General features: G+C 30.9%; 4 protein-coding genes across 36 annotated transcripts; 3 read left to right on the forward strand and 1 right to left on the reverse strand.

Moving 5' to 3' along the window:
- The first annotated feature begins 9,620 nt into the window (after nt 1–9,620).
- On the forward strand, nt 9,621–20,299 carry LOC134723096 (E3 ubiquitin-protein ligase RNF213-like). The gene is made up of 7 exons (XM_063586735.1): nt 9,621–9,667; nt 9,873–10,092; nt 10,800–10,874; nt 11,188–11,385; nt 12,189–12,278; nt 13,371–13,570; nt 19,911–20,299. The coding sequence occupies exons 1-7, from the start codon at nt 9,621–9,623 to the stop codon at nt 20,098–20,100; spliced, it is 1,020 nt and encodes a 339-aa protein (XP_063442805.1). The 3' UTR covers nt 20,101–20,299.
- An 8,203-nt stretch (nt 20,300–28,502) lies between these two features.
- Nucleotides 28,503–45,420, reverse strand: LOC134722109 (N-terminal EF-hand calcium-binding protein 1-like). Its single transcript, XM_063585629.1, has 12 exons — nt 45,293–45,420; nt 41,231–41,255; nt 38,873–38,981; nt 37,580–37,703; nt 37,131–37,267; nt 36,442–36,563; nt 36,027–36,097; nt 33,688–33,741; nt 31,747–31,856; nt 31,093–31,170; nt 30,217–30,302; nt 28,503–29,560 (listed from the first exon to the last, which is right to left on the reverse strand). Exons 1-12 carry the CDS (start codon nt 45,329–45,331, stop codon nt 29,535–29,537), a joined length of 981 nt encoding a protein of 326 aa, XP_063441699.1. The 5' UTR covers nt 45,332–45,420; the 3' UTR covers nt 28,503–29,534.
- A 73-nt stretch (nt 45,421–45,493) lies between these two features.
- LOC134722107 (MORN repeat-containing protein 1-like) lies at nt 45,494–86,481 on the forward strand. 32 transcript variants are annotated; one of them, XM_063585621.1, is made up of 20 exons: nt 45,494–45,634; nt 60,542–60,613; nt 61,248–61,457; nt 62,395–62,482; nt 63,289–63,312; nt 67,491–67,578; nt 68,360–68,570; nt 69,143–69,257; nt 69,770–69,885; nt 70,557–70,724; nt 72,140–72,319; nt 73,230–73,250; nt 74,747–74,782; nt 75,478–75,510; nt 76,680–76,706; nt 77,551–77,589; nt 78,708–78,749; nt 81,194–81,250; nt 81,736–81,865; nt 85,155–86,481. In XM_063585621.1, the coding sequence occupies exons 1-20, from the start codon at nt 45,553–45,555 to the stop codon at nt 85,213–85,215; spliced, it is 1,800 nt and encodes a 599-aa protein (XP_063441691.1). In that variant the 5' UTR covers nt 45,494–45,552; the 3' UTR covers nt 85,216–86,481. The 32 variants fall into 32 exon arrangements, with proteins under 32 accessions (XP_063441691.1, XP_063441670.1, XP_063441674.1 ...); XM_063585595.1 differs by lacking the exon at nt 45,494–45,634 and adding an exon at nt 58,418–58,743; XM_063585596.1 differs by lacking the exons at nt 45,494–45,634; nt 78,708–78,749 and adding exons at nt 58,419–58,743; nt 78,341–78,376.
- Nucleotides 86,482–97,930: 11,449 nt separating this feature from the next.
- LOC134722110 (Wilms tumor protein 1-interacting protein homolog) lies at nt 97,931–112,218 on the forward strand. Of its 2 annotated transcripts, XM_063585631.1 has the most exons (9): nt 97,931–99,760; nt 103,763–103,864; nt 105,008–105,075; nt 105,540–105,602; nt 107,276–107,406; nt 108,453–108,504; nt 108,915–108,983; nt 109,931–109,954; nt 111,719–111,845. In XM_063585631.1, the coding sequence occupies exons 1-8, from the start codon at nt 98,365–98,367 to the stop codon at nt 109,934–109,936; spliced, it is 1,887 nt and encodes a 628-aa protein (XP_063441701.1). In that variant the 5' UTR covers nt 97,931–98,364; the 3' UTR covers nt 109,937–109,954; nt 111,719–111,845. The 2 variants fall into 2 exon arrangements, with proteins under 2 accessions (XP_063441701.1, XP_063441700.1); XM_063585630.1 differs by lacking the exon at nt 109,931–109,954 and having other exon boundaries at nt 97,933–99,760; nt 111,719–112,218.
- Nucleotides 112,219–121,661: the final 9,443 nt, after the last annotated feature.

Below are 121,661 nucleotides of genomic sequence, written 5' to 3' on the forward strand. Positions count from 1 at the left end.
CCCCCGGTGTTTATGTTTGACGCCGGAAGCATACCTATGACGTCACCTAGTGTAGGGACCAAAGTACATAACATCTTTTCGCGGAATTTTCTTTAATGAACATTTTACACTGAAATAATGATTGAAATTTAATTATAAACTTGTTTTGCATTAGAATAGAGATAACTGTATTGTATTTGAATCTTTGCGGACGTCCATCGGTAGTTTTACTGTCGCAAATACCCGTTTACCTGTCTCCGCTCCGCGTCGCCAGGTAAACTAAATTTGCGACAGTAAAACTACCGATGGACGTCCTTAAAGCTTCAAATACAATACAGTTATCTCTTAATTCAAAAGCCGGACAATCGTTTTGTATGCTATATATATAACTTTGGCAATCTACCAATTTTCGTGGATATCGTTGTTACCGGTGAACCACGAAATGAAATTTTCAACGAATGACAATTTTTTTTATAAACGTGTATGCAAACTATGACAAAACCATGAAATTATATATCTACGAATATGTACCCTCGCAAATAAATGAATCCACAGTACACTGAATGATATCTACTAAGAAGAAATAACCAATCAAATAGATTTGAGAAAAATAGTAAAAGAAAAAAAAGCCTGATAAATGACCAAAAAAACCAAGACTAACAAACCCAAAGAAAAGGTGTTTTTAATAAAACATTTAAAACAGAAAAAGAAACAATTATAACTTAAAGATAGTTCTACAAATTATTATCTTTTTTCTCGACAAAAGTTTTTGTACAAGTTATTACCTGTACCATATAATAAAATGAACACACCATGTATATAGCAGTCAAATTGATTTACAACCTTGTTATTTCAAAAATTTCTGTTTATAAAACAATTTTTTAGTGTAAATTGCTTTTATCTATAAACTCTCCATCCAAATAAACTCATCATAGATATCAGGACTAAATTTTATATATACACCAGACGCGCGTTTCGTCTACAAAAGACTCATCAGTGACGCTTGAATTCAAAAAAGTTAAAAAGGCCCAATAAAGTACGAAGTTGAAGAGCATTGAGGACCACAATTCCTAAAAGTTATAAATATAACAATATCAATAATTATTCATGTCAGCACTAATTTATAAAAGTATACCATTAAAGGTCAAGGTACGGTCTTCAACACAGAGCTTAAGCTCACACCGAACAGCAAGCTACGAAGCGCCCCAAAAAAACACTAGTGTAAAACCATTTAAACGGGAAAACAAACATTCCTTATAAAACAACTAGAACGAGAAAAACTTAGGAACCACGTAAACAGACGACAACTACTGAACATCAGATTCCTGACTTAGTCAGGTGCACACAATTGCAGAGGGATTAAACGTTTTAAAGGTGCAAAACCTTCTCCCTTTTTCTAAAACAATAGTATAACATCACAACACAGAAAGACACACTATTAAATATCAATTGGAATGATTTAACACAATATTTTTTTTACCAAAATTTAGGACAAACGCGATGATTTTAATTTTCGTGTTGTTTCTTAATTATTATTTATAACTGTTGGTAATGTATTTGTTTTTTGTGAGTCTTTGTTTATTCTTGGTTTTGGTTGTTATTGTCTCAACACAATGAACCAATAAATTTGATCTGTTATACAATGTAAATACATAGTTAATAAAAATAAGGGATGCATAATTAAAATAACAGTATAAAATTAATTATTTGGTCTATACACGATAACCCATTACACATGATCCAACCGAAAACACAACAGAAAAATAAAAAGATATTTTTACATGAATAAAATACCGAGACCCGTCGTACAGCAATGTAAATCCACCCTCGGTAAACATTCATACTCAGGAATAGGTCACGTTCGGTACTAGGCAGACAGACGACATAGATGAATTAACATATTCGAAAATTTGGTAATAATGTCATGAGTTAGTTTTGACACATACGTATAGATCAATTATCTCGTGATGGTGTTAACGGATTTACGGATTGGCATGTTTAATATTTCCTCTGCATAACTCTATTGTATCAGTTCCTGTGTTAGGAGCACACTCCTGTATATGAAGTCCGTATAGGGTAGACATGTAAGGACATAGCGTATCAATTGAGATATGCAAACACCATACTAGGTAGCAGAGGATATGTTACTTTATTTTGGCAAAGTATAATACATTCTATCTGAAGAAATATATACCTATGATCTACCTTAAAATGCTAGTTTGTTTTTTTTATCTTAGCTGTATTTTCTGATCGAATAAATGTGGTTCTTTACAAATATGTACTATTATAACCCAAAACAACAAGAGAATAAAGCATCCACAACCTGCTGGTTCATTAATTGGTTATAAACCCTTGTGCTCATAGTATATCATAGTTTCTGATTACGCATATGAATGCACGATTGAATAGCTTCGGTCCGGTTCATGTTAATATATTAAAATCGTTAAATCCACTTCATTGAAACTTTGATGAGTAGTTGCCTAATTTGAAATAAAACTGCATCTCTTTTTTATAAGGTCCGAGTCGTCGAAAATCATAATTTAAAGTTTTTCGTTATTTTCAAAACATGGTTTAAAAGGCACATATTATTTAATACTTTAATATTGTTAAATTTAGGTAGCTTTTGCCATGTGATTATGGACTTTCCGAATTGATTTTCCTCTAAGTTCAGTTTTTTTTGTGATTTTACTTTTTATAGACGCTGGATGAATTAGAGTTTGAAATTTGGTCTTTCGTTAAACCAAACTATGTTATAAGGTCTCGTTTGACATTATCATGAAACTTCAAGTCTTACTAACAACTCTTATGGTATGTTTTCATGCATCGGTATATATTCAACTGTTGGCTTTTGATTAAATCTATTTAAAGATGAAACGCTGACATTAGATATAAGTGGACTATTGAGCAAAGAATCTCGAACTAAATGGGAGGAGCAGTTTGCAACGAGATACATTGAACCTTTCCTACAGGTAATACATGTGTTAATTTTGTTCCAAAAAAAGCTTTCTGATATTAAATGCATAGTTTTGAGACGATTTGCAAAACAACATTTAATATGCCTTTTTGTGTTTTTTTGTTGTTACATATGACCAGGCAAACGTTGTTTCATTTGATTATCATATTACCTCTTGATGCGTTTTGGTATTTAATATATTTCTTCCAGAACCAATCATCAGAATCTCTTCTGTGGAATCAAATTTGTTAAATTTATTTTCTAATCTTATCTCACCATAATTTATGATGAATCGCTGGTATCTTGTAAACTGTACACATCTGATGAGATGTTTTCTTTTTTTTAAAAAACGCAAAAATTATTGCACAAAGTATCAAAAGACTATATAGTATATCAATTTCCCCTCTCTAACAGACACATAAGCAATGTGACGAGTTTAAACATGTTTACAATCCTGCTCCCAATATGGCCCAGTGTTGAAGTCGCATATACTTACAAACAAACAAAGAAACAACCGGCAAATTTGTCCTTTGTTTTGAAATCATTTCATTACAAAATTTTCCATACATTGTTTTCAGTACTTGTGATTCACAAATCTAATGCATCTTTAACAAAACCGTTTTTTATTTAATTTCAAAAAAAATATATATATATATTTAGGTGTGTTATATAATTTTTTGTTCATTTATGTCATTTATAGGATGTAAAAACCAAACTAAGTGCCTGCAACCAAATGTTATTAGATGATCAAAGGCTTGGTAAGTTGGTTAATGACATTCTTTTGGCGTCTTAATGAGGTAAAATTTATCTGCCGCCAGAGGTGTATTTTAACCACCAGGTTTTTTTTTACTGGGCTGCAACAAGTTAGAATATACAGGCAACAGTCGTATTCTGGTGTTCAAATGTCATACTAGTAAATCGATATGACAGTTGTTATCTTCATATCTTCAGTATTTACTACCATATCTGCAAGTTTAAAAAATTTTATTCTGCAATAAAAAATAATAATTAGCAATAATATATGTGAAGTACAAATCATTCTGGTCTCATTTTTATTTTAAATTGTTGACACATATTTGAAAACTTCCACTAGTATTAGTTTTCCATTTGTTCAACCGATTGATTTGTTATCTAGTTTTAGACAGCAAATTCTATTTTTCCGTTTTCACATCCTCTTTTGTTTATCTTGATTTTTATTTTAAGGTACTGATATCCTTATGCAGATGCTTTATGAAACAGACAAGTATCCACATAGAAAGGACACTAAATATTTACAGGAAATACCTGCAATGTGGCGCTATAGAGAATTGATAACGATCAAACATCTCATGCAGAATCTAGAAGGAACAGAAACAACGATGCCAGTACCTGTACTCAGACTATTTCTCCAGGAGGTATATATTATTCAGAAATTGTAAACGATGAGGATAGAAGGAAATATGTTCATCCAAAAATTGAAAAATCTACCCGAATGGAGTTTCAATTCCTGTTCGACAATACAATTCAAAAGAGTTGTTATATCATTTTGTTTGAATAAAAAATACCAGCTTGAATAGACGTTATGTCAGTGCATGGATTAAAATAGGGAAAATATGTTCATTAAGTTACCTTTATAAATAAAAAAATATATTAACATCAATATAATAACATTATTATCACTGTTATCCTTTATTATTACGTAACTGGCAACGAGACATTTCAACGATCGAAACATTTCCCATGTCGATCTTTGAAAATAAACTCATCATAGATACCAGGACTAAAATTTGTATATACGCCAGACGCGTGTTTCGTCTACAAAAGACTCATCAGTGACGCTCGAATCCAAAAAATTTTAAAAAGGCAAAAAAACTACGAAGTTGAAGAGCTTTGAGGACCAAAATTCCTAAAAGTGTTGCCAAATACAGCTAAGGTAATCTATGCCTGAGGTAGAAAAGCCTTAGTATTTCAAAAAATTCTGAATTTTGTAAACAGTAAATTTATAACTATATTCATATCAATGACAATTCATGTCAGCACAAAAGTGCTGACTACTGGGCTTGTGATACCATCGGAGAAATAAATCTCCACCAGCAGTGGCATCGACCCAGTGGTAGTAAATAAACTCATCATAGATACCAGGACTAAAATTTGTATATACCCCAGACGCGCGTTTCGTCTACAAAAGACTCATCAGTGACGCTCGAATCCAAAAATGTTAAAAAGGTAAAAAAAAACACGAAGTTGAAGAGCTTTGAGGACCAAAATTCCTAAAAGTGTTGCCAAATACAGCTAAGGTAATCTATGCCAAGGTAGAAAAGCCTTAGTATTTCAAAAAATTCTGAATTTTGTAAACAGTAAATTTATAACTATATTCATATCAATGACAATTCATGTCAGCACAAAAGTGCTGACTACTGGGCTTGTAATACCATCGGAGAAATAAATCTCCACCAGCAGTGGCATCGACCCAGTGGTAGTAAATAAACTCATCATAGATACCAGGACTAAAATTTGTATATACCCCAGACGCGCGTTTCGTCTACAAAAGACTCATCAGTGACGCTCGAATCCAAAAATGTTAAAAAGGTAAAAAAAACTACGAAGTTGAAGAGCTTTGAGGACCAAAATTCCTAAAAGTGTTGCCAAAAACAGCTAAGTACATCTTATATAAACCTTTGTAGGATTATCATTTACGAGCTATAAGATTTATACCAAGTATAATGAGATTACAGAGAATGTTGACACAGAAATACAACAGAAAACTTGACAGAACTGAGATAGCCACTTTAACTATCCGCGATGTGAAAAGAGAAATGAAAGAAGGTAGTGTAAATCTTATTACCAAAGCATTGGTTTATTATAATATATTTCTTGATAACAGATTGTCTGTGACTGGTTGTGCCATTCTCTAGAATATAATGTTGAAGTTTATTTTCATATAAGTAAAGTTTAAGCATTGACTTAGATTAATGAGAATCGTAAACATCGTAATGGTTTTGGATAACTCCACTTTCTTTCAACATGTACACAATAAAGCTTTTTATATGAACAGATGGAAGATGTGAAGATTTTGAGCAACTTTTGAAAGAATTTGAAATGGCGTGGACTTGTGTTAAAGATTTACTGAAGAATTGGGGTAGGTAATATTTACAAAGTGTATAAATATTTGGAGTAGTTATTATGAAATCCATTTCAAATGATCAATAACTTGATAACGTAAAACAAATTCTACAAATACAAATTATAATATATATACTGCACAGAGTGTCAAATAGCCCCAAATTAGAATATATATACTACACAGAGGGTCAAATAGCCCCAAATTAGAAAGTCATTCGAATCCTTACAAGTTTTTATTTCTTTAATAAATATATGATCTCCTGACATGCAAATATCGTATTGAAGAGTCTGATTTGTTTTGGTCGATTAAAGGATAAACTGGCTATTTCAGAGATAATGATAACATTTTACAAAGACTTGTACTCAATCTGAGAAACGAAAAAATAATTTATGTCACGGTTTAACAAAATCCAGTAATACATATTAATTACGTCATATAAGTTTCATTTTTTCTTTAGCTTATCTTAATAATCATTTAAAGCCAATGGTTGTGCTAAATCGAAATCCCTTTTACAAATAATAATTCCATAACGACATCGACAAGAAAATTAGTGTTACCTTCTGTCCATGTTATCTTTGTTGGATTCATTTATTATATAGATATAGGAAGATGTGGTGTGAGTGCCAATGAGACAACTCTCCATCCAAATAACAATTTAAAATTTAAACCATTATAGGTTAAAGTACGGCCTTCAACACGGAGCCTTGGCTCACACCGAACAACAAGCTATAAAGGGTCCCAAAATTACTAGTGTAAAACCATTCAAACGGGAAAACCAACGGTCTAATCTATATAAACAAAACGAGAAACGAGAAACACGTATATATTACATAAACAAACGACAACTACTGTACATCAGATTCCTGACTTAGGACAGGTGCAAACATTTGCAGCGGGATTAAACGTTTTAATGGGCCTAAACCTTCTCCCTTTTTCTGAAACAATAGCATAACATCAAAACATATAAAAACATACGATAAAATATCAATTAGCAGACTTAACTCAATCAAAAAATAACATGTATAAGATAGTTTTTCTTATTTCTAGTAGCAGAGACATATAATACATTGTATTATATGTCTCTGCTAGTAGACATATCGTTTATTTTAAATTATATAATATGTATGCTCTGGATTCATTATTATTCGTTGGATACCAATTTTCGTGGATTTCGTGGTTATAGATGAACCACAAAATCAGATGTTCAACGAATACTAAATTTTCAATAGGCTTTTATGTAGACTTCAGCAAAATCACAAAATTCAATATCCTCGAACATGTTAGTTTCCTTAGTCCACGAAAATTTTTACCCACAAAAATAACTGAATCCACAGTTGATATGAAAACAGCAAGTTGGATTGTGTGTCAAAGTGTACTTATCTGTGTACTATGGAAGCCGATAAGGGCCATTAAAAAAAAACAATTATGTCGTTTTAACGATATCGCTATGTCGTAATTTTGACATAACATGTCGTAATGACGACATCACTATGTCGTTACAACGACATATCTATGTCGTAATAAGGACATCGCTATATATATAAAAGAATTTGTATTATGATTGCCAAGAAATGACACAGAACTTAACAACTATAGGTCATCATGATGCCCTCAACGATTAGAAAAGCCCCCGCATAATCAGCTATAAAAGAGGCACAAAATATATGGCCCTTATCGGCTTCTGTAGTAATACATATCTATGTTTAATAAAGTTTACCGTTTAATTAATTTTTTTATGGGATTCTCCCTTTTTGAACGAACCTTGAATTTCGTTTTTCTTTCTTTTAATTTTTCATACATCTAGTTTAAGAAAATAAGTTTATGAAAAATAAGCTCTTTTTATAAATAACAATACTAATTACTTTTATTTTTGTTTCTTTTATGCAGTATGTCCTGTAGACGGAAAACTCGTGGTTATCGATGAGTCTTTTCTTAGATCAGATATTGCTGATAACGCAGCTAAAGTTTCCTGTCTAATACCATCATATAGAGATGATGGACTGTGTTCTTATATTTTATTATTTTTCCTAATAAAGCATCATAACTTGTTCTTACAAAACATTTGCTTAAAAACCAACATTCCGTAAGTATGAATTAAACATGTATCCATTATCATCTTTGTATTACCTAAATGGTATAAAATGAGAAACAGTGCATGTGTGTGTACATTCACAAGGAACACAAACAACATGAGTAAAATACTTAAATGCTGTAGAAGCTATATGAACATTATGGCCATAAAAATTTGATTTTTTTCACTGCTAAAATTTGTCGAAAATTTGATGAAAATATAGGTAAAATTCCTAATAGTCAACATTAGCCACGTTATCTTTAAAAGTCATAAATCATCAGATTGATAAACACAGAAATACATCTAACAAAAACGCATATCATACAGCCGGAGTGAGACCTTTCAAACATGCTCACACCACATGTTTGAAATTTCTCACTCCGGCTATAAGATAGATAACATCAATTGAATAAAATGTCTTGACCCTCGAATATGGTCAAGTGTGCGCAGAAGTGTCGTGTCAAATACTTTTGTTACTTTGTATTCCTTAATTGCCATCACTTATATTTATCTTGCAAAGTTAAATATTTTTAATGTACCAATTTCATCATAAGAAAATGTCTGTCCAAAATGTTATCCAATCAATTTCCCTATTTGTTAAGGGACTTTCCAGTTTGAGTTTTCCTCGAATTTCTGTTTTTATTGAACTCATCTAGAGTAATAGCAACAGAAGTACTATTGTTCAAATTGGTAGCCAAAAAAACCCAAACAACATATGGCCAAAAACATATGAAAAGACTAACAACAGGAACATACCATTGCATTTTGTAGTTACTACTAATAAAATATGTTTGTGATCATCTTAGACACAGATCCGCCGTATAGACCGATCAAACATTGAGTGCTTCCTTGAATCTTCCATATGAATGTCTTAAGCTTTATAGTTTTGAACCCTTGATGCAATTTTTTCCTGGTAAGGAGTTTGTCAAAGAAATCATAATAGGAAACGTAAGCCGTAGAGTATCGTATCATATGGACAATTTTACTTCATACGAAGGCGCTGCTGTCAAGGGCGCTTCATAGAGAAAAAAGTTCACAATTGCTAAAATCATTTTGTTTGAAACATGAGCAAAATGTTAATACTTGTATCTATGATGAGTTTATGTTGTCATAATTTTTAGTTCTATAAATTTAGTTAACACAAGAATCAGATTCAAATATAAAATTGACTAAGGGTTGATTGTCTATTATGTCAGGACCCTTTTGATCACATTACTCTTGACATGTTCATGAATTAATATCATCATTCAATTTTGAATATATGGGCATGAGCATTCCTGATTAATGTTAATCCAAAAACCGTTTACTTGACGTCACAGATGGGTCTTTTGTAGACGAAACGCGTGTCTGGCGTAAATACAAATTTTAATCCTGGTATATATTTTGAGTTCATTTACAACCACAGGGTCGATATCATCATCTTTGGGACGGCACTTGATAAATATAATTGTAGCTTCTTTTCATTTTTGTAGAGAAACTTTATTGTGAAGTATTCATCCAAATAAAAAGTTACCATGCAAAGGGTGTATGTGGCTCTCAAAGGAACTCCGATCGTACATATGTATGATGAAAAACACGTACCTTAAACGTAACAATTTCCTAAATGACAACTGTTCAATATACGCATATATGACAAGAAATAATAACAAACATTAAAATTGAATAACAAATTTTTAAAATGAATTTTATATCATTGGATACTCTGCTAAGGTTTTGTTATTTGTGTGTTGGTTCTTTCTAAAATATGGCTTGGGTCAATTTTACAGAGTAGACAGTCTTCCCACTGTCCATGTGAAAGATATATCATCAGCACATTTGATCAGTTACCATCCAGACAAAGATCTTTTACCAATGGTGTTTGCTAACTGTAATTACACATTTGAAGTTGGGCAGGGAACCAGAATAGAATATAATTATACTAACTTGGAGAGGCAGTTGAAGGACAGATTCCTTTTCTCAAAGTCGATTGTAACAGGTTTAGAAGAGGTATATGTCATCTTCTTCATTTAGCACTATATTAATTATTTTGTAAGTTTTTATATAACTTTCATGACATTGATGAAAGTTTTTTTAAAGCTAGTGAAAAAAATAGTATAGGCAGGTGTTGCATATGAGAGAAGACGTGTGCGTTTAAATTATTTATTCAAAACTGATTTTTGACAAATATAAACTACAATCAAATTTACCAAGATCATCAATAAGTTTAATAGTCAATAACAAAATACCACAAATCACTATCATCTAAAAATAATCAGTAAATTTCTGATTTACTCATCAATGGTTTCAAAAAGGATGGTGCATTATTAATTTTGTGATTTTCTACAGATGAATCATTGTGTTTGCTACAAAATAGCACTACAATTATAGACTTATATTAAAGATTATACAAATCTTTGTTTTCATTGGTTTAAAGTAAAAATTCATTTGATAATCAGATACAACAAATTAACAAGAAATCATGTGAAGCATCGTTTTTATGTTTAACGCAAAATCCTGAGACAAACGATACCAATAGAGAGAAACGATACTCGAAAGAATTTATGCGAAATGCGGGAAACTGAGAGGAAAAAAAAGATGGAAAAAAGTTAGCGATTTTTAGTTCATTAGTATAGTGATAAACAGGCCATGACTTATTCTTTTAACTAGTATTGAAATTTCCAAATTCGAATAATATCACTATACTTGAATTTTAGATTGAAACCATCACTTACAGATCGGAATCCACAAATGCTGTAGTTTTCTTGGAACTCTGTGATAAAGTCAAACAGGTGAGACAACTAAATTAAATAAACCTATCAGTTTCCGAGTTTTAAAAGAAGAGACCTACATTTGCGGCCTTAATGCATCCTCAATTTTTGAATTATGCCTCTAATTGTTTACATATGTTGGTCCGAATCACAAATTCAAAATTCTGATTGAACATAAAATTGAACTGCATTTTCAACTGAAATAAATATCTACGTTTGTGGACTATTGCTGCAAGTAGCATTTTTAAATGTGAACCTTGATAAGCAAGTCATTATAATGTTTGGCCATTTTACATTAAACTACCTTTATTTCCACTTCAATTTTGTTTTAAAGGAACGATTAAATCCGGCCGTACGAAGTCAAATCTGTGGAGAGTTACACATGAGAAACTTGCCTGAACTATGTGATAGTCTAGATAATTTAGATATAGCTATCAGTTTTCTCAAGTCTGTTGGACCGAATCCGAGCATGTCACTCAGCGATTTCATGGAGAACACTTTAAAGATAGACAAGCCTTTAATAAGTACAAAGGTATAGTATTATATTGGAAGGCTACATACTAATATTTGTTCCTCCTGCTTTAGAGATTTTAGAGTGGGAAAACGCAAATCGTAGAATTTCTCAAGAATTTACAATAAAACTACAAAATTATGAGCAGAGGACTTGATGAATAACACAACTTAATAGTTTTTGAACTGAATTTAATATGATATCTGAACTTATTTTAAAAGAGTAAAAAACAGGCTATTATTTGAACTTGGAATTATTTTTAATTATGGAATTTGCTTGATTTCTTCTTATTGAAATTTTTAATAAATTCCATGTTTATTCTTTACTGAAATGTTCTGTGCTGCGCACAACACTTTCTATTGCAAAGAAAATAGTATATTTTCAATAGAATGTACTGTGCTGCGCACAACACTATCTAACCAAAATACATTGTAAGGAAAGTGTAATAAACCGCTCAAAAGATCATAATACCAAATAAACATGGAATTTATTAAAAATTTTAAACACAAGAAATTATGCAAATTCCATAATTAAAAATAATTCCAAGTTCAAATAATAGCCTGTTAAAACTACAATAACAAGCATGTTCGTATTATTTAGCAGTATTATGTTACTATGAAATCGTAATTTAAGGGAATGTGTCTGAGTTCTATGTTGTTTACTTAAATAATGCAAACCGTATAACTGTCTACAAAGCAAAACAATACCTTTATGTTTTCATTATAGAAGAACAGAATTGTTTAATACACGGAATTTCTTATCCTTAAAAAACATGCACAAATTACAATTTTCTCACAATCTGAATAATTAGGAAACTATTTCAGGCGAAAACTGCTAGCAAATGTAAACATGCCATGTCCCTGTGGATATCGTTTGCACAGGAAAGGGCGAAACAGCTAGCTAAGTATGACAGAGTAGGTATTTTGTTATTACTAAATGTACTCCTATCCCGTAATGATACTGTGTTATGGCATTTTTAACCATGCTTTATAAGCGGAATTTTATACCAGGTTTATATATATAGAAAAAAAGAAGATGCTGTATGATTGCCAATGATACAAATGTCCACAAGAAACCAAAATCATGCTCTTCAACTTCGTATATTATTTAACCCTTTTAACATTTTTGATTCGAGCGTCACTGATGAGTCTGTTGTAGACGAAACGCTCGTCTGGCGTAAACATAAAATTTTAATCCTGGTATCTATGATGAGTTTATGACACAGAAATTAGCAATTTTAGGTCACCTAAAGGCCTTCAACAATGAACAAAACCCATACCGAATATATAATCAGCTTGAAAAGGCCCCGAAATGACAGTCTTATTTATATATAAAAAAAAAATTAACCCAACATTTTGCCTCACACTGTCTAGTTCCAAGTCAAGAATATGGCAGTTGTTCTGAAATAGTCCGTTTCTATATATGTTGAAGTTGGTTTTTGAAGTAGTTCACCGTTTCTTCTGTTCCGTTGTTTTCTTTTATAATTGATGTGTTTCGTAGGTTTTGGTTTGTGATCCGAATTTGCATCAGCTGCTCAATAGTCAGAAATACATCAAATGATGCAAATTCGGATCACAAACCAAAACCTACGAAACACATCAATTATAAAAAAAAACTTTATCTTAGTTTGAGTTTACTTGAATATATCATCTTTTCTCGCCTGCATAAGAATTTGTTTGTTTGATCAGAGTCATGATTGAAATGATTGTATTCTTTGGTCACTTCAAGAATGTTAAGAATAAAATTTACATTTGTTCAATATACTGTATTTAAATTAGTAGGTCAATTTTTGATAACTTTAGATTACTTTACATAGTTTTGTACTTTGTTTTAAATTTTCGTCTTCGTTTGAGAACAGTACAATCTTCCTACGTATAGCTTTGGAATCATTTAACTCTCATTTATATATGCACGTTTGATGAACATGAAATGAGTATAAATGTAAACTGTGCATATTTCAAATTTCATGAACAAAAACCATATGATTTTTTTTATCATCCTTTTAGAAAGCCTTTGAAGGAGTTCCGGAGTCATTCAAAATAGATTTAACAATGGAACAAATTCACGAAATAGAAGAAATTTTAACCAGATCACCAGCAGAACAGATCAGTGCATTGCTAGAGCTGATATTTGAATGTATCGTATTCAAGATAGATGTACCTCAGAATATTAATGATGAAGATTACATTGATATTTCACAAATAAGGTAAATATTTTCAGAACTATTTTCCTTTCTTTTCATATGACTATTGAGCAGTACCATACCCAAAAGGGCTATAATTTATTTGATATGGATGTTTTTATCTATAAAGTCCAACAAGTTTTATATAGAAATAGATGTTTATCTTGTTGTTTTGAATAACTTCTTTTTTGACATATAACACTGTAATTATGAAGGTTTGGCCCATTAAATATGCATGGTGCATTTTAAATGACAGTCTTAGTACATTCATTTATGAATTATAACTGTTGTAAGCATTCATAATTTCGACCGCAACCCCTTATCATTTCGTTTTAATATCATTTGAAAATGTAATCAGAGCAGTTTGTAAACGGAGACATCCGTTTTTTTATATAAAAAAATATTCGGGCTTCACTGATAGGTATTTTGTATGCGGAACGCATGATTGATGTTATGATTGCTGAAAAGATCAAGATACAATAACAAGAGAGATCGTGTTAATAAATACGGTAAGGTCCACGTTTAATGGTCGCACATTTTCTTTAAATTTTGAAACTGATATTACTTGAAAAACAAACAGTATTATTTATTTACTCACATGAAACAAACCGGGGTGTGGTATTCAGTACGTAGGAGAAACTGGAAGCTATTTATCTAAACGCACTCAAGAACATCTGTATCGTTTTAAAAGACCAAATAAATTCAAAAGTATCATTTACCAACACCTTAAGAAGCACAACCATCCTTTTAAATATTTAGCAGTTCAACCTTTAGAAGTAGTAAATAAGCAGCCTGGTGAATCGCATTCAAAGTTTGTACGATCACGGAAAATAATTGAATTAAATTGGATTAAAAAATTACAGACAGTTTACCCTCTCGGTCTATATGATCATGGGAATTGGTAATATATCTAGAACCAATTCCGTTAACATTTTGGATATAGTTTCTAAAACTGTTCGTAAAACCGTTCTCACGGTCGTAGAACATATCGCAATCAAAGAAAATTTCGAGCCAATTATACCAATATTTCGGACCTAATTTATATTTCAAAAAACAACGGCAGACATTATCTGTTAACAAAACTCTATTCGTTACCAGTTAATAAGTTAAATAAAATTTTGGAGGATTGCAACACAATTTCATATAGCAGTCCTAAGTATGAAATTGTTCAAATTATTATGGCATATTGTTATTCTAAATTATTCCCCAAAATTGATCGCCCTGAAGATCATAAAAAACATTTTATCAAAATTAAGTATGTCAATAAAGGCTTTGATTTTGTAAATATTGCCGGTATATTTAACGACCATTCTGTTAAAGAACAAATTCCTGGATATTTTGACAATACTGAGCTACCTCTTATTTGTTATATTTACAAGAAATCTACCGGGAAATTTGTGTTAAATTATAGTCAATTGTGTAAAGATGTTAATATCAGTGAAAATACACCTACTTCATGTAATTGCAGTAATTCCGAATATAGTTATGGACCCATTTCCCATGCTGTAACAGGAGATCTTAACATCGTTCAAGACCGAGAGTTAAACTCATTCCTCAGTAAAGGACCATAAATCGTCCCCCGTCAATTATTAATTGGAATGAGTGTCGTAATATCATCCACGACTCACTCCATACTTTCTGTATGAAATGGATAAAACGGGAAAAAGCTGACAAAAAATCTTTGGACTCTTTTTTTAATTCAGTAATGAATATAGTTGATATACGTATTCAACATTTTAAAGAACATTTTACTATTAACAATAACCACAATAAACCTATTTCTCGTATCAAACATAAACTAAAAGAACTAGCCAAGGAATTTGTTGTTGTAACGGCCGATAAAGCTGCTAATAATATTATTATTGTTTGACGTAAATTTTACATTGAGGTTCTGAAAAAGGAAATCACCAATTCACCAACATTCCAACTGACTCCATTTTCAGAAAACGAAATCTGTAACAAACATAAACTTTTAGCCACCGCTTTACAAGCAGAGCCAAATACAATAAAAGTCCCAACTATGTATTGGCTTCCGAAGCTACACAAAACCCCTTACAAATATAGATTTATTTCGTCTTCAAGCCATTGTTCAACTACTAAATTGTCTATTCTTCTTACCAGCACACTTGGTACAATTAAAAACCTTATAATAAATTGTTCAAATAAGGCCTCCGAAAATAGTGGAATAAATTACTTTTGGAGTGTCAAGAGCTCGTTGGAAGTACTTGATAAATTGCATGCTTATATTGGTGATTTTGAATCTGTTCAAAGTTTTGATTTTTCTACCCTGTATACCACATTGTCTCACATTCTCATTAAGAAAAAATTCACACACCTAATTAAATGGGCATTCAAAAAATCAGAATGTGAATATATATGTTCAAACTCTTTCAGGTCATTTTTTAGTAGCAATAAACAAAAAAAACTATGTTAATTGGACATGCTTTGATACTATATATGCCCTTGAATTTTTACTAGATAACATTTTTGTTCGCTTTGGGGATTCCGTATATCGTCAGATTATCGGAATTCCAATGGGGACTAACTGTGCACCACTTATCGCGGACCTCTTTTTGTATTGTTATGAGTTACAATTTATGACAAAAATAAGCAAAGACCCATCAAAACAACATCTGATAAACAAATTTAATAATACTTTTAGATATTTGGATGATATTTTGGCTCTCAATAATGACGACTTCAGTATGTATATTAATGAAATTTATCCTGGTGAACTTACTTTAAATAAAGCTAATACCAACAATGACCACTGCCCTTTCCTCGATCTTGATATCTATATCACTAACGGAAAGCTGAATACTAAAATTTATGATAAAAGGGATGATTTTTCATTTCCTATCGTTAATTATCCGTTTTTAGATGGTGACGTTCCCTTGTCACCATCTTACGGTGTTTATACATCTCAACTTGTACGATTCGCTCGTGTATGTAACAATGTTTTAGATTTTAACGAGAGAAATTTATGTATTACTGAAAAATTATTACACCAGGGTTTTCGATATCACAAACTAGTCAAAACATTTACTAAATTTTATCATAGGTATAAAGACATCATTCGTAAATATAGCTCAACATGCAGACTTCTTATATGTTCAGGTATTTCACATCCAATTTTTTATGGAAATATTCTTTATAAAGCACAAAGGTTGTCAGTATTCACCACATAAACTTACAAAACCTTTGAATAGACTTATTAAGAAGGGATATAATTACGATACTGTTGTCAAGTCATTAAAGATATTTTGGCGTTAATATTGAGTCACTGATAAGGTCTTTGCGTCGGAACTAAACACATTTGTTCTAAAAACAGTTGTTGGCATGACACGGGTTATGTTCTTCTCATATATGTTATGATGGTATGATACTAAACCCCTAACGGGAAGGATTGTGCCTGATGTCCATATGATGAAATCATAATCTTTCAGTCAGTTTTATTGAAGTCTGGAGCTGGCATGTCAGTAAACTGCTAGTAGTCTGTTGTTATTTATGTATATTATTGTCATTTTGTTTATTTTCTTTGGTTACATCTTCTGACATCAGACTCGGACTTCTCTTGAACTGAATTTTAATGTGCGTATTGTTATACGTTTACTTTTCTACATTGGTTAGAGGTATAGGGGGAGGGTTGAGATCTCACAAACATGTTTAACCCCGCCGCATTTTTGCGCCTGTCCCAAGTCAGGAGCCTCTGGCCTTTGTTAGTCTTGTATTATTTTAATTTTAGTTTCTTGTGTACAATTTTGAATTAGTATGGCGTTCATTATCACTGAACTAGTATATGTTTGTTTAGGGGCCAGCTGAAGGACGTCTCCGGGTGCGGAAATTTCTCGCAACATTGAAGACCTGTTGGTGACCTTCTGCTGTTGTTTTTTTATTTGGTCGGGTTGTTGTCTCTTTGACACATTCCCCATTTCCATTCTCAATTTTAATTAAGTTAAGTCTTATCTGATTGGAAAGTTTTCTCTATTTTGCAATGTCTCACTACAGAGCTGGGAATCGATAAAACTACTGGTAATCCTACATATTCTTTAACATCATTTACCAAGGACGAAATTTTACAAAATCATTAATCTGTCGTTCTTTCTTTTTGTATCATCATCAAAGAAAACGAAGAAAACTTGCCCTCATTATACTGGATACCTAAATTAAATAAAACTCCATATAAAGAACGATACATAGCTGGGTCTTCAAAATGTTCGACTAAACATCTTTCTAAAGTACTGACTACTATTCTTTCTACAGTTAAAGATGGGCTTCAAAAATATTGTGAGGATACATATTCTACCAGTGGTGTTAACCAGATGTGGATACTCAAAAATTCGAAAGATCTACTGCTTAACCTTCGATCACAATCTTTGCAATTTTGCAGCAACATAAAAACTTTTGATTTTTCTACGCTATATACTACTATTCCCCATGCTTAGTTGAAAGATTGACTTAACCATCTTATAAAACAGAGCTTTTTCTATAAAAGTGGGAATCGTAGATACAAATTTCTTGTTTTGGGTTACAATAATTCATATTTTGTGAAGAATTACACTGAATCTTCCAGAAAATATACAGGAGTGTTCTCCTTACGCAGAAACTGCTCCAACAAAGTTATGAGGAGGACGGATTAAAATTGACACTCCGTAAATTTATGGACTCCATCACGATGTGTCTTTGACCAAACTAGCTAAGGACATTTTTACCACATGGTAGATTGTAGTTTGTCTTTATGTCGTCTAATCTTTTAATTACCAAACGTGACTTATTCCCGATTGTGACTGTTTTGCTGAGTGTGAATTCGCATTACTATAAGACGTGTTACGGTAATTGTCTATCCCAAATTCATGTATTTCGTTTAAATGTTTAATGTTATATTTGTAAATCTCATCGGATTTGTCAAATGTGCTCACGTCTTTTCTATTATATAAATGTGTTATGGAAATAAAAATTAATCACCGCCTATTTATCATTTATTAGATTTGATTTTGTTCAACGTAATCAGTACGATAATTTACGTTTGATTCATGACAAACTGGACATATATATATTATAGTTAATTGCTATTAATAAGTATTACAATATGCATTTTGTTTAAATGTAATATCAGTATATAGTTCTAATATAATCTCAAATCAATCCTAATGCTATCTTACTTTTGAGATATAGTTTTTCATATGTGACGTCATTTTGTAGCTGTTTCAGAAATTTCATAAATTCAAATGTGATGTATTTTTTTGTGCCTTTTCCCAACTTCGTATGTGACGTCATTTTTATATTTATTGCATTGAGGCCTGGACTGAGTCTGGTGTGTCTATTCTGTGTTGGTCTTTGCATTATGTATTTGGGTTTTGTTTTCTGTAATTAGTTAATACTTTAGTTTCTTTATGTATATCTTTTATATTCGTTTGATAAAATTTACTGTTTGCAATGGCATTAATTGTTCTAAATAATAAGGATGTTCTTATCCCATTAAAAACATAGGCGTATTTGACACAACCCTTTTCAACTTTTGATCTTCAGTGCTGTACAACTTTGTACTTTTTTCACTTTCGATCTTTTATATCTGGGCGTCACTGGTGAGTCTTGTGTGGACAAGGCGCGTTTTTGGCGTATTAAATTTTAAACCTGATGTTTTTTATTATCTATTTATCATGTGTTTCTTTGTCTAATACGCTCTCCTATTTATTTGTATTGTAGTCCTATAATATTATGTTGTCATTTCAATGTTGCATTTAACATTGCCATTAAAGTGCGAGGTTTGGCATGTCACAAAACCAGGTTCAACCCACCATTTTTCTTTTAAAATGTCCTGTTCCAAGTCAGGTATATGGTAATTGTTATATTATTGTTCGTTTATGTGTGTGTTACATTTTAACGTTGCGTCGTTTGTTTTCTCTTATTTTTGAGTGTGATAAGACGTGTCACGGTACTTGTCTGTCCCAAATTCATGTATTTGGTTTTGATGTTATATTTGTTATTCTTGTGGGATTTTGTCTGATGTTTGGTCCGTTTCTCTGTGTGTTACATTTTAGTGTTGTGTCGTTGTTTTCCTCTAATATTTAATGCGTTTCACTCGGTTTTAGTTTGTTACCCCGATTTTGTTTTTTGTCCATGAATTTATGAGTTTGAACAGCGGTATACTACTGTTTTTATATTTACATTACAGAATAAGTGGCACGTAAAATATGTTAATATGGTTAGTATATATAGTGTGAAACAAAATTTCGACATTTATGTTGACTATTTGTTAGGTCAATGATAAATTGCAAAGTTTGCAACTTATAATCTCTTCTTCGTGAGTTGTTTAGTTCTTTTTACTCTAAATGTATTGAACAATACATTTCTTATTTTTTAGTTTCCGTGATCAGTTAATTGGATATATTGATACATCACCGTTTGAAGAAGACTTACAGATTGATGATTCGTTAATGGTAGTTATTGGTCAAATGCCATCAGACATGGACGACCAACTTAGGATTCTTACAGCACAGTCAGTTGATTTTTGGCATGTGGTTAATAGATGTAGGCAGAGGAAAATGCGTTAATTTGTGTATCATTTAAGAGTGTTTTGGCACTCCAAAATAGTGCTTATAAAATAAACAGACGTGAAACTAGCTTCCCTACTATAATTGTCAAATTATATTATTTAAATGTATATATGGGACTTTTTGTGAAAATTTTAAAAAAAATGTTTTGTTTTATTAGTTTTATAGTTCATTTCATTTTAACATTTTTTGAGAAACATAGTATAAACGCTAAAGTATGCCGAGAAGCATGTCCGTTCGATCGTAAGAACAATATTTAACATGTCACTCTCTTTTTGTGTTGATCGAGGTTGATCTGATTCCTGATAACATGTTGAGGATTACAACTTGTCAATCAAAACAATTGAAAAATAAATTGTGGAGTTAAAGCAATTATTCGACTAGTTCTTGTATATTGTCATCTCTGATTATGATATCCTCCCTTCTTTTGAAATTTCCATATTCCATGCAAACATATTTTTATCGCTTTTTCCATATTATGTATACTTGAATCAACGTAAGGAATGTTGGTTTACCCTTTGCCATTTACTCATGTGAATAGAAAAATTGACTTGAATACTACAAAATGAGAAATAAAACTTGAAAAACGTGAAATGAAAACACCATGCCTATCATTCAACACATTGCAATTCAATGTTGGTGTTTATTTTGATTTTGTCCTGATGAAACTGTGTACTATTATATTTTCACTTTTTGTGTTGTTTTTATTTTATTTAAAACCTGTGAGTGTGTTTGTACTGTTTCATCAGCTGTGATAATCTTTTTGTATTTCTGTTAAATAAATACATAATTTTTCTTTTATATATTTTATTTTAGTCTTTGTTGTATCAAGAAATTCAGTATTAAAACAGTATTAAAGCTAATTACTCTATTAAAAGACATTTGTTGGTTTTTGATTTACATAAATATTTGTATAAGTTATGTATAAATGTGACAGTTGTTATCAAATAGTTGGTTTCTTTGTATGTTGGCGTTTGTTTTTTCTTAATTTCAGTGCTCCTAAAAAAAGTTAAATCACAGAAATACTGAACTCCGAGGAAATTTCAAAACGGAAAATCCCTTATCAAATGGCAAAATCGAAAGCTCAAACAATTCAAACTAATAGATAACAACTGTCATACTCCTGACTTGGTACAGGCATTTTCCTTAGTTTCCTTCTTTAAGGTGGTACCCAACACTTTCACTTAAATTAATTTGGCTCGTTTAATTTTCTCCGTTTTGTCAGAAAAAATACACTGGTTATATAGCAGTTTGACAAACACCAATTTTGATCATTGAGAAGCTTAATATTCCTATTACAACACAACGTAATTAAAACGTTTAACTGACTTTACAGAGTTATCTCCCTATAGTGTTAGGTACCACCTTAATATAGTTGATGTGCACCCTGGGTTCTAGTTCGTAATAGAGATTTGTTTCCTCTCAATCGATGTATGACTTCTTAAAGCAGGTATACTACTGGTACCTTTACTCATCTACTTGCTTCCTCTTTTCCTGTGTTTTGGTCTGATATTGGCCTTCCATTTTCTGGGAAAAAAACGAGTTTCCTTATAAAAGAACATATTATAACACTATGCAAAATATTATCCTTTATATTTGTTCAAAATTTGAATTCGAATGTGAGGATGGGGTATAGTAAACAACTATAATATGAACATACGGTGATTCTATTCTGAATTCTTCCAATCAAAACACATTCTTCTTTTTAAAAATTTCAGAAGGAACGAAGGTTAGTAATAAGATTTTAACTAAGTGCTGACGATATATGTTTGTCATGTACAGTATTGCCAAAAAATCTTCCCTATGACAGTGAGTGGCTGGGTGTACCAAATATCTATGCTTTCTCCATAAAATGTCCTATCAAGTGCGTTGATGACTGTTGCTAACTTTCTACATTTGAAAATGCCTGTACCAAGTCAGGAATATGACAGTTCTTGTCCATTCGTTTTTGATGCGTTTTGTTTTTTGATTTTGCCATGTGATTATGGACTTTCCAAATTGATTTTCCTCTGAGTTCAGTATTTTTGTGATTTTACTATTGGCTGATGTGCTGGTTTAAGTTGTTTTATGCAATGTATCCGTTTTTATTCGGTAGTTAGTCACCACTTCGGTTTTATCATGTATATTTGTTGTATAGTAATTTTATAAATTTTACTGTTTGCAAAAATATGAATTATTCTAAATAATAAGAATGCCAGGCAGAAAAACTAAGCCGTATTGGTCACAACATTTTGGAATTTTTGGTCTTCAGTGCTCTTCAGCTTTGTACTTGTTTAAGCTTTCGAACTTTTTAGCTCACCTGGCCTAAACGGCCAAGTGAGCTTTTCTCATCACTTGGCGTCCGTGGTCCGTCATCCGTCGTCCGTTCGTCTGTCGTCGTCCGTCGTCTGTCGTCCGTCGTCGTTAACTTTTACAAACTTTTACAAAAATCTTCTCCTCTGAAACTACCGGGCCAAATTAATCCAAACTTGGCCACAATCATCATTGATGTATCTAGTTTAAAGTTTGTGTTTTTTTACCCGGCCAACCATCCAAGATGGCCGCCATGTCTAAAAATAGAACATAGGGGTAAAATGCAGTTGTTGGCTTATAACTCAAAAACCAAAGCATTTAGAGCAAATCTGACACGGGGTAAAATTGTTTATCTGGTCAACATCTATCTGCCCTGAAATTTTCAGATGAATCAGACAACCCAATGTTGGGTTGCTGCCCCTAAATTGGTAATTTTAAGGAAATTTTACTGTTTTTGGTTATTATCTTGAATATTTTTAAAGATGGAGATAAACGGTACACAGCAAAAATGTTCAGCAAAGTAAGATTTACAAATAAGTCAACATGACCAAAATGGTCAGTTGACCCCTTTAGGAGTTATTGCCCTTTATAGTCAATTTTTTAACCATTTTTCGTAAATATCCATGATCTTTTACAAAAATCTTCTCCTCTGAAACTACCGGGCCAAATTAATCCAAACTTGGCCACAATCATCATTGATGTATCTAGTTTAAAAATTGTGTTTTTTTACCCGGCCAACCAACCAAGATGGCCGCCACTGGTCAAGATCTATCTGCCCTGAAATTTTAAGATGAATGGGACGACTCGTTGTTAGGGTGCTGCCCCTAAATTGGTAAGTTTAAGGAAATTTTGCTGTTTTGGGTTATTATCTTGAATATTATAATAGATAGAGATAAACTGTAAACAGCAATAATGTACAGCAATTTAAGACTCAAAAATAGGTCAAAATTACCAAAATGGTCAATTGACCCCCTAAGAAGTTAATGTCCTTTATAATCAAAATTTGTAAATTTTTACTAACATTAAAGATAGAGATAATTGTAAGCAGCAAAAATGTTCAGTAAAGTAAGATGTACAAACACATCACAATCACTTAACACAATTTTGTTATGAACTGTCTGCTTCCTTTGTTTAATTCACATATACCAAGGTGAGCGACACAGGCTCTTTAGAGCCTCTAGTTTCATTTAAGCGTCACTTGTTAGTCTTTTGTAGACGAAACGCGTGTCTGGCGTGAATATAAATTTTTAATCCTGGTTTCTATGATGAGTTTATTTGCAACCACTGGGTCGATGCCACTGCTGATGGAGATTTATTTCCCCGAGGATATCACAAGCCCAGTAGTCAGCACTTCTGTGTTGACTTGAGTTATCATTGATATGTTCATAATTCTAAATTAACTGTTAACAAAACTTTGTATTTTTGAAAAAGTAAGGCTTTTATTCTTCAGGAATAGATTATCTTAGCTGTATTTGCCAAAACATTTAGGAATTTTTAGTCCTCAATGCTCTTCAACTTCGTAATTTATTTGGCCTTTTAAACATTTTTTTAATCGAGCGTCACTGATGAGTCTTTTGTAGACAAAACGCGCGTCTGGCGTAAATTTTTATTTTAATCCTGGTATCTATGATGAGTTTATCTGTACTTATATTCGGACAACGAAAATCAAAGGACGATAACTGTGTACTCTATTTTTAAATGGTGTCACCTCAATGGTAACCAAAAGATCTTTCAAAACCAATATACAACAAATATTAAAAAATACCATCAATTATTCAAGTTAAGCAATTTTTTGAAAAAATAGCATTGTATTTTTTTTAAATGCCTGTATCAGTTCATGAATACGACAGTTTACGCAAAACTGGGATGAATGCAAGTGTTCTGCATCATTAAGCCTGTTCAATAGTGGCATATGTAGAAATGTTTACCAAAAATCAAACAATGGATGATGCGTCGTCATTGGAATATAAATTTCATAAAAAGAAAGAGCAAAGTCAATACAAGAATTTTGCCTTAAGAAGGCATCAATTTTGATTGGGGACCTTCCATTTAGAATCTTTCTCGGAGTTGGTATTTTTGGTATTTTTACTTTTTGCTTTGATTAAAATCACTCTGTAAAACTGATCCCTCATCGATATTCAGGATATTGCAGTTGCTACTCAGACAATATATTTATACTACTTATAATAAATGATGAACTTTAAGTATAGATTCTAGGTACTGACGTTGTTTGTTATTTTAATAACGTGCTATATTTTTTTTCATTCGTCTGTGTAAATTATCAATATTTACTGTTTAGTTAATTTTTGGTTCAATCAATTAAGGTCATCACTCAAGATATTTTACGGTCGTCATCATGGCCATTATGACAAAAGTGTGTCAGAAATCATATCTGATATTCTTTCTCAGTCATAATAACCTTACATCATTACCGAACTGAACAAAGAAAAACACGACGGGTGCGGTATACGCAGGAAGGAAATGCTTACCCTTCCGGAGCATCTGATTTCACTCCCGGTTTTTAGTGGAGTTCGTGTTGTCTCTTATTTATTATTTATGACCGTTGATGTAAATGTCATTTTTTTTTAATCTTTGTTTACTCCTTGATTTTGATTGTTATTGTCTTGGTAATATCTTTTTGGTATATCTCGGTACTTATATATCTAGCCACTTTGTTATTGTTCTATTGTCTTTTTCTTTGATTCTTGTCTTTCATGTTTGCTTATATACTTCGTCTGCAATCCATTATGTTTTCCTTGTTGACACATTTGTTTGCTTTTGATGATAATTGAGACTATAACACAATGTTGACTGTAGTGCCCCTTTTTCTGACATTTTTACATACATGTCTGTTTGTTTTGCTGTTGTCAATATTAGCAAATTTGTGCGACTGTCATACAAGTGAGAGATTTAGCTAACTATACAACCACGCATAATCCATCATTGCCTACATATGCAAATGTATATACCAAGTCAGGAATGTGAGTAGTTTTCTATTCCATTTGTTTGATTCATTACTATTCTGTATTTGAGTTTGTTTACAAATTTCATTGTTACTACAAATCTTAATTTGAAAAAAAGGGCAAAATTTCCAAAGTATTTAGTTAAAACCATAAGTCAATGAAAGGGATTAGAAAATTACAAACTGAGACAAATCCAAAATAAACAAAACACTTCAACTAGCAACTGGATATAAAGCAAACTTAAGCTACAAAATATCAAAGATGAACCATACTGTTCAAGAAGAACGAGCAGACGAAAGTCATAACTCCACGACTGTTATTGCTACGTTTTGAGTTCAGGCGATTACAACAGGTTTCACCTGTATTTTTATCTGGCTAATATTGATGTGTGATTGGTGTGAAATAATTGTGGTATGTTGACCTCATATCAAACTCTTACTGGTCTCTGTTAATGCTATCATACTTACAACGGGCGTATTACATTTGCGCCGATTTTTTTAAAATTTTCATTGCTTCATTTGGCTAACGGAAGATTTTGGAGATAAAATAAAAAAAAAATATTCACATGTAATTTACCTGTGAAAATTTGGGGCAGATCGAAAAAAAAATCGGCGCAAATGCGAAGCGCCGCCACATGTATGTATGTATGTATGTATGTACTGGTAAATGCCTCCGATATCCGAAGAACCCCTCGAAAGCTGCGAGGGTACAGTGGCATCCATGTACACTCCCTAACGGGATTAATGGAGATGTGTCACTAACATATATTTATACGACAATTATTTTTACAAGGACAATCAATCCCCACCCAATTCAACACAAAGGGAGTGCTAGGACACCGGGAAGTCTGTTATTGTGCTGGAGGAAGCCGAAGTACTTGGAGTGAACCACCGGGCCACTCGGTGGAAACAGACAAACCAGAGAGATATCAGAAGATTGATCTCCAGGTCAAAGTAGGGACACTTTGAACAACCGAGGCCCCCAACGTACCGTCTGGGTACCAGAGATGTGTGTGAGAGGGTGAAAATTACCCTTCTAATGTACTAATATTTTTAGCACCCCGAGTGAGAATCGAACTCGGGACCTTCAGCACTATAGCCATCGGTCTTAACCACTACATCACGAACTCACAATAAAATGTTGCTGGAAAATACCATTGGGGCAACTGCAATACTGATTTAATAGTGGTTTTGATACCAAAACCTTTTCATTCAGAAATGTATACATTGTCATATATATCGTTTAGTTTCCCCACCTATTCACATTTTTTTAAGCTGGAATATTTGACATATCACCTTGTACATAGGAAGTGCCCCTTGGATTGCTTGGAAGATACCAAGAGGAAAACATATTTGAAACTTAGTTTTGGCAACATCAAATCATTCATCCCAAGTGGGACATAAGGCCACAGGAGCATAAATCCACAATAATGACTAATGTAGATGAATTTTATTCACCATAAGCAGTGGTGCTGAAAATCAAATACAAACTAAAAGTCCATAAACATGGACCATTAAAGAGCAACATTAAAATGATCATCTGAAACAAAGCTGTAGGTGATGCCTGAACCCGAATACCAGAGGTTTTGTGCACTTTTGCCTGAAAAGAAATAGGTTCACTATATTGGTCCTTAATTTCCTCTGGATTGTCATAACAGTTTGACAGAGAAATTTGTGTCATAAATGACTAATCTTAAATGAACAGGTTCAGTTTAAACATATTATTTATAGTGGATTGGAAACAAATTATTACAACGTATATCAATCCCTTTCCATTTCTCGGGTACAAGTGCTGCCTTATAGCAGCATTAGCCTGCTCTTTTTAGCAACCAATACTGGTGTTTTTAAGTGCAAGAGATATTGCTCTTAATTAGATTAGAGCGTCACTGATGATTCTTTTGTAGACGAAACGTGCGTCGTCCTGGTATCTATGATGAGTTAATTTACAACCACATGGTTGATACCACTGCTGGTGAAGATTTATTTCCCCGAGGGTATCACAAGGCAAGCTAAGTAGTCAGCACTTTTTGTGTTGACATGAATTATCATTGATATTGTTATATTTGTAAAGGAGTAGGTTCAGTAAGACTCCTTTTTGGCCCCAAAATATAGCAGTTTTACAAAATTGTGATAATGTAATCCTGAAGCTATTTATTGGAAAGTAGAATGATTCTGCTACATAAGTATGGGCTGTTTTTGACAATACAATGCACATATATCGGGTACTAGCATCATAAAGTCATGCTAAATTACTGAAATCTTCACAAATTAGCATTTTAGTTAAATTTTAGACGGTTTCTGTCTAGAATGAAAGTGGCCCATTCGTGTTCATTCATAATATTGAAATGCAAGTTGTATTTGACGATAATACATAATATATATAAAGGTTGAGGATGAACACGGATGCGGCCACTTTCATTTTTGACAAAAAACATCTGAAAAGTGACGATTTTTGGCAAATTTGATAAATTTTTCATATTTAAGCTTGAATCGGAGCGTTTTTAATGACTTAATCAGTTAAAATCTTTCACAAAAGTAATTAAATGAATTGAAAAAGACACTTAAGTGTTTAAAAAGTGTCTAAAAGTGTTGAAAATTGGTCCTTTATTGTTTACAAAATTTTGAATTTTTTTAAATACTGAGGTTTTTCTACCTCAGGCATAGATTACCTTGGCTGTATTTGGCAACACTTTTATGAATTTTGGATCTCAATGCTCTTCAACTTTGTACTTTATTTAGCTTTTTGTAACTTTTTTGGATTCGAGTGTCACTGATGAGTCTTTTGTAGACGTAACGCTAGTCATCCTGATATCTATGATGAGTTTATTTATCACAAATTAGCCATTTATTGTCCCCTTCCGATGGACTATCATGGTTTTTCAATACCATACTTGTTAAGGGAGAGCCTTAAAATCAGTCCCTGAATTTTTCTACCCTGAATGGGGATCAAATTAGGAACCTTTGTGTTAGTATTCTGATAGACTGACCACTACACCTAAGGTTGGCGACATGATTGCACCATCAATTGTGCAGTCTATTGATGAAAGTTCTAATTTTTACTTATTTTTGCATCCATAAGGTCTTCTTATTGGATAATATTTATTGGGGGGGGATTAAGAGAATAATGGCACCATACACAAACCGTGTATAAGTTCTAACTTTATTGCACGAAAAAAACATACATGTATACAAATATATTATAAATGTGTCCTCTATGAGTATCAAATTAATTCAATATGAACATTAACCTATCATAAGGTGCATTAAGTCGTTTGTAAATATTATGAATATATTACATACACATTTTAAAATATGTCAAATACAAATTATTTTCTTTACTATTAAATATATATAATAAGGGTGTCACAATGTGTGACAATAAATGCTTGATAACAACAGACAGATTTAATAAGTTATTTGAAATTTTGAAATTTTTAGATAATAGTCAAGTCAAACTTTTTTAAAGTGTTTTCCAGGTGCAATAAAGACTGGGGACTAAACAGTTATGGGACAAGTCTACATCTCTAACAAAACCAATAATTGACTTTAAAAACTTTAAAAGAACAAAAAAAAACATGTTCTAAACATTATTATTTAAAATAAGTCCATGGATAACAGCATTCAACAAATTAATAAATCAAGTAAAACTTCAATATTTGTCATGACTAAACTCATGAGATATCTTAAGTCGGATGACATCTTTGCTTAACTTAATCTTGCAATAAACAATTATATTTAAAGTGTCACAATTGAGACTATACTTGCTTGATTCCGGTTGTTTTATTTTATATTCAATACTTTTTCCAGTCATTTCTTAATCCTTGGACAAAAAGTCAAAAATACTCAAAATATCCCTTTCCTTCAGATAAACATTCACCACTGAATGACCCCTTCACAAGTTTATTATGATATTTGAACTGGTTTAATACTTGGGTCAACTTATAAGATCTGATGTGTTATAAAAACTGGAGACAATTTGTTCAATAACATACATAACATTTATCAAAGGTGTAAAATATAGGTATAAAACAATAAATAAGATCTAATTAACAATGGTCATACTATGTCTATAAATAACAACAGGTAAGAAATAGGCTATATACTATTAGTATTATTATAAACATGCATATCTATTATATTATGAGCTTCTTTTTCTTCTACAGCTGAGTATATCTGTCCATTAAGCATTCTTCTTCCACCAAGAAGCTGTTAAATAAATAACAATAATATAATATATATCTAAAACAAAAGTACATTTTCTTAATAGATGTAAGAAGATGTGGTATGAGTGCCAATGAGACAACTCTCGCTTGATCCAGGTCACAATTTGTAAAGGTAAACCAATATAGGTCAATGTACAGTCTTCAACACAGAGCCTTGACTCACACAGAATAAAATTTATATTTCAGTGAGGAAATTAAGATTTTTGCACATGTTGTAATACAGATATATATTTGGCTAAAATTCACTATCACATCATATAATGTTTTCTTGAAAGGTGAGATTGTCTTCTTATGTATCATACATAATATATTTTTTACTAATATCCCCACAAAATATTTATACATTCCTATGTAAAAAAAATTGGCTAAAATGTTAAAACCTAAAATAATATGAATTTCTCACAACTGAAATGAACACTATAAGACACTATTAATGGTAATTTTTTAACACAATGTACCAACTTTAATTCATATTATTAAAATCTTTCATAAAATTGAAAATACAGGGCAGATTGATCAAGTGTTTCTGTAAAGTGTAAAAGAGTAGGTATTTGCCATGGGATAGAGTAAATTGTCTCCCTCCTACTAACCAATCTGAATCCTGCCTTTAACATGAAGCATAATAATATAAAATCTCACCTGGGAAATCCAGACCCTTGTTGTTGACAGGACCATCAATATACTCTTTCATCTGAACAGAAAACTTGGTCCCATCATTATTGTATCTATAAACAAAATTATTTATTACATTAAATGTAAACTATGCTGTCACAGGGTAAAAACAACCAAAAGTTAGGATGACCACTACATGCTGCCCACTCCAATCTCAGTCAATTAGTTTTTTTGCAAATGTATTAATAACGAATATGTTTGACCAAATAACTGGCTAAATATTTCATTTTCAGTCATACTCTGTTTGCTTTAATTCACAACAGTAGTCTCCTTACAGGAAGTTATTTTGTTAAACAATATATATATATATTTCTGAATTGTAGGTTTAGAACAATGCTAAGTATTATTGAGCAATATCAGATCAAAGCATTACTTTAGAAATTACATAATATCTAAAATATGAAATATGGTGTTTTATTAAAACATGATATTAATCCTGTTACATTGCATAGAGTGTTGAAAATGCAGTATATTAATAATTCATAATGTTTGACAGTGACTCTAAATATGATTATGTGTTGTTCCAGTAAGAATTTAGTAGTCTGTTGTTTCAGTTTTTTGTGAGTCAGTGTGTTGGTGGTTGATGTTGTCCTTTGTTGGTAGTTTTCACAATTCCTTTTATCCCTCTTTTTAAATAATTTACATTTCAGATACAATGATACATAGTTCCACACAAAATCTATCAAATGTAGTTTGGACCTATACTCATGTTTTAGTCCCAGATTTTTTTTCTTCTTAGCAAAGCTATGTGGTTAAAATATACCAGTATATAAAAGGTATTGGTACATATTGTCGCATCTAGTCTTTAAGCTTTCATAATATCAACATAATTTAAATTCTTACTTCTTGAAATTTTCCTCTGAGTCCCATATTTCATACAAAGCAAATGATCCAATGTCCTTATAATATCTAACACATGTGCTACAAAGGAAAATTTATCTTAAATGGCTATCAATTATTAGTAGAAGTTTATAAAATTTGACATTTAGCTTTTGAACAAAATTACAAGTTGTTAAAACAGTACAAAAATTTGATTTTTAAACAAATCTTAATTCAATATCAAACTATTGAAAATGAATTTTGTGGCTGATAAACAGACTTAAACAAGAATGTGTCCTCAGTACACGAATGCCCCACTCGCACTATCATTTTCCATGTTCAGTGGACCGTGAAATTGGGGTAGAAACTCTAATTTGGCATTAAAATTAGAAAGATCATATCATAGGGAACATGTGTACAAAGTTTGAAGTCGATTGGACTTCAACTTCCTCAAAAACTACCTAGAGCAAAAACTTTAACCTGGAGCGGGACAGATGGACGAACATAATCCCCCTCTACTATCGTAGGTAGGGCATAAAAATGATTGGTCAGACATTAAATTGAGGCAAGTGTAGGTAAAATTGTAAAAATAAAAGTTACAAAAAATACATAAGTCCAGGATTAAAGAGATATTCAGTTATTTACAGAAATTATAAATTTTATAAACCAGATTTTTACCTAAGACAGCCCTCTGCATTATTAGCGCCCTCTATATAAGTTCTCATAGCCTTTCTGAACACCTCTTTACTATCTCCTTTAATATTTGTCTCAAATTCCACCAAGTAATACTGTAATCAAAAATAAGAATTATCTCCTCTTGAATTATGGCAAATGTAATAGTGTAATCAAAAATATCAATTATTTCCTCTTGAATTATGGCAAATGTTATACTATAATCAAAAATATCAATTATCTCCCATTGAAATATGGCAAATGTAATACTGTAATAATAAAAAAAATCAATTATCTCCCCTTGAATTATGGCAAGCATAATACTGCAATCAGAAATATCAATTATCTTCCCTAAAATTGTGGCAAATGTAATACTATAATCAAAAATATCAATTATCTCCTCTTGAATTATAGCAAATGTAATAGTGTAATCAGAAATATCAATTATCTCACCTAAAATTGTGGCAAATGTAATACTGTAATCAAAAATATCAATTAACTCCTCTTGAATTATGGAAAATGTAATAGTGTAATCAGAAATATCAATTATCTCCCCTTGAAATATGGCAAATGTAATACAGGATTCAGAAATTTCAATTATCTGCCCAAAAATTGTGGCAAATGTAATAGTGTAATAAAAATATCATTTATCTCCCCTTGAAATATGGAAAATTAATGTAATACTGTAATCAAAAATATCAAGTATCTCCTCTTGAATTATGGCAAATGTAATAGTGTAATAAAAAAAAATTCAATTATCTCCCCTTGAAATATGGCAAATGTAAAAGTGTAATAAAAACAAGAGGCTGTCACAATGACAGCAAACCAGATTTATTAACATTTTTTTGTGTCCTGGCAATATCACAAGAACCATTACTGATGAATGGTGAAAGTGAAAATCCTCATTATTAAACTTGACTTCTATTTTGTCATCAGTAACAAAATATTAAAATTTCAAAAGCTTAAGTTGATGGTTCATGAGAAAATGCACGGACACAACTGGAAACACCATTTTTCAATCTTTCAAGAACCATAACTCCTGAACGGTAAAAGTCAAAATCGTCATTATTGAACTTGACCTCCATTTTGTACTCAGTAACAACATATTAAAATTTGGGTAGCTTTGGTAGAACAGTTCATGAGTAAATGCACGGACACGACTGAAAACTCCATTTTTCAATCTTTCAAGAACCATAACTCCTGAACGATAAAAGTCAAAATCGCCATTATTATAACTTGACCTTTATTAAGTTGTCAGTAACAAAATATTAAAATTTTAAAAGCTTTGGTTGAACTGTTCATGAGTATTTGCACAGACATTTTATTGCCTCCCACCGGACTGACCGACTGCCCGGTCCCCCGCCGTACATCCCCAAATCAATAACCGACATTTTTGTCCCAAAAATCCGGTTAAAAATCAATAATCCATAGTCGGATCACTATCCCATGTCGAGCTTTCTGCATCAAAAGTTGCAGGCTCGACAAAAATATCAAGTTTCTCCCTTTAAAATATGACAAATGTAATACTGTAATGGAAAATAAATATCATCTCCCCTTGAAATATGGCAAATGTTATAGTGTAATCAAAAATATATATTATCTCCCCTTGAATTATGGCAAATGGATTTTTTTTTTCTCTCCTCTTATATTTTTTCTCTACCTTATTATAGGTCTTGAAGAAATATCAAAAGCTTGTACACATTCCTTGATGATACAATATCAGAAATGTATTTCTTTTTTAAACCTATCTTGATTGAAATACTTGTTTCTCTTATATATTTTTATTCTTCCTTGGGTATATCTATTAACTCAGCCAAACTAAGAAAATAGGTAATAAGTAAAAGATAAAAACTTAAATTTTCATTCAGTGTAATTGAAAATAAACCCTAACAGTAAAGCCATAATAAAAGTAGAGATCATCAATTGTCCTTATTATTTAGTTCTTACCTTATCTGAAGCCAAAGCTTCTAGATCTTCATCCACAAAGCCATCAGTGTTTACCTGAATAAGTGTTAATAAATTGTTTATTTCTATTATATTTTTGAAATATTGCATGCAAAATTCCAAATCTATAAATTGAAAGTTCCATGATTTAAATAAACATTACATCATGTAAAAAACTAAAAGAAAACAGCATCAGTTTCAATGTATTTGATAGAAGACAGTAGTGTACTGATATATATCTACAAAACTATTCTTTACTTTTGCCTCCATTTGACAGGTATTCAAAATTACTGTTTAAACACTGTAACACTATCTTAACCAGATGCTCCGCAGGGCGTAGCTTTATACGACCGCAGAGGTTGAACCCTGAACGGTTGGGGCAAGTATGGACATAACATTCAAGCTGGATTCAGCTCTAAATTTGGATTGTGATTAAATAGTTGACACAGCATAGGTTTCTGACACAGAATGAATGTGTTCTAATGAAATTAAAATTTTTGTTTTCTCTAAGGGCAATTCACTATGCTGTTGAATATTATTCCTCTCAAAAAAATGTTTGAAGAAATTTTCTTTTTATTTATGAAATTTCAAATGAGAAAATTGAACCCAATTTTTTTAATCACATCCCCTTTCCCTTATTCCAAAACTAATCTCAATTAAAATTTCTAATGGAGTTTGCAACAATTACTACTTAACTGCTTGTTATCACTGAATGGTAAAGATTATTTTAATTTATCAGTTGGTAGTAAAAAGTGAATATACATTGTATATTGTATATATATAACTAAGATTTAAGTTGATTCTGGACAAAGAAAGATAACTCCAAATAAAAAAAAATCTTACAATTAGATATTTCTTGCTTACTATTCTGGACAAAGAAAGATAACTCTAATTAAAAACAAAATTGCTATTTCACAATATTTTGCAATAAGATATTTCTTGCCATTGTGCAATACTGTGCAATTGAAAAGACTTGCTATTGCACAAAACTTAATATAATAATTTTAGATCCTGATTTGGACCAACTTGAAAACTGGGCCCATAATCAAAAATCTAAGTACATGTTTGGATTCAGCATATCAAAGAACCCCAAGATTTCAATTTTTGTTAAAATCAAACTAAGTTTAATTTTGTACCCTTTGGACTTTAATGTAGACCAATTTGAAAACAAGACCAAAAATGAGGAATCTACATACACAGTTAGATTTGGCATATCAAAGAACCCCATTTATTCAATTTTTGATGAAATCAAACAAAGTTTAATTTTGGACCCCGATTTGGACCAACTTGAAAACTGGGCCGATAATCAAGAATCTTAAGTACATTTTTAGATTCAGCATATCAAAGAACCCAACCGATTAATTTTTTGTCAAAATCAAACAAAGACCCTTTGGACCTTAATGTAGACCAATTTGATATCGGGACCAAAAGTTAAAAATCTACATACACAGTTAGATTCGGCATATCAAAGAACCCCAATTATTCAATTTTGATGAAATCAAACAAAGTTTAATTTTGAACCCTTTGGGCCCCTTATTCCTAAACTGTTGGGACCAAAACTCCCAAAATCATTACCAACCTTCCTTTTATGGTCATAAACCTTGTGTTTAAATTTCATAGATTTCTATTTACTTATACTAAAGTTATGGTGCAAAAACCAAGAAAAATGCTTATTTGGGTCCCTTTTTGGCCCCTAATTCCTAAACTGTTAGGACTTAAACTCCCAAAATCAATACCAACCTTCCTTTTGTGGTCATAAACAATGTGTTTAAATTTCATTATTTTCTATTTACTTAAACTAAAGTTATTGTGCGAAAACCAAGAATAATGCTTATTTGGGCCCTTTTTTGGCCCCTTATTCCTAAACTGTTGAAACCAAAACTCCCAAAATCAATCCCAACCTTTCTTTTGTGGTCATAAACCTTGTGTCAAGATTTCATAGATTTCTATTAACTTAAACTAAAGTTATAGTGCGAAAACCAAGAAAATGCTTATTTGGGCCCTTTTAGGCCCCTAATTCCTAAAATGTTGGGACCAAAACTCCCCAAATCAATACCAACCTTCCTTTTGTGGTCATAAACCTTGTTATAAAATTTTATAGATTTATATTCACTTTTACTAAAGTTAGAGTGCGAAAACTAAAAGTATTCGGACGACGACGACGACGATGACGACGACGACGACGACGACGCCAACGTGATAGCAATATACGACGAAATTTTTTTCAAAATTTGCGGTCGTATAAAAATGGTATTTCATGTTCACTAGTATATTCTTCATAACATCAGTAAATATTAAATTTTAAAAAAATCCTGTTTTTGTAGAATTCTGAGATTACTTACACCATGTTCTAGTCTGTCAAGTAAAGTAGAAAGTCTGTCCACCTGGGCAGTCAAGGTTGTTGACATTGTTCCTACAAAGAAAATAGAGAAACTAAAATAGGATATTGTACGATATTTGATTAAAGACATCATGGATAACATATGATTCGTACACCTGGATAACACAGTTTTTCAGAATATTTTTGTCGAATTTTTGTACTAACCACACAATTCAATCATGCATAAAGCATGTTTGATAACAGTTGAGTTCATCCACAATATATCTCCCTTTTTCCTCTCAACACCAAACATAAAGGCCACAATAGTGCTAGGTATAAAGCTAAAAATCAATGCTGTATTTAGTTAGTTACTACCAGAAACTTAGTTAAAAACAAATATTTGGAGAGTAAATTTTTGCAATAGGACTTTCATTTACCATCAAAAATACTGTTTTGTGACTGGTTACTGGCTTGACGTTTAGCACGTCTTCCCACACGTCCTGGTGTTATATCAGATTTCTTCAGGACATCAGATGCTTCAACTGGTTTAGTATCACCACTACAATTAAACAAATGAGTTTGAGATTTAAAGTTTCTTATCTGCATTGTTACAATAAATCTTTGTACATGTATATGTAAAATTTACAGACATATATGCATGTATAATGAGTTCATTTATTTTCAGTGTAAATTTATACCTGGAAACCATCATTACTGGAGTCAATGCATCAGAAACACTAGGGAATGTTTAATGACCTTCACTACTCATTAGGGTCTTGCACTGTCGGTGCATCAGACATGAACAAAGATATTGAATGCAAACAAAATGTCAGCATAATGGGGAAAAAATGTCAGTTTTCTCTGCATTAGTGCAAAAAAATGTCAGTTTTCTCTGCATTAGTGCAAAAAAAAATGTATTGACACTAACTTTATCATAACAATATATGCAAATTATGTTTCTCCAGAGGAAAAAAAATCTGATATGAAATATGATTTTTTTTCAATTATACTAGATGGCATTTATAGGTCTATCAGACTTAAAAAATAAGGTTTATGAAGTTTTATAAAAACCAAAGACAAAGGACCTTTACATTCCCAACCCTTGGTTCTACGGATTATCACATACCTTTCTTCCTTAGCTAGTTCATCCATTCCTTCTGATGCAGATTCTAGAGGTAACTGCAATGCTGACACCTGATTGGTCACTTCCTTCATTAGAAAACGTTTAATGAACTTATTCATCCTGGTCTCTGCTGGATATGTCTGTTGACAAGAAAAGTGAAAATATATATCATTCAGTGACCTCCCTAGACTGATTCACTATGAACACAATTTAATTGTATAGCTAAATAAAGAAAACAGACATTTCTTTCTGAATGCCTAATGACTGTTTTCAGTCAGAACTCAGATTCCGATAAGTTTGATTAATTTGAACTTTGAAAGTCAAAACATTTTGTGTTATGAGTTATCTCCCATTATTGCTTACAAAAAACTGACTTCTATAAATCAAATGACATTCCATACTTTTTTCCTCTCATAAAAAAAATAATTCGAATTTTAAATCAAATAACTTACCTTTGATGTAGTATGTAAAGCAGTATTAATCTTGGCATGAAGGTCCTCCACCACATCATATATCTGTTTAAATTCTCCCAAATGTTGGGAGAAAAACTGACATAACTCACCAGGATCTATGTAACTGAAAAGAAATTACTTTTAACTGTGAACAGATACAGTTTCACATTCAAAACAAATCATGTAAATCATTAACTTGGCTAGCTATGGGGTCATTTGATTTCCAATTTGTTAAGAGTCCACTAGACCAGAATATTAAATGATTTAACAAAAATAGTATGTCACTGATTTATAATTGTCTGTATTGAATAGCAATAAAAGTGCTTTTTGTATTGCTGTCATTGAACTGATTTGGTGTCCAGGGTTTCCCCTGGGTCAATTATTTTTTTCGCCACCTCTTTCGCCAAAACAATATATTTTTCGCCACTTTATAATTTTTTTCGCCAAGTAACACAAATATATATATTTTTTTTAATTTTCCTTTTTTTCCAGCCCCTCCCCTAAATAAGAAGTGGTTTTTTTTATAACAAAACGAAGCATCTTATCACTTGTAATTGATCCCTCATGTAAGGTGTAGTCATTACATTTAAGGCTTGCTCTTATGCCAACCTTTTGAATAGATTTCTTCATAACGAGTTTTCTTTTCTAGACCATCTTAAATAAGTAAAACTATATGCTTGAAACACGTGTCACTGAAACGACTTTGAAATACCCACTCAAATCAAAGATCTAAATGAAAGTTATATGATAAAGTTTTAAATCAGAGACCTTTCTTGCTTTTGCACATTTTTCGTCATAACAACAATTTTTTTTTCTGGACTTTCATTAAAAGAAGGAGAGGAAGCCTAAAAAATTGCTTCAAACACGTGCGTCGCAAAGTGGTTAATAAAATCCCTATTGTGACATGTGACAGAAGCCATTTAACCCTATCATTTTGTCATATCATACAATCTCAACACCTTTATTAATTAGTCCTTTGATGTCGATAGCTATGAATGCAATCAGCTGATTATTGATTTTCTGTCATATCTTAACGAGTTCAAGGTGAATTCCGAGTATTGTTTGATCGGTAAAGTCAGAGAAACCCGAAAAAAGTAAATAAACAAATGGGTAAAAATAAATCATTGTATATATTTCTTTCGCCAAATTCTTTTGCCAATGACGAATTTTAATCGCCAAAATTATGATTTTTTCGCAAATTGCAAAAATGGCGACCGCCATCGGAAACCCTGTTGGTGTCATTGATGGATATATATTCTTTCTTTTTCTTTGAAATATGTTTACATAACTTACTTGGTTTTATGTGTGTCAATCTGCTTGAACAAAGTTTCCAATTCATCTTTCCCCATGACACCATCAGCAAAGAAGGAGACAAACTCCTCCCATGATATCTGTCCATTATCTATAACAACCAATCAGATCAATGAATTAAAAGAATTCACATGATGGTAGACTGATTTACAACCAATCAGATCAATGAAACAAATCGCTTTACATGATAGTAGACTGATTTACTTCAATCAGACAGTGTTCTATCATTGGCAAAAAAAAATAATGTTTAGTTCTCTACCATTACCTGTCTTTCAAACTCTTTTTATTGTTTATATATGTAGGACTCTAAAGTGCAATGGTACTCTAAAGTGCAATGGTCACGCTAAAGTGCGATGGTTTACGCTAAAATACAATGGTGTATCACGCCAAAGTGCTATGGCTGTTTGTTCGCTAAAATACGATGGTTTGTCACGCTAAATTGCAATGACCTAAGGTAGTAATACACAGTTAAAAGTTTAGTTTTGTATTATGGCCCCTGTGAAATTTTATCATATGAAAGTTTTTGTACAATAAAATTGATTTTTAGATAATTGAAGAATAATATAGCCTACTTAGGGGGTTTATATGAACATTTAGAATGTTTTAAGCATGTCTTATAGGCCATTTATCTATCAGTATAAAAATCTGTATATCCTGTATATGATTTTTTTTTAAATTTTGGCTTGGTATCAAATATTTTGATAATTGGCGTAACTTGCCGTTCACACAGTCTATCACTAATGTGAACATCTCCCCTGAAAGTCGTCATTGTAAATTAGAAATACGAAATTTGTTCATCATGTTCATTGTTTGACATTTATTTGTTTAAAAAAAAATCTTAATTTAAATGAGAGGGAAATGCAATGATCTCCGAGCTTTCTCCTTTTTCGCAGCGAGTACAAATAAAATGTACAAACTAATGTTTTAGCGGACAATATATGATTTACGCATGAAAAAATGTACCTTTATTTTACAGTGAAATCAACAATGTTTTACTGAGGATCGCAAAGTAAAGTGCAACATAAACAATGATTTTAATGTATCAATAAGCTTAAGTAGTATGTACCCTTCTGTTGACTCGATGCTAAACATATAGAAATTTTATAGAAAATCCACAGCCTTTATCCTTGCACTCTCATATTTAGCAATTTGATGACTGGTAGATTTAGGTTTATTACATGCAGTGATAGCATTGAATTCCTTAAAACAAGTGTATTAATGTAGTTAATATCGGTTAAGACAAATAAAAATATGGACGCAATCAAGTACACTTTTTAGGGTTTCTCGACTTTAGTGACTCAGCACAAGGTATTTTGAAATTTACTGGTTGGTTTGAACTTTTTGTTATAAACCTTAATAGAAACAAGATAAAAGATACTTATGCCTTTTAAGTTATTAATCAAATATTCTACAATTTTCTTTCTGCATGTTCATGTTTTGTGTTTGTATAAAAGACTGTTCATGTCATAATCCAATTCATAGTATGTTTATTACGTCTTTACTTTTGCGGACAATCACACTTTAGCGTATGGAGGCATCGCACTTTAGCACAGAACATCGCACTTTAGCGTGACCATCGTACTTTAGCGTCCCCATTGCACTTTAGAGTCCGACATATATATAATTGTATATGACCTTTTCAGTACCGGTATAATGGACGTAATCAGAAATGGTACATGTACATTGCATTTGTCTTTCTTTAATTACAGATAGTCCAGTTGATGTGATTACAGAACTTTAAAATTTTACAATGGTCTAGTTCTCTATGAATGCATACCATTGAACTCTTTTAATAATGAAGTATCCATGCAAAAGCCAACATTAAACATGAGAATGATGGCCGGTCTCTATTACTGTGGATTCATTTCTTCATGTGGAATACAAATTTCCATGGATTTTTGGGTTATAGATAACCATCAATTTAAATATTCAGCTTAGTACAGATTTTCTATAGGCTTGCACACTTTTACAAAACCACCAAAACAAGTATCACTGTAACAACCCATGAAATTTGGTACCCACGAAAAAATCTATGGTATTCTAAATGTAAATATAATGTATAATAGACTCAATTTTTACAAAAAAAATTGTAATAAAATTGATTAATCTAATTGTGTATTGCTAATACAAGCTTTTTATATAATGATGTTAATGACTGCTGACTTATTAGGAATTCTAATTATGTTCTTTAAATATTTCACACACCTTACAATCAGCAAGGCAATTGTTATACACAATTCACACTACGGTGAAGGTATGAAAATTCTGAGCAATTAATTATAAAAAAAAATACCACTTTAATTTCATATTTTCAAGTATTAGATTGTAACCTTTACTTACCTTTTTTGTCTGCCCTTCGAAACACCTGATAAAAAAAAGAAAAAAAATGTTTATTATATTTGTAATATAGCTCAACTATCCTTAGATTGTAACTTTCCAAATAGACTACCCAAACCTAACTTAAGTCTACTATATCAAAACACTATCATTTTCTACTTAATATTCAATGGACCTTGAAAACAGCAAACAATTGGCCGATATGTTTTCCATAATGCAAAGAGAACTCAGCTTGAGCTTTCTCGTAAAAATCTGGTGATTGCAATAGGCATGGATCTGTCATTATTATCTAATTGTACATGTTGTACAATTGCTCAATATCCATGCTTCTTTGTTGATTGTTTACTAGGTGACAATAGGTGAACTATAGCTTCAAACTTGACAATTACATGTTATTAGTTGCTGTTTTTTCTCATTTTAACAGACAGAGAGAAGAAATGCTTAAAAATTATAAAATCCTCCACAAACGACTAAGTTTATGATATATACCGTATATATGCATTGGTTCAAGAATTAGATGGACATTATTTTTCACCAGTCACTCGTTTCATATGACCTTAAATTAAAAAGACCCTATTATCTGGAAAATGTGTACTAAGCTTCATGTTGATTAAACTCCAACTTCATCAAAAACTACTTTGACCAAAAACTGAAATCTCTGCACTCACTATTATTTTCTATGATCATTGATGATCAGTTCACCATGAAATTATGGCAAAAAAACTCTAATTTGGCATTAAAATTATGAAGATCATATTATAGGAAACATGTGTACTAAGCTTCAAGTTGATTGCACTTCAACTTCATCCAAATCTACCTCGACTGAAAACTTTAACCTGAAGCATGACAGAAAGAGGAAAGGAAGAGAGGACGACAAATAGACACACAGACATAAAAAGAAAATATGTGTTTGTTAATCGTATTTGTAATAAAAATCTGAATGTCTAAAAGATATATCTATACCATTATAATAACTTACCTGTACCAGTAAATAAAATAGACTTGTTTCAGTTTTTGATATTTGAATTTGGCTAGATACTTGGTCTTCTTTTATTTGCTGCTGTGGTATTTCAATTAGGACAGGGATAAAATACAGTTTGCATTTTGTCAAATTCAAATTCTAAAATTTTAGAATAGTACAAGACAACTATACTTATATAGGTATACAACTTGTGCAATTTAATCCTTTGTCAGTATTTCACTTTTAATCAACCAGGCTTGTGTCTTAAACTAGCTAGTTGATCACCAGGTAATTGCCTATTATCTTTAATTTATTGTTGTATAAACAGTCTAATCCTATACATATCAGGCAAACAGCGTTTTGCATTTGCGCCGATCTGCATTTCATTTGCGCCGATTTTTTTTTTCATTTGCGCCGATTTTTTTACAGGTAAATAACAGGTAAATTACAGGTGAAATGATATAAGAAGATGTGGTATGAGTGCCAATGAGACACCTCTCCATCCCAATAATGTTATTTTCATTGATCATTAAAGACCTCCTCTGTTAGCCAGTTGTACATGTGTTATGAATTGTCAATCAAAACATGTATATAACTGTTGTCTCCTGCTTAAAATCAAGAAGTAAAAAACCTAAGATAAAAGCACTTTCTTTATACTAAAATGACGAATTAAAAATATATGTAGCAGCATTCAAATCCATAAAAATGGAATTCATTCAAATCAAAAATCTGTTCTTGCCGAGTATGTATAGGCAACACATCTAATATATTCCTTTCTTGTGATTTCGTCTCTTCTATATTTGGCAAAATTGTCGATAACAACGGCCATCTTTTCTTTGTCTGGCATACGTACTGGTGGGGGCATTTCTAGAGTTCGCATTTTCTCACAAGGAAGCTATTAAAACAAGAGTTCCAAATGGTGAAGTTGAAATCATCCCTTCTTTAATTTATGGAAGCCATCACGAATTGGTTGACCGTTATGGAATGTGTACTTGGACGATGTATAAGAATGTATGACATTTGTCATCCGAAGGAGCATCAGACAATGTCAACTGTGAAGCAGTCATCGATTTCATTTAGGGAAAGGAATGGTAACCCGAAACATTGGGATAGCCATTTACCAATTGCAATGTCACTTGATTTGTCTTTATACTCTGTGCTCAGCCAATGTTAAAGTATGAACTTACCTGTAACTTACTTGTAAATCCAATTAAGAAAAAATATAAAATCGGCGCAAATGAAAAATTTGAAATCGGCGCAAATGAAAAATTTGAAATCGGCGCAAATGAAAGAATGAAAATTTTCAAAATCGGCGCAAATGTCATACGCCCCAGGCAAATTTTACCCATTTTACCATTTGACACAAAATCAATGACAGGAAACTTCTGTTTTTCTCTGACTTTTCCTATATCAAATCCAAGTTTCTCTGACCCTTTCTCTGTCCATATCGTTTTTGTAAACAAAAATCTGTACTGAAAATTTTATAAGGTTGACATTTTCAAAAAGCAGAAGATTTCAATTTTAAACTGGAGGGAAGGAAGAGGGTCTGAAAAGCAGGAGATTTTTACCTTCAACTCATATTATAATATATAGTTATATGGGGACGAAGTCCCCAATAACTGTAACAAAATCAATATAAAAAAAAATCAGGAAAATTCATTGTACTAATGAACTCAAAATCGTTCAATCTTTTTGATGTCATGTTATGAATTCCCGCATCTGCACAGAAATCTACAATGTACTTCCTTTTTCCGGTCTCGTTTGTATGAAACTTTGAGTAAAATATATATTAATCAGTCTAGTATAAAATAGGAAGGAATGCAATTCCAATTTCATTTTTAATAATTCCTTGATATGAAAAAAAACGTAACGTTACCTGATGATAGCTTTTCTTTGTTTACATTGCATATGACCTCATAACTTAAATAACGTCCCAACTTAAATTCCTAACAACAGAACCAAAATCGGAAACATTACGGTATTTCTGTTTACTTTTTTAACAAATATTTAAGTTACAAAAAAATAATTCATACAGACTTCATCCCCATTTACAGGAAATGCCTGCCTCATATGAGGGTTACAAACGTCTCAGGTACGACCTAGTTACAAATGTAGTTTTAAAAGAACCGATTCTGAATGACCTAGTTACAAATGTAGTTACGAACCGATTAGGTATGAAACTACCATTTTACTAAACAACCTTATAAAACATAAGTATGCAATTGCAACATCTATTATGAAAATGAAAAGCTGTAATCCAATAACTTATTCAGGATTAAAATGTATTTGCCAGTCCTGTTCCCATTAAAAACAAATAAACAGGTCAGGAATAACCACCAATTGGTGGATTACACCTCAATTGACGTATAATCCACCAATTGAGGTATATTGGTATAGACCAATTGACGTATAATGCATTTTTTTGGTAATAAAATGCTAGTGTGAGAAAGGAGCATGATTTTGCAACTTGCAACCTATTTTATGACCCTTATTGGGTCCTCCAAAAGTTTTAGTTTAGTCAAAGCCTGCTGCATCTCTTGAGAATGCATGAGTACAACAATTCTTTTGTTGAAACATTTGTACTATTGACCATGATTGACTCTTTATCATGAAAGTCAAGTATTAACAAAGAGCTCCATTCACCTGTTTGAGTTGTACTCATGATCACATGACTGCAGACAGTAATGATGTCCATTGAAAGGTGATTACAGGTAAATTTGCCAATCAAGAATTGACAAGATAACAATAGAAGAAGCTGGAAATACAATTTTTGATTAAATGCAATATGTTATGTCACTATACTAAACTAGGAATGTTTGACAAGTTTTCATACCATAATATGGTTTTAAGAAAACAATGCTCCATTTTAGTAGAATAATTTGTTTTGAAAAACAAACAATTATACACCAATTGGTCTATACCATTATACCTCAATTGGTGGATTATACGTCAATTGAGGTATAATCCACCAATTGGTGGTTATTCCTGATAAAAGTAAACAATAATAAATGACATTATTTTTTGGTCCTATTATTTCTTTCTTCTGTTAGTATTACTCGGCATGAACTTATCAAAGGCGTTATAAATTTAAGATAAATTCATACATCAAGAAATATTGAGCTTTGATTTGCCTGACTAGCCATCTTCTATTTTCTTGAATTTCTTCTGAAAGGGCTGATCAACGTCAAGGGGAGCGAAACGACTACAAGGCCAATCTTTTCAGATATGTCCAAATACCATTTATTTATTTTATTATTATACGGTATTCAGATATACCACTTTAAGTTTCTCGGAACGTATTGGATCCTTCTTACAGCCAGATGATGACGATTGTATTCCGAGTAGTGTTGTCAAAGAAAACAACATGGCGACACATGTACCACCAGCACGAGCACTTTTTAGAAGTCATACATATTTTGGAGAAAAGCACAAAGCACTTAGAAATGGTTTGTTAATACAAGCTTGTCGACTTATAACATATTTGTCTATCAGTTTGGTTAAACGTACCAACACTTTTCATACTCGACATGGCCCGTCATGCCCATGGGCTTTAATTTTTAAATTATCATCGTTTATATTATTCATAAAAAGAAAACTTTTGTCAATCATTGTGACCATAATTACGTTTATTCATAAATATATTTGATTGTTCTGCTCAGATCATTTGCATTATATATTGTTAACTTGGCAATGCTCTGATTCATGTACAAGCACCTTACTATTTGAGCTAAAATGTACCCCAAGTCCCTTAAATTGTTGTTTTGCCTGGTTTGTAAAATATGTTTTACCTTGTACTTACTTTATTCTACATTTATATACACTTTATCGCTATTAATTTAACTGCCAATAGGTCATTTCTGGAATCATGTCTTTCACCGGAAAATTTCATCATTTGGCACGCCTTTATGGCGTCATTTACGTGACAGAAGGCATGCCCTGCTCTATTTAAAGTTTCCAGCACATTTATAATCGTCATTCTGTAGGGTAGTAACGAAATAATTAATGTTATGTAAGTACATAACCATGATTGCCTTATGACTGAGGGAGGGTAGCCATCCTTTTAGATTTAAATATATCCCAAATATTTATTGCAGTATAAAATAAAACTTTTTCACCTGTTTCCTCAACATGTGTTGGAAATTTCAGAATTCTATACTGTTTCCATATTAAGTTAAGTTCAAGTGTGTATGAAAAAGAAGATGTGGTATGATTGTGGTAGTCAATGAGACAACTGTCAACAAGAGACCAAAATGACGCAGACATTAACAACGAGAAAACTATTGGCCTTATTTATATTATAGAATGAATGAAAAACAAATGTGTGGTATATTTTCCAGCCAGCTGCCAAGTTTTGCAGATTCCCAACTAGTGACCAGGGTTTTTAGCACAAGCTTGAATTATTGTTATTGAATATTTATTCAAAAGGCAAAAGTATAAGGGTAATGAATTCAATGACAACGATTAACAAATCAACATAGCTGTCTAACGTTAGTCACTTTATTTGGTCTTTTAATCCAAAATAAAAGAGATAATTAAATTTCATCTAATTAATGCTTATTTTTGGATGCATTTATATGAGATTCGAGCTTGGTAAGTTGATTATCACCAAAGATTAAAAAGTTATTTGAATTGCACTTTCTTTTTTCGTTGTTTTTTTTAATTGTATTCCAATTTTTGGACCAAATCATAAGAAAACGTAAGAATAGACTGATTATGGTTCATTATTTATACATGTGATAAGTGTTGTAGTAAACTACTCATTGAAAGGATTGTGTAAGTTTATGTTTTGATAAACTATTTGTTGTGTTTACAATTAAAGGGTAAATGGATTATAGAAATGACAGCTACAAATGTAATCTTTGACGGTTGATTGATCTCAGTGAAAGACAGATTACCCTAGGCCTGCTGTGACAAATTATTATGAGATTTAACTGTAATTTTAGTTTTAAAAACCTTTTAATGCAATAATAATCTGTTATAATGCATTGGGTCAAACAAAGGTGGAATTATACACTTGTATGTAGCTATATAGCTAAGCTTCAATAAATGAGAAAATCTTACCAATTAAAAGTTGAGAGTTGTTTCCCTTTGCATTGTTTTTTCTCTCACATAAGTTTATTTTTACTTTTGACAATAAAACATTTAACCCATTCATTTTACAAATTAACCCCTGGCAATTCTTGAATGAATTCAATGATAACTTTTAAAATTTTGAAAATAGTAAATCTACTACAAATGTATGTTGGTACATTTTTGTAATGTTAATAATAAATATTTTGCCTATTTTTTTATCTGATTATTTTAGATTTTGTTGATGAGATCAGCATATAGTGTAGGCAAATGTAGAATAAAACACAGGAAATATAATGCAAAGATGTTTTTTTTTTTTTAACCATTTGTATATTTCTATATACATTTTTATACATGTATGCATTTTAATCGCTATTGTGTGAAATTTCCCTTTGATCTTAATGACTGATAATTTCCTTTCTCAGCCGAGTAGAGTGATACAATGTATGCAAAATTATCGCTTAAAACTAATGCCACACATGCTTGTTGTCAATGAAATTAATGATACATGTATCATATAGGTAAAATAACAACAAACAGATTATCAATATTGGTCTTCAGACTTCTAAACTCAGTACTAGGCTCTAGCGAGAAAATCAATCTTGTTGAGATCACCAACAATAATCTATGAACACAAGAACAAAGCCAAGCTAGAAAAGAAAACACCATCTAAATTGTTCTCAGTGTCTATACATTTTGTAAGAATAGAAGACATGGGTCTGTTCTTCTGTCTGCTAGTACATTGTAGTATACCAGTACTACATGATGTAGGTCTGAACATTTGAGGTTGTCCTGTTAAAAATGTCTGTTGACAAACCAACAGTCATCTTTTTTTGTTTGATTCTTTCAAAAATTTATTAGTACAAATACTTATTTGGATTCAGAGCTCATTACTAAATTTTACTTCCCATCATAGTTTTTGTGCTTTTTTTATGCCCCATGTGCCTACGATAGTAGAGGGGCATTGTATTTTCTGGTCTGTGCCTCTATCCATATGTCCGTCTGTTTGTCCCTCTACAGGTTTAAGTTTTTGATCAAGGTAGTTTTTGATCAACTTGAAACTTAGTACACATGTTCCCCAGTATATGATCTTTCTAATTTTTATGCTGAATTAAAAGTTTTGACCCCAATTTCACGGTCCACTGACCATAGAAAATGATAGTGCGAAGTTCAGGTTAAAGTTTTGGTTAAAGTTTTTGGTCAAGATAGTTTTTGATGAAGTTGAAGTCATATCAACTTGAAACTTAGTACACATGTTCCCTATAGTATGATTGTTCTAATTTCAATTCCAAATTTAAGTTTTGACCCCAATTTCACAGTCCATTGAACATGGAAAATGATAGTGCGACTGGGGCATCCGTGCACTATGGTCACATTCTTGTTTCATAATAACTAACATGTGATTTTTGTAGAGCTTGCAACATGACAGATGGCTTTTTATATGTAATAGGCATGATAGGTGTTAAAAAGCTTTTAACTAATAAACTCAATTTTTATGTATTTTGTTTTTCTTCTGTTGACAAATTACCACAGCATATATATGACAGTATTACATGTGACATCTATTCTATAACATTCTGATGATATTTGATGCATCTAGAAGTCACAACAATTAGAATATGGAGATCTTTTTCAAATTCTCTTCAAATGACAATTTTACAAAGAGCCAGATAAAACCCTTGGCATTTGACCAGAGATTGTAACAGCATACAACAATCTCTTTTGTTCTGTGAAACCTTTTTCTTGTTCATTTTGAAGGCAGATCTGTGATATCAAGAAATGGCTGTAAAAATGTACATGTACATGCTATAAACAAACTGTCAATAACCATGCAGGGAAAATAAACACCACTGTAGAAGCAGAAATTTTCGTGGAGGATTTAATTTCTTTAATTTTGTGGAAAGAATATATCCACAAAATAAAAAAAAACACGAAAATTTAACATTTATAATAATATCACTTCCATTTAATGGAATCCATGAAATTAAATCCCCATGAAATCTTATTAAGACACAAAAAATGAAAAGTTAACCCCACAAAAACTAGGGGTTCTACAGTATATAGCTAGCATTAGATTAATTGTTGTGATTTCAGGACATCCTGTTGTTATTTTTGCAAAAAATAGAAACCTTGTATTTTTTTTTTGCATTTATTGCAAATCGTTGAGTCTTTGTGGGATTAATATCAATTTTTTTTACCGTATTAATAGATTTGAAACATGAGTCTTGTTTCATTAAAAAGATGTTCTTTTATTTTTTATGTTTTTCAATGTTTGTTAAAGTACAAAACCTTTTGGACATAGGTCTATGAAACCTTCTTAGAAGTCATCATTGAAATAATTGAAGTAACTGTTATTTACATACATTTAAAATCCTAGCAAAAAGAATAGGACATTTTATGATTAGTTTAGAACACAGACATTTGCCCAAAACAATTTTATTTGTCAGTAATAAGATAAACATAAAATGACTCATTTGTAAATATTTTTTTGTGGCTTGTTCTCTTTATTATTTGTAAGCATCAGTCTTTTTATTCATTGTGTGGTATTTTCAGAATTTTTGGTGAATTCACCATTTAAATGAATATACTGTCTTTTCTTGACTGTATTGTTGTTTGGATGTGTGAATTCAGGTCTACTCAAGATGATCCTGTCTGCCAAGCAAATTGGCCACTATTGCTAAAAGTGAAACATAGGGGTCATAGGGGTGAAATGAAAATATTGTTAATTTTCTATAGAATCTAAATAATAAATAATTTACCTTCTGGTCATATTGACCACACCTGTCCAACATCTAGAATACATGTGCTTATACAAGTTATTCCCCTTTAATGATGTTCTTTATCTTCTTTTTTTTTTAATTTCTGCTATCATCCTACTCTTAGTAAATTTAAGAGACTATAAATATACGGGCAAAAATGACCAGCAAGAATAGATCTACAAATTTAATGAGTTAACTGTCTACAGGAGTTAATGTTCTTAAACGATGAATATTTCCTATGGCTTTTTTCTACAAATTAGACTGGAAATAGACTCTTTGAAGGTGTAATTAACAGTAAAAGAGGCTTTGTATGGGGTTTAGTTTGGCTGAAACTGTAATCATCTGAAAGAATAAGCAGGATAAAATGTACAAATAAGTAAAAATGGTTGAAATTGTCAGTGGTCCATTAATAAAGTAGTTTTTGCCCTTGATTTTTTTTTAACCCAGTTTTGTATTCACACAGTATAGAAACTGTTGTAGATAGAAAAAAACTGATAATACATGTAGCAAACAAAAATTATCAGCAGGATAAGATGTACAAAAAAGTCAATATACTCCAAATCAACATGTGAGTCCTTATAGGAGTTATTGCCCTTGAAAGACAATTTTACCCTTTTTTTATAGAGAAAATAAAAAGCTAAATTTTTACTGCACACCATACCAGATCTCTATTTTTTTTCAAACTGAGGAAATATTCACTTGTCACCTTAATGGAGATGTCGCTCCTGAAAGACTTATGTTACCCATTCTAGTGTTTTTTTGCAGAACCTATATATATATACACAAATAGATAAAAATAAATTGGAGTCAAATTGAAAAGATTAACAAATAAAACAACATAGCTGAAATTATCATTGAATTCTTTATAGAAGTTATTGCCCTTCAAATACTTTTTTGTCTTGCCTTGACAGAGTCAAAAAGTGAGACATAGGTATGCTGTTTCCTGCAGCGTCGGCATTTCAATAGATTATTTGGCCTAGTTCCCTTAGTCACAGTCAATTGACTTCTTAAATTTGGTGTAGTTTTCATGTTTTAGTTTGTGATTTGGTCAGTTCAAAAGGGAACTGTGAGTGGTAAGCCAATGAAAATTGATATTCAGTTGTTAGGCAATAGCACATCTCAATTTTATGGAGAATATTTGGCCCCAATCCTTCAGTCATTGTCTATGGAATCTTTTGCTTAGTTAACATGTATTAGTTTGTGGTAAGATAAGTTAAAGATGAAATTACAAGAAGGCGAGATATATCTCTATTATAACAGTTTATTTATGAATTTTTTATCCCTTTTTATGTTTTTGCAAACTTTAGTAGATAGATAATAATCTGCAAACACAAAAAAAGTTCAGCGTTGCAAGATTTACTAATATTTAAAGTGAACATGATCAATATCATCAGTATATAATTTTTATAGGAATTAAGACCCCTGAAAGACTATTTTCTCCTTGGGGCATTTAGTTATACAAAATATACTGTAAATTCAGAAATTATTGCAAAGTTTTTGTTATTGTGAAAAATGAGACAGAGTTGTTAACACAATAATTTAAATTTGCATTTGAAATTTTGTATATGAATTAAACAGGATTTTTCTCAAAATTGTAAAAATGAAAATCACATTTAAGTCTAAAATGATGAAATCACAATTATAATAAATGCACGCAATAATTTTTGAATTTACAGTAGTATTATAAGTTTTATTGATATATCTCATGTTGTACATCCATTGTCATGCACAACTACACACAATACTGTCACACTGTTGATGTATATTAAAAAAAAATACAAATGGAAGTAAAAATAGTTTGGTTTTTGTCGAATTCGCTAATACTCAAATGTGATGAATATATTCAATTCAGTCTCTGTTGAAGAACCTTTATTCATGGGTGCAAAGAATCAAAACTATGATTAAGGCTTTCATAGGTAAAAACATTGTAATTCTGAAATTTCCAAAGGGCCACATATTTATTTATACGGGAATCTAAGAGTGTTTACTCTTATTGGGTAGCTATATATATATATATATATAGTTATTTATAAACATAAACATTGTTTGACCATTCTTTTAAGTACCTACCAAAAATTGAAATAGCTTTCACACTGAGTTTGCCTTTATCCTCATTGTTATTTACTTTATTAATCAAATCACTTCTGCCAAATATCTGTATGCTGGAAAAATTCCATTTATTGTAGTTTGTATTCTAGTAAATTTGCTGATAATTTTACAGTATCTACGATGATTCAGTTATTTTCTATGGTTTATATTCCTGTTTGACAAAACTTTAAGAGTTCCAATGATATTTACCGGTATTATCATTGTTTTGTCATTTATTCCTGTCTATACAACTGAAGACCATGAAACTTAAATACATGGTTTGCCTCTATTCACTAAATCTTCAAAAATTAATATCCCAGGAATAATAACAATTTTCTAGTATATTGGGACAAATGTAATGCTGCACGGTAGTCCATAGTCTAATGTTAAACTAGTGGTGTAGGTGCATGCTTTCTCAGGACATATATACTGAGTGCATATGATATGGCACATTTATTGGAGAAAAGGATTACTTCCAGTAGATTTATTATTAGCAAAGAGAACAATAGGTTTAAATCTTTGATACTAGCTTGTTGCTTGAAATAATTATGTTTAAAAATCTTATCAATAATTCTTTTATCCATAACGTATGTAGTTGGTATCCAAGACTTACTATTGGTCATGATGACCCAAGTTCTTTTAAGTTAAGACATAACATATGTGTTTGGTATCCAAGACTTACTATTGGTCATGATGACCCAAGTTCTTTTAAGTTAAGACATAACATATGTGTTTGGTATCCAAGACTTACTATTGGTCATGATGACCCAAGTTCTTTTAAGTTAAGACATAACATATGTGTTTGGTATCCAAGACTTACTATTGGTCATGATGACCCAAGTTCTTTTAAGTTAAGACATAACATATGTGTTTGGTATCCAAGACTTACTATTGGTCATGATGACCGAAGTTCTTTTAAGGTTAAGACATATTATATGTGTTTGGTATCCAAGACTTACTATTGGTCATGATGACCCAAGTTCTTTTAAGTTAAGACATAATATATGTGTTTGGTATCCAAGACTTACTATTGGTCATGATGACCCAAGTTCTTTTAAGTTAAGACATAATATATGTGTTTGGTATCCAAGACTTACTATTGGTCATGATGACCCAAGTTCTTTTAAGTTAAGACATAATATATGTGTTTGGTATCCAAGACTTACTATTGGTCATGATGACCCAAGTTCTTTTAAGTTAAGACATAATATATGTGTTTGGTATCCAAGACTTACTATTGGTCATGATGACCCAAGTTCTTTTAAGTTAAGACATAACATATGTGTTTGGTATCCAAGACTTACTATTGGTCATGATGACCCAAGTTCTTTTAAGTTAAGACATAATATATGTGTTTGGTATCCAAGACTTACTATTGGTCATGATGACCCAAGTTCTTTTAAGTTAAGACATAATATATGTGTTTGGTATCCAAGACTTACTATTGGTCATGATGACCCAAGTTCTTTTAAGTTAAGACATAACATATGTGTTTGGTATCCAAGACTTACTATTGGTCATGATGACCCAAGTTCTTTTAAGTTAAGACATAATATATGTGTTTGGTATCCAAGACTTACTATTGGTCATGATGACCCAAGTTCTTTTAAGTTAAGACATAATATATGTAGTTGGTATCCAAGACTTACTATTGGTCATGATGACCCAAGTTCTTTTAAGTTAAGACATAACATATGTGTTTGGTATCCAAGACTTACTATTGGTCATGATGACCCAAGTTCTTTTAAGTTAAGACATAACATATGTGTTTGGTATCCAAGACTTACTATTGGTCATGATGACCCAAGTTCTTTTAAGTTAAGACATAACATATGTGTTTGGTATCCAAGACTTACTATTGGTCATGATGACCCAAGTTCTTTTAAGTTAAGACATAACATATGTGTTTGGTATCCAAGACTTACTATTGGTCATGATGACCCAAGTTCTTTTAAGTTAAGACATAATATATGTAGTTGGTATCCAAGACTTACTATTGGTCATGATGACCCAAGTTCTTTTAAGTTAAGACATAATATATGTAGTTGGTATCCAAGACTTACTATTGGTCATGATGACCCAAGTTCTTTTAAGTTAAGACATAATATATGTGTTTGGTATCCAAGACTTACTATTGGTCATGATGACCCAAGTTCTTTTAAGTTAAGACATAATATATGTGTTTGGTATCCAAGACTTACTATTGGTCATGATGACCCAAGTTCTTTTAAGTTAAGACATAATATATGTGTTTGGTATCCAAGACTTACTATTGGTCATGATGACCCAAGTTCTTTTAAGTTAAGACATAATATATGTGTTTGGTATCCAAGACTTACTATTGGTCATGATGACCCAAGTTCTTTTAAGTTAAGACATAATATATGTGTTTGGTATCCAAGACTTACTATTGGTCATGATGACCCAAGTTCTTTTAAGTTAAGACATAACATATGTGTTTGGTATCCAAGACTTCCTATTGGTCATGATGACCGAAGTTCTTTTAAGTTAAGACATAACATATGTGTTTGGTATCCAAGACTTACTATTGGTCATGATGACCCAAGTTCTTTTAAGTTAAGACATAACATATGTGTTTGGTATCCAAGACTTACTATTGGTCATGATGACCCAAGTTCTTTTAAGTTAAGACATAACATATGTGTTTGGTATCCAAGACTTACTATTGGTCATGATGACCCAAGTTCTTTTAAGTTAAGACATAACATATGTGTTTGGTATCCAAGACTTACTATTGGTCATGATGACCCAAGTTCTTTTAAGTTAAGACATAACATATGTGTTTGGTATCCAAGACTTACTATTGGTCACGATGACCCAAGTTCTTTTAAGTTAAGACATAACATATGTGTTTGGTATCCAAGACTTACTATTGGTCATGATGACCCAAGTTCTTTTAAGTTAAGACATAATATATGTGTTTGGTATCCAAGACTTACTATTGGTCATGATGACCCAAGTTCTTTTAAGTTAAGACATAACATATGTGTTTGGTATCCAAGACTTACTATTGGTCATGATGACCAAGTTCTTTTAAGTTAAGACATAACATATGTGTTTGGTATCCAAGACTTACTATTGGTCATGATGACCCAAGTTCTTTTAAGTTAAGACATAACATATGTGTTTGGTATCCAAGACTTACTATTGGTCATGATGACCCAAGTTCTTTTAAGTTAAGACATAACATATGTGTTTGGTATCCTAGACTTACTATTGGTCATGATGACCCAAGTTCTTTTAAGTTAAGACATAACATATGTGTTTGGTATCCAAGACTTACTATTGTTCATGATGACCCAAGTTCTTTTAAGTTAAGACATAACATATGTGTTTGGTATCCAAGACTTACTATTGGTCATGATGACCCAAGTTCTTTTAAGTTAAGACATAACATATGTGTTTGGTATCCAAGACTTACTATTGGTCATGATGACCCAAGTTCTTTTAAGTTAAGACATAACATATGTGTTTGGTATCCAAGACTTACTATTGGTCATGATGACCCAAGTTCTTTTAAGTTAAGACATAATATATGTGTTTGGTATCCAAGACTTACTATTGGTCATGATGACCCAAGTTCTTTTAAGTTAAGACATAATATATGTGTTTGGTATCCAAGACTTACTATTGGTCATGATGACCCAAGTTCTTTTAAGTTAAGACATAACATATGTGTTTGGTATCCAAGACTTACTATTGGTCACGATGACCCAAGTTCTTTTAAGTTAAGACATAACATATGTGTTTGGTATCCAAGACTTACTATTGGTCATGATGACCCAAGTTCTTTTAAGTTAAGACATAATATATGTGTTTGGTATCCAAGACTTACTATTGGTCATGATGACCCAAGTTCTTTTAAGTTAAGACATAACATATGTGTTTGGTATCCAAGACTTACTATTGGTCATGATGACCCAAGTTCTTTTAAGTTAAGACATAACATATGTTTTTGGTATCCAAGACTTACTATTGGTCATGATGATCCAAGTTCTTTTAAGTTAAGACATAATATTATGGACAAGACTATGTCACTTGACAATCATAAATGACACTTTTTCCCATTTTACCTTTTTTGGCCTTGATATTGAAAGCTGTTATATACATGTTCCTTGTTAAAGATAAACAGAAAATTTAAAAGCAAAAAATGATTAGCATTACAGGATCCACAAATTTAAGTCGCATGACGACAATATTGATAGCTTTCTGATAGAGGTTAATGCCTTCTATTGATATTAAAACCCATTTTTATACTCTTGCTTCAAAAGGAGGGGTATTCTGGTTTGCACTTGTCCTTACTTTTCTCTCTATTTTTCCATCTGTTCCTCCCTCCATTTCATTAAATATAATTATGAACCAGAGCTTCCTGAAATTTGGATCTATAAAGCTTGATGTAAATAAGTTATATTGGTCTGGTGTGTTTTCATGTTTACCATTCATCAGTTACCTCCTGTTTACCAAATACTTATGTTCTCTTAATCACAATGGTTAGGTATATGATTCTTTTCAGGTTTTTAACAGGGTCCCATTTGGCTTTCATGAACTAAATTTTCTGCATGTTTTTCCATCTGTTCCTTTCTCTATCCCAGGAAATATGTGTCACACTTTCCTAAAGAATTATGAACCAGAGCTTCCTGAAATTAGGATGTAAGCTTGATGCAACTTCCTGTTTACCAAATACTTATGTTCTCTTAAACACAATGGCCAGGTATATGATTTTCTTCAGGTTTTTAGCAGGATACATCTGAACTTGGCTTTATAGTAATAATGCACCCATGCTGGTCCTGGAATTTAAATACATGTACATGTATATAACTATTCATCCAGTATTAGAATTGAATTTACTAAAAGCTTTTTGATAGGAATTTTTTATAAGAATGTTTAAAGACTCTTGATATAATGTCGTCAACTTTTTCTGTATTCACACTTTGTAAAATGTTTTTGTTCACCTGTTATTTTATAAAGAAAGTCAGATGACTTCATTATTTTAAAGATCAATATTTTACAATATAAGTATAAATCTTCATCTTATCCTGTCCTTCAAAAATGAGGAGAAAAGGCAATATTATTGACCTGAATCACAATAAGTCAATATCGTTGTTATGATTTAAATGGCAAAAATTGTAATGTAAGTACTGCAGTGTTTAATTACTCTGCGATAAGAGGAAAATCATTTGTAAACGGGACAAAAGTGTTAAAAAAGATTAAATGTCTTTCATATAGAAATGGGAATGATGACAAAGGTTAGCATAATTTAGTCAATATTATCATAATACCTGATTAAACTTTCAACATTTTGGAGGGTCATTAGGAGAAGGTTAACACATCAACATGTCAGTTAAATGATGGAGGTTCTAATATAAAGTCCTTTTTTAGACCCATACATTTTATAAAAAAACTTACATGTATATATTTAGTATTAACTTTGTGCTTGTTATTCAATTTTTATGACTCCTCCTAAAAATAATCTTGAAATGTTTTGAGTTATTTGTTAATTCGAATGATTTATTTTGGATTATAAAATTGAAAATGGAAATGGGGAATGTGTCAAAGAGACAACAACCCGACCAAAGAACAGACAACTGTAGAAGGTCAGCAACAGGTCTTCAATGTAGCGAGAAATTCCCGCATGCAGAGGCTTTGTCCCAATATACAACGAAAAATAATTCTTATAAATATATATATATATATATATATATACGAGTCTAACTTGAAAATATATCAAGATGTTTAAATTATTGAGATTGATACCTGGCATGTTTATTTCAATAAAAAAAAAAATTCTCTTCATTGGAAATATACTGAGTATTCCATCGAAAGATATTTTGATTAAAAAAAATTAAGTACTTTCAACATTGCTCAACAGACAACAAAACTTTTATTTTTTTGTCTTCAGTTTTAACAGTTTCATGAGTCTAAGACCCAAGAATATAAAAAAATATGAGGTTTTGGTAATATTAACAAAGAAGACTTTATGTAGATATTATGGAGCCCCATTACCTACTCTCATATCCTAGTTAAATCCTCATTTGATTACAAATATGGACTTTATTATATTTCATTATGTACCTGTGAACCATATATCATTTACTGCCAAAGAAATTAAATACTTTTTCAACACGAATATTAATATAAAATAAAAACTGTTATAGATAAAAGTACATTGGATATAGAACAGGACTAATATATATAATATTAAATTTTTAAATCAGTGCTTGTTGTATAGGACCTTATTAGATTTAATTTTGGATTATGAATTATGTTTTGAGGTAATCTTTTTTTCACTGCATTGAACAAGACTAAGCAGATCAATGTTAGGATATACATAGATATTAATATATTTTGTTTCCTTTGCGCCACAATGTCGTCTGTGGAGATATGTGCAATGGTTTAACGTTGGTTTTATATTAATTCCATAATGACATCAGTTCTAGCACTTTACCGTGATCATGATGCACTTATAAATATGTCATCTAATCAACAACCTACGCTTATAATACGCAGACTTAGTGTGGACGAATATGTCTTACCTAAAATTCATACCAAGAAAATTAAGAGAGTAAATTCTGAGAGGAAACCATTTAGTATTAATCCATTTCCCAAACTTGGGACAGGTAAGCAAAATTTAATTCTCTGCAAAACAAATCAAAATTGATGTTATTTTTTTAGGACTTATTTCTGTTTACAATGTTGATAACACTTGCTTAAATCATTGATCTTTGATTGTATTTTTTATGATTGAAACTGTTTTGGTTATGGTACATGTAGTTTTCCACAAACTTTTAGTCATATCAGCTTGAAACCTAGTGCTCATGTTGTTTTGAATGAGAACGTTATTTGGACCTTTGACCCTAATTTATAGGTTCCTTCAATATTGAAATGTGTAATGTGAGCAAGTCATGTCATAGCTGTCTTATAGACACAAATTCTTGCTCTTTGCATCTTCAAAGTTACATGACTATTTGATTTTTATGAAGAGATTGTATGTCAGACTACTTTACATCTACATCTACTTTAAAAGGAAGATTCTATATTGCACTGGCTGTAACAATCAAGATCGATCCATTCATCAGTTAAAATAGTAAATATATAAATATAGGTCAAAGTGACCTACTTTTTTATAAGCCTAGTCCCTAAGATGTACCCTTAAATTGTTAATAAAACATGATGATGTATTTTTTATTACCAATAATTTCATATGATTGTGTTTAATAAATTAATAATTTCCTAAGATTCTAATGCAAAATTTCAATATGTCATGATAAGAAACAAGATAAAAAATGAGCGATCCCCTTTTACAAATATTACATATATTATCAAACATGTCATAATTAGGTATTCATTTCTAAATAATTCCGGATTAAGAATTAAGTTTTACTTGTGAAATAGTTATGTATCACCTTTTAAAGATTGAATAACATGCTTAATTGTCAATTAAATAACAAAGAAATAGCACTTGTAAGCTAATCATGCATGTCCAATTGACACTAATATGTAGATGTGCTTATTTTTTTACATAGTTTGTTCTTTAATTTGCAGTGTTATTGAGAGAAACATTTCTATAAGGCACCATACCTCAATAAAAGAGGGACGAAAGATACCAAAGGGACAGTCAAACTCATAATCTTTAAATGAAATACAAGAATGACCCCTCCTTAAACTGAATTATTAGTAAATTAAAATATTTTTTGTCTGATTTTAAAAAAATGGTCTTATTATAATATTTGAAATAGCTCTCATCTCAATATACAAAATGTAGCCTTATTGTGCTAATTTGACTGAAAGAATTCACCAATGAATTAGTCAATCCTCTTCTCTTTCTGATTAGATATGTATTTTGATTGGTTAATAAGGTACTGTTATTGAAGGAAAAAAGGCTAATGAAACTTGATGCTGTCACTGTTTTGCATTAATAAAAGCATGACAAAAATTTCTGAATTTACAGAATGTATTAAAAAAAAGAAATGATTTGTTGTTTGAAAAAAAAAAGATGGATCTAAAAAGTAATGATGATTAAAAGGATACATATATGGCAGGGTTTTAATATATAACATTGACCTCATTTTCATAGATTATTGACAATATTAATTTTATGCTTGATCTAAAAGACTTGCCTTCTTTTACTTTAGGGGTCTTAATCTATATTAAGTTATACTAAACTATCCTTTACCCTAACTAGAAGAGGGGTGTGTTAGATAATTGATGAAATCTCATATTTAGTTTAGTTTAATCATATTTATTTTTAGTGGATTGGGAAATAAGTTTTGCAACTTATATTAATCCCTTTCAACTTTGCGGGTGTGAGTGTTGGAATCTCATGTGCACAGATTGACAGATTTTATTTTACTGTACTTCTGCTTTTCAGATTAGATCTTTGCCATTAACGTTTAAGCAATTTATTTTATTTTTCAGGACATGGTGTATATGTGTTTGAAAACCAATATTTTAAATATGAAGGAGAATGGGTGAAAGGAAAGAAGCATGGTAAATATTTATATGTACTTATTTACCCTTTTATTAATTTGTGAAACAAAGAGATTGTTAAATATTCCTTTTGTAGTTTTATCCCCACTCCATAATCTGGCAGGTTTAACCTTACCTTGACCTTATTTTCATGAAGTTGACCAATGAATCAGGAAAAGGAGGTCAAGGTAAGGGGACTCTTTAATTTTTTTGGGATTACACAGTTTTCATAGAAAGTATAATCATGACCTAATTTTCATGGATTTCCAAAAAGTTAACTACATTAAGGGACGACATCATAAGTTTAATGTAGGATAAAAAACTTCACTCACCCCCCTACCCCTCTTAACTTAATTTTGGAAAAATTGATTGACCAAGAAGGATATATATAAAATTGAGGTCAATTAAACAAAACTTGCAGCAATTTTGACCCCCATGCCCCAAACTATTTGAATTAAGTTTTTTATCCTTCATTGATTTTTTAATGTCATCCCTTAATGTATATTGTAAAACATTGATCTATAAACATTAAATTCAAGCATGATTTGTAAAGCAGACATCTCAATATGTGCATACTTGTGCAGCTTAGTGTCAAGCATTAAATTATACTGACTCTTTTTGTGTATATATCTATACATGTATATTTTTTTTTTAGGATTTGGTAAATTACTGTTAAAAGATGGAACCTATTATGAAGGACAATTTAACCAAGGGGAGATTACTGGCACAGGATTTAAGTTTTTTTCAGAAACAAAATGTAAATACAAAGGACAATTTTTAAAAGGTGAAATGCATGGACGAGGAATCATGGAATTCCCTGACAGCTCAGAATATGAAGGAAATTTTGTGCACAATAGAAAAAATGGTATGTTTATAAAACTTGTATACGGTAGTTAAAGTAAAAGTGATGGAAAACAATTTATTTTTTTTTACATTTTTAATTATTTAAAACAAGATGCTAGTACATGTATTTAGATTCAAGGTTTTGCATTGTATCATATTTTCTTCTAAGATGAGGTTTTCTGAGGCTCATATGGCACTTTATGGACCAAGCATACATTTACCCAAAAAAAAGAGGAAATTAGTGGCAACCAGTTTATCAATGCTAAAATGTTATAGATCAATGAAATCAAGGTAAAAAAAAACACAAATGAAATAGCATGAACTCCAAAAGAAGCAGGAACTTTGATAGTGTTAAAATCTCCCTGCTTAACATACATTACCTCCATATGACTTCATAGATATAGGAAGATGTGGTGTGAGTGCCAATGAGACAACTCTCCATCCAAATAACCATTTAAAAAGTAAACCATTATAGGTTAAAGTACGGCCTTCAACACGGAGCCTTGGCTCACACCAAACAACAAGCTATAAAAGGCCCCATACCGAACAACAAGCTATAAAGGGCCTCATACTCATTATAACTCTGTACTATAGTTTGTGTAAGGATGAGAATGCAAGTGTTTATTTTACCATTTGAGTGTTTTATAAAAAAAGAGCTTATCAAAGATATCAGGCTTATGATTGTGTATGCCTGACACATTCGTCCTTCACCAACTCATTAGTGGAGTTCAAATTTAGATACTTTAAAGGACATAAGCATAAACTGTTGAGAAAAGAAGAAGACATTTGCATGTTTTAATTGTACTCAATCAAGAATACCTATGTACAAATGTATATAAGTGATAGTCACAAAGTCTTTTCATTAAAACATCTGAAACAAGTAATGTTCATGTGTTGTGTTCTTTCTAACAGCTAAGAAATGGAACCTGTGTCATATGAAAGCGTCTACTTTATTTTAGGATATGGTGTAATGAGGACCCCATTAACTCAGTATGATGGAGGTTATCAGGGAAATATGAGGCACGGGGAAGGAAGAATGGTATATGCGTAAGTTGTTTTGTAATCCAAATTAGGTTTTTTTAATATTTCTGCATAATAAATAAATTTTACAGTGATTGCAAATGCTCTTAAACGAAAAAGGAATGTTATTTTTTGTAATTGAATTCATATTATTTTCCTTGTAAAATTAATCTAAACAATTCATTTTAAATTCTATAGATTTTTTTTGTATTCTAGATATATGCATCAAATTTGTATTTTTTGTTTTTGTATATACATATATAATTTACAATTATTTGTTATGGAGTTTTTAGTTGTCTAATGTATCCCAATTTCTACACCACTGTCATGAATAATCTCGTCCTTATCCTCATGCAAATTTTTTAAAAGTGTTATTCGTTTTGTCTACACAAAAATAATGTATATTATTTATTATTTATAAAAATCATTTATTAAATCCTGTCTCTGTATTTATGGTCCAGGGACACAGTTATCATCCTTTGACTTTGTTGTCTACAAATAGAATCCCTAGTGTGAACAGTGTATAACTTGCACATTTTGTTCATGCAGCTTCAAAATTTTTTCTTTTTTATATTTCATGCATAAAATAGTAAGTAGCAGGATTAAATATCATGTAAGAAAATTTGGAGCATGAATTTTAGGTAAAGGAGGGATTTGGTCCAGTTTGAAAAGGTCAAAAATGAGAACCTATATATCTGAAGCTGTCAAACTGAATTTACATTTTTTGAATAAATACACTACGAAATAACTGTGTTCTCCGGCCTTATACTATTTTGTAAGTTGTATGTTGATTTGTGGTGTTTACAGCAATAAGTATTATAACCTGTTTGTAGGCCAATGAGATATGATAAAACCAGGTATTTTTTAATTTTCACATCTTTATAGCTTTATAAGACAATTTCACTGCTAAAATTTTTCTGGCTTTTTGGTTTGTTATCTTTATCATAGCATGATGTTACTTACAGTGTTATTGCTAGGAACTCTTTTGAAGTTCTGTTTTTGCTAGCTGACAATTTTTATCTGCAGAGATTGAAAGATTCATTGAAAATTATTTTGAAATAAAAAAGAAGATGTGGTATGATTGCCAATGAGACAACTATCCACAAAAGACCAAAATGACACAGACATTAACAACTATAGGTCACTGTACGGCCTTCAACTATGAGCAAAGCCCATATGTGTTCATTTGCCTCAAATTATGGCACAGCCTTGTAATTTATGGTTTCTAAGTCCTATACTTATACACAAAATATGAAAATAATGAGATATGATTGCCAATAAGACAAGTCCACACAATAGACCACATGACAAAGAAATGAACAACTATCATTTAAAATTATCAAAACTTTTAAGTTGCAGTACAAGGCTTCTTGTCCGCTAGAAAGTCACGGTGAAATAAGATATTGTATGATTGCCAAAGAGACAACTATCAACATGAGACAAAAAAATATAAGAATGCCTTCAAAAATGACCAAACCCATATGTATAGTAAGCTATAAAAGTTCCCAGTTTGACCATGTTGACAAAATTTGAAACATTTTAAAAAAAATCAACTGATTTATGCTCAAAGCAATATAAAAACATTAGATATGGGAAACAACAACCAGCTTGAACAACTAAGACCCTAAACTGGAACAGTAGTATTACAGCACTTTATTAGAGCGAATTGTTAAAGTCAGTTGGAAAGGATTTGACTAGTCAGACTAGAATGAAGCACAACATAAATATACATGCTACCAATCCTGTAGTTACTGTAAGCTAGTTCAAAGACATTTATAACATAAACTTGTGTCTGATCTATTTGTTGTTGTATTGGAAAAAGTATATTTATAGACACTTAACTGCTAGCCTAATCACAAGTCCTTTTTAGCATGAAAAAATCCCACTATTTACAGCTAGTCCTGGCATGGCAATACAATGTCACTATCATGAAATTGATGTTTTTCATGTAAGGGTTGTGCTTTAATGGTATTATTTTTTTAACAATATAGTTTTAATGGAACAGTTATTCAGACAAGTTTAAAGTCTTGGCTTTATTCTAAACATATTGTTGTCAATGAACTGACATTAAAAAAAATAAAAAAATACTGTTTTTAGAACTTTTAGATTTATCATAATTTGATTTAAACTTTACTGATTTTGATATTATTTCATTTCATTCTTTGATTTGCCTGATTTAATATTCTATATATGTTTTATTTTTTAACATTTAATGACTGAATATAAAGATACTTTTTTTTCTCATTATAGACTTCATGTTTTTTTAACAATTTAAAGAATTTTATCATTTCATTTCTTTCTTAGTAAAGCCATATTTTTTTTTCATTACACATAATCTTCTCTTTAATGTTTTGCTAGTGTGTGCCTTGTTTATCTATATATGTGTGTTAACATCATGAAATCATACATACATCTGAGGAGATATTACTATATTATTGTCATTTGAAGGGAAATTTGTTTCTGGCTGATTATCCACATTCAAACATAAAAAAAATCAAAGCAGAATAATGTTGAATATCCATGACTTAACCTTGAACTTTCCAATTTCTATAATAATTTATTCAAAGCAGAATTGTATTGATTATTTCAATAAATTGAAATAGGGGGACTCATCTGTCAGTACATCAATCTAAGGTTCTCCATTGTTAGCTCACCTGGGCCCGAAAGGTCCCCAATCTCCCCATGTGAGCTTATGCCATCACTTGGCGTACATAGTCTTCTGTCGTCAAAAACTATTTTAAAAATCTTCTCCTCTGAAACTACTGGGCAAAATACCTTCAAACTTTAACTAAATGTTCCTTAAGGTATCTTGTTTATAAATTCATCTGAAGTTTTGATCCATTGACAAACATGGCCGCCATGGCTAAAAATAGAACATATGGCTCAAATGCAGTTTTTGGCTTATATCTTCAAAACTAAAGCTTTTAGAGCAAAACTGACAGGGGGTGAAAAAAATTAATTGGTCAAGATCTAGTGGTCCTGAAATTATCAGACAAATAGAACAACCTATAAGTATTGTTGGGTTGCTGCCACCGAATTGGTAGTTTTAACAAAAAAAAAAAATTTTGCGTTATTATCTATAATACAATATTATTATAGATAATTCTAGTATGACGTCCTTATTACGCTTTGTTAACAATGCCGTGTTCTAATGAGCACAAAAAATATGTTTGACACATACGCACAGACTTACTGTTTATATTAACGTTATTTCCATCGTTATCCTTTTAAATATTTACATTTAAGCAGCTAACATAAACTATTATTATATATTTTTATCAAACAACATATATTTACCATGCTTGTAGTTCTTAATCTTATCAAATATGAAATGTAATAAACATAACTCCTCGGGGAGGAAACGGGAACAGCCAAACATTCTTACGGTATTTTCGTACGCTTCGAGCTATAAATATATTGTATTTGTCATATAAGAATCGAAATAATTCCTTCATGTCATGCTCTATGCTCATCTTAACATGGGTAGGCATTATATTTGACCACATTTTACACCTCGCTAATGCTCAGTGTAAAATATCGACAAATATAATGCCTACCCATGTTAAAATGAGCATAGAGCATGACATGAAGGAATTATTTCTTAAATATAAACTGTAAACAGCAATAATGTTCTACAAAAAAGTTAATATGACCAAAATTGTCAAATGACCCCTTAAGGAGTTATTTCCCTTTAAAGACAATTTTACACAATTTGTTCATCAAGTTTGCTAATATTTTAAAATCTCCTCTGAAATACAGGTGTACGTTTCAGGCTCTTGATAGCCCTTTGTTATTTCTTTAACAGATGGTATTTTTCAATTGGAAAATGGAAATAAATCCTGTAGGTGTTAGACTTAATGGTATGAATTAGAAGATTAATAAAGTAAAAGAGTGATACATTATCATATTAATGAAGTTCAATCATTTATACATTTTTGCCAGTTTTTGCTATTAGATGTTTTTTGCATTTTTGGTTTGTGTGACTATCTTGGAGAATTAATTCTTCTGATTTTAATGGAATTACTTAATACTAATAATTTATCGTATAACTTTTCATCTGAAACTAAACATAAATATAAATATATATACATGTATATCTAAACTAATGTTCTATAAAATTACATTTATTCCTGAATAACAATTTGTAAGAAACTATCTTTTCACAGAATTATGTATTCATGGTTTCAAATTTGGAAGTGTATATAGATTTAAAGAATGTATCTTGCGTTTGAAAAAACAAGAATAGGGAATTCCAATGGCTTTTGATGGCAGAGCAAAATTCACTTGATGGCTTATCTTATAGTAAAGCAACCTTTTGAATAAAAAATACTTTCAGAAGACAGCAAATTTTGAATTAATACAATATAATGAGTGGTGATAAAGCTTGTTAGAATATCAAGTGATAGGAAAATAAACATTGTTTTAATACTCAACTGACTTTCAAAGAAGAAAAAAATTATGAAGAAGAATTAAAATCTTTTAATTTGCTTTGAAACAGTTTAGAAACTATATGTGACATTTACACTTTATCAATTAGACATTTAATGAATTAATCATTCAATGTAAGCGTGTTAGTTTGGAATTTTATAATTACGTGTCAGAACATAATTGTTCATTAATAATATCAATAGTTTAAAGACTTTTGTCGACATGTATTGTTAAAAATAAAGCTAGTTGTCTTTTAACTTTTATGAAAACGGTCATTGAAATTAACCTAATTAATGGGAAAATGCCCAACAACAAAAAATCAGTGATCCACAAGTTTAATATGATGATGACACAGATTTTAATATTGTTTAATTGATTTAATTGACCTTTTGAAGAGCAAGCACCTGTCTATAGAAAACCGTACTAAGTATCACACACCTACTTTGTTTATAGATAAATTCAACACTTGATTATACCTTAGTCATGTTAATATGTCATTTGAGTTAATTCAACCTGCCTTATCCAACCATCTTAGCACCTGAATATCCAAACTATTGTCATTTATAATAATTTCTTGAGTTGACCTTATTATATTGGTACTTTTCAGTAATGGTGACAGATACGAGGGATACTGGGTTGCAGACAAGAGACATGGACCCGGAGTATTACACTGTGCTGATGGATCTATATTTGATGTAAGAACAACTTTATTGTGGATAGGACTTGATACTCAAAAATATAATGAAATGACATCATGTATCAGTGCAGCAACACCTAATGCACCCATTCATGTCAATATATCAATGAAATGCACATGACTTCATTCAAACAACTGAAAAACTATTCAAATGTTTGGAATATGTTAAAGTAGTTTTATTTACTATTTTAACTTACTTTATGCTCAACCAAAGAAAAACATACAGATAAGACAAGATTGCTAATAAAAAAAATAATGACTAATCACATTTTTACTTTACTTCACAACCAAAAAATAGAGTGTCCATTACCATGGCAACCACTCGTATTTTCCAACTCATATTTATTTTTTGAGCAGTATCCAGTTACTGCTTCTTCTAGGCCATTTATAGATAAAATCTGAAACCCTCATAAATCACATGTATATGGAGCCCTGCCTGGTTCTTACAAAGAGCTGTTCTTATTTTTTTGATACTTACTACTTACTTCATAAGCTCAAATATCATCCTTGCGAGCTTGCTTGATATTCTTGCTGATAATTAAGGTCAGTATAATAAAAAAAGATGTGGTAAACATGCGTTTACATGCGTTGCAATTTTGCCTGTGTACATAAATATACAACATATATGCAATAGTATAAATTATTTCTCACATTTCTGTCAATATTGTCATGAAAATTGAGTTTAACACATTCCTAGTAGTCATTAGGAATTTATTTGTAACATTTATTATTTTGTAAGCAATAGTAACATTTGAGACCCAAAATATCCTTGTTTACAGGGAAACTTTGACAATGATGAATTCCATGGTCATGGTTTATACAGACATATATCAGGTGTTATATACGATGGGATGTGGCTGAAGGGTTTCCCTGCTAAGATGGCTAGTAAACTTCACATTGTCGTAGAGAATACACCCATGGTTATACGACAGGGAACACCTTTTACAATTACTGTACAATGTCTGAATGATGAGAATGAAGTGGTCGGAGGTAAGTGTTGAATAGATATAAGAAGATTTGGTATAAGTGTCAATGAGACAACTCCATCCAAGTCACAATTTTAAAAGTAAACCATTATAGGTCAAGGTATGGTCTTCAACACAGAGCCTTGGCTCACATCGAACAAAAAGCTATAAAGGGCCCCAACATAAATAGTGTAAAACCATTCAAACGGAAAAATCAATGGTCTAATCTATATAAAATTGAGACATGAAAACACTGATGAACCACATCAGCAAAGGACAACTACTGAACATCAGATTCCTGACTAAGGACAGGTAAAAACAAATGCAGGGTATTTCAAACACCTATGATAATACAACTGTAAAGGAAAAACTAATGTTTTTATAAACTTTCTAGCTATGGAAACACCTGTTTTTATACCGGTTTGGATATTCCTGATTTATGCTTTGCACAGTGGTTTTAAATATGACAACAATATTAAAATAATATCAGGATTCTGTTTAATTTTTAACATATCATTGAACTGTATATGTGGAAGTAAAACAATAAAGTTTATAATCATATTTAATGGTATTGACCTTTGACCTATTTTTTTAAAGATGAAGGGAGAGAGATCCAGATTACAGCAGGATTTAAATATTACCAGCCATCTAAAGGTTCTGCTCTCTTTGATATGATAGAGGATGTAGAAGACAAACCAATAGATACACCATTGTAAGTTACTGTAACCCAATATATTGTTGGATACTCTAGTTTAGTGTGTAGCTCTGGCAATTATCCAGCTAATTAATATCTGAATTTCCAGACGTTTCTAGACAGTATTAAAATAAAAAGATGTTGTATTATTGACAATAAGACAATTTTCAACCAGAGACCAAGTTATTTTGAAAGAAATTAATAATTTACTGTTCTGCCTTCAACAAAGAGCAAGTTGCATTATGTACAGTAAGTTATAAGAGGCCCCAAAATAACAAATGTCAAACAATTCAAATGAAAAAACTTTCAGCTTGGTTTATGTACAAAGCAATAAACAAAAAAATAAATATGATATACAGCAAAAAACAACAACTAATGAATTACAAGTTTCTGGCTTGGTACAGGCACATAAAGAATTTATATGCCACAACACAGACAATGTAAATCATTACATGAAGTTGGTCAACAGTTGAATATAATAAATTCTTGAAAAAATATTTGTTTAAGAATATAAATTTAAACTTGTACAGTGGTTATCAAGTAGTACATTACCCACTGACCAATCAGGAGCAGGAAAACGATGGACCATCAGAAGAGGATGAAGAGCAGGAACTGTCACAATCTCAAACACAACTAGATCTGAAAGGTTTGTCATCAATTTGTTTATGTGTTTACTGTGGATTCATTTATATCTGTGGATACCAATTTCTGTGAATGGATGAAGACTAGTATGTTTGTGTTGCTTGCGCAAAGTTATTTAAATCATGTTAAACTGTTCATATGAGTAACATATTCAGTCAATCATAAGTTTGTATTTTTTTAGTGTAAACTTATTCATCAACAATTTGGAATATGTCTTTGTTAGATGTCTGTTATAACTGAAATTTGTAAGTCTCGTTCTTGAAAATCCTGTGCTCAGATCTCAAACCAGTAAAATTATTTGATAAGATAAAATATTCTCTTGAAGCATTCTATTTCAATAGCCCAAAATATTGTGTTTTTAGATTTGGATTTTTTGTGATTTGAAGTTTGATATTGTATTATTCAATATCATGAAAAACACAAGATAAAACAAGGCTTTATCCACCAACAGAACGAATAAAAAAACTCATATTCCTGACTTGTATAGGCATTTTGGGTTATACCTGGATTTATGGCAAGCTTAACCTCCCACTTGAATGACTGTTGTTTATTGTCTTATTATATTGACAATGAATTGATTAAGTTATCTGAGTCCTTCATTATTGGAGGAACATAAATACACAAGTAGAAGTCTTTAATTCATTTCATGTCCTAAATAGTATTCTTTTTCAACAGAAGATGAAGATGAAAATCAGAACAATAAAGAAGAAGAGACAAAAGAAGGAGAAGATGGAGAAAAATTGACAGAGAATGAGAAACAGGATGAAGAGAAGGATGATGGCGTAGATAACAGTGGTGGAGGGGTAGAAGAGGCAGATGAAATTCCTAATAACACAACAACGGGTAAGTGTGTAGAAGACAGTGGAGAAGTAGACAAAAATCTTACTGTTATGATTCAGGTTTTTTAGATTTTTAGATTGTACTAACCACCATTACGTTAGCCTCTGGTGAAGTCAATGATATTGAAAGTTACATGGAAGTTTATTTATTTAACTATGTTGTTTCAAATAATTATACCAGTATAACACATATAAAGAAATACAACAGATAAAGTTAATCAAATATTTTGCTAGCAATCGACTTATCTTAATTTCACTTAAGGTGGTACCTAACACTACAGGGAGATAACTCTGTAAAATCAGCTAAACGTTTGAATTACGTTGCGTTGTTAAGAGAATATTAAGCTTCTCAATGATCAAAATTAGTGTTTGTCAAACTTCTATATAACCAGTGTAATTTTTCTGATAAAATGGTTGGTTCAAATTTTTTGAAATTTTTATATTTTTGTCAAAGGGTCAGAGTAAATACTTTGTCAAAATTTTATGAAAATGAAACGAGCCAAATTGATTTTAGTGAAAGTGTTAGGTACCACCTTAATGGAGGAAATCATAGCTTGAAATATACTGATTATTGTGCAATCTTTCCTCTATTTATACTTTTGTGTCACCAAAAGTTATTTACCAACAAGAACAGAAACTCTCAAGATAATGTTTTGCTGATACAAGGAAACTTAATGTGAACAAATATAAAAATGAACATTTACACCAATCTCATTAAAATTCCGATGTTCTGATACAATTTATAAATAGTGTAAATCCAGGTAGCGTATCAGAACATCGGATTTTAATGAGATTGCATTTACACTATTGATAAATTAGATTAACTAAATTAGTTAATAATATTAGGGTCCTGTAAATTGTTTTTAGGAAAATTCTGTACAAAAGACATATAAATGGATCAAAGTTCATTGTGACAAATATTAACACTAACATAGGTAAATTACATAAATTAAAACTGTAGTAACAAAATTAACCAACACATGACTGAGGCATAACACCTAGTAAAAGACAAGCTTGTTCCCCCAAAATGAGAATATGCATGTCATGCAGATATCAACAAATACAACAAATTCAAACCGTCTTCTTTTCCTGTACATTGCCTTCTGTGAAAACTGATATTAATTCCTTAAAAAAACTTAAAAATAAGAAGATGTGGTAGAGGGACTTTTGAGTATAGAGAGTCCCTGTGTGGTATGATTGCAAATGAGACAACTGTAGTCCAAATTCAACAAATAAAGATAGTCTGTAAGATAAATTCTTGACATAGTGTGCTAGTGACGTAATACTATATATACAGGGTCAGTAAATTCCATATGGGGTGAAAGCTTCAATCTCACCCCTATGGAATTTACTGACCCTGTATGTATAGTATTAGGTCACTAACACACTATGTAACTAATAATATCCTTCTATTTATAGAAACAGAATCCGTTCCACTTCCACCTCCAGTACCTAATTGTCGATCAGAGGAGGGTGTCTGTGTGTGGAGTGATGTGTATCTAGCACCAGCGCCACCTATGTACAGACCATTTGTTGCTATGGAAGAAGCAGAGAATGATAAGAAATCTTCATCAAGAGGGAAACCAGCTATCAACAAAGGTGGGAGAATTAAGTTCTTTGTTACAGTTTATAGAACTATTGCTGATATATATGTTAAAAATTGTAATACCATACCCATCTATCACTATTTAAACACTATTAATGTTGTTATTTTCTTCAAAAGGAGTTAGAATTGAATGATTATTTATATACAGTTTTGATGGTCTTTAGAGGAGCAGAAACTAAAAGTGATAAAGGAAGATAATGGATAAAGATAGGCATGCTGTTGATTGTGAACAGATTGTTGTTATATATTTTTACATGAATTGTTTTTTTGTATTGTGTAGGCTATTAACTCCCATATTCATGATTTTGTTGACCATTACGTCACAACATAATGTGTTATTGTTTTATTTTTAAAGTAGTGATAATAGAAATCTCCATGTACGCTGTCAATTAATTAATGATTGTGTTTACTGTTTTCATGATTAGTTCTCAGCAGCAGTTTAAGCGGCATTTTTTTTTGGTTTGTTATTTTCTATTTTCTTGGTGTATTTGATAAGCCCATATTTCATTATAAACATTACCTTATTCAAAGTAGCCTTACAAATGTGATGCACACTTTTAAATAAGCCACTATGCTGGTAATTCAGTGTGCACCACATTTTTTATGTTATTTCTTCATAGACAGAAATTTTTTACAGTCATTTGTTATAATTTAATCCTGAATTTCATTTATAAGGAGTAGATTTTGAAAAAAAAAACATCAGTGACGTCACAGTCACATGACAAAATTATGTCTATGAGCTTATAGAAAAAACACTTTTGGCCAATCAGAAGATGTGTAACATCCAAAATTAAATATTACTATGACATTATCATAGATACCAATCATAATCAAAGTTTTGCAGCAATCAATTTCAGGAGATATAAAGAAGTAATATTTAGTTAAACATTTTGATATTTTCAGATGATAGAAGATCATCCATTGGTATGTTTTCCATCAATGTTATCCCAGTTTTTTTTGTCTGTCTAAACATACAAACAACCAGTAAAATTCATCATGCATTTATATTTAGAATCAGTGTTTTAAAATGCACTTCATGTACCTTGTTATTTTCATTTAATATTCCAGAAAGAACACAATCTTTGAGTTACATCATGTTTCTTTTCTCTAAAATTACACAGAAATTTGTAACCATTGTTTTATTGACAGTATAATGTTTGCTGATTTGATCACATGGATATTCTAGCTACAGATGATTTACTTCATTTCATTCTGCTGTGAAAGGAGTTATTTTAGCAGAGAATAAATTTCACAATTTAAAAGCCAAACTCATTTTGGTCGTTTTAACTTCGCATTTTGGTATCACTTTCTCTATTCTTCTTTGAAGATGAAATTGACATAAGGAAATAAATTTAATAACAAAATTAAGAAAAATTTCCCATTTTACAGTTTGTTGTTTTGAATTGCCCACCTTTTATATAGTTAAATCTCTCATGAAAGGAAATTAGGTGATATATTTGGGGGGAAAAACCGATTTATTCTAAAGAGATCATTTTTTCATGAACATCCTGATAGAGTTCATATTTGTTATCAGTAATGATAAATTGATAGTTAGATTTTCAATTATGCTGATCAAATCATCAAGATATTTCAGGTTATGTTAAATTAAACAGAAAAGAGGCATAGCAAGACGTGTATAGTTAGTAGTTAAATTATTTTCTTTTATGACAAAATATATTAACAAATAAATTTAAATGGAAGATACAAATTTTACTTGATTTATTTATTTTCATTTTGCTGATTTGGTAGATTTTGTTAAATGTCTAATGCTATGTCTCTGTTCACAAGTTGTCTCCCTTACTTTGTCTCTGTTCACAAGTTGTCCCCCTTACTTGATATAACCACTTGTAACAAATTCAATGTAACAGTCACTAAAGCATGCGAGAATTGTTTTCTATATCACAGTTATAAAATATTGTTCATCTAACAGTAATTATTATGGTGGGAGTTGTATTTGAGAAGAAATATAAGAAACAGTGTAAACTGTCGTCAGATAATTCTTATTTTTATTATTTGAGGATATAACAATTTTTTTCTAACTTGATGATGATATTCTATTAGTCTTTGAATGTAGGTTCATTTGCAATGAATGATTCTGGGTTTTTTTCATCCCCTTATATTTAACATTGCATCATTATTTTTCTAAGTATATTTTAAAATGATACAAAATTGAATCATATTTTGATAGAATTTAATCTGTTTCCTTGTTTTAATTTTGTAAGTAAAAGTGCTAAAGATATATATACAAAACAACAAAAGTTGGTATCCCATAAATAATGATGTAACCCCAATAAATAAAATACTTAATTCCTAATTCTGAATGTAATAAAATATTAGAAACCTTCAGCTATTTTAAGGTAAATATTAGAGAGATATAAAATGATTGATATTGATACTTTAATGGCATATTTTCCAAATAGTTCCAGAGCAGAGGAGGCAGACAATTCATGATCCTGGTAAAATTATGCTGTATTTAAATCCTACCTGAAAATAATCCCCCTCATCTTAATAGATATAAAACTAACATAATTAAAGGTTTTATAATTGATATGCATGCATTCAATTTGGTATACTGGTGTCCTGTTCATTCCTACATAATTACTACCTGTTACCTTGTTCTAACTCTATCTTTCATTAAGTTGAAATTTCTTTCCAGTTTGTTTAAAAAGTACAAAATTGCAACAACCTTTTACAGACTATATTTCTGCATGCTCTTGTTTCCATTAATGTAACATATTCTGTTTTTCTCTCTCATTGAATAAAATATTATTAAACTAAACTAAATCCAGTCCTTAGCCTGTTCATGTAAAACATTTTTGTTCAGGAATAACTTAGTCTATTAGGTCAGTTTTATACTGGGTAGCTTACATTATTTAGATGATTAATAAATTTTATATTTGAAATATGCAAAGAATATTTTTGGTCAGCTAGGGAAATAAAAACAATGTATTTTGCTTAATTGTTGTTTTTTTTTAATGATGATAAGCCTGAATCAAATTTCCTAAAATTATTAAATTCTGTAGTACATGTTTATATTTTATTTGATCTTTTTTCTGTAAATTTCATAATGCTTTCCAAATAAGAAATGTCTATATTCATATTTTATACCTGTCAGAAACCCTTAAAATATGTTTTCCTACCAAATTTTCAGGTAACATAGACAGAAGAGGATCGGTTAATAAGGGTAAATATCCAAACATTACAAAAATTATTGGGACCAAGTTCAATTTTCTGACAAAAACAAATTTTGTGGATTATATTTTTTTTTTACCTTTTTCAAGCACTTCAGCATAAAACTTTTTAATACAATTATAAGTTATATGGTTCGCTACTGACCCAAACCGATCCATAGAGGGTTAGTAAAATCCATAGGGGGTGAGGCAGAGTCCCCTATGAATTTTATTCAACCTCTATGGATCCGTAGGGGGTCAGTATTAAACGTATAACGAATTTATCGGATGCTGGACTTTTTCTGCAGCGTTTTGTTGAGAAATAAACAATGAAACACAACAACATTAAAGATGACGTCGCCATTAATGCGTCATGAACCCCATATAAAACTGACTTACCCCATAGGGTCTCATAGGGGGTCACCATCTGACGGTGTTTAACCAACCACAACGTGATAATTCATCTGTGGTTCGATAAGATATTTTATTTGTTACTTATTAAAGTATCCCCTGCACAATCCACAAAATTTGTTCACAATAAATATAAAATGCATATGTTATAAAGGAATATTGAAATGTGCATTCTGCTAAATCATATTTTTACACACAAAATATCTCTTATGGGTTATATTTGAAATGAGCAAATATCGGCAGTTAAAGATGACTTTCTCTTGTTTTCTTGAGAACTATAAAATTTTGAAATAGAATCAATGCAGTGCTCTCCCCTTAAATTTTTGTAAAGTGTCCTGACAAGCTTCCAAAATGGTACATTTTTCTAGTCATGGAAAGTTCAATGTCTTCTTAATTAGCTGGTATATATACCACTGAAAGGTCAATGTGAGAGTTTTTTCTAATCTATCTGGTTTCCAGCTTTTAAATAATTTTATAAGTAAATGATTTGGATTTTTGTGAGGATTGAAAAATAGAATTAAAAAGGCATTAACATGATGCTTAAAGGCTCTTAGGAAAACACTGCATTGTTTACGATCAGTTGACATACTTATAAGGCTTTTACCATACCATGTAGGGCATACACTGACTTATTGCTGGTTTGTTTTGTAGGCTTTTATTTCTTTTAATCAACAATTTTGTATGATTGCTAAATGTCTGTGTTTTCTTGAGTCATCAAACATATAAAGGCATATTCTTGTGTTAGTTATAGTACAATATACAATATTTTCAGATTCTTCACCAAGACGATATTCCACGGGTAATTGTTTCGGTTATAGAATATCCAAAGTTATATTAATAACATCTGAGATAGTCATTTTGAATTGAACATGATCTGAAATACATCCTTACATAAATTTTAAGCTTTGTAAAGATGAATTTCAAGATTTAAATTCAGTAGTGTTCCAGTTTTGTTCTTGCAGTTGGTCTCGTTTTGTTCTTTTACTTTTCATGCAATTCATAATTTCAAAATCTAACAGTTTATGGGTAATTTCATTTTCATACACCAAAATGAAATAAACTTATGCCATTGGTTGGATATCCATTGTTTTGGACTTTCAGTATGTTAACCAATTACAATGTTCTGGTGTATACTTTTGAAATGAAAAAAATACCCATAATGCATTGGACTTAAACATTGAATTCATTGAATTCTTTGTGACAATCTATCTCAACACTTTTAAAAAAGTTTAATTTTACTGCATGCAATGTTTCTAGATAGTTGTAGAAATGTTTGATAGAATTAAAGGATTGAAAGGAAGTAATAATTTGTTGTTCAGTCTTTTAAGATCAGTCCTGCTCAAAATGACTGTTTCCACTCATAATCGTTTTTTTTTATGTATTCATCTCATTAAAATCAAATATTTATGTATAAACCATAATATATTCATTACATTATTCAAAATTACATCAGAGGGAAAGATAGAATAGCATCGCTCTCTTTTTCTTTGGGTATATCTCTACTGATGATTAATTAATACCATATGAGATGTATTTTTACTAAAAAAAAACTATTTGAATATTTACAGTACTATCAATACTCTTATATTTTAATACTAATAATGGGAAACGTGAAATGTTGAGTATGTGTAAATCTTTTCCAGGTGTTGTCAGACATAACACATGTAGCAGTATCAGTCCTGGTAAACATTTATATTCTTTACAGGGAATGAGAATGTTTCTATCACCTATTTTTGTTTTGTTTTTGGTGATTGTAGCAAAGTTATTTTATTACTGTTATTTGTTGTATTTGTTTGTTTACAAATGTTATTCAAACACATGTTCATGAATAGGTACACTACACATATAAATAATACATGTTTAATAGGTACATCACATATTCAAATAAGGCTATGAGGTAAAAAGCTTTAAGGGCAATAAATAATCTTCGATGTTTTCTTCAAGTAAAAAAATATTCACCTAATGAATTATTTCTTGTCCCCATAAAAAAATTAAAAAGAAAGAAGTGAAATTTTAAATCATGCAACTGACTTGTGTGGAAAACAATATTTTTTCAATTATTCCAACAAAGACATTAACTTTTCGGCATAAATAGATTTGCAAAGGGATGCTGCAAAGGTGATTATTTATGCTATGTTTTTACTGCACAAAATATATGTATAACTTTGTTGTTGTTATGTAAATTAAACACACAGATTTAGGTAAAGTCTGAATTTTTTTTCATTACTGTCAGTTTTTAGAGAGAAAGTTGAAGCAATAATTTTTGGTCATAGTTGTCAAATTTTTCTTGTGTGATGCTAAAAAATCCGGGGAAAGGTTTTATTATTGTCCTCAGCAGGAAAACTCAAATTTGATATGCATCATAATGAAATTGGTTATTATTTTATATATGATATATGTAAACTAATTGAAATGTTTTTGTTATCCATACAGGAAAAACATATACGGCTGCAAAATCCAATTCAATTTGTAAGATTCTGTTTTTTTAGACCACGACACAAGATTCTGTTATTTTAGACCACTACACAAGATTCTGTTATTTCAGACCACAACACAACCAGCCTTTAATACCATGATTGTTATACTAACATGATTCAGGGATATTAATTTACCATTTGGGCATCTTAAGGATTATGGGTAATAATATTGTTCAGCACCTTGGTAAAAACATGTAAATTCGCAACATTGATCTCAAGGTTTTGATGCTAGTGATTTTGAACATATTATCTATAGTCTTTCTTGTCTGATATTGGGAATGATATTTATTGACAAATACAAACTTTTTAATATTTTCTCACAGGATTGCAAAGAGTTGTTACAGTAGCAAAGCTTCCTTCAATTTGTAAGACTATGATGCATGTAGATTGACTGTAGAAACCAATATGTGCTCTTACATTCCTTATCATCTAATGAATTTGATTCCTTTGTTTTTCTTTCCTCTATTTTTAGCAGAGTTGTCTTTCTTGATGATAGGTAGCATGCTGAGAAAATGCTATTGTACTGTCTTAATATTACTGTATCTGTGGATTTTAAGGACAAAATATTAAGTTGATTTATTTATAAGTGGAAGTAATATACAAATTGCTCTATTAAGAAGAAAACTAAAAATATCTTTACAAAGGAAAGATAACTCTCACTAAATAAAATGAGGAAAGCAAAATCAGACAATATGCCCCTAATGTGAATTGTATTTTAACTGAATTACAGATTTGTTTTCACAGATGCATATAGATTTTCATGTTATGCCCTGCACTTTTTTACACTACCCAGGCATGATCTTTTTAACAAACCCAGTTATTAAGTGCCCAAACATTTTAACAAACCCAGTTTTTAGTGGTCAGTCATTTTAACAGACCAGGTTATTTAGTGGACAAACATTTTAACAAACCCTGTTATTCAGTAGCCAGACGTTTAACAAACCCAAGGCTGTTATTCAGTAGCCGACGTTTTAACAAACCCAGTTGGTGGCCAGACATTAACATTATTTTCATGTTTTCTTTTATTTATAATTTATTGAGAGAAAAATAAATTATTTATGTAATATATGCAATTGATTTAAAAAGGAATTTTGCAGTAGAAACAGAATTTGTACAAGTGATGACTGAAAATACAATTGATATTAATGATGTCTTCAACCAATGGTAGTAAAACAAATGTTGCAATAAGTGTCTAAGTTTTGTTATTTATGTTTAAATTTTAGAAGTTGTTATATTTCATTGTAAAAGGCAAAGAATATTCTGTCAGATTACAGTTGAACCTTGATTTGTTTTTATTTCATTGCATTTTATAGTTAAATGACTATTAACCTGTCATGGCATGGAATTAAATGTGTTTTAGGTTTATAACCTGTTATTTTAAATGATAATGCATGAAAAGTATTTTGCTCAAATAAGGGCTTAGAAATTTTACTATTAAAAGTTTGAAAAATATTGATTTGATGGATGATCAGTATTCATTAGTGTTGTCAACGGTTAACCGGTTAACTGTTTGAACGACCGAATACCGAATACCAAAATTGCTAACCGGTTAACTGGACTTTTTTCAATTTTGATAGATTTATAAAATATAAATTTGTATTGAAATCATTAAATTTTTATGTTTTCTTTATAAATTTACGTGGTAATTAATTTGACAGATCAATTGTCCAGTATATTGATTGCTATTGTTAATCCAAAAATATGAAATTAATTAGAACTTGTCTCTTAGCTAGGGGCAAGATCTTGAAGAAACAAAATTAGTATACATGTTTTTAACACTAATTTTAAATCATTAATAGGATTCAATTTTATGATTTACTTCATTATTTCATTCCCCCCTTATATTCTGTATGTGCAAATTCCGTCCCGCAAGGCGTTGTCATACTTACAAAGAAATGCTAACTCAAAAATTGTGAAATGCAAACCAATGTATACTTGATACTACGAGTAACAAGTTTGGCTCAATCATTTCAAATCGAAACACTTGACATTATTTTCGGAGACAACAAGAAAAAATGAGAGAATCATTGGTTTCAGACAGACATATTAAATTCTATGAGATCGAGATTTTTTTTTTAATTTTTCAATCTGAAAATAGAACAAACGCCATAGTTAATACGGTGAATTTGATTATCAAAAGTCAAACTTCGTCAGGAATCTTCACAGACAACCCTTTTAATACCAAGGGACAAACTTCAATTCATCGTATTATAAAAACGTTAATGTATGACTTGGATGGAAGGTTGTCACATTGTCACTCATACCACATCTTATATCTATGTGTAGGGTACTATAGATAAGGCCCTCAAACATCAACTTAAACTACCGGTTAACCGTTTAATCAGTCGAACGATTACCTGAGTAACCGGTTAGGCAAAATTGTACGATTTGACAACACTAGTATCCATGACTTCCAGTAGCCAACCAAATTATTGATAAGCCAAAAAAATACCTAAATAGATGTTGGATAAGATTGTAAATATATGTACAATAAATTATGAAAGATTCTTTGGTCCCAATCATTTACTCAAATATTTTAGCTGTATTACATTGAATGGATTTCTTGGCAGTGGCAGACATATGTGGACAATTTGCACAATACAACATTATTTCCCCATTAAAGTTCAATTTCAATCATGTGAAGGAAAATCCATGATCTTAAAAAGTGATATTAGTCACAATATTTATAGACACAAAGTTATAAAAATACATGAATGATATTCTCAAAATGTTCATTTTAAAAAAAAACTAAATGATACAGAATTGCATAAAGATGATTTTAGTATTCATATAGTTTTATTTCTTTCAGTGGATAAAATGAGAAGACAGAAAGAAAAAGCTTTAGAAGAGAAATATGCAAAGACAGGTTTGTTGATTTTACAAAATGAGAAAATAGATTTCTGACAATATCTGTACCACTTTTATTTTACAGGGGATTTAAACACATTATGTAAACTATAATTTCAAATTCACTGCATCCTTGTATTTGCTAAAGACACATTCTTTAGGCTATATCATTGTAGGTTGTATGTAAAATGTAATTTGGATCTTAAACTTTAGAAGATAGGAAATATTTCTGACCTACATTTGATTAGAAGCTGCTATATTCCCCAAGTTGCATCCTTTCTCCAAGTAAAATGATTGGAGGTCCCTAAGACCTGGAAAAAACGAACTCTGATATTTAACAATGCAATGGGGGATGGGGGAATTATGTCCAAAACCCTGAACCTAATGGCTTCAGAAATGTTTTTCACGACTTATGGCATTACAATATACTTTTAAAACAGGCTTATTTTATAATATTAATTTTTATTATTTAGAGTTACCTCCCATACATACTGTCTTTTTCAGGAGAGTATGTGTTGATGGTTCATGATGTTACAAATCCACCATTCCTTGGTAGAACCATAGAGCCTGCTTTCTTGCTGCTTAAATTGAAACGTCCAGAAGCCAAGAAACGAACAAAGAAGGAAGGAAAGAAGTAAGTATAAAGTTTCCACGACAACTACTTAAATTAGCAAGGGGACATACAAAACTTGTATAGGTTAGATATGAAGAAATGAAGAAAGGAATCAATGATTTTCGTCAGAAAGTATGTATAAAGTGTGAAAAAAGATACATCACAGTATAAAACAAACAAAAACAGAAGTTACAGGGCAAACTTAAACATCAATTAAACAAACAAATATCGTCCTAAGCTACAAATGAGCTCAACATAAGGCAATGAAATAATTTTTAAAAAAGCTAATTGATGCTCTTTTTGTTATATAGATATGTCTTTGTAACTAGTTATCCTAAGTTCTACACTGATTGACTTGCTCACCTGGAATCTTTGTGAGCTATTCTTATCTTTTGAATCCTATTGTTGAATGTAGATCATAAGCAATTTTCAAAAATTGTCTTTATTGCTCTGGATGTTATCAATAATGGCAATAATCAAGTGAAAGATATCTAACTACACAATGAAGGTCTTCAAAATTATAACCAATTTGCATAAAAAATGGAAAGCCATGAAATTATGTGAACCAATAAACCAATTGATAAAAAAATCATTTATTAAGTATATAATCCCTTCTGTAAAAAAAATTAGTGTAGATGATGATGATGGAAGTTTTTAACGACCTTGGCTGGCTATACAGCCCTCACAAGGTCGGACTAGTGTAAATAACTTCTGTTCTTGTGATCTTTTCCTGATTGAAATAAGATTCTTTTATCAACAAAACAGTTTTTGAGACATTTCGGCCATTGGCCTTCTTCAGTTCTTTATTTTTCCTCACAACTACATGGCTGACATTACAGTTGTATTTTCTTTTTCAATCAATGAAATAAGATTGTTAAATGCATGTCTTCTTTAAAATAGTGTTTCAGGTTTGTATAAATTACTTTTACTACTTTATTTTTAATTTTGGTGAAAATTTAAATTACTAAAGAGTAAATTTATTCATTTTATATAATGTATATTAACTCTTTTTACGATTTCTCTGCTAACTTTTACTTTAAATTGACCAACAATTTTATTTCAGCATTAAATTTGGAGGCACTTTTTTAAACTGAACCACCACAATAAAAAGATTTTCAAATTCTTCATAATACTTAGATTCTTCAGAAAATAAAAATATCCTACAATTTTTCACATATTCAATACATTTGTACTTAATTCTGAAAATTGAAGAAATAACAAAGAACAGATGATTTTAAAGCCAATGTAACCTCTGACAATGCCTTCTCCTAAAACTGATTTACTTTAAAAGATATTTTGAGAGAAATAAAAAAAAGTTATAAAATATAATTTGAAATATGAGATGGATGTAGCTACGTGTATGTGAAGGTAGACAAAGTTAGACAACTCTGTCAGTTGCTTTCATAACACATTAACTAATGTAATTTTCTGTAATACTAAATATTTGTAGAGGAATTTTAGCTAGATCTGACATGGTTTGGTAAGCAAATGCAATTGTTGTCAACAAATTTAAGTTTGTAATAGTAAAATTATTTTAATTTCGTGTATGTCAACATATATTGGTTTTGTAAGATATTTCTTTTATAGAGTGTGATTAATTTACCATCCCGTAATTGTTGTTCAAGTATATCATGAAATTTATGTTTTCTTACCAAATATTATTGCAAAAGTGAGCATCGGTGTCAGTTATGAGGTTTTCATCTCTTGGCAAGCTCTTGGACATCAATTTTGATTGACAAAAATTTCCAATTTTCTTCTCAAAAGTTGGAGATTCTTGCCAGGTACTAGAGCTTCCCTCACTGACAAAAACAAATGCTGCCAAGCATACTGGAAGCGGCATTACACACTAAAAATTAAAAAAAAAAAAAATGATAAACATCTACTAGTAATCTCCTGATAAAAAAAAAATCAAAATGAGAGTTCTACTTAGGTGTTTAATGATTAAGTTTGTGTAGGATAGGAAAAAAAGGATAAATTCAGAATATAGATTTTTCTAAATGTTCTACAAGCTTAATATTAGTAGAGAATAAGAAATTGACATATTGTTATATTAAGAGTGTCTATTTTCTGTTTAGAAAATAATCATACATGTACAGGTAATAAGTAGAAAATAGAATTTATTGCTATTGTAAAAAACACTGCAGAATTATGGGATATTTTATAGTTGTGTGGCTAGATATGATATACCAACACTGCAGTATTGATATGCATTTTAGTACTTTTATATTTATTTTTATAAAAAACCAAGGTTTGATGTTGTCCACAGTTGTATTATACAGATCAAAATAACATTTACTAATTTATTTAAATTTTGTTCATCAAAACAAAGAAAGAAAAATTCCTCTTAATTCATAAAATATTGTTTTATGGGGTTGCAAAATGATATATTTTCTTATTTGATGGATTTGTTGAGTAATTGCTTTCTTATAAAAGTTTGATGAATCAAAAGGGGAAAATGGTGTTATTTTGTTATCATAGTCATCAATTATCTTAAATGGACTAAAATCTTAAATTTTAATCTCCGTCCATACATCTGGGTATAGTTATCTCCCCTTCTAAATCTTAAATTTTAATCTCTGTCCATACATCTGGGTATAGTTATCTCCCCTAGACTGTGGACAGCTTCAAACAATATAGCCTTACAGCTATAGTTAAGGAAACATTTTTTAGCAGCAATAAATATAGGAGGTTACCAGCAACGTTTATACCACAGGCTTATTGTAGTACTTATTTGACATTTGTAGTTATCGGTTATCAGAATCAACATATATGCACATTTATAATTATAGATTCACAGCTTCTTGTTTTAACTAAAGATAATAATTAGGTTAAAGCTTATAATAACCATGCAATTTTTTATTTTTTTTAAACCTGGTTTTTTATTAGTTGTTAATTTTTGTAGTAAAATTTTACCCATATTTAGTGTTTTATTCTAGACAGTTGCAAGGAGTCGAGTATACAATGTATTGCTTATAGGTTTTGTATTATAAAGATATTTTGTTTTATATGTCAAGACATTTTAATTTTTTTTTTACAGAATAAGGAATGCCAAACATATGATAGGTTGTTTTTTACCAACATATTATGAGAATTTAAAGTTATACAAGATGACAGCTCTGTGTTCCAAAAAAATATAGGCTGTCAAGAAGATTAATAAAAAAATACCTGATTCTATTGATATTCTGTGCGAAACAATTACAAAATGCTTATTCTCTGCTCTGTAGTTGACTAATTGTCTCTTTGACAAATTCCTTATTTCCATTCTCTATTCTATTTTAAATATACTAACCTATAGTTGTTTGTATTACAGATGGGACACATCACAGCACATCAGACGTTCTATGGTAGCCACAGAAGGGTCAGAGGATTGATGACAATACAGCCTAGGAATTAATTATAGTCTTTCATTTAATTATTACTACTGCCTTAGTTTAAATGAAATTTATTACAAGTGGGTAATCCAGCAATTTTGAAGAAAGTAGGACAAGGGGTTCTTATATAGTGATAATATTCATAGGAACAATAAATTTGTCTTGTTTTTGTTATTAAATTATTGACAATTTTAGACTGGTTATTGAATTGTAATTTACTTTAAGGACGTTGCTGCAGTTTTGTCCAATGCTTTGGTTTTACATTCATTTTAAACACTATTTAAAGTTCATATTAACAGATATACATGGGGTAATAATTCTGCTGACGCAGGGACGTACAGTAAATTTGAATCCCGTAGACTACAAATAACAGGAATCAAGTTTCTACTGTATTTACACGAGTTTAAGATATGTCTCTCGAATAATGATATGGCATTCCATTTCAGTAGTGTTGTAATACCTAATAAGCTCCCTTCAGTGTTACTGTCAGTGCTAAATATGTTTTCTTCTGTGAAGATACATTTCTGATAGCTGAGTATTGACCCAAAGTTTCAGCCAGTGGTTCATATTTTATGGCACAATTTATACTTTTATTGAATAATTCAGTTCTTAATGTATATTGATGTCTGTAGTAACTAGTCACCTTTTAAGTTTGTTGTTTTAAATGTATATATAAATTGTAATATTTTACACACCGTGTCAAAGACTCTTATTTCTTTTTGTGAATCTACTGTGAGTTATCACTTTTGCTTTGTAAGGTCAGAATTATATTCTCCAAATGGTAAAATTTACAGGTGTCTGTATGTCCAAAATTGACAAGCACTTAGTAGGATAGTTTCTATGCACAAAAAAGGGTATAGAGGCAGTAGAAAAAAAATTCTGATGATGTTAATTCGTGTTGTGGAAAGATTCAATGAAGTTATCAATTACTGTAGATTTATTTGTGGGTACAAATTTTCATGGATTTGAGATAAAAAAAAAATATGGATATTTAAGATATGTGCTAATGAAGTATAGAATATTTGCAAAATCTGTCCATAAAAGTAATTTGCATTCCTGGTTTATGGGTTCCTCACAAATCCATCAAAAAATAAAGAATCCCCAGAAATAATGATGAATACACTGTACAATGTTTATAATTACTTCCTTAATTAACCTTACTATACATGTAAGATGAATCAATTAAACATTCTTAAAACAGATGTATCAGTTCATTTATAAATATTTCAAAGTTGATAAAGTACTATTGGTAGATGTTTATATTTAGTTTTTATACGACCGCAAATTTTGAAAAAATTTTCGTCGTATATTGCTATCACGTTGGCGTCGTCGTCTGCGTCGTTGTCTGCGTCGTCGTCCGAATACTTTTAGTTTTCGCACTCTAACTTTAGTAAAAGTGAATATAAATCTATAAAATTTTATCACAAGGTTTATGACCACAAAAGGAAGGTTGGTATTGATTTTGGGAGTTTTGGTCCCAACATTTTAGGAATTAGGGGCCAAAAAGGGCCCAAATAAGCATTTTCTTGGTTTTCGCACTATAACTTTAGTTTAAGTTAATAGAAATCTATGAAATTTTGACACAAGGTTTATGACCACAAAAGAAAGGTTGGGATTGATTTTGGGAGTTTTGGTTTCAACAATGTAGGAATTAGGGGCCAAAAAAGGGCCCAAATAAGCATTATTCTTGGTTTTCGCACAATAACTTTAGTTTAAGTGAATAGAAAATAATGAAATTTAAACACAATGTTTATGACCACAAAAGGAAGGTTGGTATTGATTTTGGGAGTTTAGGTCCCAACAGTTTAGGAATTAGGGGCCACAAAGGGACCCAAAATACATTTTCTTGGTTTTCGCACCATAACTTTAGTATAAGTAAATAGAAATCTATGAAATTTAAAGACAAGGTTTATGACCATAAAAGGAAGGTTGGTAATGATTTTGGGAGATTTGGTCCCAACAGTTTAGGAATAAGGGGCCCAAAAGGTCCAAAATTAAACTTTGTTTGATTTCATAAAAAATTGAATAATTGGTGTTCTTTGATATGCCGAATCTAACTGTGTATGTAGATTTTTAACTTTTGGTCCGGTTTTCAAATTGGTCTACATTAAGGTCCAAAGGGTCCAAAATTAAACTTCGTTTGATTTTGACAAAAAATTAATCGGTTGGGTTCTTTGATATGCTGGATCTAAAAACGTACTTAGATTCTTGATTATCGGCCTAGTTTTCAAGTTGGTCCAAATCCGGGGTCCAAAATAAAACTTTGTTTGATTTCATCAAAAATTGAATAAATGGGGTTCTTTGATATGCCAAATCTAACTGTGTATGTAGATTCCTCATTTTTTGTCTTGTTTTCAAATTGGTCTACATAAAAGTCCAAAGGGTCCAAAATTAAACTTAGTTTGATTTTAACAAAAATTGAAATCTTGGGGTTCTTTGATATGCTGAATCCAAACATGTACTTAGATTTTTGATTATGAGCCCAGTTTTTAAGTTGGTCCAAATCAGGATCTAAAATTATCATATTAAGTTTTGTGCAATAGCAAGTCTTTTCAATTGCACAGTATTGAGCAATGGCAAGAAATATCTTATTGCAAAATATTGTGAAATAGCAATTTTGTTTTTAATTAGAGTTATCTTTCTTTGTCCAGAATAGTAAGCAAGAAATATCTAATTGTAAGAATTTTTTTTATTTGGAGTTATCTTTCTTTGTCCAGAATCAACTTAAATCTTTGTTATATATACAATATACAATGTATATTCACTTTTTACTACCAACTGATAAATTAAAATAATCTTTACCATTCAGTGATAACAAGCAGTTTTTTTACATCTTAATATTTTATGATGTATTTAAATGAGTAGTAATTGTTGCAAACTCCATTAGAAATTTTAATTGAGATTAGTTTTGGAATAAGGGAAAGGGGGATGTGATTAAAAAAAATGGGTTCAATTTTCTCATTTGAAATTTCATAAATAAAAAGAAAATTTCTTCAAACATTTTTTTGAGAGGAATAATATTCAACAGCATAGTGAATTGCTCTAAGAGAAAACAAAAATTTTAATTTCATTAGAACACATTCATTCTGTGTCAGAAACCTATGCTGTGTCAACTATTTAATCACAATCCAAATTTAGAGCTGAATCCAGCTTGAATGTTATGTCCATACTTGCCCCAACCGTTCAGGGTTCAACCTCTGCGGTCGTATAAAGCCAAGCCCTGCGGAGCATCTGGTTGCAATTTAGTTCTAGAAAAACCAAAGACTTTTCAATAATCATCAGAAATTTGTTTGTAAATAACATTTTAGAAGTAGCTGATATCTTGTTCCCATGGTGATATGTTTTTGAAATTTGTAAAATGACATCTATCCATCAAAAAATACAGTTTTTCAAAAAACTAGTTTAGGAATTCCCTCCACAATAAAGATAGCTGACTCTGACAACAAGTTCCACCAATTCAAAATATTTTCTAACTAAGATATCTTTTCATTTGATGTTTTTTAACCAATTTTAGTATATTAGTGTCCTGACATGTTGTTGTCCCATTGACCCCATTGACCTTATATTCCATTTTAGTTGTACATGTATAGGACCTTTTTTTTTATGAAAAGTCTTCTTATGAAGCCATAATATCATTTTAGAGGTTTATGTCCTTTCTAGGGTGTCTGACTATTCATTTATGTAAATTTATAGTTATTACAAAACAAGAAAGCCTTATCAATTTCCCTTCAGACAAATATAATCTTTTTGTTCTTTGCTTGATGCTGTATATTTTTTTTTATTTAAATTTATTTCATAAATGGCAGAAAAGTAAAAGTAAAATTTAATCAGCATGACCTATTTTTATAGTTTTAGCATCAGTAAACTTCCCAAAGTTGTCATAAAAATCTGAAAATAAAAGTCTTAGATTTAAGGAAGGAATATCCATCACACAGATTAAAAGAATAGCCCCTTATATATGTTAAATGTCAGTTGTAATAGAAGCGTTATTCCTGCAATAAGTGATAGTTATATAAAATATATTTATTTTAAGTTATTGTGCCAGGTTGATGTTCATGTTTGTTCCTCTCTATTTCTTGTCAGAAAATATATTATATTATTTTATCAATTGTTATAATAACAGATACATTTTTCATATATTATAGATTTTATTTTTTTACATACTTTATATTTTGCTTAATTATTTGATTAATAAACATGAAATCAATATTTTATTTGACTCCTCTTTTTAAACAGCAATTATGGTATGACTTTTTTGTCTCACTTGGACAAGACTTAGATGGGCTGTTTCTGGCAGGAGTAGTACTGTCAACAAATAAAACTTATGAATTGTTCAGTTTAACCAAGCAATTAGCCAATTATATTGCATATGCAGTTTTATTTGCTCCCCTGACCCTAAGGGTACATTGAGCATTGTCATTGGCGTTCATTATCCATCATCAGTGTCAATTGTTGTTTGCATTCTCAGTTAACTTGTACAAAAAACTTCTCTTTATTTACTGGGCCATTTAGAAACAAGACATGGTTAGAAATAAATAATGATAGTGTATGATCCCATCTACTAACAAACATGTCTGACATGGCTAAACTAGAATATAGGGGTGGAATTCAAGTTTTGTCTATTAACCTGAAAACCACTATTTAAAGAGAAGATCTAACAGTGGCCTAAACATTCAAAATGTTGAATTCTTCCTACTGATCATTTATACCTAAATTGTAGGACAACTTGTTACAATGGACGAAGCATAAAATGACATTTTTATATGCCCGTTTATGGTACTTAGTGAGGTAAACCTGTATGTTTCATGCAGTGCTCCTCTTGATTAAGCATTTGTATGTATTTCTCATCTTACGTTAAATTGAGTCTCTTGCAGGCAGCCAGCTTGGATGATGGTTCAGATACAAAGGTAACAACACTTTGTCAGCATGTCATTATAAACATTCATGCCATGTTTGGTTGCATCTGTTCAGTGGTTCTCCAGAAAAAAAACTGTGTATGTTTTACCAAAAGGGTCTTACTCCCCTTATTGGCAGCCAGCTTTGATGACAAATCAGCTACAAAGTAACAACACTTGGTAAGCAAATAATAAGAAATACTCATGCAATAGTTGGTTTAATTCCATTTAGTGGTTCTCTAGAAGAAGTTCAAAATGTAAAAAGTTAATGACGACAACAAACTCCAAGTGAAAAGGTCACTTGGTCTTTTATTCTAGGTGGATTTTCCAGGTTTCTGACAGTTTTTTATGAACCTTGGTGACTGGTTGATATCTTTTAAAATAACCTCCCTTTATTTTTTGTTGAGCCTGCAACTTCTATCTCAGAAAGCTTGACAGGGATAGTGACCCAGTGGTCACTTAACTGTTAGCTAAATTCATAGGTCCTCATGTCTGTTAGACAGTTTTCACTTGACCTTGACCTCATTTCATGAATCGGTGAACAAGGTTAAGTTTTCCTGGTCAAGTCCATATATCAGATACTATAAGCAAAAGGTCTCCTATATTTGGTGTATTGAATGATTGTAAGGTGTTCATTTACAACTGACAGGTCTCATCTGACGTTGGCCTCATTTTCATGCTTCAGTGGTTATAGTTAAGTTAGGGTTTGTTTTTTTGTCTTTTTCTTGTACTTTGAGCAATAGGTCAGCTCTATAGGGTGTATGGAATGATTAGTTGTTAGGTGTATATGTTAGACTAGGAATTATCAATTGACCATGGCCTTATTTTCATGGTTCATTGGTCAATCTTAATTTTTCCAGGTTAAGTTTATATCTCCCATTTACTGTATGCTATAGGCCAACTCTATTTAAAGCATGTAATGATTGTAAGGTGTACATGTCTGTTTGGCAGGATACATCTGACCTTGACCACACTTTCATGGTTCATTGATCGATGTTTTCCTGGTTAATATAAAAAAAGAAGATGTGTTATGATTGCCAATGCGACAACTATCCACAAAAGACCAAAATGACACAAACATTAACAACTATAGGCCTTCAGTTTGTTTCTTAAATAGTATGTGAGATAGGTAAACTTTATCTAAGCATATTCGGTGTATAGAATTAGTATTGGATTTCAAGGTTTGGTTTATTTGACCTTGACCTCATTTTCTTGGATCTTATAAAGTGTATGTGATAGTTGTAGTAAAGAAGGCTAACCATTTCAGCGAGTTTGGATCTCCCTGGAATTATACTACAAGGTTTCTTACTTCAAAGGAAATGCTGTAATTTGAGTTTTGGGGTTCTTGCTCCAATAGGCGGGATTTCAAGAAGTGTGGGTTAAAAAAAAGGCCCCAAATAAGCATTTTTGTAGTTTTCATGCTATACCTTTTGTTTAAGTGTATAAATCTCGCTCTGACATTATACCACAAGTTTCCGTACTACAAAGGTATGGTTAGGGGGGGGTGGGGGGTTATGGTGCAAATCATTAAGCAAAAAGGGGGGATAATGGTTTTTCCGGTTAAAGGACAATTTAGACAATTTAAAAGCAGTGTAAGGGAGGTTATTCAATTAAAATTTAAGGAATACTGTTCTATAAATATATATATATATATATATATATGTTTGATTACTTGATTACCTCCCTTACACTGCTTGAAAATTATGTATTAAGAAATGATGATTGTCTTCAGATGTGAAGCTGTAAATTTATTTTTAAAAGTAACTTAATTAATATATTTGTTTATATTTGAATACTTTATAATGTATTTAAATCAGTTTATTATCACTGTAGAAGTATGCATATTTTTTAAGGGGCCAGCTGAAGGACGCATAAGGGTGCGAGAATTTCTCGATACATTGAAGACCCATTGGTGGCCTTCAGCTGTTGTCTGCTCTATGGTCGGGTTGTTGTCGCTTTGACACATTCCACATTGCCTTGCCCTATTTTTATTAAATTGCCAACTCCATTATGAATTTTAATTGAGATTGTTTTTGAAATTAGTGAACAGAGAGATGAAAAAAAGGTGGAAAGGGGGTAAAATTTTACTAATTTTTTTTAGGGGATTAATATTCAATAGCACAAAAGCAAAACACAAATTTCAAGTTTATTAGACCATATTCATTCTGTGTCAGTAACCTTCGCTGTGTTAAATATTTAATCACAATCCAAATGCAGAGCTGTATCAAGCTTGAATGTTGTGTCCATACTTGTCCCATCTGTTCAGGTTTCGACCTCTGCGGTCTTATAAAGCTGCGCCCTGCGGAGCATCTGGTTTTTAGCACATTATGTCAAAACAATAATTGTCAAGAATAAATAAACTTAACAAACACAATTAGCAAAACAAGATCTACAAATGAGTCAAACTTGTCAACTCATTAAAGGAGTAATTCCCCTTAGCTGACGATGTAAAGCAAAAGATGAAGAATAACTGTAGACAGCAACGTTGGTCTGCAAGACACGTTCTACAAAAAGATGAACAAAGTATAATACTTTCAAAATAACATAAAGGTCAGTTTATTAAAACCCCCCTGTGTTTCAGCATATGGTTGTGTATGCCTGGCTTTGAAACGAAATGTACTAAATATCATTGTTAACGCTTATCTGGAATAAAATTAGGCATTCATTAACCGGAATCAGATGGCAATGCAATGTTATGTATATGTCTCAGTTTCAGGTAATTTTTTGTTTGAGTCAGAGCCTTTTTTTTTATAAAAAAAGCCTAAGCCAAGATACTTGCATTTACTTCTCTATTTAAAAAAAAAAGCTGGAACGTCTGTTACAATTGGTCTCTGAGTTTGGAATTGGGTATAATGTGTAAAGTGTAGAAAACGGTCAAATTTTGTAATACTGTTGCAAGATGAAAGACTAGTGAATTGTACATATTTTAACTGATCTTTTGATACATTAAGTATCCGCATGATTTAGTTATCTCTGCTGAAACTGGCATTACAAAGTTTCTTGATACATGTGTTGACAACATATTTGTTACTTTTGGGGGAAGTGTTACTCAACCAACAATCGGCATTTCATGGGAAACAACTGTGCTCCTCTTTAGTATTGGCGATTTGTTCCTTTATTAGTTATCTTTCACCTCCCTAGCTTATTTAGGTGTATGTAATTATTTGTAAGTTGTATGGTGTGTCTATATTTGAATCATTATGTAACTAAATATATTACACGAATAAATCTTTTTAAATTTAGATTTGTGGTTACAAAGTTTATACTGGTAAGCCATGTGATAATATGAATCACGAACATCGTTTCATTGCAAATATATTCATCAATAAATAAACCATCTTTTGTGTTTTTTAGCACACGAGCATACTTAAATATTGTCAATATTTCATAATATATGGGAAGTATTCATAATTCATAACCACAAGTTTACGTGTTTTCCGTCAAATTTAATAACACTGAGAACGAAATTTGTGTTCGATTTTACTAATACAATAAAATTGAGAATGAAATGGGGAATGTGTTCAAGAGACACCAACCGGACCAAAAGTAGATAATAGCTGAAGGCCACCAATGGGTCATCAATATAGGCGAGAAAATCTCGCACCCGGAGGCGTGCTCCAGCTAATCCTAAACAAAAATGTATCATGTGACTAGTTCAGTGATCATGGACGTCATACTTAACTCTGAAATATAGAAAAGAAACCAAAATTAAAATATTACAAGACTAACAAAAGTCAGAAGCTCCTGACTTGCGACAGGCGCAAAAATGAGGCGGTGCTTAACATGTTTTTTGGCCTGAGATCTCAACCCTCCCCATATGTATATCATTTGAGTAGTTTCCATTACATTTCACCATTGTTTTAGTAAATGGACGCATCTGAGACAGTTGAAAAACATTACTTATATATTCCACTACATACATCAAAGCAGATGTTTATCAATGATTCCACAGTCGGAGCTTTGCATATTGTTGAAGGTCATACCTTAAATGCATGTTATTTAGAAACATTAGATAGTTGTCTCATTGGTAATCATACCACATCTCTTTGTATTTTTATTTTTTTTATAAATAACAATATTCACTTTTAAACAAAAAACAATGAAGTACAACGTAAAAAGAACTTGAATTGGGATCCCGCTAACATGTTTAACCCCGCCACATTATTTATGTATGTGCCTGTTCCAAGTCAGGAGCCTGTAATTCAGTTGTTGTCGTTTGTTTATGTGTTACATTTTTGTTTTTCGTTGATTTATTTACATAAATAAGTCCATTCGTTTTCTCGTTTAAATTGTTCTACATTGTCTAATCGGGGCCTTTTATAGCTGACTATATACGGTATGGGCTTTTCTCATTGTTGAAGGCCGTACGGTGACCTATAGTTGTTAATGTCTGTGTCATTTTGGTCTTTTGTGGATAGTTGTCTCATTGGCAATCATACCATATCTTCTTTTTTATGTTGAATGTTTATTAATACATATATAAATATTCAATTTTCATATAAATGCCTTGATAATGAGACGCTATGTTTTCAAAACTCTAGGCATTGTTGATACTTTGAACAAGTTTTCGCTTGTGGAATCTTGTCTCCATAATTTCTGTATTTTTTATTTTTCTAAGGTATAATTTACTTTATCTTTAGAAATAACGCTTAGTATGTATGATCATAAAATCATTTTTCTATCACATCTTTCTGAAATAAGATGAATTATTCATTTTGTGCATAGTTCATTTCTGTAAAAGGTACCACAAGGAACATATAATACAATTGTATTATATGTCTCTGGTAACATATTACTTTTTTTTTTATTTTCCTCAAATTTTGTCATATATTGCAACTTATAACAATGCAGAAACAGGTCCACAATAAGTGACGCACTGTTCGTTCCCATTGGAATTCCGATAACTTGACGATATACTGAATCTTCATACGGTGAACAGAAATGTTATTTAGTAAAAATTCAAGGGCATTCATAGCATCAAATCAGTTCCAATTGACATAGTTCTTTTGTTTGTTGTTACTTAAAAAAATGACCCCAAAAAATATATTTGTACGCATTCTGACTTTTAAATGCCCATTTAATAAGATTATGAAGCAAAGTGGTATACAGGGTAGAAAAAATAACTAGAGGCTCTAAAGAGCCTGTGTCGCTCACCTTGGTATATGTGAACAAAGGAAGCAGCAGTTCATGACAAAATTGTGTTTAGGTGATTGTGATGTGTTTGTACATCTTACTTTACTGAACATTCTTGCTGCTTACAATTATCTCTATCTATGATGAACTTGTCCGTGTAGTTTCAGTGGAAAATTTTATGAAAATTGTTAAAAATTGATTATCATGATTATAAAGGACAAAAACTTCTAAGGGGGTCAATTGACCATTTTGGTCATTTTGACTTATTTTTGAGTCTTAAATTGCTGTACATTATTGCGGTTTACAGTTTATCTCCATCTATAATAATATTCAAGATAATAACCCAAAACAGCAAAATTTCCTAAAAAATACCTATTTAGGGGCAGCAACCTAACAACGAGTTGTCCGATTCATCTAAATATTTCAGGACAGATAGATCTTGACCAGATAAACATTTTACCCTATGTCAGATTTGCTCTAATTGCTTTGGTTTTTGAGTTATGACCCAAAAACTGCATTTTACCCCTATGTTCTATTTTTAGCCATAGCGGTCATCTTGGTTGGTTTGCCCGGTCACAAAACACCATTTTATAAACTAGATAGCCTAATAATGATTCTGGCTATGTTTTTCAAGATAATAACCAAAAACAGTAAAATTTCCTTAAAATTACCAATTTAGGGGCAGCAACCCAACAATGGGTTGTCTGATTCATCTGAAAATTTCAGGGCAAATAGATCTTGACCTGATAAACAATTTCACCCCTTGTCAGATTTGCTCTAAATGCTTTGGTTTTTGAGTTATAAGCCAAAAACTGCATTTTACCCCTATGTTCTATCTTTAGCCATGGCGGCCATCTTGGTTGGTTGGGCGGGTAATAAAACACAAATTTTAAACTAGATACTTCAATGATGATTGTGACCAAGTTTGGTTTAATTTGGCCCAGTAGTTTCAGAGAAGAAGATTTTTGTAAAAGTTAACGACGGACGACAGACGCAGGACGCCGGACGACGGACGACGGACGCCGAGTGATGAGAAAAGCTCACTTGGCCCTTCGGGCCCGGTGAGCTAAAAACTGAACAGATTCGAAGTCACCAAAATAACAGTGATATTGTTGGCTTTTTTTCAAAACTACCTCTACCCTTTTTTATTGGGAAAATATCGCCGTCATTTTCATCAAAATGGGAAATTTAAAATAAACCATGAATTTGGCTGAGACCAGGGGTGAAAAGCCTTTATTCTCCACTAATTTAAGGCAAACAATATCACTGAATAAGCATGCAAATTTTTAAGTACTTCCAAACAATTTTTGACACTCAAAAGTAATTAATTCAACGATTTTCAAATTCCTTATTTCAACATGATTTTTTTACAATTTCTAGAATTTCTCAGTTTATACTAGCGTAAGTAGTCTTCTTAAAGCTCTTTCCTGTATTTATTCCTTTTCAAAAGTGTTTTTCCCCCGCTTCGGTTGGGCCAATGATAGACACTGAATAGTTGAAATTTGATAGAATGACAGAATAGTAAGATGTTAACCTGCCCAGCTTGTTGAAAGGTTTATGATCCATTCGTTATAGAATATTGACAATTGTCTTGATGCCTTTTTACATATTTTTGGTCAACTTCGACCACAATAAATCTCACTGACAATAAGTAGCCTAGCATGAATCCATTGCCGTATTATACTATATCCTCAAACTTCAACGATCTTCAACAAAGAAACTTCTTCTTCTTCTCTGTATTAGCTTCCTTTAAATAGGAACACCTCTAATATATATATTATTAGAGTATTTTGGGTAAATTTTGAAAGATTTTTTTTTGGTTGTATGTAGATAACTATGTACAGCACACTATGTAGGAGGTTTTCTTTCATTTATAAGTTGTTTTTATATGTATATACAGACTGTTTTATTTTGTATCTATTTTTTTATTTTTTATTATAATAAAGGAAACGTGCACCATAGCAGTATTTACATGTGAGGGTCTTATATACATGTTTTTTTTTGGTTTTTTTTTTTAAACTTAAACATTCAATATTTAAAAGTTGTACAAAAACAAAATAAGTGTCTATAGTGATAGTAGTTATATATATATAATGGGATATAATTCTATTTTTTTATAAAAGGATAGAGTTATAGATTAATTTTCTAAAATGAGGTTACTTAATTATTTTAAAAGGAACAAGTATGTATTTTAAAATGTAAAAATATATTTTGCATCAATTTTAATATGATAAAATATCTCATAATAGAAACAAACGTAATTAACGAACGAGTTTACTGTTTAACTTGTAATATGACATAATGTAAGTTATAATCAAAATGTAAAAAGAGGCAAAAACAAAAAACAAAAAATCACACTGAAAAAGGAAAACAGTCAACTCATTCATTTGTCCTGAGATTTCTATATAGTCCTATATAGTAATCTTAGATTTGTCGTAAGGTTTTTGCAGTTTTCTATATCTGTGCTCTGACAACTCTTTCAAGTGAATTTCTAAATACAACATTATATAAAATATATTGTTAAAGAAAGACTCAGAAATTAATCGAAATATTTACAATATACAAGGCATGTATTATAATCTGCTGTAGTTATAAGTATTCGCAATCAGTCCTGTAAAATCCTATTTTGTAGCGCGGACCTTAAAGAGAACACCTCTACATTAACAAACATAACTGTAAATCGCAGGAACTTCCGCGTTAAGACCACAACAAGTGCCAATGGAATGTGTGGGATTTTGATTAATTTAAAAGATACTGGACTCGCAATTTGGTAAATTAAGCTGTGTTTGATATGGTAATGTTCAATGCGTATTATAAAGATAACCAAATATGACAAGAAAGTAACAAACGTGTTGGTTTAACATATCACTCCGCAAACCGCCATTGTTACAAAGAAAACACAAAGTTATGTGTATTCGCTATCTAAGGAATGTGTGTAAAATTAATTAATGGAATTTATGAGATTGACATTATAGTGTGGAACAAGATGGATTTTATTTGAATAATTAGGATATAAACAATGGTAAAATATTGAAGAATTGGTAATATTGAATTAATTTTGGGTAAATATCAGCGTGTGAAACACATTCCTGTGTGTGGACCGTATCAAAACAATACATAAATGATAATGGCCAATCTACAGTCATTAGAGCAGGAGACTGCACGAATCAGAATGATGCAGAGTCATAAGTCTTCGCCAGCAAATCTATTATCAAATTCAGATAGATATCTTAAATTTGAAAGCTTAACACAACAAAACAAATTGCCACCAAAACCTGGGGGTCAGATTGAGGGTCAAGTTGAACAAGGACATCAAATGAATCCTGGAAATATTAATGAAATGAATAGAAGTATTTACATTTCTCGTCAGGCATATCCAGCACCTAGTCATGAGTATATGTTGAATCAACATTTCTCTCAAAATATGACAGTCACCAACAACCCACATGTGATGGCAAATTCTCAACACAATTTGAATTACAAGGTTGTGAAGCAGGGTACGGATCATTATAATTCCACATTGAATTACAGCAGTGGTGGAGACTCAAAGAATTCCAGTCCAAGGACTAGTATGATTAACTCGCACCCTCCACCACCATATGATCAACAGAAATTTGGAAGTCCTAGATCAAGTTTAGCCAGTCCACGTTCAAGCATTAGTGGCGCTTCATTGGAAAGTAAACATTCAAGCCCAAGAACAAGTTTAGCTGGAATGTCTGGTGTGATGTATGACAAATTTCCTAGTCCGCGAACCAGTGTTGTGTTATCGCAGGATCATGGAGTACCTAATTCATACGGACATACTTTTTATCAAGGTGTTCCACAAAATGTTGCACATCGGAATATGTCTTTAATGAATGAAAGTAGATTTAATGAACATGCTCCTCCGCATATTCAACATCATGTGCCTGGTGTCCATATGACAAATAATAATAATGATATAATTTATCAACATAGACAACATTCGTCATCTCCACATAATAGTGTTTCTAATCTTACTGGAATACAAAATGAGTCCCATATAGGACAGTCCCAAACTTTTACACCTCCACCTGCAATACCTGCACGAGTTCCCATTCACCAGAATGGTATTCATCAGAATCATTTGGATGCTGAACAAACTTTGGCAACATTAACTCAACAGTTACAGGAAAATATGAGAATAACAACGTCTCGTAAAAATTCTTTAGAATCGCCAGTACCTAAAAATCCACCTCCTCCATATCATGGTCCTCATAAAACTGAACCTGTGCCAGTTATACCACCGAGAAATCCACGTTACACACAGACATCACAACCTACTTCACAACAGAGAATGTTTGCTCCGGGAGTGGTGTCACAGTCGTCTGGTCACATGGGACGAACACCACCGTCAGCAGCAGTTCGTCCTCAAGCTCAATTACCTTACAGTGTAACACCACCTTCAAAAGGTCCCACAGAAGCAGAGAAAAAAATAGCAGCATTAACTCAACAGTTAGAGGATGAATTTGAAAAGACACCTCAGGGTGAATATTTTGGTGAGTTTTCTTTGCTTTATCAAGCTACATGTACATTGTACATGCCACCTCCAGCTTATTGAGGTGAATGTGCAAAAAATCAACTGCATTCAAAATATTATGCCAAACGCAATGAATAACATTCTTTTTCCTGACTTGGGGTAGGCACAAAAATAATGTGGTGACATTAATTATACTTGCACAAGTTTGTGACCACTAAGCACTCCCTCCAACCTGGAACAGAAATGACACGGCACAACTAAAGAACACTGTCTAAATCAGTCTGTATGGCTTATACATGTACATGTAAATTATAAGTCATGTTTTGTTTGTCAATACCATGGAATAACTTTTATAAGGGTCTTTTTTTCAGACTTGCTTGTACCACTTGTTTAAATTTGACCTGATTCGTCAAAAAAAGAAAATAACCCAGTTTTTCATCATTACTGAACAATGCTGAATGTGGAAAACTTTTATGTATGTACATGTATGCATGTATTTACTTGAAGATTGACTCTTCAAGATTCTGTTTTCTTTTTACCAGTTATTTTTAGGAAAGCATACTGTTACATTCATTTTGTATGGTCCATTTTGAGTTTACATGTACATCGTGATATTCATCAAGATGTGCAGTTTTGACAAAAATCCAAAACTTCAATATATAAAAATTGTTTAAACTTTCACTATAAAATTTATACCCATTGGCCAATGGTAGCCTGTAGACAGTCCCCGTTTCCATGCTCAATTTTATGGTAGTTATAATTACATGAATTATAAGATCATTAATATGATTTCATATGAACTTGACATGACTGTCCACATTATTTACTTATTCAGAATTTTAATCAAAAAGTTTACTTAAAATTTTGCATGTACCTTATCTACGTACATGTACATGTACATATGTATGTGTTTTTAAAGTTGTATTCAATGCATATAAATATGCATGTACATGTATGTGCATTGTATGCTAGACATGTCAGAAGTATTTATGAATTGCATGAAGACACTGGTGAATCCTTGCTGTTTACCACAGGGGATATATGTTTTCCTACATGAACATGATGAAGGTTCAAACTGATTTACCACTGGAACAAGTCCCTTCTTTGATAGTGCCATGATATCAATTTCACCATGGTGAAACGTTAATTGTAATTTGGGTCAGAAATTTTAATCTTTCAACTGGAAACAAAATGTATCTTTATATACATGTATGTACATGTACATGTACATATGCTGTTGCATATATATGCATCCTCTTAAATTTAAAGTATCTTTATCCTTTTTATCCTTTAAACATGTTAAATGAAATGGTATTGGAATAATAATTTTTTTTTTAAAAAGCTGAATTTCATACGTGTAAAACAAGTTGATGATACATGTGCTGTTTATCTTTTGTATATGTTACATTCCTTTCTCAATTTTATATATACTCTGTGCTGGATCTACATGTATGAATATTGTGGGAAGCCTATGAAACAAATGAACAACACCTACCATTATAATCATTATTGTAAATTATAAAACATGTTTAACCAAATGGACAGACACTTAGGGTGTACTGTAATCATGTACCAATACCTGCAAAAAAGGCGAACATATATATATACCGTAGTACATAAACATGATATAAAACTAATTGACCATGTTTATATTGATATTGATGAAAACATGATCAAAGAGACAAAAGCCTACAGCTATTTTTTTGTAACTGAAATCATATGTACTGAATATTTTGAATAAAGTTAATGAAATTATTAGATCTTAAAACAAATTAAGCATTGTTCTTTTGTAATTAAAGCCAGACAATTGTATAATTTCTACATTATATAGATACATGTAGGTTAGATTTAAAAGAGGGACTGTAAATTCCAACAGTGAAAAGTTTTACTTTAAATAGAAAGAGTAAACATGTTAAACTTTATTTAAGTGTGATAAATTATATATGCTTGCAGGAAGAAAAGACAAACTTGACATTTTTTTAAAAGGTGTCTTGCTTAAAGTTCTAACCTGGGGATTTAAATTAAATATATAAGTGATTAAGAGGAAAGGAATTTCCTTTAAATTTTATTTAGTCTTTTAAATTTTTTAAAACTGATCGAACGATAGCGGAACATTTTACATGTATTATAATACATTTGTGATTACCATTTAACTGTTGATATATCGTTACATATGCTTTGTGTCATTCTACCTGACAAATTTGGGCATACCTGTTTCGTCACATTTATCTGAGGTTTTCTGACTAACTGTAAACATTACGATTAAACCAAGGATGTGACTAAATATTAGTTCATAAGGTTCAAAAGGTAAAAAGTTTGGTGACTACTACAATCATGGTTATTAACAATTTTATGCTCAGCCAAGCATTACTTTTGGATTTTTCAATTATATGTGTCAGCACCCCTCCTAAAATAATTGTAGGGTAGCTTGAACTTAAGATTGGTAGATTGTAAAAAAGATGAATTTAAGTGTTTTTAAAGTTTTTATTTAGACCCGAAGAAGACCTTTAACTCTTAAATTTAAATTTAACCAGAAACAATTTGCCTTGACTAGTGAGCATTTTGTGATTAAACAGAAGTTTAAAATCATGTACAAAACTTCTTCTGTACAAGATCATTAATTAACATACATTATTGGACCAAATTACATTGGTTTCAATATATTTAGTTTATAATGATAGTGGCTTGTATTTCTGGTAAAAAAAGGGGAAATAATTTCTTAGCATCCTGAAAAAATGTCCATGAAAATGTTGAGTACACATGTACAGAGATACATATTTACCAGATACAGCGAGAATGTCTGATTTTCTGTAATATTACATCTTTTGTATTTGATATCAAAATGGACATGTATGTAGAGAAATACTTAATATATATATTATGTAAATCAATACCAATACAGACACACATTGTATAACCTTTCTATTTACATAGAACAAAAGAAAAAAAAGTTGCTTATGTATTTGTACTTATTTTCATATCTAAATCAAATGATATGTGTATGAGAACTTGTTTTAACATCTTTATTGTGAATCTGTCCTATAAATAACCTGTATCAATTAAAATCTCATGATCAATGTCAACAGTTGACTGTTTTGTTGAGAAGGATGTCAATAAACATGATAAATAAAACTATATTTAACAATATTGTTATTCTGTAATGTACAGTGCAAAATTCTAAATATATGCATACTTCTTGAAATACTTAAAATTGAGAAAGGAAATGGGGAATGTGTCAAAGCAACAGCAACCCGCCCATAGAGCAGACAACAGCCGAAGGCCAAAAATGGGTCTTCAATGTAGCGAGAAACTCCCATACCCATAGGTGTCCTTCAGCTGGCCCCTTAAAAAATATACATGTATAAATAATCAAGCGTTAATAAAAGAAACTGATTTTTCTATTATCAACAATAGATCTAGCTATAGTCATGCTTGTACATGTACCACAAACATTTGCTGCAAGTACCACAAAATGTGAATAAAAGTAAATATGACTTGATATGTTATCAATGGAACAGTAAATTCAAAACAAAAAAACAAACCCAGGAATTATTCACATATTTCTTAGACACATCCAATCATAGTTCTTACAATAGAAAAATTATGGCTCTTTCATGTCGACATTTATCAAACCTTAACACATTTAGTAAAAAGGCAGGGTATGAAAAGTTTGATCTTAATACAATCTGTAATTAATGTTTAGTAAAATGGTACTGTATAAAAAAGAAGATGTGGTATGATTGCCAATGAGACAACTATCCACTAAAGACCAAAATGACACAAACATTAACAACTATAGGTCACCGTACGGCCTTCAACAATGAACAAAGCCCATACCACATAGTCAGCTATAAAAGGCCCCAATAAGACAATGTAAAACAATTCAAATGAGAAAACCAACGGCCTTATTTATGAAAAAAAATGAATGTAGCACCTTTACAATGAAATCTTCTACAATGTTGTAGCATCCTGTTTCAGTATTAGAAGAAGTTATATTAAGTTGTAATATTTGTTTCTGTAGGTCAATGCTTTAAATGTGGTGAGAGGGTTACCGGAGCCAGTGATGCATGTCAGGCCATGAACAACCTGTACCATACCAAATGTTTTGTCTGTTGTTCATGTGGTAAGTTCATATAAACAATAGATTTTCTAGTTAACAGTGCTGCCGCCAGTAAATGCACCTTACCACATGTTGTTTGTGGTGTTTATATTATATATACACCTAGGAGGTGGGAAGTAACATTGTTTATATTTTCGTTGACCTTAGGTCATGTAGGTTATTCGCATGCTTAAGAAGTGACACACAGTGAATTTTTATAATCTAATTTGAAAAATAAAGTGGAAATGCCTTAAAAGGTCGGAAATAAGAACAAAATTGAAAAGATTATCGACGCGTTAGTCTTTCAAACCTGTTCCTATCTTGAGACAACTTTGTAACAGAAAACTAGGTAACCAATTCAATTCACCTGAAATTAGATTCAGTCTGTGTTATTATCAAAACATTCTAATCGTGATTTGAGATAATTCAGTTGTGAACTGTCAAATCATTCATGTATTAATTGTATAAACATTAACCACTTTTGGTATTTTATGTCATATCAAATATTTTTATACAAAACAATCAAGAAAAATAAAAATTCTCATTCAATGAAATTGTTAAATTAAACATTCTGTTGGTTGGTGAAATCTAGTGTAACATGTTTTAATTATAGAAACCAGACATGCTAGAAGGACTTAGTTTTTTGTATAACATAGCTATGGGCATAAGCCACCATATTCATGCCAACAGAATTGACTCACATTTATAACATACTCATTACTAAATCTTATGTCTCAATTACCACTATATTACAAAAGTTCCAGATTTATAGGAAACAATAAACAATGTCTGCAATAAATTTTTATATAGTATCATCATTTTCACCATATTTTTTGACTTTTTTGATTTTTGAATTGTGGAATTTTGTACATTAATAATCTTACAACATATTATCTTCTTTAAAATTTTAGGATATTTTAAAATTATCATGTGCTTATAATTTGAGCAAGAGTATATTAAAGATTTTTTTAAATGATAAATAAAGTTTTTGCTCATAGGGAATGAGAATAGTGAGCATTTCATATAGTCTAAGTGGTTTTACATGTAGTTTCAACAGATTAATCTTGATTTAAGAGAAAAAGCTGTTTGTTTCACTAACAATAACTATTTCATGTAATGAAACCAATGTTTTTTTGAAATTTTATATTCAACTATCTTTTATTTCAGGTCGAACGTTACGAGGGAAAGCTTTCTATAATGTTCACGGAAGGGTGTATTGTGAAGAAGACTATTTAGTAAGTAACACAATTTATGGTAGATACTTAACGTTAAAAAAGTATCTAGAAATGTGATACTTCATATTCATGGAACTGTCAATCTTCCTTAACACTGGGAACTTTTATTTCTGGTTTGATATATAAAAATAACAGTAAAAACCACAAATTTGAATGTTCGACAAAGAATATGTTTTCTTTTGGAATGAATATGTTAACAGGCTAAGGCAAATCCTTAAACAATTATAAATGAATATCACATTTTCCCCCAATCCACTAGAATTGTTATCCAGGAAAATAAAGGAATTTCAGCAAGAAAATCCATAATTAGAAAGGCCAAAGGAAGAAACTCACTTTCCGTAATAGTTGTTGAAATGCTTTATGAATATGAAATATCCTGGACAAATATTTAAACATTGTAGATTCAGTAAAAATATTCTTTAGATTTTCAACTGTTTATATCATAATGAATATCTTTATTTTAGTATTCTGGTTTTCAACAAACGGCAGAAAAATGTTGTGTTTGTGGTCATCTTATAATGGAAATGGTATGTACTTAAATGTACTTAAATATTTTTTACAATTTTATGATTATCTTTTATAATTTTATTGGGATATAAAAGCATTTAAAGAATTACATTTTGTATGACCACTTTACCACCCTAAGACCATGAATTACAGAAAAGAATCATTCAATTCAAATAATTACATTTATAACAACGAAACCAGGAAATTGCAAGTGAAATCAAGCTTAACTCGTCTTTTGTTTATAAATTCCTATGCATTGTTTTAAGAATGTCATAGAGTGTGCACATGTAGTCATGAAAGTTGTGTGGGAAATAAATAAATGGTTTAATAGACCATAAGATTGTTGTCTGCTTATCAGATTAAAGAAGCATATAAATATTTATGTGTTAAATGTAAATATATTTAGTTTAGATTAGAATAATGTGATTCTTTTATTAACATCAATGAAAGAAATGAATCCAGCAATGCAATAAAATTTATTAGAGTGAGAATCATTTTACAAATTTGTTCACTTAAAAGAATTATTGATCATTCAAATATATTGTGTCTGGGAGTTTAAAAAAGCTAGTCCAAGCATATAAGTAAATAAACTCATCATAGATACCAGGATCCAAATTTTATATTTACGCCAGACGTGCATTTCGTCTAAAAAGACTCATCAGTGACGCTTGAATCAAAATATGTTTAATAGACCAAATAGAGTACAAAGTTGAAAAGCATTGAGGACCAAAAATTCCTAAAAGTTTTGCCAAATACAGCTAAAGTGATCTATTCCTGGGGTAGAAAAGCCTTAGTTTTTCAAAAATTATTATTTTTCATGGCAGAAAATCTCTGTTTGTGTGATGCAATTCTTTGAAAATAAAAATTAGTGATTCTCTTAATAAACATCTATGTAGCTATAGGCTAACACAATATTAACGACAGATGCATATATATAGAATACCAAAACATTTCTGCTTACATTACATGGAGATGTCTTCTTGAACTGAATATATATACTATACTAAGACAGAATACTAAAACATGCTAAATTCAATGTTAAAAATTAAAATCTGGCTAACTGTGTCTGCTGGCATATACAATTCTATTTTCTTTATGGGGGTAATAGAAATGAAACCCACAATTTTCCCATTTATATTGAAATCATATATAATTTTTAACCTGATTTTTGTGACAAAAATGTCGGTTATTGATTTGGGGGTGTACTGCAGTCGGGCAGGCGGCAACGAAATGTTGTTCCTGCATTTACTCATGAACCGTTTAACCAAATTTTTAAGCTTTTAAAATTTTAATATGTTGTTACTGACAACAAAATGAAGGTCAAGTTCAATAATGACGATTTTGACTTTTACCGTTCAGGAGTGATGGTTCTTGGAAGATTGTAAAATGGCATTGCCAGTCGTGTACGTGCATTTATGCATGAACTGTTCAACCAAAGCTTTTCGAATTTTAATATGTTGTTACTGATGACAAAATGGAGGTCAAATTTGATTTTGACAATTTTCACTTTCACCATTCATCAGTTATGGTTCTTGTGATATTGACAGGCCACAAATAAATGTTAATTGTCGTTGTGACAGCTTCTTGTGTTTTTGTTATATTTCAGATATTACAGGCTATGGGTAAATCCTAAACCAACAATTTTCCCATTTACATTGAAATCATATATGATTATGTTTTTGTTATATTTCAGATATTACAAGCTATGGGTAAATCATATCATCCCGGCTGTTTTAGGTGTTGTGTATGTAATGACTGTCTCGATGGAGTTCCATTCACGATAGACGTAGACAATAAAATCTATTGTATTGAGGATTACCATAGGTAAATTTCTTATACATTGGGATATAATTTAAATTCATTCAAATATTTATTGTTCTATTCAAGGTCCATCAGAGGGCATTTCTAGTCAACAATTATGATTAAAAACATACGCAATATAAGCAACAACTATGGTTTATCAGTAATTTGTACGTTTTCCCTTTGATCTTACTGCCTAATATTTCCGAGTATCAGCGTACTGGCTGTATCACTGAAAATATTAGGCAATACATTGTGTGACGTCATAATTACCGTTAAACAGAATAATAGGTAGTTTCGTTTTTGATACTGACTATATTATGTGGAATATCTTAACTCGCCCTAACAGGCTCGTCTATAAATTCATCATGATATAGTCAGTATCAAAAACGAAACTACCTATTACTCTATATATATTATACAGTTTGATATGATCTGACCGATATTGAAAAAGATATAATTAAACGATTGAGTCTAAAGATGCAGCTCAGATATACATCATCATTATCATTGAAGATTTATATTATTATGAATAACATAACTCATTGTAAAAGGGGGGGGGGGGAGAGGAAAAGAGGAAACACTCATGAACCACCAAACAAATTACAGTCAATAAAAAACATTGAATGTCAATAGTCACATAGTCTTTGTCTTAAGCATTTCAAAATGTAGGGTCATCAGCATGGTCGAGAAAAAATAGAACAATATCAACAATATTTTCACATACATCCTGTAACTTTCCCATACTGTAAATGCAGAAATTATTGAGTGCATTTGCTATTGTGATTTTGTCATTTAAGACTAAAATGCGATTTAAATTTTTGCGATATTCAGAAAAGTCCTGTTTGATTCAAATAATTTTTTTTTAATGCAAGTTTTAATTTTTGTGATGATAATGCTATCGCATTTTTTGCAATGATAAAAACATCGCAATAATTTCTGAGTTAACAATGATATAAACAAATTCTGTGCTTACATATATTACCAACATGAATCTGTATCGCTTAATGTTCAAGTTTTTCACTTCAATGTGAAAAAATAAAACATTTTCCTAATTATTTATTTTTCAGAACATATGCACCAAAATGTGCGGCTTGTGGACAAGCTATAACACCGGTAGAGGTGAGTCATAAAAGTATTTATGTAGCCAGCTAAAAGATTCATGTTGACCTTCAAATGACTTTGATAAATTATTTTTATATGAGGTTGTAAAATTGTTTGGTAACATCAGAAATAGATAATTGACCCCAAGAAAGCAGCGAAAAAAATAGTAATCTTCCTACCTAATTAGAAACCTACTTTTATAGGACTTTGAAAAGTAGACTTGAAGATCAAATTTTAGTTATAGCTTTGTAATCAACATATCATCTAGCAGTTAAAGAAATGAATCTTTTAATTTTATGTAAATTTATCCATGATATAAAGATATATGAAGAACTGCTGAACCCAATGCTGGGGTTGTCAATTAAATGTTATCTGATAGAAAGATGTTTATTATTACTAAAAGTTTTGTATAATTTATATATTTGTAGGGTACAGAGGAAACCGTTCGTGTTGTATCTATGGACAAAGATTATCATGTTGACTGCTACCATTGTGAGGTGAGTTAAGGATAGTGTTCATGGCAAGTGTCAGGGGGTATAGAGGATAACAGTCTATTATTAGAGGTTGAAGATTAGGAGGTTTAAAGGCTATAAATACTTGTGTCAGCAGGTATAGAGGATAAAAGTTTATTTTTAGAGGTTAAAGATTAGGAGGTTTAAAGGCTTTATAATACTTCTCAATCAGTAACACATTTCTCTGCTTTGAGGGATATAGTATATTAGGTCACTGTTGTCCATTTTCCATACCATGAATTTTCTGCCATTTTTTCCGGAACAACAAACCATATATTGAAAGCAAGCTAGATTGTGTGCTTTGATTTCACATCCATTGTTCATCAACTTCCTGTTTGCCGAATACTTATATCTAGGGTATCATATACATCATCTATCATTTGTTAGTATGTTGTGTTGATAATTTAACTTAGATTGTTGTAATCAAGGTTTTATGTTGCAGCATTTTATTTTGGATTTTCCCTTACAACTTATTTATTGAATTGAATGATTTGGCAACATCAATATAACTGTAATTTTTAATTTGTAAATTCAACATTAGAAAACAGTCTCATGATTTGCAAAAATATATATTTACCACATGGTGTTAAACTCTGATGGTTAATCCTCAAAGTTGCAAAGATTGATATTATTAAAAAAACATGAGGATTTTTTTGAAAGTTTATGACACTAACGAACATGATTCTAGATAAATATAAGATATAGGTCTTCTTCATTACAGAATTGTACATATTATTGAAATAGATCATATTTATTTGATTACTTTTAGTCTACATAAAATGAAATTGAGAGATTTTTCTCTTAGTGTGAAGTCATCCTTATAACAGATGGGTCACAATTTGTCTAGCCTTTAAGATATAAGTATGATTTGTAATGATTTTCAATGCATGGTTGATGGGTTGTATGTACAATATGTTTATTTGCTTCCACAGATATAGAGTACCATTAGACTATCAGTAAGAAAGGTTTTTGTTTTGCATTATGTTTAGATAGAAAGTCACTATACAGCATGAATATAATTTTTGTTTTCCAAACTTTTTTACAGTTATGTTTTAAATATTTGAATTTTTAAAAGTAGATAAAGTTTTCCGAGATCTTATGATAAGATCTACCGTTATACTGATTGTGTATATTTTTGTAGTCCTAGATTACATATCATCTTTTCTTTCAAAGTATTTTATTTTACATAGATGCATGTAGTGTTTTTGGTTTACCCCTTTGTTTATTGTCAAATAGAAACTCATTCTCTCTCTGCTCTAATCTGAGCTTGTTGTAGGATACCATCATATGCCCTCTGATCAGGAGCATTTGTTGACCTCTTGATGTCTTTTCTTTTTGTTTTTTAATTTCTTTTTGGTTTGTCTTCTCTTTGACGACTACCCCAAACAAAACAGACACATTGTCGATTAGAATCAGGAGTAATTTATGTTTTAAATATGTTGTTAAAGGAATATGTTTGACAATAAACTAAGTAAGTAAAAACTATTTTGAAAACTTTATTTGTGTTTTTGAGGGATTAGATAATTGTTTGCAGTTATTTGTTTGTTACTATAAATACATTTGTACTGGTTGTGGTTGTGATATTTTATGTTAGATACATAGTAAATCTATGTTATAGTCAAAATGACATTTTTTGTCAGATAAAAAAACTCAAATCAATGTAATTTTTTTTTCTATGTGTGTTATACCCAAATGACTTATAGTCCAGGACACCGGTATCTTATACAGTGAAACCAGTTAATTCTGAACCCTATGAGGAGTTAAGATTTTGTATAAATCTAGCAGGATTACAGCTAATACTGTATAAAATATCAACACTATGTTATTATACAAAAGTACACAGATTATATTATCAAGTTATGTCCACATTAAAGTCATGATGTAAGACTTCACTTAACACAGGCATGACAGGGTTAAGTTTACAAATGTTTCAATGAGTTTTAAATTTTGTGACACCCCAAATATTTTAAGAAATTGTTTTTGGACTCATAAATTTAAAACTGCCAAAAATATTGCTAAGTAATTAGCAGGTATGATATTTCCTTTGCAAAATTAACTGTTTTTACCAGAACCAGGCTAATCCATAGAAAACTTACCCATAAATTTTCATCTTCTTCATTTTAGAAGTTAATATTCAGTTAAATAATCAGCAGCTATGGGAAAAATGTTATTAGTTTTATGATTATGATATTTTGATGAAGGAAGTTTTTAGTGCACACACAGAATGCATGGAGGAAGGGTTATATAAAGTGTGGGGTTGTTTTTGTGTGTGAAATAACTTGTTACATTTGAGCACTAATAAATCATTTCACTGGCTATTTTTGGAATGTTCCTTTTCAGTGCATTAGATTGAACCTTTTGGCTGAGGTTTGGTTTTCACTCACAAGCTGTTTTTGCTTGATTTTAACCTTAAATAAAAGAGATCATCAAAAAGTTTCACTGTATTAAATAACCACTCAGTAAAGACATTCATACGTCTGTTCTTTGTCCTGTTCTGGTCAATATAATATTGTTACATGTCAAAACTCTAAAATTAAAGAAAGTTACTTTAAAATTTTGCCATGAAACCATATGAACCATATGACTCCCTGAAACAACAGCTAGTCAGTAATGAAGGAGTATAGGGTGAATTAAGAAAATTGATGTGATAAATTCCTTGAAATATTCATGATAACATTGTCTACTTAAAGAAGAATTTCATTAAGTTTGTATAATTTCAGGATTGTGGTCTCCAGCTAACAGATGAGCCAGGCAAACGTTGCTATCCAATTGAGGATCATCTATGGTGTCATAGCTGTCATATAAAACGTCTCTCCGTCATGTTTCCAGAGGAACAGTTCTATTTTGATCCATACACTCATAATATACAGAACAAACTGACAAGTGATTCATCAGGTAAACAAAGAGACAGCATTGCTATAATGCCTGCCTCACTGGAATCATACCCTGGTCGACCAGGTCCTCCACCAGCTAAGCCAACACAGAACGGAGGGAATTATGGGTACAGCAGTCCTGGTCCTTATGGCCAACAGCCGATTCAACAAGGTCCACCGACGAAACGTGCTTCACATCATTACCAAGTCACAGATCTATGAACAATTTGTTGATAAATAATCTGTTTGTTAATGTATTGTCATCTTTATAGTGCTACAGCCTGCATGAATGAAATCTATTAGGCTAACTAATGCTTTAAAGAAATATTGTCAAATAAAAAAAACGTTGTCAATAAAAAAACATTGTCAATTAACAGAAGGAACATAACAGCTGATATTAATCAAATTTCACTTTTTAAACATTTTTCATTAAGATTTTTATTTTTACTCATAAAAGATACTTACAGTCCAGTGAGAAGTCAATCAAAATTGTTTTGCATAAACAGAATTATATATTCTAAAGGTATAGATAGTTTCCAATAGTTGTTGTTTTAGGTGGAGTTATGTCCCTTGCCTACCATACAATAATTCTAACTCAAATTATGTCAAGAAAAACTTTCTACTGCTAAATTTTATATATAATTTTATTAAAAAATCAAAATTTGCCATCATTAAAGCTTTAATTTCATGAAAGAAACTAAAGGAATACATACATTGTAGGTCCTTACCTCTTACATTATCTGTACATTTTATATAATGTTAGTAATTAGGATATTTTACACAAATAGAGTTATCTATCTTCCCCCCTTAAAGGTTGTTGTGACCACCTTATTTTCAAAATAGCTCCCTTTTGGATCTTTAAATATAATTTCGAAAATTACATACTAAACTATTACCTGTGATGTATTGAAAAAAAAATATAAGACATTGTTATAAATATTTAAAATTTCTTAATGTTACTCAGTTTCATCATTGAGTCTTAGTAGGAACTACAATGAATTTTACAGTTTAATTGTTTTCTTAAAAATGCCACTTCAAAAGTAAATTGTTTAGGCAAAATCTCGAAATTAAGAGTACATTTTACTGATTTAGACTGGCAGAAACATTATATTTACTTTTTATTTGCACTGAGAATATAGATCTGATATTTTAAAGTTAATAAATAATGATCATTGAAAATTATAAACCATGCCATTTTTTTCTCTGAAAATGATGTTTACCCAATAACTGAATAGAAAATATTTTAACATATTTGAATAATAAGAACCTGATTTCTGTGCTGTGTGAAGTGTAAAAGATTGGGATGTGTGCAATGTTAAGCTGCTACACAGGTGAAACGCCATGTGTTTGTCATAAGGGGTCAGTATTAACATAGACCCATTTTCAAGTAAACTAAAGTGAAACGCCATGTGTTTGTCATAAGGGGTCAGTATTAACGTAGACCCATGTTCAAGTAAACTAAAGTGAAACGCCATGTGTTTGTCATAAGGGGTCAGTATTAACGTAGACCCATGTTCAAGTAAACAAAAGGATATCTTTCGAATGGAATACTTGAAACATCATTTACAAATACAATCTTCCAATTGCCTAACTGCACTTTGACAATATTGAAAATGAGAAAAGAATTTCTTTCGCCCCAACAATGACAAACATTGCCTTCAACCTGTGTTGTTGATTCTTGAAATTATTTCCTGTTTTCCGTAAGAAAGGAGTTTCTTTACAGCTGACTTTCATCTCCAAGTTTAGTATTGTTTTGGAATATGTTTGACTTCATATTTTTTCATGAATTTTTTTACAACATTTATATTAACTACTGTTTTTGTATAGAGACAATTTTGTATCAACCAACACTTTATTTACACAGGACATAATTTAGCTACATGTAATATTTGTCGGCCAATCAAACAAGCTGGACAGAATTAGCATTTTATATAACACATTTATTGTTGAATGTGTGTTTTTCGGGTTTCCTACCACATTAGTCATACCTTGTTGAATATTTTCAGCATTTTTTTATTATCAAACAAGTCATGTAATTTCAAATATTCTTTTTCACACAAGCTATACAATTTGGAGTATTTATTATTCAGATTCTTACATTACACAAATCAGCATTGAGTATTTATCAGACATTACTTATTTTCATATTTCATACAATGTCAAGTGTTTATTATGATCATACATTGTCAAATATTTATTACTAAATCATACAATGTCAAGTGTTTATTACAGAATCATACATTGTCAAATATTTATTACAAAATCATTCAGTGTCAAATATTTTAATATAGAATCATACAATGTCAAATGTTTATGACAAAATCATACAATGTTTACCTTTAGTCAGTGCAATCTGTCTCAAATCATAACATGACAATATTTCCCATGGTTCTCTATTTTGTATGGATTATCTCCCCTAGGAATGAGAAATAATACAAGAAAATGAAATATTTTTTTATTTCATTTTTAGCTGAGCTTATTATTTTGATTTTTTGTAAAATAAAAAAAAAGAATACATGCAGCTTAATGTCATGCATGATATTCATTATGTCGATTAGTTGAATTATACATATCATTTTCATTTATTTTACTGTTAACTCCAAACAGTTCATGACAAATCAGATATAATAAGGCTGATAATCCAAGCAATGAGAATAAAGGGAAATGTCACATACATGACTAAGTTTGCAATATGTTAAATCTGGTTCAGTTCATGGTTAACATGTATTTTTTTTATGACATTCAGTGCCAAAGAATCTTTTCATTACATTCAATCGATTGCTTTTAGTGTTCAAATGTGGTCTCTTTTAATTCATTTTTACCATGTTATCTTACAGGATTAAAATATTTTGAAACAGAAAGTTAAATTTGATTTTTTTTAAATTCACATTAAGCAAGCTTACTAAAGTGAGATAAATTTAATAAGGGCTCGCTGAAAAAAATATCTTTAGAACAAATATCAATTATATGGTTATTGAAAGATAATGCACTTATTTGTTTATAATACTTATGATCAACAACTTTATCAGTTTTTGACTAAAACGTATTATTTCTAATGATTCATTCCAAAACTTTTATTTTTTCTGATGATCTGAAAAATCATTCCAGAATGCCCCTTTTTTCCATGAACTGAAGTAATATTTAGTAATATTTTCTGTATCTGTTTATTTCTTGTTTGTTTGTAAAATTATATGTGGCAACTCAGTCAGATTTTATAATATATGATGATATTTAGATATTACTTCATCCTAAATTTCATTTAATAAATCCAAAGATTTTCAAAATCAAAAATTTATTACTTGTGCACTATTTCATCATAATAATTATAGAAATGCAATATGTAGGAATGTTTGAGAAATAATTTTTAAGCAATATTAGGAAATATTTTAGAAAAAAATTGTAAGCAATAATTGGGTATATAAACCCTATGTATAAAAAACTATGTTCATTCTATTTTGTGGAAAGTGCTGTCCCCATTCTTTTGTATTTTTATTTAAACATGATTTTCAAAGAAGGATACATCAATTTATCAGTATTTTCATCCGTAACATTTTAGTCTGTATACATTAACAGCCAGTAAATTGTCTTCAAGTTAGAAACTCTGGTATTTTGTGTTGTCTCTGTTTATAATGCAATGTTGCAATATCTTAGTTAAAAGTCTGTATTCATCCTTTTGAATGTTGTAACACAATATAGATGTAATGTTGCTGATCCTTGTTAATTCCTTAAACACATATTGATTATAATAATTATGCTGATAAAATGTTTAATGTAATTTCTTTGAAAATTGATATGAATATTGCTAACTTTGGATGAAACTTTATATTGTATCTTTTTGAATCTGGATCAGTTACTGGCTTTCTTGGCAATGTTTGAAAAAGTCTAAAATAGAGATAAGCTGTAATTGTTTTAAGTATAATTTACCTGGGGTATTTGAGTAAGTTACTATGTCTATCATGGGTCTCTTTATAGATGCCAGTATTGTTTTGTTTTGTTGTATGAAACAAGTCTCAACTCTGAAGGCCTCCTTTAAATTCTGTATTATGTGTCTGATACCTTTTTCTGTTGAACGTCTATAACCTGTATAATGTGTCATCTATCTAATAAACAAAAACATTCAGGCAAACCTAAAAGTTTGGAGTGAACATGAACCTTTGCTAAGAAAATAAAAAAATGAATTACGTATTGCCCTTATTGAATGGCTGGTTAGTCCGAATTGTTATATAAATAATACGGTTTGATGTTATATATTCTTGTTATTTAGATATGATGTACTAAAATTCCAGGGTTTTGTTAGCTGTAAAACAGCTTTATTTTCTCTGTAAATATTGACAGATTTAACTAATAGTTCTCTTAGAGATAATACAAAACGTGTTCAAATGACAATATCTGTGAGGTTAACGAGTTAAGGACTGTTGGTGCTAGTACTATAATATGTATAAATTCTTTTGTTTTTAAGCCTTTTCTTGTTATTTATTTCTGATTTGATTTATTTATTTTGTATATTTAGTTGGATTGAAGTCTCCTTGTTTGTATAATCATGTTAATGTTAATTTTGTCAGTCAGATTTTGTTGATAGTGTTGCCTGACCTTGACCCCAATAGATTAGAGTTATCTCCCATGCTGTATTTTTAATTTGCTTCCTTTGAGTTTTAATAAGAGTTGTCTCCCTTCCTTGTATAAATTATTCTCACAGAAACAAGATATTGCTGATGAATTTTTACAGTAACCTGCTCAGACTATTATAGACATACCAGTAGTTAGAAAATAAAGAAATCCATTGCACAGAAAACAATTCAGTTTAATTTTGAATTAATTAATGGCCTATTTAATTGATGAGATGAAAGAATTTATTAAATTTCTTAATTAATTTGGTTTATTTGCTTGCATTAAATTTTTTTTCAATTATTTTTAGGTTGCAAAATTTTTGGAAAAATGAATAGCCATTTAGTGCACATGTGTTTCGCAATTTTGAAATCCAACAGAGAATGTTAAAATTGGTTTTGCTCAATATAAAATGATTTTCTTAGATGAATTTGCCAAAATATGGTTATTTTATAACAGTTTCACTCCTCCTCCCGAAAGTTGCTAGTATAGGCTAGTTCACTTTTGTTATCCATCATAAAAGTAGCAGATGTATGAATTGAAATTTTTTTTTTTGTTTAAAGGTCAACAATCTGGTGCAATGATTCATTTATAGAAATTTGCCAACAGGAAGAATATTTCTTTTGTTTATACAAGAGTTTTTGTACTAGGGATATAATACAGTTCGAATGTCAATTGGGTTATTGTTGAACATATCATATTAGTCTATAATATACTTTGTTGAATTGTACCATCAAAACCTTATCATACATAGATAGAGATTATAAACCTTCAAGACTCCACTGATATGGAGCACTATATTCTTATTGTTACCATCAGAATAAGATTAATCTGTAGGCAGAAAATAGTTTCAAAAGTAAAAGTTTTTGTATGTGACAGTCTGTATGATACTGGTGAAAAAAACATTTTTAATTATAGGATTTAAGTTTATTTGATATTGTTAAGGGTCAATAATGTCATTAAGTGTGAGGGTTAGAGGAACATGTAGATGTATGATATGGTTTGATGGTAAATATTCACTAAACAGAAATAAAAGATTTATCATAAGGTTACAACACTGGAAATACAGGTCAATGAAATACCGTTAAGAACCAGTACAATTTTTTATTTGCACTCTAAAAAATCATTATTTTTTATTAGCAGTACCACATATAGTAGATAAGATTCATGAATTCCTAAGGGCCTATTTCATTTATAAATTCTTAGGATAAAAATGATGAGAAGAAATGAGCATATGTAAATGAATCCACCCAGTTTTGATTTAAGGTTGTACAAGATAATGATGTAAACATGGTTTAGTTGTTTTATTTTCCACTTTATTTTACTTTTACCACTGAAGTAGATGACAATAAAATATTTTTGAAATATGAATGGCTTTTATTTTATTTTATTCCACAGTACAAGTTGGTCTTCATTATAAAGTTATTCTACAGTGATAGTTGGAGTATATTTCAGAGTTATTCTTCAGTGATAGTTGGAGTATATTTCAGAGTTATTTCATTGTCAAAGACATTAATCTGAGGACACGATGGATAAATTTCAGTGACATGATCTATTTTCGTGTTAATATACTCTAAAAGTTGACAAATCACAGAAATAAACGAATACTCTACTTTAATGGGGGCAATATAGGAAAGGTGTACTGACATAAGTGATCTTTAAACACAGTAACTTCAAATGGAGCTTTCGTTAGTCGAAGCCATATTAAGCATGTGCATCAGCAGGGGAAAATGTAAAAGCATAAAAATACAGTATATATGCCAATACAAGTACTTTAATATACTTTGGTGGATAGCTTTACACAAAAACAAATTTTGAATGCAGCATATTTGTGTTAAGTATGCATATTTGAAAAGTCAAAGACCAGTTGGCAAGTTTAAATTATTTATAAGGCTTCCTTGATGGCATCCTTGTAGAATTAAACTATAGATCGAGTACAGAATGAAATGAATTAGCAGGAAATATATCTTACAACCACACTGATGAAATGATTCCATTTTGTTGAGTACTACCATCTGCTGGTTCTGTGAAGGAATCCTTGGATTGTTTATTGTTTTAACGAGTATTAAATTTTCTTTTATCTCTTTAGCTCACCTGGCTCAATGGGAAATGTCTGCTTTTGCAATCTCTTTGTATCTGTTGACTGTCAACCTAAACATTTTCTGAAAAAAATGTCACCACTAAAACTGCTTTATGGATTGAATCCAAAATTTGTCTGATTCATATATATGTACTTGTCTGCTAATGTTTTTTCAAGTTAAAGCAACAAACATTGCTGTTTTGTCTACACATATGACATAGGGTCTAACTATACCATGGCTAAGAAAGTTTGGTGATATCCATGATGATGTGTTAGGTATCAACATATAATCAAACCTGTATAAAAATGTCACCATCTGGAAAGAGAAATATCAACCTTAAAACTTTTTTTTTTATCTAAATGAAGGTTAACCATGTGGTATGGGATTTGCTCATTTGCAGTACAGTGACCCATGGTTATTTACTTCTATGTCATATGTTCTCAGGAGATATAGTTTTATGCTTTCTAATAGTTTATAAAAAAGATGAGGTGTGAGTGCCAATGAGACATTTGCAACTCTCCATCCAAGTCATAATGTTTGTAAAATTAACTATATTATAGTTCGAAGTACAGTTTCTAACACGTAGCATTGGCCTACAACGAAACCACAAGCTATGATGGGCATCAAATTGACTACAATAGTACAATTCCAACAGAAAACACAACTGTCTAGTCTGTTTAAAATTGAAAAACTTGAAACACATCCACAACTCTCCAAGTCACAATGTATGAAAAGTTAACAATATTATAGGTCAGAGTACAGTCTTTAACATGGAGCATTGGCCTACAACGAATTTTCAACAGCAAGCTATGAAGGGCATCAAAATGACTTCAATAGTACAATTCCAACAGAAAACACAACTGTTTAGTCAGTATAAAATTGAGAAACTAGAAACACAACCACACCAACATATGACAACAACTGAACTTCGGAAAGCTGCATATAAATGCAGTGGGTTTAAACATTTTAACAGGTGCCAACCTTCATCCTAGCATTACACAACAAAAAAAGACACACTATAAATAATGTCTGACTACAATGATTAAAAAACTGTGCTGTGATATCAGTTCCAACATACGTTTTCGGGTTCCAATACTTTTTTGGTCTGTTATAACTAAAGAGTATCTCAAATATCACAGAAATTTAAAATTAATTACATCCATGGAACTGAGAGGGGTGGTTAACTCCGTTAATATTTTCAAACTTATAGTTTTTACTAGGAAAACTTATATAGTGCAAGTAGTTTAGATTCCATGGTAATTTAAACTTCTGACACCCATGGATGAAGATCAATTGTCCATGGCAGAGAGCTCGTCATACCATGGACAAGAAAAGTGTTGTGATATCGTTTCCAGAATTATTTTATTTTCCAATACTTTTGGGTCTATCAGAGCACAATGGTCAATCTCAAATTGTGAGATTATTAGAAATTTTACATCTTCAAGGAGGATTTTCCATTGTTTTCATGATTCGTGAAAAAAAGGTTTTGCTATCTGTTCCAGAATATTTTATACCTTATTTAATGAGGATATTATCTTTCGGACCATGTTCAACCATATATGATTAGTGGCTCCTATAAGTTTGAATCGCTCACGGGGCTTTAGTATGCCTCAAAAAACAAGAATAAGTTGTTCATTATAACCAAAGAAATAATACCTGCAACGTTTCTTGTCAGTAATTAATTTCTGAATGTAACACTATCAGAACTTGCAATTTGAGATATGTTACTAGTTTCAACTCTGCAATATAAAAGAGGTGCGAAAGATACCAGAGGGACAGTCAATCTCATAGATCGAAAAAAGACTGACAACGCCATGGTTAACTAAGAAAAAGACAAACAGACAAATAATAGTACACACAAGACACAAAAAACTATGACTAAGCAACACGAACCCCACCAAAAGCTTAATTTGATCTAAGGTGCTCTGAAAGGATAAGCATATTCTTACAAACCCGGTAAATAGTATAATTAGGTAGGTCACATTCGTGAAAACGGAATTAGATTGTAGTTACGACACTAGGAACAAATCCGATATCATCTGTGAAACAATTATTCCTTAATGGTCAACCTCGTAATGGCGTCCGTAAAATTTACAAAGGGATGATTTCAACTGCACCATTTGGAACTCTTGGCTTAATATCTCCCTTGTAATCAGCAATCCTCTGTCAAAGAAATCATAATCGGAAATACAAGCCCGCGAATATCGTACCAATTGGAAGAAACGCAACTGCTGAAATTTTGCTGCAGAGAAATGGAAAGTTCACAATTGGGAAGCTGAAATCATCTCTTTTGTCTTAAAATTTTGTTTTCAACCGACGCTCATTGTCAATTATTTAATAAGTGAATATCATCTATATAGCGGAAAGTGAAGTTAAAGGATATTGCTAACTTCATTATGACATATCTTTCTTCCTAAGAAGTTCATGCATGAAGTCAGTCTCAATATAATAAAGGAACAAGTCGGCAAGAAGAGGGACACAATTGGTTCCCATTGGAATGCCGACAGTTTGTTGAAAAACACGTCCTCCAAACGTTACAAATATGTTGTCAACATCTTGATAATGTCAGTTTCAGATTCTGAGAAATTTTAGTTTGAATCAGAGTGATTCTTTTCAAAGTAGAATGTATCCCTCCATAAGATAAGATACATGTATCTAAATTGGCCATTTTCTGTTTTCATGAAACAAAGAAATACCAACTCTTTGAATTTGTTTTTTAGTTTAGAATGTGGATACGTGTGTACATTGTAGAACACTCAAATGTTTTAATACTATTGCAAGATGAAATAGTTTTAGATTGTATATACTCTAAAAGATAATTGAAATATTTTAGTAATCACATCGGATGATTCACGCCAACTCTAGAATAGGCAGTTTCACAATAACTTTGAAGCCTGGTTTAGATTGCCTATAAAATATATGTTAATAATTTAGAAAGAGGTTTTATGGAGCACTTGGAAGACCCAGCAATACGTCGTGGAGTAGAGAGGAAAATATTGATCCCACTCACCGAGCTTCAGGAATTACTAGACAAAATATCTATACCATCAATTTTGACATTGTAACCACGATAGTGTCCCATCCAATAGTCATCTTTTTTTTGT

This window comes from Mytilus trossulus, chromosome 6, assembly GCF_036588685.1.
Source record: "Mytilus trossulus isolate FHL-02 chromosome 6, PNRI_Mtr1.1.1.hap1, whole genome shotgun sequence".
Lineage (NCBI taxonomy): Eukaryota > Metazoa > Mollusca > Bivalvia > Mytilida > Mytilidae > Mytilus > Mytilus trossulus.

Excerpts from the sequence above, each read along its gene's own strand:
- LOC134722110 (XM_063585630.1), top strand. The coding sequence starts at position 98,365 with ATGATAATGGCCAATCTACAGTCATTAGAGCAGGAGACTGCACGAATC. Across the intron at positions 103,865-105,007 it reads TTTTGTCTGTTGTTCATGTG|GTCGAACGTTACGAGGGAAA; the intron begins GTAAGTTCATAT and ends CTTTTATTTCAG. Across the intron at positions 107,407-108,452 it reads TGTATTGAGGATTACCATAG|AACATATGCACCAAAATGTG; the intron begins GTAAATTTCTTA and ends TTTATTTTTCAG.
- LOC134722109 (XM_063585629.1), bottom strand. The coding sequence starts at position 45,331 with ATGGCTAGTCAGGCAAATCAAAGCTCAATATTTCTTGAT. Across the intron at positions 38,982-41,230 it reads TCGAAGGGCAGACAAAAAAG|ATAATGGACAGATATCATGG; the intron begins GTAAGTAAAGGT and ends TGGTTGTTATAG. Across the intron at positions 31,857-33,687 it reads AAGCTTTGGCTTCAGATAAG|TATTACTTGGTGGAATTTGA; the intron begins GTAAGAACTAAA and ends TTTTGATTACAG.
- LOC134723096 (XM_063586735.1), top strand. The coding sequence starts at position 9,621 with ATGCAAAGGGTGTATGTGGCTCTCAAAGGAACTCCGATCGTACATAT. Across the intron at positions 10,875-11,187 it reads TCTGTGATAAAGTCAAACAG|GAACGATTAAATCCGGCCGT; the intron begins GTGAGACAACTA and ends TTTGTTTTAAAG. Across the intron at positions 13,571-19,910 it reads ATTGATATTTCACAAATAAG|TTTCCGTGATCAGTTAATTG; the intron begins GTAAATATTTTC and ends CTTATTTTTTAG.
- LOC134722107 (XM_063585595.1), top strand. The coding sequence starts at position 58,548 with ATGACATCAGTTCTAGCACTTTACCGTGATCATGATGCACTTATAAAT. Across the intron at positions 58,744-60,541 it reads ATTTCCCAAACTTGGGACAG|GACATGGTGTATATGTGTTT; the intron begins GTAAGCAAAATT and ends TTTATTTTTCAG. Across the intron at positions 74,783-75,477 it reads GCAGACAATTCATGATCCTG|GTAACATAGACAGAAGAGGA; the intron begins GTAAAATTATGC and ends CCAAATTTTCAG.